Source organism: Calonectris borealis, chromosome 16 (genome assembly GCF_964195595.1).
Source record: "Calonectris borealis chromosome 16, bCalBor7.hap1.2, whole genome shotgun sequence".
Taxonomy (NCBI): Eukaryota; Metazoa; Chordata; class Aves; order Procellariiformes; family Procellariidae; genus Calonectris; species Calonectris borealis.
This window is the reverse complement of record NC_134327.1, coordinates 6,306,702-6,434,958: the sequence shown is the minus strand read 5'-3', so window position 1 is coordinate 6,434,958 and position 128,257 is coordinate 6,306,702. Positions and strand designations below refer to the sequence as shown.

The 128,257-nt window shown below is 36.8% G+C and overlaps 2 protein-coding genes and 1 non-coding gene across 8 annotated transcripts in view; all 3 read left to right on the top strand.

The window, feature by feature from the left end:
- Positions 1-17,175, top strand: part of ERCC4 (ERCC excision repair 4, endonuclease catalytic subunit) — a 26,928-nt gene extending 9,753 nt beyond the window's left edge. Inside the window, exons 9-11 of the mRNA XM_075166042.1 lie at positions 1,769-1,939; positions 2,654-2,766; positions 3,882-17,175. Coding sequence (XP_075022143.1) covers positions 1,769-1,939; positions 2,654-2,766; positions 3,882-4,615 — 1,018 coding nt within the window. The 3' untranslated portion in view covers positions 4,616-17,175. The remainder of the gene's footprint in view (positions 1-1,768; positions 1,940-2,653; positions 2,767-3,881) is intronic.
- Positions 17,176-27,448: 10,273 nt separating this feature from the next.
- On the top strand, positions 27,449-108,548 carry MRTFB (myocardin related transcription factor B). Of its 6 annotated transcripts, XM_075165021.1 has the most exons (18): positions 27,449-27,566; positions 30,882-30,926; positions 31,854-31,954; positions 49,996-50,162; positions 79,898-79,963; positions 82,396-82,451; positions 83,018-83,093; positions 84,198-84,359; positions 84,917-85,101; positions 92,634-92,774; positions 94,269-94,516; positions 96,083-96,236; positions 98,379-99,404; positions 100,812-100,967; positions 103,929-104,087; positions 104,396-104,533; positions 105,979-106,039; positions 108,010-108,548. In XM_075165021.1, exons 4-18 carry the CDS (start codon positions 50,009-50,011, stop codon positions 108,546-108,548), a joined length of 3,321 nt encoding a protein of 1,106 aa, XP_075021122.1. In that variant the 5' UTR covers positions 27,449-27,566; positions 30,882-30,926; positions 31,854-31,954; positions 49,996-50,008. The 6 variants fall into 6 exon arrangements, with proteins under 6 accessions (XP_075021122.1, XP_075021121.1, XP_075021120.1 ...); XM_075165020.1 differs by lacking the exon at positions 31,854-31,954; XM_075165019.1 differs by lacking the exon at positions 31,854-31,954 and having other exon boundaries at positions 49,945-50,162.
- A 10,617-nt stretch (positions 108,549-119,165) lies between these two features.
- TRNAT-CGU (transfer RNA threonine (anticodon CGU)) lies at positions 119,166-119,237 on the top strand. The gene has a single exon. It is a non-coding gene; the product is annotated as a tRNA-Thr (tRNA).
- Positions 119,238-128,257: the final 9,020 nt, after the last annotated feature.

Genomic DNA, 128,257 nt, shown 5'->3' with positions numbered 1-128,257 from the left:
TTAAAAGAAAAAATAAAAGTGCACTTTCAGCAGTCAAGGCAGAACGTGCATCTAGCGATTTTCTTTAGCTACCTTTTAATTCCCGTTTAGCCCTTTTCTTAATTTTAAACAAAAGCATAATGTCTGATTTAACCAAAAGATAATTTTTACTTCCCAGCAGGTAATTTAGTCCCTTAAGAGGAACATACCTGTTTAAAAAAAAAAAAAAATCATTGCATCTTCTACAAGACCCCTGCTTAGATGATCTTAGTGGCAATAGATCCATTTTGAGGTGCTGTAGTCTCATTTTAAACCACCTCTATAGGTATGATTTTTACACAATAAGCTTCATTTTGGATTTAATTAATTTTCACATTTCCTGATGTCTGCTCATGGTGAAGACCAGTAATTCAGAAATTGTAAGAGAAAAACAAGTAAAGGAAAATGCAGTAAAGAAAATGAGAAGTATTTGCAGTTATACTCAGTTCTGGTGTTAGCTGACAGAAAGATTTCCGCATTGTGTGTATATATATATTTGATACACTTGTAAATTGCAAAACATGAATAGATGTTACAGACTAATTAAAAAGATAGAAAACTTAAAATTTAATATACTATGAGGCTTTGCATTATCTTTCATTTATATGGCTGCCTGATATGGCATTTCTTGAATGTATAAACTGTAGTTATACCTGTACCTCTCTGAAAATAACTTACGGCAGTTTCTGAAGTCTTAGAATAAACACACTTTACTTGCTACAGTTGAAACCCAATTTATTGGCATACAAAATTAGTACCTTTTGGATTACAATGCTTTATACTTTAATCACCTCATGAAAATTACTTGCATAAATTTAACAGAGCAGTTGTACTTCTCTAGTCAAAGATTTGTATATATGCACTGTAACTGAAAATGGAAATCCGTTCGGCAGTATTTAGTGTGTCTATACCTGATATCCAGGTAAGGACTCTGTAGTGCAGATATAAATGACAGAACTCACAAAGTATATTGCATGAGGATAATTACGGGATTATTTGTACAATTTTTTTTAATTGCCTAATTGGCATGTGTTGTATCTACCTCCAGCATCACGTTCCCACACTTCACAGCAGGAAAATCAGATGCAGTCATGCAAGTAGGGGTTAGGAGATGCACCGTATGAAAAAAGTAATAGGAATAAAATCCTATCAGTCTGTCAAAATGTACCTCAATTAAAATCTATTGGAAAAAAATGACTGTGCTGAAAAGCCATAGGCAATTAATTCCTTAAGGTATATGTTCCATATAAATCCCTATTTGCGGAATAAAACTAAATTTGTCAGTGTGTTCATCCCTGCGAGATAAATGCCACCTTGTTCTTTGTAGAAGCTGCGATTTCCTTTTACAAATACATTATTTTAAATCTTAGATGGTGTCTTTTCCTAACACAGGATGATTGCAGATTTTTTAGTTTGTTATGTATATTCTACTGGGAAGATTTTAAAAATAGTAAGAAAGTAACTTCTCCATTATACTTGCTTTGTGTCTTTACTGAACGGCTGACTGAAATCTGAATCCAGTCTGGTTGAATCCCAGAATTCCAGTAAGCATATCTGCCACTGGAAAAAGAGGGAACACTGGATATAAGAATTTTTGTTGCTGATTTTGGAATATCTTTACAGAATACGTCTTTACAGAAAAATATAGTGTTTTTTCACTTGCCTTTTTTAAGGCAAATACTAACTTGTCAGGCACATACTGCTACTAATCTTAAATATTGGTTGTGGGTGTTTTTAACCGAATATGAAGTTTTGTGATCTCTTTCTTTTTTTCCCCCGTTCGCTTTCCCGTTCGCTTTCCTGTTTGCTTTCCCCTCCAAACCTACAGGGTTTATTTCCTCATATATGGGGGCTCAACAGAAGAACAACGCTATCTCACAGCTCTGAGAAAAGAGAAGGAGGCCTTCGAAAAACTCATTCGGTAACAAAATTAGTTTACTACTTTCATTATTAATGTTTCATGTGATTCCCTTATATGCTTATATCATTTTAAATGAGTGAAGTTCTTAACTGTGTGAAGGCTTTAAATAAACTTTTAATTCAATTCCTTTTCAGATGTTAAGAGGATTTTCCCACTGAGAATCAACAAGTTGAAACCTTCCTTTTCAAAGCACCTCATATTTTATTTATTAATTTTAGGGTTTTAGTACTAAATTTCAAAGGCTAAATGGCACCACTTGTATTTCTCCCGAATTGTCTATGAATTTCATTTCTGTAAATGTGTTTTTGTCTGCAGGTACCATTTCTTGTAAGTTATTTCTAAGGCTTTTATGACTTAAGTCGTTTTGGGGAACAACACAATTGTTTTCTTAGACTGTGTAAGACAGTATTTTTACTGACAGTGTCTTCTCTCCAGGTTATACTGCTATTACTAGTCATTAGTTCCTTTGTTTCATATGCCCTGAGAAGTTCTAAAAATAAAAAAATCAGATGATAAAAAGTGCTAATTGAAAATAAAAATACAGCACCTAGCCCAACAATCTAGAAAACCTAGTCAATTGCATATCTGATGAGGTTTGCAATTAGTATTACACTATATATAATTTTAATCTGATTGAAGGGTATTAAAGTATTTTGATCTATTTTTTCTCATATAATTGCAGTTTTTGGTGTTTCTTTCTTTGTGGTTCCTTAGAGAGAAGGCCAGCATGGTTATTCCTGAAGAAAGAGAAGGAAGAGATGAAACAAACTTAGACCTAATAAGAGATGCTAAACCTGCCTCTGTTTCTACTGACACACGCAAAGCAGGTGAGCAGTTCCTGAAGTTGGGCTTGCGGCTCTAAACTTTGAAAAAGACCTGTAACTATTGTGTTTAAATCCCGTCCAAAGCGTCTGGGTCATAGACACATTGCACATTGGCTCTGCAGTCCTGATGGTAAAGGATTATCTCCCTTATTCCATCTACCTCTGTCTGTGCAATAACAATGAATTATATTGTTCTTTGAAAAGAAAATATAGATTAATGAAGTATTTTACCATTAAGACAGATACCATTTGGATTGTTTCTGAGCAGCTTGTTGGTTATGAGACTGTCTAGCATTGCTTGTAGTGAGGTGGAGAGAAATTAAAACATCAAAACTGAAGTCTACAGATAGTCAAAGGCAGTGTTGTCCTTGAGCTAGTAAATGTTGGGGACTTCTTTTGATCTTGGCAAAACAGATTGCCTGGGTAAACAACTGCAGATTGTGGGTTTTGTCTACTTTATTTGCAATAAAGCATCTTTTTTCTTTTGTTGTGGTTTGTTCTAACCACATTTTTGTTCCTTTCTTTTGACATGTATATTCCATCTTTACAGCTCTGCCCCCGTTTTTCTTTGCTGTCATTTTTGTAATCCTGCTCTCCTTTACCATACGCTGTCTAATCTTTGCTATTATGTCTTTTGTGGCCTTGATGCTGCAGTCTTTTCATATGTCCTTCTACAAATCTATAAGAGGCTAAAATATAAATCCTACAATAAAAGGCCATATTTCTGTGGGAAACAGATGGAAATAAAAAGGATCATCTTCATTATCTTGTTTTGTGGGCAACTTTTTAAAGATTTTCCTGATGCATTTAAATAATTTTCATCTACAGTTTAATGTATTTCATTGTCACATATACAAAGCTTACAGCAGGTAGCGTGATAGTTCTATTAAACTGCAGAGCATACTCCATAAACTACAGCCTATAACTTGGCAACTGATTTTTGTCTACAACAGTGAAAAATTAAATAAAGTCTGGATTTACTATACTGTTGAATTTGTGAAGATCTGCGAAATGTGAAGTCCATCCATTACAGAAGCATTGGCAGCACAGAGGAAAACTATATAACCAGAGTCAGAGGTCATAAGTATTAGGTTAACTGTATTTATTTTGCTCTTTAGGTGGACAGGAACAGAAGAGTGTTCAGCAAACTGTAATAGTGGATATGCGGGAATTTCGTAGTGAGCTTCCGTCACTGATTCATCGTCGTGGCATTGACATTGAGCCTGTTACTTTGGAAGTTGGAGATTATATTTTAACTCCTGATATCTGTGTAGAGCGGAAAAGTATCAGTGATCTGATTGGTTCCTTAAATAATGGAAGACTGTATACACAATGCATTTCTATGTCCCGTTACTATAAGCGACCAATTCTCCTGATTGAATTTGATCCTAACAAATCTTTCTCCTTGATTCCACGAGGCTCTCTACATCAGGAAATTTCCGGTAATGATGTTACTTCTAAACTAACCCTTCTTACACTCCATTTCCCAAAGTTACGTATCCTGTGGTGTCCCTCTCCCCATGCTACTGCTGAACTGTTTGAAGAGTTAAAACAAAACCATCCCCAACCTGATGCAGAAACAGCAATGGCTGTCACAGCAGATTCTGAAATTCTTCCTGAGTCAGACAAGTATAACCCCGGTCCTCAGGACTTTTTATTAAAAATGCCAGGTATTAATGCAAAAAACTGCCGTGTCTTAATGAACCACGTTAAAAGCATTGCAGAGCTAGTGACTCTGTCAAAGGACGAACTCTCCAAAATTTTGGGTAACACTGCCAATGCCACACAACTCTTTGACTTTGTTCACCTGACTTACGGAGAGGCAATATCTAAAGGAAAAAGCAAAAGATGACTAATGAGATTGTTCAACATAGGGCATAGATAAGCTTTTCTTGCACGGTACTTTGGCAAAGTACCTATGAAACGTGAAATATTGTAATAAATGCCCTCTAAGATAATGAGCTGTTTCTTGCTAATGCTGTTCCATCAGTTTTAACATTTGAGTTAATTATTACTGAAGGCAAGTTTCAAGAAGAATAAAAAATGCTTTTAATAGAGAAATGCAAATGATTTTTATTCTTTATACGGCACTTTAACCAATTCTATATCACTGAATGAACTAAATTAAGTTCTTCACCAAGTCCGTAAGAATTAAGTGCTAAGACTAATTGATAAAGGTGTTTTCTTTTGAAAGTTATGATGTCTTGTTAAAGCTAAAAATGTACTGTGTTTTTTGATTAATATCTGTGACCTGCCACATGATATAGCACTTTGCTTTTGCTGTTTTTATTAACGTCTTACTGTCTGGAAACTGCCAATTTTCCATTGACAGTGATGCAGCTATTTGAAACACATCATGGTCTTTTGTCAGCAGTTCATTTAGAAGAACATACTTGGACTCAACCACAAATTTTAGAACATCATAATAAGCCTTTGTCACAGTAAACTATAATTGTATGGTATGTTCTACATTGTATTTGCTTACTTTACTAGAAGTTATACTTTCTTTTTGACATTCCAAAGTCAGTACAGCTCTATCTTGCTAGATTTTTGCAAAGGGCATTCCTTTGGTCTAGACTGGATAGATTGTGGTGGCACAATACAACTTAATTCTCAGCGTGCCTTACTTGTACTTTTAAGATGCTTTATTTTTTTAATTGGTTTTGATAGCTCTTTCACCTTATTCAGTTGAAAGTGAAAGGTGTACCATTGGGACTATTCTTTTATACCAGAGCACATTTCCTCTCATAAAATGCAATAGTTTTCTAAGTAAGGTTTTCCAAAAGTGTTGACAGTTCTTCCAATATTGTCTTCTGTGTCCTATTGCACTTGGATTTTAATGTCTTAAATAGACCATCTTTCAATGGTCAATAAATTCAGTAAAGCTATTGTCACCTGGAAGATAAAACTTATAGCATTTTCTGTAGCATAAAACTGGGAAAAGTTACTCTTCTTTTGATAGTTTGTGAATGAGTGTATTGTTAAAAACATATATTCTGCACTGAACTTTGATAAGACAACTATGTAACAAACTGCCATTGCAAAAAGGGTTGGTCCTGTGTCATTACATGCTAATGTATTTACATTAGCTGTTTACAAAATCTTTATCTATAATGACTTGCACATATGTATTTATACGATTCTAGTGCTAACAACAGATCAATATAATCTCCATCATTAAAGGGGAAAGTATTGATTTTCTGTATCCAGGTTCAGTAAAAACTGTACTGTGCACTTTCAGGTTTAATGTTTGCTGTGCATTTTAAGTGTGAATTATGAATTTGTTAACTTAAAGTCTAGGACTGAACTGTGACAGACTTCCAAAGTGAACATTTTTCTGCAGATGCAAATTTCAGTATTAAATACAATCCATAATAAGGTTAAAATTCATTAATTACCTTGTGTCTCATTTGGCTGTATTGATATCAGCACATTTTTATTTTTAGTGTGTGGTTTATAATCCAGATCTTAGGGTTTCTATTGCCCTATATTCTAATTTACTTCATTTAATATAGAAGAAGTCTTTCCATGAGACTTTTGCTTATTCAAAGCAATAAGCTCAGAAATGTTCAGGGTTGAGAATGCCTGTAAAATGGTGCTAAGAGAACCAAAAATAAGAGTAAGAACATAACTGTCCTGAATGCATGGCCTGTAAAGCCTGATTCAGAAAAGGGGAGCGGAACAACCTTTGAAAACGTGTATTGTTTGTGCATTTGCATCATTAAGATGTTACATGAACTGTGGTTTTTTTGGTTGGGTTTTTTTTTTTTAGATGTAGTGCATCTCTGTTTTGTCAGTGGTTTTTTTTGCTTACATTTGTATAAGGTGAAAATGAAGGGTATATGAAGAGGTTATAAAGTTGTAGCTTTGTGTTGTACGCTAGATCAGAGTCACATAATGCAATTAAATAATTAATATTTGCTAAATATTTAGAGTAAATTGTCTTTTGTTTATATATGGAATTTTTGTAAGGTTTTTTTTGGCTGGGTTTGTTATTCAATGCAGGATTTGGCTTTTTCTTTAAAATAACCACAAGTAACATTGTTGTATGTTATTATTGCTTATTTGTGATTTCGCATTTTACTGTATTAGGTTAGGTTGCAAGTTAGCATTGTGCCCTTCTGGGGCAGTAGGTACAAATTGTGAACAAAGGTGGAAGAGGGTCTTGTCTCCTGAAATCACTTAACCCTGAAATAACCAAGCCAAAGAGTCTGCCTGTATGCAGACACAACAAAATGTTTGGGTAAATGATGAAAACCCTTAGGATGCATTCCCTGGCCTTATGGTGTTCTTTGTGTATCTTCTTGTCATTGCTTGATGTTTAAAGTTTGTGCTTTTTTATTAAAAAAAAAAAAAAAAAACAACTGCCTTCAGTTTGGGAGTGTTTTACATGCTTTCTCACACCCAAACCAAGACTACATGTTTCAAGGTCACTGAATATGTGAAACCAGTGGGGTTTATAAGCTATTGGGAAGTAAGTCAGCAATTTGCATGTTTCTGCAGTTTGTCCTAGGCTTTGATTGCACAAGGTTTCTACTAGAATAACAATAAAACCAAAATCTCTTAGGAACAGGATAGATATGTTGTAGTTCCTATGTTTAAGTTATCTGGATACCATTCCTGCTCGTGGTGACACTTGCAGTTTCTAGCTACAATTGTGAAGGAGACATTTTGCTTGCCATGTTGTCTGTGGGCAGTTTCCTAACCAAAACAAACTTTACCCTCAGAATTACTTTTTCTGCATGAACATGTATAGTAGGGCTTTTCTAGAACCAGCTGTATTGATCACTTTCAAATTTATGCTTGCAAAACTTAAATGTAAACCAGTTGACCAGAAATCGGCACCGCTTATAAAATATGCTTCTGTAAAAGAACAGTGACTTTTTAAAAAAGTACAAAAGTTTAAATGTGAGGATTTTTGTGATTGTGAGGCTTTCTCATTTGCAGAGTGATAGTACAACCACAAATAACTTAATTTTTTAAAATAAAAACATTTGTTTCTAAAGCTTTCCTTAGTCATCCAGAATTCCAATTCTATGACTGTAGAACAGAATCCAAAAGCAAACATCTGCCAAAAAAACAGTTATTAAATGAATACATTATTTACATGCCAAACATCATAAAGAAATGTAACTGAGGGTCGTTAAAAGAAACTTCTCATGTGTGGGCTTACCAACTGACAATTTTTATTTCAGGCTCCATAAGCTGAGTGCTAGCAGGGTTTACAATCCTTTTATAAGGGCTATATTAGGATAAAGTTCTCCTTACTCAAAGGTAGCCTAAATTAAATTAATTTTCAATTGATCTGTTTTCCACAATATGTGGTTTTAAGAAACGCAAGTAGGGTTGTAAACCAAAAATTTCAGAAACTATTGCTCTAGGATTTTGTAATACTTTGTAGCTTATTTCACGTGTTCACTCTCTCTTGACATAATAGCAATATTTTTGGATATTTGCAGAATCAACTCAAACTAAGCATAAACCCTTTTATGTTTTTCATATGAAGTCCTTAATATCTACTTAACTGTGAGCTACCTTCTTGCATTGAAAATACACTCACTGGCAATATATGCACTAATTTTTCTTAATTTGCAATTGGCATACACTTTTCTCCCAAAGTTTTCCGTTTTTTTCTATAGTTATCCTTTCCAAAACTTCCTCTCTTGAATAATATTCCTAATATCCTGTTCCACAGGATATTCCTAATATCCTGTTCCACTAGCAACCTAGTCAAGAATAAGACATAACTGATACATACATTTGTCAATAATATTTCTTGCTTCCATTTTTTTTATTTCTTTATTTCCAGTTTCAAACCATGAGAAATAATATCCCTCATCTACAAGATGTAAAGAGCAAGAATCTTTCTTGATGTTTATCAGTTTAAAATGACTTAACTGAGCTAACGGCAAGTTTGGTGAGGCTAGGAATGTGTAATTGCTGCGTATAACTTGTAATCTGGAGTTGCTTTTGTCTGTTTATTTTTAAATCAAGATTCAAGTTCTAAAATGTATGAATTTGAAAGGTTGCATGATTCATTTGGTACAGAATGATGGCAAAGACCGTAAGTATTTGGTGATAGAAAGAGTACCTTTAAACCTTCCCAGCCACTAAAAATGGGATCAGACAGAGTCAGAGTGAAATGTGACCCAGAATGTAGTTGAGAGAGAATTCAGAGCTCCTGTCCTCTCTTTGGCTTCAATTGATGAAATACTGACATTTGAAATTGTTCACTTCTTAGCTTAGCTTCTCTTAAGACTCTTTAAGGGAACCAGTAGCATGATGACTGAATAAAACACTTAGCCTTTTTCCCCACTAACTTGATGTAGCTATATATATATATATATATATAAAAAAGGCTCAGAAAAACTTATGCCAAGTAAGACGGAACTAAGAGGCTCCTGTAGAAAACACAATCTTTAGCATTACTATCTTGCCCTGTATTTTATTCTTTAAATCAGCCAGTAGGTTCTGGGAAAAAACAAAAATTTACTCCATTGTAAAAGGCCAGGGAGAGAGAGAATGTACACGACTGACTAAATGTTTTGATAAGGTTGTACAAGGAAATATTTAAATGTTTTAAAACTTCAGTGCCATTTTTTTATTTTGAGTACAAAATGTTAAGAGTTCATCTCCCAGACTTTTCAATAAAAATAGGCTGTGGCCGTTTTTTTACTTGAGTTTTGATCTGTATTTTACAAGCTTCCCCGCAATAAATTAAAAGGAAGAAACATTCTCAGCCACACAGTCTTGAAAACAGGGAAGAAATGTTCAGTAGCTTGGCTAGCCAATACTTAGCTAAGAGATGAATTCTTTAGTCTTACTGAACTTAGTAAGGGTAACCAGGGCTACTACACTGCTATGGTGATTTGTTGTCTAAACAGATGATGTTGCTGCAATATATCAAAATAGGCCTGCACACATACTAATTTTAGTGTGATTTTTTAGAGCATGGCAAAATTATCTTAATCCACAACTGCTATAAAGCAGTCTTCCTAGGAATATTAAATTGGGGTTAAACAGATACTGTTTTCTTAGCTTGCATTTTACCATAGTTCTGTTTATAAGAGCTTCTCTCTGTAAATAAAAACATAGATTTCATTTCTAGGGTCCTCTTGCTCAGCATTACTTCTTTTTTCCTTCAACTTTATCATCTACTATCAAAGAGCAATAGATTGTAGTTATTAAACAACTGACATTGTTTTGAAACTGGAATTATTATGCAGCAACGCAGTCTTGTTCTTGAGCTCCCAGCTTCCTCCTCAACTTTCAGAATGGCACTTAGACCATTCTCATTTTTATTCTTTCTTTTTGTTTACGAAAAGACAGTAGTCAGGTGACAAAAAAAAGTTTTGCAACTGACTTGCCTTTTTTAATGGTTACCTTTCTTACATAAGTTTGTTCAGCACATCGCAATAAATAGTCTTTTTATGGAGACTCAAAGGAAAACCACACATAAGTCTGTCTCTGTTTATGAGACAGTAAGGTTTACTATGAGCTAGGTCCAAAGACGACTAAACACGGTTCAGAAACTATTAAGATAGCAACCACAGCTGGGACTACTGATGAAAGGATTTCATGCAGGGGCCTTATAGGAGGATTTTCAAGAATGCCAGAGGGTAAATTTATAATTTTTGAGGGTAGAATTTTCAAAATCACTACTAAATCTATCACATATGTACTATGAATTTATAAAAATTTTATTTCTAAATCACCATTCCCCTCCGCTCCAGCTTCTCTTTGATAACTATAGTTCAATTGAATTCAAATTCCATCAACCCTAACTCAGAAAGCTCGCAAGTATATGCTGGAGTATTACATAATTGGATTAGCAAGAAGAGAAACAAATGTAGATTCAGTGAAATAGCTCTAGTTTATCACTCTTTAGTGACTATTACCTATTGTCCACTAACATTCAAATTTCAAACACCTACAAAACAATCTCGCAAGTCATTCAAAGCCTAGGAGTTTGCCCAGCGGAATTGTCACATAATGCCTCAACTTGACATTGCTGTATTTCAGCCCCCCTAAAAATAGGCAACATAGTTCTAATTTGAGTTATTTGTGTAGAGTACTCAGTTCCCATTAGTGTACGCAGTGGGACATACATGTTATGATCCGTCTTCTGAACATCCTCTTGGGTGAATGGAATGTCACAGGGCCCCGGGGGCACCAGGAATGTGCAGCTCCAGTGGAGGTCTGTGTGTCTCATACCCACAGCATCATTTAACACTGACTTAAGTGACATCTTACAGTTTGTAACTTTTTTCTCATGATGCTGTGTTCGCATTATTCTCAGATTCTCCATTCAACTTTTATCCTTCTATTTTTCCGCTGGAATTTTCTGATTTCTTTCTTTTTTGCTTCTCTTATCCTAACGATGTCTGTCTGTATTCTTGTCCATTTGTTTGCCTTCAAGAATGCTGCTTAAATATTGCTGCAATTTGTGATGCCTGTTGAGCACAGCTAACACTGAGTGGCAATACTGGCTGCACTGGAGCCTTGTCCAGTACTTAATATCCAGGGACTTATATAAAAAATACATTGTACTTAATTTTCATTTTGGTCTCAGACTTGAAATGCGTCACACTTGGAAAACTGACATGTAGAGAAAACACAGAGCAGCAGATTGGCAGTTCTTGCAACATGTAATTCTCATTTTTGTCTTGGATTTTTTTTTAAACAGATTAAAACCAGGCCAAATATAGATACAATAAAATTATAATCAGTTGATTTTATAAATTATTCCCAGCCCTGAAAAACTTTAAAGCATTTTTTACATGTAACAAAATTCTTGGAATCTTACGCACAGATAGCAGAAGTTGCAAACTTTCTTGTGGCATTTATATCTCATGGCCCTTTTAACACATTGCAGTAATACAATTGGCAAGTTTTCAGAGCCTGCAAAAACTCATATTCCATGCATAATCATTTATATCAGGACTTGGGAGATCTGCAACAGCAAAAATATTAACACCGTGTCTCCCCCTTCCGTCTAAATTTTCTTTAACGAAATCCCCCTATCCAGCTCTTCCCATTGTCAAGATACACTTTGTTCCTGCTTCATTTTAAAATCTGTGAATGTTAAGTGTTGGAAGGAACTATGGTCTTTAAAAATCAACATACATTTGTGTTAAACTATTAGATGATTCTAACTGCTAAACTCTATGTAATCCACTTGTTTCATTTGTTACACATGCATTCTGAAGTGTATCAATCCACTTTTTCTTTAACTTACAGAATGTCATACTATATTTGTAATGCTTGCAGTCTGAAAGCATTATGTTATGACCACTAGTTAGAGATGAGAGCCACTCCTAACACAGAGATGGCCAGTATGTAACTGTTCAGATCATCTTCAGCTATACCACAAGTAGCAAAAATCTAGAGATCCTTCAAGAAAAGAGTCCTAGCCCATACCAAATATGAAAAAATACCTAGAAACTTTTGAGGCACGTCCCATGCAAATCTTAGTGCATGAGGTACTATCTATACAGATAGTCTTTAAGACAGTGAAGATGTCTCAACCAAACCATGAATTGCGGCAATAAATCTGCTGTATTGTAGTTCGTGTAACTATTATAGCAAGTTAGGGTTTTCTTAAATATTAGCCTTATGCTGCACATCACTAGCTGACAGAAGTCATAATCAAGATTTTCTTTTTCAGTTTAATATTTACTTGACAGAATGTTTGAATGATCACATACTAAGTCATCTGATTTTTTTCCACGAAGTGTTATCGATATTAAAATGTAGTGGTTTTTTTTCTTTCTCAGCTCCATCAGCTTCTTAGGGATCCCTGACACATTTCTAGTGGCTTGAATAATACACGCATTATTACCCACATAGAGGAATTTCAGTTGATATCCATTAGGAATTTCTGACTTTCCTTCACTCATTATCAACTTTGCCGATAGCATGTAACATTACACATATGCATTCGCACATGCATATACACACACAGACACAAGAGTATCTATCTGCTGTGTTAGGTAATACGAGCCTGCACATCTTCAGTGTCCATGTCTCTGAAAATGACCCTGAAAAAGTAAGCTAAGCCCATCCCTGTTTCTATATATAAAACTGTTTGTTTAATTGGTGGACTGCACCAAGAATAAATAATGAGGTAATTCTGAAGATCATTCCCAGAACAGTCAGCTAGGGTTGTTTCTGCAAGTCAGAGCTATCTCCTCTCCTTTGTGGTTTTTCTGTTTTTTTCAAATGGTTTCATTGTCTGAAGGTGAACAGCTGTTATCTAAATACAATTTTAGGAACAGTACAATATTTCAAGAATGAAGCATTCTGCACATAAGTAAGGTTTTGGAGTTTTGTTTACTGAATGTAAAAATTGTTAAAAGTTCAAATCCTAAAACTGGGTCAAGGATTCTAACCAGATTGGAGATGAAGTTCCTTCCATGCAAAAAAAAGAAAATAAAAAAAGAAAGAAAAAAAAAGCTTTCAAGTACTCTCAGTCAATTAGGGAGGACTACCACCAGATTTTTTCCAAGGTATTGTATGGATCTTATTTACCTTGAGTAACAACATTTCAAACTAGGAACTTAATTACAAATTTTATCTCAGAAAAAATGATTTTAAAAAGACTTAAACAGGTATAGTAATTCCTTTTTCAACTTTTTTTTAACTCTTTAGCTGTAACAGGTTATAAAGACTTGATAATAATAAAAAAAATACTCTTCTGTTTTTGCTCCTACTGTATTTTGCTTTGTTTCTTCTAATGTATCAGAAGTATACATGGCTCCTCCATGTCTTGGTCTGTGCACTAACAAATAGATGAGGTAAAAAGTAGCATACAAACTTCAGAGTTAATGGGGTAGGTAATGGGGTAGGCTTGCTCACAGGCTTGTTGTTGATTTCTTATATTAATACAATAATTGTCTTTTTTAATGATTATGGACATAAGTGGAACTCATGTAACTTGACCCGTTGTGGTTGAAAGAATACAACCTCTAGCCAAATACCAAACAGACCCTATGAGGAGAGTACTGTGCCTGTTTCATAGATTATAAAATTAAGAACTTAATTCTGTCATGCACTTGCTGATGTAATTATTTTATATCACAAATAGGGAGCCAGAAAAACTAAAGGCAAAGGGATATGCCCAAGCTGACAAAGCAAATCTATGATGAAGTGTGAAATTGAAACTAGCCACTAACTCATAGATCAGTTTATGAAAAGTGTTGTTTCGTATCCCTCCATATGCTTTTTCACTTCTGAGATGCTGTTAGTTATTACCAGTTTAATGTAAAAGTCTTAATTTCAGCCTGAGTGGCATACACTGAAGTTTCTCTTGATTCCTAGAACTGACGCACGGATTCACCCTAAGCCAGTCTCAGGCAGAAATGTTCTGCCACCTCCAGTATAGCTTTGGGTCCCAATATGACACCTAACCTCTGGCAATAGGATCAAGTTTCAAATACTACAGAGAAATTCAGGCTGGCAGGCAGGACCCAGTTCAGACCTAGAAAATCTGGATTTCTAAGCAACTGTGATTAGCTTGACCCTTATTGTTAGGGTTACACTGCTTAAACTGGCAGATTCCAAAATAGGATCAGGGCCAAGTCAGTTATGGTCTGTTTTTACTTATCTAAAAGGCTCATGTGGACTTAATTTGCTATTGTGTGTTAAGAAATAATGAATAAGTAGAAAGGATTGTGAACACATTGGCCTAGAGAGGAAGAGAGAATGCAGCCATAACTTCAATTTTGAAATGTCTTATTTCATCATAAGCTTAACTTTCAAAGCTGACATGGGGATTTTGGTACATAATGCCTCATTTTCAACTAATTGCCTCTTAACTGAACATGCAAACCTTCAATTTGGAAGCTCAAATTAGCAGCTATATGATGGGGTTTTTTTAAATGTGTGTAGATGCCAAGTGGAGGATCTAGGCATCTTATAAGTACTGTGTAAAATAGATTGAAATAGAAATGAGAACTCTCTAATCAACTTTAGCCAAGGAAGAGGGGAAACTGTGGGGAAGAAATGCTTATGCAACCCAGGAAAGAGGAGGAAAGAGGAGAGAGCCTTTTCAGCAGAGGAGATCTGTGTCCTATCCCCTCTTCTTATATTAACACTTTTGCTTTACCTCTTTGCATTTCAGAACATGTAAAAACCTACGCTTACTGCACTAGCTATCTATTACTTAATTATTTAGCAGTTCTTATAATATACTTTTTTAGGAGTCCAAAGTCATTCTTCAAATGCAGGCAAATAATCCATACACCAGATTATTTTATTTTAACTGTAAAAAAAAAAAAAAAAAGGGCAAGAAAATAAATTCAAATGCCAGTAAACAAGATTATTAGCAAATAAAATAAACACTAAATTAGATATCCAATTATTTACATATCAGCAGCTTAGATTCTGGCTCTATTTCATTTTATGAGAGTGCACTATAAGAGAATTAGTATTTCCCAGGCCTTTTTCATTGCTTGTAAAGGTTAAACTTACTCCTGTAACTGTGCTTATTAACATCTGCTCTGCCTTTCAAGCTGTTAACATGGGGAAAGCGCAAAATTGTTGCTAACACTGAAAGATTTACAATAGATACCAAAAATTAATTCATTTATATTAAAATAGCATTCAAATATCGAAATAGTTTCCAAACACAGTATACATAGCTGGGACTTACTGTACCCTTTATATGTAACAAGTAATGTCACTCCGCAATGTACTCATATATCGTACTACTCACTCATCAAGACTATCCTAATTTTTATAATTACAAATCCACCTTAGTTCCCCATTAGTGCTATGCCAAAGAGGTCTAAAATTCTTAATATGGGCCTGCATGACCTCCAAGAGAAGAACATGGGCTTCTTTTCCTCACTGAAACCAATATTTGATCATGAATAGCTCACAGCACTGTACACTACTTGTCCATGTCTCCACACCACATATGGTTCAGAAAGTCCGTAAGGTACAAACTGGTGGAGCCTGGGAATACATCATCTAGTCTGCCCTACGCATCCACTTTTTTGTCCAGTGTCAGAGAAATCGTATCAGCAAGTCAGATCTCTGGCCCTCTGCAGCATGTCTATTCATATGTACATTGATCATAAAGTCATAATCAGCACTTTCATAACTCTCCTTTTCATCCTGAATCTTTTAAAATAGAACCATGTAGCAGATATGTGTACAGACTGCACTTCTTCCTAACTGCGCTTTTTTGTAACTCTGTAAAGCATACAATCACCTGCCTCTGCTACGTGAGATTATTATGCTAGTTGGCAAAAAAAAAAAACTTGAAGACCCCTGTATGCATTGTTTTAAATAATTATGGCATGTAATGTAAAGTACATCTTTCTTACAAATCAGATAGCAGTGCATTATTTCAGAAATTTTATTCATTACTTTTATTAGTGTCTATTTACATATTTGTAAATGCTGTTCTACTTTCTTACAAAAAGGGTTATCCTTTCTGTTTGGATTTGGATTTATATCGATTTATATGCCACTGAGGCATACAATGAGGGAGGTAGTAACTTGTCGGCTTTGAAAACTCAAGTCTTTAAACATGCTTTTATTAAGTAATAAGCATAATCCATATATGACGACAGTCTTTACAAAAAAACTTCTCGTAATCGTCTGTTTTATCCCTAATCAGTATCTTGAATAATTCACCCTGAAGTTTTTTCAACTCTATATGTAGAGAAAACCAGTATCCTTACTGGAAGGTGCCTTGCTTTAGGGCTTAGAAGAAACAAAGAAAAATGTAACTTTTCTAAATAACTCCCACGCTAGTTGTATCAAACCTACATTTTAAAAGTTGAAATTCACCCAGTGAAGAGTACAAATATCCCATCAAAGACTTTTTACCACCTGTCAGGCAAGATTTCATCTGGTGGCGTATACCAGTTAAATATGAATGCAAATCACAGCTTCCTTAACTATTTATGCAAATTATTTTTTCAGTTGGGTATGAGGTGCTTACATTTTAAGCCTACCAAATTGATTAATGACTTGGTCAACGTAAGTCTTGGTTCACATGGAAAGCATCTGCAGATAAATAAATCAAACACTACTTGCCAATTTATAATACTGTATTTATGCTTCCACCCTGTGCATGCTGAATGATGGCAGTGGCAAGCGAATCAAATGGGAACTTTACAGCTTCCCAAATGCCACAATCTGAGAGTATTTCATTAGCAATATTTATAAAATAAAATTTTCAATCTGGGATCTGATTAATTTCCTAAGGGAAAAAAAACTTAGAAACAAAAGCAACTCTGTGCTCTTTGAAAGCATAAAAAAAGACATGTGAAGTCAAGCTGTTGGTAAACTAGGTGTGAGAAGAAGTTGCGGAGGAGGAGTTACAGCAAGGGTTGGTGGTGAATGGTGCTAGTTGAGACAAGTGTGTGCTTAATAAAACAACCATCTACAGAAACTGCATTGTCTGTGGTGTTCTTCCTTCCTTCCTAGGACACCTTTGTGTCCAACTCCGTACAGATCAGTACACATTATGTACAGCAGAGTGGGACAGAGAACTGAAGAAGCCTGAGCTAAAGCTCTGCAGCTGAATCACAGCTGCATCAGCATGAGTATGGGTGATAATAAAACTGGGTTACACGACTAAGCCAGTCACACAGTCCTAATCCCAAGGAACAAGCAGAACAGGGACATGAAAAGGACGGTGCTTAAAAGGTTGAATGAACATGAATAATTAATTTTCAGGGAGTGCAAAATTATGTGATCACCTTCAGATTTTCCCCATCTGTTGCTAAGCAGCATTCTTTAGTCACAAGCTTTGACTTACAAAATGAACAGCAGCCTCCGCACATTTTGCTATTTTTACATTTTAAACTGTTCTTTTGCCAAGCCTTCATTTAACTAAATTTCAAAACGCTCTAGAACAAAATAAGATGAGCACTGAGATATCTGCATCCCTTGGGAAAAGGTCTCAGTTACTACCTGGGACAAGTAGCCCATGGACTCTCCAGTCTCCAATAAGGAATCAGGAGAGCCTCCATCTCCCAAGTACCAAAGTAAACGCTTTTTGCCTCTCAGGCCGGAGCTTTACATGAGAAATTGAACTTGCATCATGGAAAAGGCAAGAGTATCACACATTTGGTTTTGTATATTCATCATCAGTTTCAATCTGCATAAACAAAATCCCAGAATTTTTCCCATGGTGGTGGTGAATTAATTGTATTAATTCTTTCAATCTGTACTAAGGATGTTGTTCCAATGATCAGACACCCATTCGATGCTCTGGGCATTCTGACAAAAATTAAAATTAAATCAACTACCTCTCTGTGTGAGAAATTCTCTCTTTCATTTAATTAGAAGTAAAGGGCTGGCTGCCAATGTTCCAAAACTAATACCAAACATCCCCACTGCAAACACCCCCTCCTCAAATGTTTTGATGCACAACCAGAAATTTCAGAAATCCTCATTCTTGAAGACCAATAGAAGCAATTGACAAAGAGTTCAGGATCTTTCACAAACTGTGGGCTACTAATAACCCATACTTAGCTCCCATGTGTCTGCAATTTAAACACACTACACTGGTAACTCAGTTAAACAAAATGAATCCTTTTAAAGTATGAATTGACCATCAGCTCCATCTTCTTCGATATTCATGAAATGAACAAATTGTAAAGTAGAATAACATTGGCGGCTGTGTGGAGTATGTGGCCTGGAGCAGAAGATGCCCGCCAAGGAGAGAAAAGACACATTCAATAGTTACAGCAGGTCTTTTCCTACATTTCTACGGAAAAGGCAGAAGGATTTTGCAAGGTCTGCTAAACTGGCACCAAGGTGATAAATTACACTCTTTTCTTGCTAGTCCCTCTACCGGAGAGCAGTAAATAAGACCATAGCTACCATCATTAGGGCTTCTTTTTTTTTTTTTCTTTTCCCACTGGGAAAAGACTGACTAGAGATTCTGGAGTCCTCTGCTGAACCACAGAATATATCTTCAGCTCTCTAGAAAAACATTTCCCAAAGGGATATCCTGAAAGCTTCCCAAGTCTCCTTGGCCAACTGTAGCAGCCTTTAGAGTCACACAGCTAACAACTGCTTCTCATACAGCCACTGGCCCAAATCCACACACATTAGTCTACGTCTTTTTTTGTCCTTCCAGATGCCTCGGCACTCACAGAAGCAACAATTCTACCTGCCCCCATCATCTATCTATACCCCCCAAACTTTGAGCAGCTGCATTGTTCTGCCGCTGTTTAGGCCACCACGGTTTTGGCAAGGAGTATTGCCTATTGAAGAAGATTTTTGTTTCACATAAATTAATACAACAGCAAAACAGCTTTAACAACCTGGGTATTTATATTCACCTACTGCCTGGGAATAGCTGTGGACCTACACCTTATATCTACATGAGGGTATGTCCCAACCAAATATTTTGCAGTAGCAAGAGTCTACAGTGCCTTTCTCCCTCTTTTTGGTATACCCAAAGGAAAGAGAAGCAGAGACTGTTTTTTTAATCTTTGTTCACCTCTTTTTTCCCCCACCAGCTGCTGAGTAAAAGAACAGGAAGCAGGCAACAAAACCTGCAGCCTACGGGTAGGTAGACTCCCGTTGCCAACTCAATCTCATCCCTGCAAGCCTCCAGTTTCTGCAAAACTGCAGACTATGGTTGAGACATGAAGGAACAGCAGTCTCTGGCATGCTTCCTGTTGCTTAAAGGAAAGGCAGATGAGGAGAAAAGAGGCATGAGGACGCAACAGAGATGGAATACACACGTGTCCAAAGGTGGGGCTGCATCTACACAAGAGGAAAAACAGGCAGAAAAGTCTAATGCAGGCAAAATGCTGATACAGGGGATACAGGTACCCCATAGGAAGAAATAACCAAAAAAAAGGAAGCTATTAGGAGGATTAGAGGGAAGAAAAGAATGGAAAGATTTGGATAAACTATATATCCAGACTACGTGTACAGCTGGCAGATTGTAACAAACTATTTTTTTTTGAGCCATACTTGAGTCCTGGTCTCTGTTTTTTAGGAGATAACATGTAACATTTATACAGCAAATCAAAAACGCAGTTCAAAAAATATAAGAAATAACTGTGCATGGTAGTATTTCAAACACTACAGATACACCTTCCATTCAGGTACTATAGAAAAAGCTAGCTATAGAAAAAGTTTAGGCAATTTGGTTATAATTGATGACAATGCTTCGCAAACAAAACACTATTATAACAACCTGTGCATTACTATCACTGTTGAAGGCACATCAAGCACAGACCTCACTATTTTTCATAGGTTAAGAAAAGGTTCAGGAACAGTATTCTCGTTGTATTTATTTCTACTCGTAACTTTGAATTCCAGAAGATTATAAATATTTTCAGTTTTTCAGAAACAAAGATATTTAATGAAGTTTCACCTTTAATGTTTGCTGGTTGGTTTGTTTGCTCTTTGATCTGGAGAAAGTAAAAACATAGGTTCTAAGCTTTTAATCTTAGCATCATTAACATTCAACCATCAAACACAAATGAAAAAATAGAATTTAAATGCCATTAATAAATATCTATTTCCTATGACAGACTATTCAAGCTTCAGTGCAAGACCGAATTTACAATTAATATAAATAACTGCTGTTTGTTAGTGCTACAACCTACTGCAGCAACAGCCAATGTTCATGAGTCGTAATTATTTTCTCAGATGTAACCCTAAGTGTAATATTGTTTTCTTTTATGAGAACCCACTGATGAGCTCCAGTGAGCTCCATTCAATAAGGTCAGCATGACTACAGTTGGCAATGGAGACTAAATCTGTTTGCAGGGTCACTGCTTCTGGACATCGAGTTCCCTCTGTATAATCACTGGGCTAAAATCATTGTAAGTTTCTCTAGAGAATACAAAAAAATTATGGCAGAGATAAGGTCAGCCTACTGTTTCTGTAATATGGCTGTTTCAAATTAATAATGGTTTATATACTTATTTAACCTACTAATTTAACCAGTTATCTGGTGGGAGGTTTTTGGGGTTTTTTTTGTTTTGTTCTTAGCTATTACGCTGATAAATGCTGTCTTTTTCAATTTCCTTGTCATACAGAAATAAGAACTGGTACTGTAGTTTACACTAAAAGTCCATCTAGACCAGCATCCTCCCTCTAAGAGTAGCCACAACGGGACATTTCATAGAATCACAGAATGGTTTGGGTTGGAAGGAACCTTAAAGATCATCGAGTTCCTACCCCCCTGCCATGGTCAGGGACACCTTCCACTAGACCAAGTTGCTCAAAGCCCCATCCAACCTGGCCTTGAACACTTCCAGGGATGGGGCATCCACAACTGCTCTGGGCAACCTGTTCCAGTGCCTCACCACCCTCATAGTGAAGAATTTCTTCCTTATATCTAATCTAAATCCACCCTCTTTCAGTTTAATGCCATTACCCCTTGTCCTATCACCACACGCCCTTGTAAAAAGTCCCTCTCCAGCTTTCTTGTAAGCCCTCTTCAGGTGCTGGAAGGCTGCTATAAGGTCCCCCCGAAGCCTTCTCTTCTCCAGGCTGAACCACCCCAACACTCTCAGCCTGTCTTCACAGGAGAGGTGCTCCAGCCCTCTGATCATCTTCGTGGCTCTCCTCTGGACTCGCTCCAACAGGTCTTCTTATATTGGGGGTCCCAGAGCTGAAAGCAGTACTCCAGGTGGGGTCTCACAAGAGCAGAGTAGAGAGGGAGAATCACATAAACATTCCCATCCTTTGTTTCCTATTGAATTTAAGGAGTTGTTCGCCTGTGAGAGAACCACCCCTTTTTAACTATGCTGCCATTTTGTAATAGCCTCTGTAACAGGAGTGTTAATAGCTTATACAAATCCAAATAACACTGCATCAAGTCATTTTATCCACTTCCCCCTCAGTTAGTTGAAATAATTCAAAAAGACCTTTGGAGAAAGCTCTTTGGAGAAAGAAGTCATTTTTACATTGCATAGCATGTTTTGTCAATCTTATTTTGATCTCAGGCCTTTAAGGAATATATTGGAACACAATAATTACTATTTATATGACACCAACAGAAGCCACAGTTCTCATCCTAGTTTCAGAATAGCTTGCTCAATCGTAAGCTAACTGCACTACTATTCTGTAATCCTGCAAGTTACATGGCAAAATTGTGATATTTACTCAACGAATTCTACCAAGAAATGAAATACCCCCATCAAATACGTAGCTGACACTTGGCTTTGGGAGCCAAGGCTAATAATTACGTTTATTTTTCTGCAGGTAGTCCAAATCTTTGAGGATATAACCTGCCTAAAATGATGAAAGAGCACAGATGATAGATATTTGCAAAAGCTAAGATATCCCCTACTTAAGGACCTACTCAGAGAAATAGGGATTTATCTCTTTGGAAAGTGAAAGTAAGCCAACCACATCTGCAATGTTACTAGAAAGTTTCCTCTCTATCTTCCTTTTCCCTCTAGCTTGGACATAATCAAAATTTCCTAACAACAAGCAATTTCTGCAGTCATATCCTGAATCTGAACTTCTCTTGAGCTTCAATGTTAATTGTTCCTTTGTGGACTGTGGATACTCCATAGATACGCTGAAAAACTGGAACTACTTTCTGACAAAAATATCTGGAGCAGTGAACAAGTATTACAAAATGCTTTTCTCAGCATTTGAATTCTAATAATGTGTAATTAAACCTCTTAAAGGTTAATCATTCAATAAACATTCATGTTGAGCAAAAAAACTCATACCCTACATACTAATTGCAACCTGAACAGAAAAAACCCAAAGTGGTCCACTGGTGCTCCTGGGTAAAGGCAGATTTACAGAAATTCTCTGAAATGCTTAATTTTTAATCTCATGTGCAGAAATTGGTTTTATGTATATGAATTTATTATTTTCATTGAAGGTTCAATGAAGGTATATTTCCAATATGTTCTAAAGCAGCATTTAAAAAATTCTTAACAGCTTCAAGACATTCTTATGCCTACAAAAAATAAGAATTCTTATGTTTAATATAATTCATTTACATAGCATTTCTGTTTGTAGAGAGGTGTAACTGCATGATATACTTCATCTGAGTGGGTGCTAATTGTGGTTGGCAAGGTAACCTATGAATAAAAGCTTATCTGTGAAATAGCATAAATTTTAAATTAAGTACTTCAGTTATTTGTGTTAGCAGATACAGGCTTAAGCGCTTTCTTGAGAAGGATCTTACAAATGAACGTCACAATGCCTGAAGATTAGGATAGTGAAAAAACCACTACTTGAAAATGTACACTAACATTTTTTTAAATTCTTCGCTAGAGTTTACACAGAATGTGGTTTTATTGAGTGGTGTATATCAATTTCCTCCCCAGAAAGCTAGTGTGATTTTTGTATATAGTTACCAAATATTTATCAGAAAAAGAAAAATAGACTAGACTACCTGCAGAATACAGGCATTGTAAGACAATCTTTCTATAAACAACAGTAGCAAGTTATTATTGATAATTAGTCAATTGAATGCACTGGTTATTGCATTAACAGCAGTGAAATTCCATGTTCATATGAAGCTATATATACAGGCAGGAGTGACAGCAAGATATTTTTAATATTTCTGGACAACAGTGTCTTCTCTTTATCAACCCATATATGGACTTGTTGGTCTAGAAGACATATAATAAACCCTCTCTCTTCTAATATGCTTGAGAAAAGAACTGATGGAAAGCTTTTGGAAAAAAATTCCAATGATTTTGAGGTGTCATATGTAAGATTTTTACAGATACATCTCAGACAAGTACACTGATAATTTTACTACTACTGCTTGTATTTGATATGACTTTGACGTGTAGAACCACGCAAAACTGTATGGGTGAATTTGCTAATTCTTGTGCTAATTTTAAATGAATTGCAGAATATTTTTATTGTATGTTTTAAATAATGAATTGTCTTTATTAACAAACCTGAACACAGTGTTTTCATCTCTAGAACAATCTTTATATAAAGCCTGTACTCGAACTGAAAAGCATCTGTAGTTTCTGAACAATTTCTAAAAATTTTTTTGCATTGTTTCATTAAATGAACAATCCTTCCCTAAAATATACAGCTTACAACTGCATGATGAAGTACATATTTGTTATAAATCACAACAAATATTTTTATTTGTGCATTAATTTGGATATTAAAATATTGATATTGTGTCATTTGTCTGCTTTTCATGTTCAGCAGTTTATAACAGCGGGATACTACTTTGAAAGCAACAGAGGGAGAGTTAGGTCCATCTTTTCAAACAGCAGCATTACTCTGGCAGTTAAAATCATTGTACCTCTGTTTCTTATGTTTATTTCTATTGTAAGAAAGGGAATATAGAGTTCATTGTTATTCTTGGAGGCAAATGCTGAGTGCTGTAGTTGAACTTTTCTGTAACAAGAAGGAAGTGCTGTATATGTTCATGCCCAAGACAGGAAAGGTGGTGCTCAAAAGACAAGAGCTATTGCATGGAGCTGGACAATTTCCACAGAGTGATTTTATGGGAGAAACTGTTTTCAAGTAGTTATTTGCTGCTTTAAATGCATCTTCCTTTTCCCTGGCAGTATCACTATGGTGTTTTAAAAAGCACAAATACCTTCAAGAAGTGAGTATCAAATGTGTTTAATGTCAACCTTTTAACACACCTTGGCGTCTTATTTTTTTTTTTTCCAGGTTTTTAGTATTCTGTAGTATTCCTTATCATGGAATACTCAAGGTATTCCATAATATGAACCACATCTATACCGTTCTAATCAATTAATTGGCAATGCCTTAATACATGCAGCAATTGAAATAGCTAGAATAATCTAGACTGCATTGTGACATTAAAGAGATTTTACACCTCTTGCACAATGTTCTTGTACATGCTCATTTCCCCATGTTCTGTACACTCTGTAAAGAGGTAATCTGCATTTCTGCAACAATAATGTAGTTTCAATTCTTATATACAAGATAGAAATGTGATTTATATGTTATTGTCACCTGAAATCGTAGCTAATCTTTTTATGTTTCTGTTTTTTAAATCCGTTAGTATGTGTTGACTCACTTAAAGGAAAAAAAAAGGTGAAGAGGCAGACTGAACTTTGTCAACATAATCTCTCTGTAGCAATGGGATGTCTTGTGTTTTCAGGAAAACAGAAAATAAAGAATTATTTGTGAATGGAAACCATTCCAAGAAGATTAATACGGCAAATATTCATGTTATTCAGTGCATTTGAAGAAGAAAAAAAGTCGTAACATAATTTCTTTGGCCTAATTATCTGACATCTCATCTTCAGTACCATTCACACCCAAAATTCTTTGCTGGAATTTACATTATAAATCTGTTTCCCCCCAATTACTTTCAGTTTTGTGTGCACTATTGAATTTGTAGGTGAGGATTTTTTGTTGTTGTTTAATTATTAGTTTTCCTAGAAATCTCTAGACCAACTTTCTACTCCCAAAACATTATAAAATTAGAAGATGTTACAGGAGAGGGCAGCATCAAATATCTAGTAATTCTGAAGGATAATATACATGTTCTAGGCATGGTCATTGGGATGACTTGATGAAGCCTCCTTGATTTGTCCTTAGAGACTATATGTAAAAAATAGAGTTGTAGCTATGTTCAGTTGAATCCCTGGTTTGTGTTAAAACACAAATATTGCTGAATAAGAATCAGTTTGTAAACGTCTTTAATTAATCCCTACAAATTTCTTACTATGTTAAAAGCATTTTTCCATGCAAAAAGACCTTGAACTAAAGGTATTCCAATAGTTGTTTCACTGCACAGTTCTATCAGTCTCACCTACTTCCCTGTTACATACATCTCCGTTACTTTTTCTGCTGTTTTTGTTAACAGCAATAGCTGTTTGGTCTTATGTAATAATTTGTTTTAATTCAGAGTATCATTTCTCTCAGTTTGAGAAGATGATGTTTGGACACAACAGACATCCATTGAATTTGTATGTTTATCATTTCTCTGCCTCAGCTTCGAAAGTTTTAGGACCTTCTCCAAATAATGTAATGGCAAAGCAGGACTAAGATCTTAATCTCTGTGCTATTATACAGCTTTTTTCCATTTTCTTAGAAATCTGAAATTTCAGACATAAATTGGTTTTATTCAATTTCACCTTAATTGTTTTATAATCCTAATTTGATTAATTAAATGCTACACATTAAACTGAGCACTCATTTATAGTTGTTCGTATTGCTGGTTTTAACAGCAGACTCACATCTGAACTATTTTATTTGAAGGGTGACGGGAGTAAATCTGGAACAAGTTACAGGTTTTAATGAGATCTTTACACAGTTCATTGCTAAGTTTCCGGGTTATTGCTGTTTTTAGTTTGTTTCTGAAATTGGATAAAATCTGATTAGCTAACTGTAATCTAGAGGAATGTAAAAGATATGTACCCTGTTTTAAAAAGCAAAACAAATAATAACCGTTCCAACCCATCTAAATAATTTGAACAAGTAATTCTTTAAATGTCAAAGCATTAGTCTACAACCACATCAGAATGTTGTTTAGCATCTTAAAATCATAAGAAATTAAAAATTGACTTTTTTTTTTAATGCATGTATGCGTTCCATTTGCCTGTGGTATCACTTCTGAATAAACGCATTGAAAAACTCTGTGGAGCAGGGAACCATGTTTTGCTTTGTTACCATGTAGCATAAGCACGATGTAACCTAGCAAGCTCCTGGACACTAGCAAATTGCAAATAATAAAAAGCTGTACTAGACTGTTGCACCGAGTGGCAACTCAGTTCTCAATCTGTGAGCTAAAAAAAATACAAAAGAGAAGCAGAGTTGCATAATTATGGGCCTGATGCAGTGTACTTACGGAACAGGACTAGCTCTGTATTAGTAGAAGTCCATTTGTTAGGAAGATATTCACTGCAGTGAGCACGATGTTGCACAATACATGCAACTAATTATTATGTGTGTGCATGCTGATATTCTGCTTGCAGAATAAACACGTTTTTTTTCTATTGCACGTTGTCAAGCATACATCATCAGGTTTCTAAAACTTCTTCTAAGAGATGCTTTTTTTTTCTCCAGATTGGTTTGATGTTTGCTCAAGTTGAGTCACCTCAGACATTTATTGCTAAGCCTGAAGGGAAAACACACGAGTTATGAGTCCCATCTTGTTTATATGTGTTTGCACAGCCGAAGTTTGAAGTCGTACCGTGAGCTTTGCTTCGAATTTCAAATGCTTGCAACTGCAGCACCTGGAGGAAAGCCCTGTGGGAAGCGCCCCGGGACGCGCCGGGGAGCTGTGCTCTACTCACCCCAGCCTCGCCTCAGCGCTGCAGAAATCCCGCCTAGCCCCGGGTCCCTCGGCTGGGCCCTGCCGCCCCCGACCCAAGCCACGGGGCACGGGGCTAGTCTGGCGCGACCCTCCCGCCTCCAGCCGGGTGCGTCCAGAACGAGGAGGTACCTGAGAACGGGCGGCGGTCACAGCCCTCGCGGGGCGCCGCCTCGGCCGAGAGGGACAGAGCGAGGGGGCACCGTGAGGGAGGGGGGCGGTTTACCTCGGGCCCTGGGGGAGGGATCCCCGATAACGTTTTCGGAGCAGGCGCCTGGGGGGCAGCCGGGACAAGCAGCACAGCGAGAGGCCGCGGGCGGGCGGGCAGCCACCCGCCCCCTCAGCTGCCCCGCTGTGAGGGGACGCGGAGGGGCGCAAGTACCCGGATGCAGCCGCCCCGCCCCCTTCCCGCCTCCTCACCCCCCGCCTCCCACACATGTGAGGCGGCCGCAGAGCGCCAGCGCGCGCGGCCTCCCCGCCCCCGCCCGCGGGCCAACCGCCGGGGCGCGCGCCCGAGGGCGGTGTCGGCCGCAGAGCTCGCGAGAGGACATGTCCGCGGCGGCGGCGAGCGAGGGTGAGCGAGCGAGCGGCTGAGTGAGGGAGGGAGTGGGGGGCGGACGGTGCCGCCGCGCGGCCGGGCTCCTCCACGCGGGGTCCGCGGGGGAGCGCGCGTCACGTGACGGGCGGGGCGGCGGCGGCGGCTCGCCCCCGGCGCGCGGCGGGATGGCAGCGGTGCCGCGCCCGCGGGGTCGGGTCGGGCCGGCCGCCGCCGCGGCGGGGACGGAGGGCGGCGAGCGGCAGCCGCCAGCCAGCTGCTGCCATCTGGCCCCTAGGTAGGCTGCTGCGCGGCCCCGCCCGCGGGTGGCCGCCCGCTCGCGCCAGCCAGAGCCATCTTAAGGAGGCTGAGGCGTGCGGGAGTGCGCCTCGCCGCCCTGGCCCGGCGCCAGGAGGGGCGCCCGCCCGCCCTCCGCGCTGGTCGGGCCGGGGGCGGCGGCGGCCTCCCCCTCCCTGCCGGGGGAGGGCAGGATCCCCGCAGGGCTGGCTCCTGGGGACGTCGTCGTCGTGGTGGTGGCGGCGGCGGCGTCCCCCCCCAGCCTGCCGGGCCTCTCTGTGGGGGCTCCCCCGCCCCGCAGGGCCGCGCAGGTGGAGTCAGCCCGGAGCGGGGGTGCTGGTGCCGGCACCTCTCGCATCGCGCTCTGGGATGCGTCTCCCCTGGAGCTCTGCCCAGCTCGACTGCTGCCGTGCTTACGCTGATAGATTTTCCTTGTGTTGCACTGCGGTCACAGATCTTTTTTTTTTTTTTTTTTTAGTAAGGCACACAAACTCCTGGGTGAGGTACGGGGCCTGTGCGTAGAAAGGCATAACTGCAGGGCCTGGCCTTAAAAATACGTATATTGAAACGAAAGCTTTTCCTTGTTCAAAGCAATGAAGTTGAGACCTCTGGCCTTGATCACCTAAATCATGCAACTACAGCGTAGGTTCACTTACGTGTTAAAAGAGCAGCTGCCCTCAGATCAGGGACTGTTGAAGGGTTTGGTTTGTTATTTGTGAAATACATAGACTTTAGATGGCACTTGGTTAATCAGCTTTGTACGTGAGATGACAAGTGTATCTGCAGCAGTTGTATGCACAGATCTGTATCTCAGATGCACATAAATCGGTTAACACTTGTGGGAGTGACACTTCGGAATGGAGGGAGCAAGGTAAAGAGCCTGCCCTGCAGTGCCTTTCCTTTGTGCCAGCAAATACATCTGCCTTTATTCCATTTATATGGCTTTTGTATTGGTTTCTAAATATGCAGTGCAGAAAACTGCTGTTATGCTATCTCAATGCAGTTGAGAGAGATAATACTAAGACTTCATGGCTGCAGCAGGCAATATAGCTGAAATAAAATACTACAGGATTTAAGATAAAGCAAGTAATTTGTTTAATCATTAAGTAAATACCAGAAACCGATCTTTTCATGCATATTTCACAAACAGCACTGTGAAATCTCATAACTTTGCTGTCAGTATGTATAAAAGATTTAGACTAACATCAGTCAGCTTTTAAGAAAAAAAAAACAGCTTACACTGTACTGTGAGTACAGGATGTTCTAAAGTTCGTGTTTATGGGAAGGTGATTACACTTCTTCCTCACACTGTATCTTTCCCTTTATGATGGAAAAATGCCCAGGTTTTGAATTAATTGATATTTTAAAGCTCTCAACAAAGGCACATCTGGCATTTCATAAGATTATTTTCTTAATGTTTGACATTTTATCTAGTTCCTTCCTGAAGTTTTCTTTCCTGTGCAATTAGTTAGGGCAAATTATGATTTTGTGGTATAACTTGCATTTAAAACTTGACAGAGTGCTGTCTGGTAATCACACCAGTTATTAAGAAAATAAAAACATTTGGAAGCTGAAAATCCTTAGTACATTATTGCAAGTGCAGAACAACTTTCACAGTTTAGCTGTATTTGGAGAAATGTAGAAAACTGGACTTAATGATACAGGTGAATTTTTAGGAGCAGTCCTACAGTAACATGAAAATCACCTTGATATTTACCGTTTTTAATTTGTGGGGTTCTATTGAATGAATTATTAAAAAAAAAACACTTTAGAGGTGGAGGTTAATACACAGATATTCAGCCAAATTTAGTGTTTATATGCGTAAAATGTTCAATAAATTGGAGCCCTTGCTTGTTAGCTTAGAAATCAAATTAGATAATTGATGAAATTATGAGTTAATATATTAGATAGGGAATATACTTAATTGGGGCTTTGGTTTTTTGGGGTTTTTTAAACAGCATTTAGATTTCTGATTAAATAATTATTGGAAGGAAGAGGGAATACCTTTTATTGTAGGCCATTTCTTTTTTAGGCCTTTTTGGAGTTTCCATCTTGTAACCTCTCCCTCTTGTGTGTTTTGGTTTTGGTTTAGTTTATTACATGTTTAATTTTTAACCTCTTTCACTGGTATGTGTAGAAACCATAACAGCAGCTTCAGCATGCAAACCTATAAAAGAAGAAAAACCTTATCGGTTAGGATTCATCTCTCAGAACAAAAGCAACATTGTGTGGCTGAGCAATGTATGGGACCTTTTAGGTGATATACCTATGGGTTCAAAGCCCAAACTGGAAAACCTCATTAATGTTGTATGAAATGGCATTTAATAAATGCCAACCTTAAAGATAACTGTGATTTTTTTTAAGTTTTCTAAATTTAGTATGCAGTAGGTTTCCATTGACATAATCATGTGTGTCTGTATATGCATGTATGTACACATATACTCTAAAATACACTAATAAATGAAATGTTGATGACGGAACAAATGTGTTTGAGTTGTTGTCATAGCAAAAAGCCAAAATGTGGTTGTGGACAGTTTCCTTTTTCTTTATAAAGGTTCCTTCCTATTGGAATCTATAGAAAACTAAAATGTATTTCTGTAATTACATGAAGTTATAGTGCATAGATATAATTGGCACTTAAACTTCCAAGCGTGAAGACATACCGGCTCTAAGGAATTATGCAAGCTGGACTTGAAGGAGCTAGGACTGCTCTTGTATATGGTAGCTGAGTTAAAAGGAGTGGGTGATGCACATCTAGCACTATTATTCTTGCCAGAGGTGGCTGGAAAGACTAATAATTAGTGTGTTAGAACTTGAGTAGTAATATGAAAGGTGCTAAAATGAGCTTAGAGCATATTGAAATTAGTTTACTCTAAGGATTTTTAACCTAGTAAGATACTTTAACATCACAAAACTGCAAAAACTGAGAAAAAGCAACTTGTATTCTTAACGTTTTAGTTTCTTAGGTGGAATAGAATATGTAACTTTTAAAATAAAGAAACCTTGTGACATTTTTGTGATTTTTGTTTTTCCTATCTTTACTTTCCAATTGACCAGAAATGTGCTGAAACAGACACTATAGAAGGAGGCTAGAAATACAAGGTAAGTGCTATATCTTAAAACAATTAAAGCTTTCTAAATACAGGGGTTTTTATAAAGCTGCTATTTTTTAGTGAGCAGTGTATCACTTTAAATTGTGCTGGTTTTTTAATCCTGTTAAAATGAAAGGTTTTCCAATAGATATGTTCTCATACAAACAGGAATTTGAGGATATGTAATACCTTTGTTACGTAAGCTAAGGGCAAGTTTTTGTGATGTTTTTGCTTTGCCATTTGATATGAGCGTTTTTTAATCACCTCTTAGAATTTTGACTTAAATATTCTTATGTTGATTAAATAATATTTTCTCTTTTTTAAAGGACTGTCATGCTTGCAAGCCTTCACAGATTATGTTAGACTTTTTCTAAATGTTAATAGTTTTGATATTGGTAGGTAAAACTTTGGCCAATGTAGCATTTTGTTTATTTTTAACAATTATTCTGCAGTGACTCAGGCTAGTACCAGGATAGCGCCAGAGCACTTAACAGCACAGCACTTCCAAAGTACCACCAGACCCAATGTGTTTTTTGATTAAATAAATCCAGTTATAGATGAGGAGAGGAAAATTCTCTCTCGAAGGGAGTAACTAAGAATGTTTAATGGCTGCTGATAGAATTCTATTTCAATAGATACAAGGAAGGTACTCGAGCAGCTTAGTAAAATAAGGAACTTAGGTTATATCGACTAAAACATTGTCAGTTTTGGAACTGTGTGCCTCTGATGTTCAGGTGGTACCGAAATGGTGAAAATCCCGATCCTGCCCTCTCCCTCCCCATCTTTTGTATGGGAAGGAGGGCTTTGTTGGGGGGGTGGGAGGGGTTGTTTTATTTTCAGAATAACTTTGAGACAGAGCATCAAGCTTAAAGCCTCCTTGATAATTTCTGCTGAGGCCCCTCTAAGATGAAACAGAGCATTGGCTCCACCTCTACAGAAAAAGCCAGACACTGCACACAACTTTCATGGCTGAGAACTGCTCCAGAGAATGGAAGAACAGCAAGACGTACAAAATTTTCTGGATATACACAGAAGGTGGTATGTATCTGGAGCATTGATGTATTTTGACAAACCCCAGAACTGTAGTGTTAGGCAAAAAATTAGCAACTGGAAACTCTTAAAGATAGGGGAGCTTCCTTTAACCTGAAGGTAAGGTGTGTTTCAGGGTTGCATTCAGGCTACATGAAGAAGAGCAGGTTTGATTAGACTTGGCAAACCAGTTCACTTCATGTCTGGTTTAGTAAATCTGCAACCTTTGTTTCTTACTGTGAATATGTCTGCTCCTTTTTTAGCAGCATGCCTAAAGAAGAAATCAACAACTGAAATTAAGTCTATTTGCACTTGACAACCACGAATGTTTCGTGTTTGCTTCTTTAAACGAAATTATTCTGTGCTGCATTGAGCATAGTGAACCAGTATTCCTGGCATTGTTTCTTAAGCATTTTTATCACCTGAAGTTCAAGAGCCTAAATTGTATAATATTAACTATGGAATAAAACTTTTTCAAACTTTTCTTCTGTGGTAAAGATTGACAGCTGCTGTAAAACTACTCTTCAGTGGTGTTGAGGCTCAGTTGAAGCCACAGCCACAAAATCTTCCATATCCTGAAACTCCAAAGCAAATGCACATTACAGAATTTATTAAATAGTGTTCAGATTACTGTTATTAAATCCAGATGTTAACATAACAGTTTTGCACTTGTGCAATAAACTGAATCTCTGTGATCGTTGACTCAGTAGAGAGTACTTTAACATTTCATATTTGGGTACTTGGCTAAAGCCATTAATTAAATGTTTGAAAACTGGCTTAAACCTGGGCATAATGCCAAAAGCAACAAAGTGAGAGAGAAGTCATAGTTAAGCTCATTTTTGATCTTCACACCAACTGGTGAAACAAAAATGAACAAAACACTAAAAATAAAGACAAAAAGATAAACCCCCTGCTTTTCTACCCTTCTCAAACTGTGAATTTACGAGATAATTAGCCTGAATTTATGTCCCTGAAAAGGACAGACAGTTGTATTTTTTTGTTTCCACATTTTGTTTCTAATATTAGAAGTCTGCTGGAAGGCTAGGGAACAGTTGCTGAAAACTTGATTAAAAATTCTAGAGACATTAAAATTAATTTGCCAGTCATTCTTTATTATAAATGTAAAAGAGGTAGCTCAAAAATTCAGCAGAGAAACCGTTACAATAGAGTTCAAATTGTTAGTGTATTCCAGTAAAGTCCAGTTAATACCCATAAATGGTTCTTATGTCCATGAAGTGGCAAGTTTCTCAATATTTCCTATACAAAAAAAATCATAAGAGACATAGAATTCCAGCTACTGACATTCTGTCTAATTATATTACTGGCACAATCCTTAATTTTGTTCCCCTTCTCTAAAAATGAAAATGTATTGTTCGATAGGTGATCCAGCAAAGCTTTAAGCATGTGTTTATGAGACTAAATGGTTGCACAAAGTTGAACACATGCTTAAAGCTTTTCTGGATTTAGAACCACATGTTAGTTTAGGAAAGTAATAGTTGTGACTTAACATAAGCAAAGAAATCTGTGTATGAATGTCATTGGGGTGGATGTATTCCTTCTTGCATCACAGTGTTATAGATGCAGCCAATTTTGTGCGTAGGTAATCTCTTTTAGATTGATGGGTATTCAGTGTAAATTGTGAATTATGTTCTTAGTAAGTGTTTATACCTAAATGTCACCTGAGAGAACATGTGATGTCACTGTTCATCTCATTTCTTGTTTTAAAACGCTGCATAAGTTATATGTGTTACCAATATTTTTGTATGTTGTGAATTAGCCATCTTTCTCAGCATGTTTCATTCTTGTATGTAAATAACTTTGGAAGTGTGAAAGCAAAGGAGTGTATTTGTGCTTTTATAATCTTTCTTTGGTGGTAATCAGGCAGACTACAGCCTCGGAATGTGTGTATTTTGAAATGGAGCTTGCTGAATGTGCTAAGATTACTATATTGAAATTAATGGGATCTTTATGTTCGTTATGGTTGGACTGAATTGTACCATTTGTATATTATTTTAGGAGTTTTTGAATGGGCTAATAAACCTCTGTTAACTATTTTGGAGCATTTGTTTTTTCATTATGATATCACGTTACTTGGTAGGTTATTTTTTAGGATTTTCTCATTAAAAAATATCATCTTAAAAATATCTTTCATAGAAAATACAACTCAAGACAGGTAACCAAAAGAAATGCCTTAACATTTTGCTAATGATTTTCAATATATAAGTTGTACTCTTTGTACAGCTGTACTCTATAAACATACTTATTATATTTATAAGGTTTTTGTTAAAGACTTGTAAACTGAATTAGGAAATAATTTTTAAAATCTTTTTGAATCTGCTCTTGACACCATTTACTAGTGATGTGTCAGATTTTCTATTAATTCAAATCAATAATTTTTTGGATGGCAGTATGCTTGTTCACACATTTTCCTCTCATAGTTATACTTGCGCTTGCTTTGCATCCAACAGAAGGAAATCAATTTATGGACACTCCTAGTAAGAAAATTCTGAAAATAGATAAATTGAGACACGCATTGATTTAGTATCACTGTGCAGCAGCATTTTCTATGAAATTGAATGCAAAACTGACAATGAAGCTGTGTGTTTGCATGTCAGTTCTCATTTTTAAGTTTTTCACTATTACAAAGTGGTTTTTTTTTTTAATAAAATTGCAGAATTTAATGCATGTACTCCAGAGGAATAGGTGAACTCATACTGATTAATGTATTTTTGCAAACTCTGAAGTAAGTTTTTTCAGGTAAGAAATCCAAAACGTAAATACAATTTGCAAGTAGTGAAAGTGCTGATAATACTTGCTATCACTGAATACTGAGGAATTGCTCCAAAAGCAAAGTTGATCAGTTAACAGGTCATTTGTTTGGGACTTGCTTCTATTTCTTTAAAAATTTCCAATGTTTCTGTAGTTCGGCTTATATAGTTTAGGTAAATATTGAGAATGATCACAATATCATCACACACTATGTGTGAAGTTACAGGAATGACTGAAAACTTCACCATTTTCTAGTTAGTATATTACACACTAATTTCATTTGGAGTTTCTGTACAGCAGAAGGATTTTAATATCTGATTTATGATGGTTATGGTTATTTACTGTTTCTAGTAAATACTTAATTCAAGAGAAGTTACTACTTTATTATACCGTCTTTATTATTTCTGAATTTGTATGGGTTATTTACAGTAATGCTTCTTTACGTTAATGTCAAATAATACAGCAGCACTCAAATACTTTCACTTGTAAGATGAAGGGTTTACTGAGCAAATGCTATCAGTTTATGCAAAATAAACCTTATGGTTATAGGAATTATAAATCTTCCAATGTGAATCAAGCTTTAAATAATTCACTCTACATCTGTAGGCAGTTTCAACCAACTTTCTTTGCTTCTATGAATAACGCAGTGTAATTGGTGATTTCTTCTGGAATCAGATAGCATGGTGAGGCAAACTGTTCTGGCTGCGGTAGATCCAAGTTGAGTGGTTAATGACTCCCTCCTTCCTCTGCCAGGTGTTCCACCCTTCCTCTGTTCTGCCAGTTTAACCACTTGACTGCTCTTTTACCAGGTCTTGTAAAATATGCCTGATTTTAAAAACTCGTGCAGAGCTGGGAAAAGAGAAAGGTGGAATCTCTGGGAAAGGGTGAAATGCAAACGTTAACAACCTACTTCAGCCCATAGTTCATCTTTCTCTGCCCTGAGAAAGTTCTGAGCAGGAGCAAAGGTGGGCAATAAAGAGACAAACTAGAAACCTGCAATGGAGGATGAATAGAACACTAGAAGGTACTTACATACCATTCTCTTTCCTTTTCTGCAGGCTAAACCAGATTGATAGTTGACTGGAGGCTCTTGAACATAGGCACAGTTCTAAATCTACTGTTTCTCAGATATTTGAGGCAGTAATGGGCCCAGAAGGTAGCCGGGAAGATAGAATTCCATAGCATCTCTTTGATCTGTGGGTTCTTGGCATCTGTAGGTAAGCTTTTGAAAGCCTAAGCCAAGCCTTATGCTGGCTGGCTGAGGAACATGGTCAAGAGAAGAAAAGATATATTAAGGAAGGATGGTATACAGAGCATTTTTGACAGGTAAAGTGGAAGAGATGAAACGTGATTTAGTGATACATGGAGGATAGAATTCAGGAAGAGGAATCGAGAAGGAAAGCAGGTACTGAAATGATCTGGGGAAGAAATGAACTATGATCTGATGCCAGAAAAGAAATAATGAAAATGAGGCAAGAGAAACCTGGGCTATAGTGATTATATCTGACCAGATAATATTTAATTGAATATCTTGTTTTCATCAGATTATCAGTAGTTTTCCAACAGGGGTTCTAATAAAAGTTTGTAGTATTTTTTTTTTGCAAAAATATTTTTAATGCTGTTCAAGAAGTGTATCTTTGAGGAAAGAGTGGCATTGCATAGATTTTTTCAGCCTTTTAAAAATTATTTATTCATGATTTCTTACATATCAGAAGGAATACTAAAGCAAGTATGTTTTCTGTTATGCTGCTGAAGACCAAAAATGTCTAGAATACAAATAAAATTATTATGTAGGAGAGAAATTACGGCTTGAGGTATTTTTAGGCTCATGAGTGTGTAAATTGACTGTTACTCTAGTTTTGATGTGTTCATGAAAATAAATGTCCAGTAAGAGCTTTTTCATTAGCATTATGCAGAAGGATATTGGGAAAATATATTAAAAAATAGTTTAGCCTGTGCTATAAGGAATTTTTTTGGCTTGCCGAAGCTCATGAAGTTTACTCCACATTTGAAGTACATTTTCAGCTGAAGGGAAAGAACTATTCAGCCACATAACTTACTGAAACATGATTAAGATGATACACGTTGTCTTTTGGTGGAGTCTCTCATTCCACCCCTACCAGAGATTTTTGCCTGCTCAGGTTTGTTCTCCTGAACCATTTTGGTTCAGGTTAGCCAAGTTAGCAAAGGTCACTGTTCAAACTCATTAAGCTGATTGAGCGCCTTGATAAGGAGCACCCGTGCCAACAGCTGACCCAGTGTTGTGGACAGGATCATCATAACCAGAAATTGGGTGGTGAAAGTCATCTGAGAGACTCGTAATTTTGTCAGCCATCACAATTGCAAGTGGACTTGGTGGTTCTAACAGAAATGCCCTATATTTAGTCACTATGCCATCGGACCTACTTAGTCATAACTATAGTTTAATTTTTTTAAACGTTTGAAGTAGATACTCTAGTGGTGGCAGGTGTTCTGTGTTGAATTAAGGAATAACCTTTAGCTGTTTAAGCTCTGTAATAATAAGGCAGTGTTGCACAGGAGCTTTCTGTATTAGTATAGGAGACTTCATTAATGGTGTCTCTTCCTTTTTAATTCAGAAGTAGCCTGTTCTTTAAATTGGGGGGGAGGCAGGAGGGGTGTTACAGATAGGGGTTTTTTACACTCATCATATCAGTGTTAAATTGATTCTTTGTGTTGTTACTTTCATTAGAAATTTCTAAATATTATTTTCCTTAAAGATGAAATAATTAGTCTTAACTGAGTGAAGGAAATAATTTTTTGCAGTCAGGCTTCCTCATTTTTAAGTCTACACTTGTGAAATTTATATCTTTGAATATAAGAGGCCTTTTTTCTACATTTATTAACTTTCTGTTGAGTGGTTCTTGAGATTTTAAGTATTTCTGAAGGCCATTATGTATGTGTCTTGATCCGCTTATTCTTGGGTACTGCCATTTCTGCATAAGCAGAGGACTTTTTTCTCTCCTTTATAATTGACGGAGATGAGAATGATGATTTTTTATAAGGGTAAGGTTTAATGGCTTTTTTTTCACTTAAAGTTATAATAAGAGAAAATCCCAAGAAATACAGAATTCAGATGTTAAGTGTAACACAGCTGTTAAGTGTAGCAATTTGTGCAGAAATCTACTGTAAACAATTTTATGGTGTGCAGAAATCTACTGTAAACAATTTTATGGTTACCATCTATCTCTTTTTTATTTCTTTATTTATTTTTAAACAAGCAGCTTTGTAGGGAATGAAATATTGGAACACACAATAGTTTAACAGATAAGACTTCTTTGAAAGTGGCCTTAGGCAACATAAACTCTCCTGACCCAGAGTTTCTGCCTTATTAGTCTTTAGCTAATTTCAGTATGGAAAATGGAATTCAAGTTCATTTTAGCTTTGGAGATCGTGAGAAATTGGTTTTTAAAGCACTGAGGGCATGGACTGTGGATTATAGCATTAAAATGTTTAGAACATTAGAGTTTTCAGGCACCACGCTAATAACATACTTTTTCTGGTTATTTTAGAATATGGGTGTTGATCTGGGGATTAAGCTTAATCACTTATAATCTTGGTTCTGTACTTACAAAGAAACAATAAGTGATATTCCTTCCTGTGGTCTTACCCTGTTCACAGAGAGTATTATTGGCCTTGTTAGAAGAAGTGTTCTTGATTGGAGAAGTAAAAGTTTGGCATTTGTTTAGTAGAGTGTTGTTTTGTCTTTAACAAAATTTATTGATTTTGCTGTTAAAGTCATAATATTATATGTTTATGATATATCTTCATGCTTAATTTCCAATGTTTAGGGACCTGGGGGTTGGGGTGTTGTGGTTTGGGTTTTTTCCTACCTGAAAGTCTGTGCTTGATTGCATGGAATTTAACATTCTTTTAGTACACATCCTTATTGCATCTATAAAAACACCCACTTTACTTCTTGGGAAGATGCTGCAAGGTGTAAATCTATTACAACTGATGTAATTGCATTCACATTCTGACCTTTTGTCACTATTGTATAAAAAATTAGGTCACTTAATACGATGTAGGATATGAGCAGTTGAGCAGTGGTTCACTGTTACCAAATGTAATGTGAGACTTTGTTCTGTTTGCGTCCAGGTAAGGTGTAATAACTTTTCTTTAACCCTGTTATATCGATAGGTGTAACTTGGAGAAAGCGTCAGTTGAAGACTGAGGAGGGAAGAGGTTGTCCTCCTGAAGCCATGAATCTAAATGATAGCTAGTATATAAGTGATGAAACACTTTCATCACTTCCCTTCCCCCATCATGCTCTTTCCCTTTTAAGTGCTTTGTAAAGTTTGTAATAAAAGTAATACGTCAAAGCCAAGCAAATAAACATATTGTCCAGTTTCAGTAGCAGCTTTGGCCATAAGAAATGTGAAGTATATTGACCTCGTTCTGACTCTAGGATAATGACAAATACAATGGAGAACAATTTACCGTATTGAGTGGAAGAGTTGGCAATAGCATGAAGTGGTATTATGGGACTGCCAAAATGTTGTGTCACTGCCTCTGTTTAGTTGAGAAAGATGAGCATTCGTACCCACACAGCACGCATGTGATGAATACATGTATTTAATGTATGTAGCTTACTATGCATTATCTTTGGGAGCACTAGGGGAGCCTTCAAAATCTTAGGGATGTAGCTCACCCAATGATTTTGTCTAAGCAGGACAGCAGCACTATACAAAAATCATCTTAAAACTTCCATCACCACCTTTAATTAGCCCTTAATTGTACTTTTGTTGCTATTCAAAATGTGTCACATCATCCAATGTAAATTTAATTGTTGAAAAGAAGAGATGGTCCCATGAACTTGTAAGTCAGACATGTTAATCATTTGTTACTAGGCCTCTGTTTTTTTTCTAGTTAACAGAAATAGAATAGAGGAGAAAATTAAATACTTCTAATAACTTGCAAAGTAAAACCAGTCATTTGGGACAGTTAAATACATATCATAATGCTCTACCGTGCTTTTTACAGGGAGGTTACGTGATCATAAATAAGAAAAGACTAGAAAAGAGAATATTTCAGATGAACTCTAAGCACTTGGTGTAAATCAAATAAAGAATGCATGGTAAATAGCTGCTGCTTAAGATGTACAGAATGTTGATTTTTATCTTTTTTAATTTAAACATTAATCTGTCACCTTCTAAGTTTTTCTTTTGTCCATTAGCGGGTTAAATTTTACAAGTTTTAGTTTCAGAAGTTAAGAGCAACAGGTTGACTGGTTTCCATGGTAGCTAATTCAAGTTATTGTTTGCATTGTTAATATCTGAAAGTAGCTGTGTTGGTACAAGTCAATATGCAGCAAAAGGTCTGTGAAAGAGAGAGTTTCTAAGTTGTCCTAAGGTTATGAGTAGGGACTACTTAACTGAGTATCGTCTGCATGTGTGCACTGAGTTGCAGTTCAGATATGATCATTCTCATATTTGCAAGATCCCCTAAATTGAAGATGCTAGTAATCCCTAATTATGCGATGTTATTTTGAATTCATGACTAATTAGTATTTAGTTTATTGCTGAATATGAATAATAAGTTAAATTCTGTCCTATAGAAGTTGATGGCGTTTTTTTAAGAGGTCAGATATCAGTCTTTGGTACACCAAATATTATAATAAAATTTTGCTAATCTCTGTAACAGTGTATAGAAATAAAAAGAAGCAAAGTATATCTTTTTCAAGAAATTACATTTTATAGAAATGATTGTGTAATGTTCAGTCATGCTTACGAAGGAAGGTAGAAAGTAGCATGTTCAACGGGAAACAGTCCTGCAGTTCCTTCCTCTTTGACTTGAATCCTAATGCTTTCCTTGCTTTGTTCAATTCAAGGGCTTGGTTTACAGGCACTAAAATAAACAGAATAGCACCTGCAGCTTAGTCATAAATGGGAACATCTTGAAGTAGCTAAGCAAACAAATGAAATCATAGAGTAATTTAACCTTTTCTGAAATGCCTTAGATGTTCTACCAACATTCATTTTTAAAATAGATCAACATTTTGGCTATCAAAAGGCTCTGAACACATAAAGTAATTGTTAACAATTATGATCCAATATATTGATAAAAGTTACTAATTGATTATTTTCTGAACTGTCAGAACACCTCTTGTAAGAAGCTCTGTATATTTTCTCTTCCTTTTTTTTTTTAATAAATGCCCACTTCCAGGACATGACACTAAAATGTTTAGCAGTCATATGATGTGTTCATATAAATATTTGACCCTTACTCCAAACTTGAGCTATCAAGCGCTTTTATAATACCAAAATGAACATTTGTGTTTTGATTTTTTTATATGTTGTCAATTTCAATTACATAAATAGATTCTGCTGGCTACACTGTTTATGTTTGCTGGCCACAGAAAATGATGGAGCACGTTATCTTATTAATTTCTTCCATAAAGTTCTGTCATAGTCCAGGAGAACTGAATGTGGTAAAACTTTTTGGCAGGTAAATCTGAGTTGATCTTGCAATTACTTGAACAGTACTGCTAAGCACTTCATGTTAAAACTGATATTAAGAACTTTTGAATTGTTTTTAATTGGAGTTCAAATAAATTGCTTCTTAAATGATGTGTCACTTATGTTTTATTGGAAAAAATACATTTAATTTAAATGTGTACAGATCCACCAGGATGAGAAACTAGAAGCATCATTTGTTTGCGCACCAATCACACCAATAATGCGTATGGTTTCTTTTTTGTTGTTTTGGGGTTTTTTTCTGTTTCTTTGTCTTGCTATATTTAGGTATTATAAAACTGACCTTGTGTTGTTTTCTAAGCTGAGTCTAAATTTGTTTGGTGCCAATGTTTACACAGTCATTTTAAATTTTAGTAGCGTATTAAAGCAAATGTAAAATACTGACAATCATCATCACAGACTGAAAAATAGGAGTGTCATGTTTAGATTTTTCTGAGCATTTGCAAATGGCTTATTTCCATGCACAGTGTGTGACGTGTGTAACATCTAAACAAGATACTACTTCATGTTTTACCTTTTTAGTTTAAAGTATTTTTATGATTTTAATGGAACTAGTGAGGGTATGTGCTGTAACAGCTTCGTGTTTAATCAAGTTAATGCAGCTGAATGACTTAGCAGTGCCTCAATATGAGCACTGTTGACTAAGAATATCCACAAAAAAGATGAGATGAAACCAAATGATGACTGCTTATAAGGTGATTAAAAGTAAAAAATTGTTGAAGACACTATCTGGATGTCCTTCACTTACAACAAGTCATAGGACAATGTTTATCTATTATACTTTCAAGTGGTGTTGCTGTAATTCTTATTGCTACTGAGTGCTTAGGTAGCAGCTGTTAGGAAGGATGGACTCATTAGTTGTAGATGAAATAACGTATCTTCTTACTGTGGTTCAGTGTTTTCAACATGAATTAAGGCTTTATGAACTTTCTGTGACAAATGGTACTGTAGTATAAGTTAAGCATAATGTGGCTTCTACCTATAAAGCATTGTGTCAGTAGAAGGTATATTAAAAGATGTTCTGGGTTATCCAGATGGATTAATAGATGCTAGCTTCAATGCTTGGTTTCAAATAGCTTGCACAGCTACCTAGGTGACCGAATCTCTCTTTCACATGATAGAATAGCAAAGCAGTTTACACCCTTCTTTAAAGAAGGTTGTTGACTGTGTATTATCTTTAAGAGGCAGCTAATGCTAGACTCCACTTTTTCGTTTGGTCCATCAGACCATTTGTTTATCGATTTTGGTGCATGCTGCAAAGTTATTTGCGTAACTGTTTCTTAAAGGAAGATGGTAGATTTGAAAAGTTTTCTATAATCAGTAAACAATTTGAACATTACTTCCATCTGAAGGGATTGGTTTCGTTTTAGTGACTTGAATATTATGCATATTGAACCTTGGCTTGCTTTACTTAAAATATTTGTAAGAAGTTTAGAATCTTGGATAAATTTTATTATTAATGACCATTTTAAAGCCCATGAAGTGTGAAAACAGAAGATAATTGTAATAATCTACTTAAAACATTTTTATGAGACCTTGAAGTATTTAAACACTAAGCTTCAGAACATTCCTATGAGTTGTATCCTTTCCACTGAAGGGTTATTTGAAGCCCAGAAGATACTTCTGCACACTGTTTTTTAAAGAAATGAATAGTAACAATGAGTTTCTGATAATGCATAATCCAAGGCGATTACTAACTATAGTTAGTCAGCCCTTGATAGTTCTCATCTTTTTTTGCTTTTGTCTAATTACCTTTGTAAAAATAGCTGTATGATTTAAGTCCTTGTTGCTGTGTATTTTACCACAAAATTTATCTTCATTGATTAATATATCAACACTGTATTTTAACTGTAGGGTTGCAATTTCTCTTTCAATATAATAATTTAATGTCAGTTTTAATTGCAAAGTTCATATACTGTCTCCAAAATACTTTTAATGAGAGAGGTTGTGTGAGAAACGAATTGCAGAAGTTGTAAGCAACACTGAGTTGTCGGCAGTGTTGGCGCTGCTTCTCTTTGGGAAAAGGGACAGCATCATACTGTGTGAAGTGGATGAATATTTTCAAGACTTTTTTTCATGAAAATTGTCTTTTGGTCTTTTAATCCACTATGGAATACACGAAATAAGGGGCTTAAATCTCAACAGAACAAGCATTGTTCTTGCAGTAGAGGCAAACTTAATTTGAGACATTTTCTCCAATCAGTGAAATTGTGAATGTCAGAAATGAATTAGATTAACATATTCCGTTAACTTACTGATAATCTGGATGATTATTAATAGCAAGTACTTTCCATGTCTATGTTCATTTTGTACTCAGTCATATGTTCATCTTAAGTGGTTCTAAATGCTATTTCAGTAAGTGGATTTGAAACCTACTGAGAAAATGAAAAAGAAAAAAGAAAAAAAAAACTTTTCTGTAATAGTTTATTGTTAAAATTGCAGTGCTAAATGCAAAAGGTAATTTTTTGCTTTTTACACCTTTACTATTTTAAAAACACCAATATATGAGACTTGGTGTAAAAGACAGGTTAGTTATTTGGAAGAATAGCTTTAAGTGGCTTTTAGATATTTTGTAAGTATTTCCAAAGTGCTTTTAAAATAATATTATTATTATTATTATTATTATTATTATTATTATTATTATTATTATTATTATTATTATTATTAATCTTTCAATTTTGTAATGAAATACAAGTAGTCTTTAGAGTTTAGGGAAAAATTGTGTATGGACATGCAGAAAAAGGTATTCAGAACAATTATAAAGGGAGCCCCGATAGCTTTTCATGTAGGGATTTAATAAGGTCTCAGATGTGTTAATAGGATGTAAGCACAGCTGAAATGAAATTGTGCATATACGATATGTGCTAGTGCTGACTAAATAGAACATGCTGCATTTTAGAGGTCACAGAGAAACCATTATATACTAGACTGAGGAGTATTATTGTCATTGTAGCAGACACCTAGATCTGGTATTGCTCCAGGAACTGACTTGAGATGGATTTCCTGCAGCCAACCCCTACTATTTGTTTCTTAATTTTCTTTTTACCCCTTGCTGATAGGCAGCACTCCAAGAGGAGTCATTCTTTAAAAACATTGCATCTTTTCCTCTCTTTGAAGCGGGCATTTCATCCCCAGTTCTTGTTTCTGGGAAATGTCTCTCTTAGCTTACAGTTACCGTATTGTTCAGTGAGCTGAATGTTCCTGTGTATTTTGAATGTTTATGTCCAAGTCCTACTTGTATTGATCGTGTGGAAAAAAAGGAGGTTCTGAGCATTCCAAGGGTCTGACCAATGGGACTCAGCTAACTTGAAGATTAGAAAGGAAGCTTGTAGGCATATCTCTGCACTTGATAGGGCCAGCTGCATTCTGAAAGCATAGTTCTTCCCCTTCTATGAGATGGAAAGAGGAATTGCTAAGTTAGTCTCATGTTGTGACTTAGCACATTATCTCAAATACAAATCATTAATGCTCACTGTTCAAATCGAGGTAATATTTGAAACCATAACAGTCCCATAAATGCTAATTACCACTCTAGTGTTAGAGATCATTGTCCCCACTGTACAGATTTTCAAGTCTTTCTAGGCATTGACAAGGAGATCTGAGACCTTAATGCAAATGACCTTCATTGGCAACTGTTAAGCTAACCTGCTGGATGCAGTGCTTAAGCTTTTTAGATGTCTTTTTTACTGTTTCCTGACACATTGCAAAAAAAAAAAGAGAAAAACCAAAAAACCCCACAAACATTTTGCAATTCTAGTATTCTTCCCACTAAAGATTCTGGTGTATTACAAACTGCTAGCTGTATCATTTAAAATTTTACTGAGTTTTATAAATGGAGAAACTTAAACCTAGGTGATTTGACTGCTGATGTTCACATCATGATTCTGTAATAAATTCTGTACTGGAGCCTGGTATTGCTAATACCTAATCTAGTGTGACTATTAATAATTTGGTACTGCACTGTGTATAGTGACGTAAGTTCCTTGCAGGTGTAAATGAGTGAAACACTGGCCATTTAACTTGGCCAGAGTTTGAATGCACTGTGATTCTTGAACTGTTTTTTTCCAGCAGATTTCTAAAATAAAAGCTGATTTACTACCAAAGTGTCATCCAGATTTCACAGTTTGTGCCAAATAAAATACCAGTTCTAGTGTTTCAAGTGGCAGGGAAGTATGTATTTTCCCCCTTCTAAGATTTTTCTAAGGAAATATACTTTGTCTTTTGAAGATAAAATGTTTAAAAATAAAAGAAGCATTTGTCTTCAGCAGTTAAGAAAGATAGCAACCACCTACAATCTGTGAGAACACTTACATAAGACTCATACACTGTACAGGAGTTCTCCTTTGCCAGTACTGGAACACTGTTTCTATGTAGTTGTCAGATAAATGTGAACCAATGCCTTGCTTGCAGTGCTGGTGCATGTTCTGTTTTGATAATCTATTCTGAAGGTTAAGTAGGAAAACAATTTTGTTTTAGTTTTCACTTTACTACTCTTAAACATTTTGCTGAATTTGGTGTAAAAAAAAAAACAAAACAGAACAACCAAACAAACCACAAACCCCCCAAAAACCCCAATCCTTTGGGACTATTGGAAGAGTGGAGTAGTTTTGTTTTATTTGCTACAAGTAAGATGGTATTACACTTTCCAACACTTCATAAGTGTTTTTCATACCAAACAGAATGATGGTTCATACAAATTAAAAAATCTTTAGGTGTCTTAGTTTCAACGAAGGGAGAGGAAACCCCTGAAGTGACAACTGATTTCTGTCTGGCAGATTAGCCTTGTATAAAATGGTGCTTTCTTGGATTATGAGAGTACAATATTGAGACTTTAATAGTACAGATTTTTTTTTTAATTGTATTTTTCCTGTACATGGTTTTACTGTTGAGTTTCAGTTACGTTTATTAATACTTTTGTGTATAGGTCTGCTTTAAGTCAGGGGTTACACAGATAATGGTTACCATCTGTAAACACAGATGGCAAACATGAAATAATTCTTCAAGATTGAGGAGGCTTCAAATAAACGAGAAAGGGGAGGCAAATGTGTTATCTTTAATGTAAAATATGATAGTATCATGGTACATTAAATTCTAAATCAGATAAGGTTCTCACTTTTGCACATGATGACTAGACAAAGTATTTATTGTACGGGGTTTGATTTTAATCAAGGTAAACTAATGTTTTCTCCTACTGTTTTTTGTGTTTGAATTGCTGATGTCCCAACAACCAGTTATATTAGAAATGTCAGAATGAAATACGGCTTTTGAAAACTGAAGAAAGATGGGAGATGTTCTGCATATCTTAAGTCTAGTTTCATGTGAAGTAAATGCTGCTGGTTGTAGCATCCAGCTGATGACAAAGCAATTGTATGCATCTTCTCAAGCAGTTAAAATGAGCGTGCTGAAAAATAGCAGTGGTTTATGATCTCATACATACAACAGTGTAAAAAGATGTCTTTTTTCTTCTTGTCTATTTCTTTTTGTTTGTTTGTTTGGAAAGGTATTTATTAAAACGATTTTGGTTTAAATTTCAGAATTATTCTGTCAATCAATAAGGAAAACCTTAGGCCTAAGACAAACTAGTAATTTCATTTTGAAGTTCTTTTTTGGAAAGTCGAACACCTGAATTCTCCTTTAGATTCTAATGGAACAAGAAAGAAGAATCAAATTCATTGTTTATTATTGCAAGTCTTCAATTTGTCATCTTTATAGTATTGTTTAGATGTTCTGTTCATTGATTCAGTAAGGAGCTGTCATTGATCATAGTGGATATGAGCCAGATCTTGATGTAGGTCACAGACTTTTTTCCCCTACAAAAAACTTATAAATGTTGGGTGGTGGTGTGTGTTTTTCTTTTTTCGGGGAAGGTCAAGAGAATCCGTTATTCTAAGCTCAAAAATATTTCTGATGTGGTAGCAATTAATCAGTAAAAATGAAAAGAAATTACAGCAAAATGTAATTTAAGATATGACTAAGGAATTTGAGGAATTTAGACTTTCTGGGAATTCTAGAGTGTCTTTCGTTCAAAGATGATGTAGCAATATAGCAACAGGGTTGTTCTAGTATTAAAGGATCATTTGGGAAAACACCTGGGTTTTTAACAGCCTATAGGTAAAGGGGCTTGCAGCACCCTCGCAGCAAAAAATTGAAAGAGGGCCTTCTGCATGTAACAATGCGTAGTGACCTCATCCTGCTCCGTCAATCAGTACAGATAACTGCTTGAGGAAACAAAAAGGCATCAGCTGTGGTATTTCAATATGCATGCTACAACCTGTTTCGATTTTGCTTCCTAGAGGCTTGTTCCTATGAAATTCTGTAATGGAAAAGGATGGTAAACTAATAAATAGTGGATGTTTAGGCTTGCTGCAAATTTTTTTTGTTATGAACAAGTTCATTTTTAGTGGTTAAAATTGTTTATCCAAAAGATCTAAGACAAGGAATTTGCAATATCTGAGACTTTACTGTGAATTGGAAACTTTCAAATTAGAGTTAGGATTTCGCATTAGAGAACTTTGGTTTTAGAGGTTTCCTAATGATCAAGTTTGTGTACTGTATGAAACCATAGTAAAAACTGGGATGTGAGAGTCACAATCACCAATATCATCTGTGTTAGAGCAAAACAGCAAGAGGCAACAGTGACAGGTTGGAGTAGAAGAAATTCTGTTTGAAGCAGGGGGGGCAAGGCATTCACAATGAGGTTACCCAGAGATAGTGGAATCACCAGCTTTGGAGATTCTCAGAACCTGACAAGACAAATTCCTGAGCAGCTGGTAGCCCTACTCGGGATTGGGGGATGGACTAGATGACCTCCAGAAGGTCCCTTCTAACCTGATTTAGTCAGGTTCAAACCACATTTTGTTTGAGAAGTCAACTTGTTTTGAGTTGCACTGCAATGCTTCAATCAATATCATTTAATATGTTGCATATAATTCTTGCATGCCTTGTTCTTAGTTGAACCTGGACAATAAAACCACATTTATGTACATTCCTGAAACAAAAATTAAGAAATGGACATGTAACTAATTTAGCAGTGTGTTGTAGAGTGGTGAAAGTTAAACTGGTTTAATTTAAAGCAGGATATTTAGTTATCTGTCATGGGGAAGAGAGTTAGTCAAAGCTAACATGCAGCATAATAAACGTTAAACCTTTAGTACAAGAAGGTGTTTCTATTAATTTCATATGGATTTAATGGCATGAATACAGCTAATGTGGTTTAATGTCTTTGAAAAGTGACTCCAAGACATAACTCATAGCTAATAAATTGTGGATAAAATGCCGTGAATATGAGCAGATAAGCAGCTAAATTTTCACTTAAATTCTGCTCTGAAGAGACTTGCTTGGTTAATAATGTACTTAATTTGTATGGGTGAGTGGGAGTTTGAGGAGAGTGTAATGTCAGGAAATCGAATGAGGGCTGGGTAAATTATGCTTCTAAAAGCTAAGAACAAAGAAGAAAATCTTGCATAACAGTAAGTTAATGTGTCTTCATTTAATGTGAGAGCACCAATTGGTAACTATGGAAAATAATGAAAAATATGCACTTAACCGTTGTAATTGTTTTACTGAGGTATATATCAAGCAGCACTTGCTTATATTTCTTATTTTTAAATTGCCACTTTCAGCGACGTGATTCTTTCCCCCTTTTTGTAGTGTAGTCCATTCTTTGGTGGTCATGATCATTTTTTGTCATCTTGATGTTTTTTTAAAATATCAAGTAACACTTGAAAGATTTTGGGTATGGTCATTGAAAGACATGTGGCATTGTAATAACCTTTAAATGCACACCCCAACATGTGCGGTATTTATATTCAGCATACCTGAAGTTTGAAATCTAAGGTTGACTGTGGGCAGCAGTAGTGTTTCTTAAGAAAAATAACTAAAAATAAACAAACAATTTAACAACAAAAAGATTTTTTTTCGCTTTTATGGATCTTCATGAATTGTTAAAATTTCATATTGTTTGAGTTTCCAAGAATCCAGGGATGGACTTAATTGAAGGCCATACTGATTTATTGAAATTTTAATGACTTGATAGAGTTCTGTGACCTATAAAAAGCCTGTACCAGTAATTCATACTTCTGTCTCTCCTCACTGTAGGTGAAGTACCACATTAATGATAGAAAGGAAAGAAATAATAAATTGGAACTTCTCTTCCACTCTGTAGAGTATTTTACAATAAGTAGCTAGTATGCAATAAAATTAGTTTGAAAAAATTCATGGCAAAAAGCATTCCTTGCTGGAGAGATTAAAGATGAACTAGTTCTAATATAGTTCTTTAGTTGTATGAAGTCCTGTATTAATACCAAAGTTGATTTTGGATCCAAAGGAAAGTTGTGCAGTGCTTCAAAATATTAAAAGCCACTTGTATGTTATCATATATTAATTCAGCATTCTCTAATATAAGCTACTGAAAAAAAAGACTGTTTTGCTGATAAACGGGCTGTGTCACTTGCTAGAAGGTAGGGCACACGAGCTTCCAGAGGTCCATACTGAGAGTTAACACTGTAATTTTTCTGTCAAAGTGAGCGGAGAAACTGTCCTGCTTCTCGGAACCAAATGACGGTTAAATTGCTTGTAAAGAACTATATTTTTGCAAACCTGTAATATTTGTGGAAAATTAGTAGATAATGTATATATCATTTTAAAGTTGAATTTTGTGTGCAAAGGAACTCACCAAAACCAAAAACCGAACAAAGACAGTAATGTGTCTAAATGATTTTTTTTTTTCTTTGTTAGTTTTATCAACTATAGTGTGATTAAGAGACTGCTTGCTCTCCCTATCTCCAGACGATTTAACACAATGGATCACTTGGGGACAGCAGATGCTGAGGATGACTCTGGATCACTAACACGGCTTGCTCCTAGTCCTCACAGCGAAGCAGTTGCGCACGAGTTTAAGGAACTCTCATTGCAGCCTAACCAGTACTTACCTCCTCTGAATGAACGGAAGAATGGTGAGTGCAAAAGTGACTGTTCTCCTTTCCTCTACATTGCTTAAATGTTTTCTATGGGAATAATGATGTTTGTTTGCTTTCTTAAAATAACATTAATTGACTCTCTTCACTTGCTCGTCCCAAACTATGTTATGTAGAGTTAAAAGTGTGACAGTGTTTGTTACGAAATCTGTCCTGATCAGCTTCACCTGTCATGGCAGCTTCTAAATCTGACTTCAAAACCCCAACTGGAATACTTTGTTGAGGCATATAGAATGGACTTCTTTATATTTTTAAATAGTTTTAAAACCACAGCTTGTGTATAACAGAAGTATTAATTAAATATTTTTGAGAGTTGAGATAATTTTTTCGCAAAAATAATACAGAATTGAAGTTTCACATTGTATCCCAGAAAGTTTAATTCACCACATAGTTTAAGGTTGAACAACGAAAGAAAAATAAGATTTACATTTTGGGAATCTTTCCAGTATCTTTCCTTGTAGTTGATGTTGGCATGGCAACTTAAGAAAAAAGTGTTTCCACTGTTACAGTAAGCATCAGGAAGAATTAGGTCTGAATCCAAATGTAGGCTCATTTTTATTGGGGAAAAGGCAGGAACCTTTTTTTTCTTTTGTGGTGTGTGTTTGTTTTCTCACACTAATATCTTCTAATAATGAAGGTTTGTTTTCTGGTATTTGTAGTAAATAGTGGGAACGTTGAAAGTAAATGAAATATTTGGGTTTTGAAGCATTGTTTTAAATCAGTTTAGCTATTAATTCAGTTGTAATAGTATAAGCCATATTAAATAAGAAGAAAATGATCTGAATATCCCAGCTTTAAAACAGAAAAAATGGGGATATATATTACTAGACTGTATGTGTATCAAATACCCGGGGACAGGTCCAAGTCATGGTATTCTCTGTTTCAGAAAGACGTGGAATGTTGTCTATAACCAAGATGCTCCTGTTTACACAATGAGGGACTAAGTCTATGGTGCTTTGTATACAAACCCTCAGTATCATATAGCACTCCAAGAAAGAAAAATGTAATAAAGGGAAAATATGGTAGGGAAGAGACTTAGGCTTAGCTTATATAAATGTGGAATGACAACCTCTTTGAATATTTGAGCTTGTCTTTTACCATTGCTTCCTTATTTTTTTCCACGTATGAAGATCCAGAAATACAGAATACTATGTTAACTGATGTAATGTATTCAAAGTATTTTAAACTAAGGGGCCTGTAGCTAATTTGTTAATATTTTAGCTCTGCCTGCTTTTTGTAAGGCAGAAAAAAAATTGTAACTTGGGAGACATCATTTTTTCTGGCTACTATTTGATGTTAAATTGATAATAGGTATGTCTATACCAGAAGCTTATTTTAAGATAGCTTAAAACATTTTACCTTTTTATCAAGGAAGCAACAGAAATATGTATTTAAAGAAAGCTATTTCATAATGAGGCTAAAAATGCCAACATTTAACTCATAAACCTCATTAAAAAGAGAATGTAGTGGGGTTTTTTGCATCCTGTGTGTAATTATACCTCTGCAAAATTTGTTTGTTTGTTTTTTTAATTGCCTGTAAAACCAAAATGGATGACACGGGTATCTATGTTGAGTCTAAATAAGTCAAACTTTTCATTTCTAAAGGCTACTACCACAAGAATGTGCTAAACTAAACAGGAAAAATCCCTTGTAAGATGGCAAGCGTGTAAATTTCTCTTTTGACAAACCTTGCTCTGACTGTGTTAAGTACATATTTATCCCCTTCATTTAATTTCATTGTTTTGTTATCTTCCTGCTTTTACTAATAAAGATAAACTTTCAAAACAAGCAGTAAAATGAGGTATGCAGCTTCAGGTGCTAAACTTACTCAGATTTGCTCTTTAATCTTTCATTTTTAGTTCTTCTGTATTGGACAGTTGGTTCTTTTTTTAGGCATTCTTCCCATAACTTGAAAGTATTTTTGTGCTTTCATGAATTAGTGAAATAATTTATAGGTAGGTTTTGTATTGTCTTCATATATAATCTGCTGCTTGTTTATTTTCCAAAGAAAAGGCAGCGACAAGAGATTTTAATGCTTAAGGCTCTGGCTTTTGAAGTAACAGAGGAGATTTTCATAAACAAAGTGGTGATGGGGGAAATGAATAATTTGAGAAGCTGCCTCTCACTCCTCTGTGCCAGTTGACTTAAGAGCCATTGCCCTGCTACTCTTCTCTTCATTATTTATCATAATTCCTCTTATGACTTGGGATACTTTTGAGCATTTGTCCGTAGTAAGTATCAGGCCTCCCACAAAGATTTTAATGTCTTCTTTGAAGAAGAGATTGTATGAAGTTCACATAATGGTCCGTGGCCTCACTTCATCTGTGTCTTTTGTGACAAGACTAAGTCATCTGGCTGGGCTTGGCCAAAAGATTAGGCATTGTTTTCAAGGCCATTATTAGCACAACCCTATGCTTTTGAAAAGGAAAAGGCTCAACAATCTGCAAGGCAGATTGAGAAATCATACACTTGGAGGAATTTTTGGAGGAATACAGTCTGGTAGACATGATAAAGAAGTGTTTGGTGGACACTGGTGCAATTTCCTATCCTTTTCAGTTTTATAGATCTTTCCAATGTTGTTTAAGCATCCTACCACTGAGAGAATGCTGCTTTAGTAGTATTTAAATAATTCCTAAATTAACTTAAGAGGAGCCTCCTAGTTCTCTTCCTGTCCTCATGAGAAAGATCTGACAATATCTGACTTTATACTGGCTGGCTGCTTTTGTTCCTGAAAGAAATGGATGTTTGTGTTCAGATTGCTTTCTTAAAACAACAAAAAGAGATTTGGGCACTGTCATCCTCCAGAGCACCCAAACTATTGTTCACCCATAATTTCAGATTTAGTAATTTTAGATAAATTGGTTAAAAATAAATTTTTTGTAGAAATTATGAAAGTCAGAAGAAAATTTGTAAAAGTAAAATTTGAACTTGATGGATTCATATTAAAGTAGCCTTTGTTTTTACTTTTTACCAGAACTGGATTGCTTCAGGAATATTTTAATATGTCACTATTTTATAAAGTCTATAAGCATAAGAGATTTTAGTACACAGAAATACAATGGCACTTAATACAAAAAAATCTGAAATGTTTAAGGTTTTTTTGTTGAATATTTTTATGCAGGAAGCATTATGCTTACTCTGAGCTTTGGTAGTGATCCTTTAAACCTTTTGTTTACTTGAATGAGTCTTTTGGCAGTAGTCCAGTAGAAGGCTGAATTATTCCAGCACTGTTCTGCATAGTGTTATTAAGCTGGCTTGCACAAGTTAGTACAGAAACTGCGTTTCAAGCTTTTCCAATGACACCAGAAGTGTGGGAGGCTTATGCTTTGCTTTGGTTTTGTTTTACATGGAGGTAATCACAGCAGGGTAACAGAAACGTACAATGAAATTGCACGCACGTGCCTGGTGAGCCAACAGTTATTTGAGATGTGACGACTTCATCCTTTTTCTACATTTGACTGCTCTACCCCAGAGCTCAGAGGCATGCAGCAAAGCTAGCGTAAGAGTTCAGGTGAGCATAGCTCAGTACTTTTTGGTGCAAAATCTCATGGTTTAGATTAAGCTCTACTGGAACTGTTGTCCCTTGAGTTGACAAAGGAACACTTATATGCTCTGCCAACTCTGTTGAAGAGGTTGCAACTTACAGTAGAGGATAAATAACAAACAGTTGGAGGGCAATAGCATCTTAAGCTTCTCCAGCCATTTACTACATGCAGGTGTTTACTCCCTGATTAAAAACAAATGGATAATTTCTTTGAGGAGTGAGAGAGAGAGAGAAAGAGAGAGAGAAGGGCAGCAACATATTCTTGTCCTCTCAAATGTTGTTTTTCAGACAGCTGTCTTCCATCATAAAAAGTCTGTGAAAAACAAATATTAACCAATTAGTGTTTCGTATTTTAATAGCAGGGCAAGTCATGGGAGTCTGCAAGCTGATTTGCTAGAGAAAGGTTCTATTGCAGGGCTGAAATACTTCAACTGAACCATCTCTAAAGCAAACACTTCAATTACTTGGGGTTAGAACAACAAACTGTTTATAGAAGGTAACCTTTTGTATGTATTTGGGTGTAATAACAAAGAATCCTCTTTCCAGGATGTTGTATGTTGGTCTTCTGGACTGTCACAATTTTAAGATTTCCCTTTTTCTTTTGAGCTGTTTTCAAGTTAACGGCTGTGGGCAATACTGGCTTACTAATGAAATTAACTTCAGTTTCTCATTAGTCTGCATCTTTCTGGATAATTAAGTAATACATACAATGCATTGATCATGTAAACTTGCGCACTGTTTATTGCAGCGTATTATCGTGCCTGTTCTCTGGAGGCCAACTCTTGTTCCACTTGCCAAAAAGCAGCAAAAAGTTACCTTTTCATTGGTTCTGCTTTTCGTACTTGTCACCCACTGAGTGGACACTGAAGACATGCCTGTGATTCTGGTAGTCTAATGGCAACCACTGGTGTATAGTCCATGTCTGTCATGTGAGCAGTTGGGCTCCTCACATAAATGGAGATTGGGAAACAGAATGCCATGGCCTTCAGAAGCTCTTGGTTTGCATCCCTGCCTGAAGGATGCTAGGTTGTGTACACTGTATTTGCTTTCTTAGTCAAGCTGCTGTGTTCTTAGGAAGGACAGTGGTTGGAGGAGGAGAAAAGTGACACATATGAGGCTCTTCTTTAGGAGCAGGAGGGAGAAAATTGATGACTAGGTGTTGTTTAGCTGGACTGCAGTGGAGGAAGAATGACAGAGTAGCAGACAGCATGGCACAGCTGAAGTACTAGTCAGAACAATATGCTACCCACACACTGTACCACAGTTTCACAAGCTTCTGTCTGAGAGCCAGGAGGTGGCAAGGGAGGGAAGGATAGGCTGTCTGCTGCTGACAGCAGGAGGGTGGATGGGAATGATGCTGCTTGCAGCCTTCCAACCTGCTGTTTCAGAGCCAAAGGGTGGGAAGGGATTGCACATGCAGATACCATCAAAAAAAGGAAGCACTGCATGAGCAAAGCTTTTGCACACGGAATTAGTACTTTCCCAGAATTGGTGAGCATGCCACTTTGGCTAGTAAAGGTAGGTGTGAAGGTCTGGGTGTTGGGAGCCATGCAATCATAGTTCAAGGTACCTGTAAAATGAAAGGGTCCTAGCTTCTGTGTTTTACAGCAGTCTCTCTTGGCTTTGCAGTGGCTTCCTTGACTATCCCACTGTGCCAGAATCTGCTTGTGACAGTGGCTACTAGTTTCTGAAAAAGAGAGACATGTAAGTTACTTTGTGCAGTCATCACCCACAGATGAGAGCCTGGTTAAGTTCTTGTAAAATGGGTAGAGAATTGGTTGGCTCTTATACAGGCCATTGACTGTCCTTCAGCACTCTGTAGGCCTGCTTCAGCTCTTTGTCTTGGCTATACATCATTGCAGATTATGAGTGTGCCCTCTGCATTGTGTGGAGGAACAGTTTTGTTCCAACTAATGGAAGCTGATGGATGTCTGCTTCTCTAGTCTCAGAACCAGAGTAGATACAGGATTGCATTCTGGTTCTGTTTGGGGTTGTATGTCTTGTACCGGAGGAGGGTAGGAAAGGTGATGTGCCTACCATGGCTATCTGCTAGGTCTCGCTCTTTGATGGCTAGCAGCTAATATTCTACAGCAGAATTGAGCTAATTGAGAAAAGAGCTAAGAGTCTTGGATGTTTTTTCAGGAAAAAAGCCTGAACATCTGACAGTGAACATCTTAAAGTAAAAGCAAGACTGGTAAAATCTCTATTAGAAGAAGTCAGCCCAAAGAAATGTGTGCCTCTGGCTGCATAAGAACAACGACATTCAGGAGCAAAGACCTTGAGGCACTGAAGGTCAGATGAGAATGACAGCTTCCTATGGGGCGACTAGAGCTTGTGCGGAACTGCAGTGAATTAAGGTGAAGATGCAACACACACACCCCCCAAAAATACAAAACAAACCAAAACAAAAAACCACAAACCCAAAAAACCAAACCAAAATGAAAACAAATACTGCAAATGGTGTATATTGAGTCCTCGTAAGGGACCAGCCCAGCCAGCTGGGAGACAGTTAGTTCTCAAAATAACTGAATGAAATCTACATCACACTTAACCTAATGATATTACTTAAATTTGATGAACCAAGGGAATTTTTCTGGCATCTAAAAGCGTCGTGGGTATATTAGTTTGCCTGTTATCTCTTATCTTCCACTCCTTCATTATGTAGCACTGGCAACATGCATTCTTGGCATAGCTTTATGGCTTCTGAACAAATTCTTAATCCTCTGTGCAGTTAATAGATTTGAAGCTGCAAATTTGATATTAGGGAATCAGGTGAAGTTTGGGATATTCTCCTTGTATCTGTATATGACAGGTTTTTTTCAACTCTTTTGAGATCTGCGATTAGGCATATTTTTTCCTCTCCTAATGGTACACAGGTAGGTTACTGGCTTAGAAGTTATTTTCTTGAGAGAGTTGGGAAAGATAAAGTGGAGAAAAGATGGCTAGTGGGAAGACTAGAGAACAACAAATGGAAAACTTAGTTCTGATTAAAGTAATAGATTGGCACAGAAAATAATTGGAAATGTCAACCTACATTCAGCAGTTTCATAGTCACTAAGCTGAAAGCAATGAGATCTGGAAAACAGCATACAGATACTCTGATTAACAACAACACCCCTACAACAAAAATGAAACCAAAAAACTCCCCCAAAACCCCAAAGTAAGTATATTCTAAAAGACCTATCTAGATATAGAAGTAGTATACAATTTATATAAGTTTACAATAGAAGTGTGTGTGTGTACATATATATATAGTATAGTGTACATACAGTGTGTGTGTAGAGGAATGGTTGCCCAGAGAGGTTGTGGAATCTCCATCCATGCAGACATTAAAAATCTGACTGGACACAGTCCTGGGCAGCCTGTTCCAGCTGACCCTGCTTGAGCAGGGCATTGGGCTAGGTGATCTCAAGAGGTTACTTCCAACCTTGGCGATTCTGTGATTTGCCTTTCCTTTAAGGTGTTAATAGTCCATGGAACATCCAGTGCAAATATTCTACTAAATAATCCTTTATAAGAATACACAGCATATTGTAGTTTATATATATTTGTCTCTGTGTTTTGGGGGTTTTTTGGGGTGCTGTGTTTTTTGGGGGAGTTTGTTTTTGGGTTTTTGTTGCTTTTTTTTAACAAACAGTGTCAGTAGAAGAAACAAATGTATTTTAATGTGTGGATTCTTTTGGTCTCCCTGTAAATATCTGAACGTTGTCTTATCTGTTATGAGGTGAGAGAGCAAACTGAGTAGGTACTGATTTCCCAGTAAGTCTGTCTTTGTCATTGGTACTGCCAGTTCCCACAATCCTAGCATTCCCAGGGCATCAGTCAGTGTCTACAAGGAACAATTTTCAAATATTAAAGCATGTGAAAAGACATACAGGCCAAAACTCAGAGCTCTCTAGGGACTGTGACCTCTTAAATGGAATATATTCTGACATTTTCACAGGCTACATGAAAGAATTCCAGCAGGGTCATTCCATTTGGTAAACTTCTAAACAAACATTCCATCATTTTAGTTTGATTTATAGATTTTTTTTTTTTTTTTTTTTTTTTTTTAATTATCTGCTTATTGTGAAGAGATTAGCATGGGAGACATGACCTGTGACTGACTCAATTTAAGGCATCTGGTATATATGAAAAGATCCTGTTAGAGGGCTTGGCATTTGAGTGATTACAGGAGATAGGGAAAGTATGTTTTCCTTTAAAGAGATCTCTTGATCAAACTGTCTTATTCTGACTTGTTTTGCCTGAAATTCCTTGTGGGTAACTAAATGCATAGCTAGAAAAGAATGTTGAGTTAATTTTAAATTCCACTGTATAATTGTTTTAAATTGTTAGAACTAAATCCTAGCTGCATATGTTATCATTGAAATGTTAGCTTGTGATACAGCCACTACAAGAAGGTAACGTAGTACAGACAGAACTGGTAATTGATGTGCAGTTCTTATTATATGAGCCTTTTGCAAATCATAGGTAGCATGGTGGATGACCTAATACTGTCCTTTAAAAAATTATACTTTTATATTTTTTTTTTCATATGCAGTTGAACATATATATATGGAGTTAAACATATATAAAAATACATTTTTATGTCTATTATCTATACACTTTTAAAATATTTATTTATTTATTTATTTAGATGTCTATATGGGCAAGTCTGAATGGTAGGGAATTTTCATTTAAACAGTGAACACTGCCAACATATGTCCTCCCATAAAAGGAAGTTATGCAGGTTTTAGTGGGAGAAGAGAAGTAGAACATGCAGGCTTATAAATTTGATATCACTGTAAGTTTTGGGGATTTTTCTGGGAAGAGTAACTGTAACTGAGGTAGATGGTGACCATAATTTGGATTGTTTGGTTATTTGCTACAAGAACAGTGGAGAGTATAGGCAGAAGTCTCCAGTCCTTCTGAGGTAATTCCTTAGTCAGAGCGTAGTACACGATCCTATTTCAAAAATTACTCAAATTTTTAATTTGACTTTTTGAAAAAACAAATAGATATACTTGATGTTTTACTAGGAAGAGAATATGAAGATGAGAGACTTGAATATTTGGGGGTTTGTATATTTATCTTAAATACAAGCATAAGACTGTATGAGATTTACTGCTGAGTTGTTTGACAAATGTCTTAAGTGTTCAAAGCAAAGAACTTATGTACTGGTATAGAAAAAAACAAGAAGGCAGAATAGAAATCTATTGTAAGCAGCAATTGTGGGGGGAAGGGGGAACAAACAAAAAACCCCAAAGCAAAAACCCTTAAATTAACAGTTTGAGGTAACATTCTTACTCTTTAAAGAAGTAATAGAATAAATTATAACAGGGATTATTTAAATGAATGTTTTAGTTTGTGTAGTCAGAGCACTATTTTCCTATGTGAGGAAATCATTACACAGTGATAAACAACTAGATTATCCTAACACAACAATAAAGGACCAAGAAATTCATCAAGGTGTGCGTAAAGCCAAGCTGAAATAAATGTTTGAGTAATTAAGCTTTTTTTTTTTTTTTTACAACGTTCAAAATCTTGTGGTAGTGAAATAGATTAAATACCTAAGGCTGTTGTGTGGTGTGTGGTTTTTTTTTTTTTGTCTAGAGTTTAAATTCATCTGCAGGGTTTTTTTTTTATGGGATTGCAAAGGAATGAGCTCCATATGATGTGAAGAGTTGGAATGTATGTTAAAGCAATTGTTGCTTAGTTACTTCATGTTTAATGAGGTTGTAAAGTTGCTCACAGTTAGTGATCTCACTCACCAGATCACTGATACTTAAAAAGATAATGGGTCTATTCTGAGTGGCAGACAAGCAGGCACTGTGGAGGGTACAATGTTGCTGCATTGTTTCCTCCTGCACATTGTGATTTTGGTGAATATCTATTAGGCACTTCCTCTTTTTAAATAATGCTTTTTCTGTAGGCTGGAGGTTGGCAGAACACTTGAAAGTCTGTGTTGCAGGAGGATGGAAAGAAAAAACATTGACTGCCTTAAATTAAAAGCAAACGAATGTTTATGAAAAACTTGTGCAATACATTGCTATTAAATGAGATGTTACTGGATTTTGGTTTATGGAACTGACGTATGTTCCATTCTGAAGCCTTTTTTCTTCATTTCACCCACTTCTATACAATATATACAACTTAAATAAATTGAAATTAAAATGAGAGGTACTTCTACTCTCTGAAGATGATGCAAATTCCAACAGATTTAATTTTTATTGAAAGAAAAAGCTTGTTGTGTATCTTTTACCTCAACTTCTGGTTTTGATACACTGATGCTGTTTGTAATTGGGTTTAAACCTGTAATTGATATATACAACGTGCACCACTTAAGATTTTCTTTTAGCTGAAAGAGAGACTTATGTTTTGTTGTTTCATAGAAACTAGTGTTTCAGCCATAGTTTTGTTTCTAGCTCATTACAGGTTTCTGTATGATCCTCAGTGTCATTTAGCTATTTGTACTGTTAAAAATAGCTCTTTGGAAACAGGTACATGTTCAAATCAGAGAGGTTATACATCCAATATATACTTTTGAAATCAGTAGTTCTCCTTCCTTTATTACGAAACCTTCTCTATTTAAGTACACAGTCAGCAGCAGAAAAACAAGATGAAAATTTAGCAATTTGAAAAAGTTTTTTGGCCTGTTTTTTAATAATGCCATCAATTTCAAATGACAATCCAAATTCCAGCTGCCTTCTAGAAACTGAACACAAAAGCATTGCCAACTGAGTGGAGTTGAAAGACCCCAAGCTTTTTTTGTATTATTTTATATTTCATGGGTTGTCTTCTATTTATTGTATAACTGCTAAAATAAAGAAAAGGCTTTAAAGAGCAGTCGAACAAACAAGTTGCTATTGGTTTACTAATACTTATTCTAAAGGATTTTTTGTTATAGGACAAAATGGGTAATTTGAATGGGAAAGTACCCACCGTTGAAGTCTTTCACCAGTTCTTTTAAGATAAATGTGGAATTAGCATCCTTTAAAACCAACAATGAAAGTAACCGCTGTAAAAAGCAGTTTTCATATGTCAAAACAATAACCTTCAAGACAGATGCTATCCAAACATAGGAAGTATGTTTAAAGTATCAACATGGTTTTGGTGGCTGATGGCAAGGCTTCTGCTATTTTGCAAGAGCTTAAAAAATTACTATCAGATTTGAAAGTGAGTAAGTAAATCTGAGAAGTAGGTATGGTGCTTTAGCAGTCAAAGATAAGAACACATGTGAACCATTCTAGGAGAGTTACAAATTTATTTTATTTAGCAGGGAAAAGGGAGCTTTTAAATGGCAGGTGGATTGGCTCTCTGGGGATCATGAGGAGGCACTTTGCCTTGATTCACATGGGACCTGCTTGTGACTGGAAGACACCTTTGAACAACTGAGTATTGTTAGTTAGCAGATGAATTTAGTACTTGAATGTGCTAACCAGCTAACAGTGTTTTGTTCCTTCTAGTACAGTTCTTAGGAATGTGAGAAAGTCACTCATAAAAACATGCACTTTCCCATGTTACAGTGCAGCAACTACAGCTACTGAGCCGGCAGTTGTGAGATGCCCCCAGGTGCCTGTGAAACTGTCTCAGAATTTTAGACTTTTCTAACAGACATGTTGAGACATGGTGATTATTTCTTCTTTGAAGCCTTATCACTAAAAATAGTAGAACTATATTGTTGATCACTCAAGTTGAGCTTGGATTAATATATATTCAAGGCTGCTGGGAAAACAAGATGTTATTGGAATATGAGTCTTTTTTTATGACGTGGCAGACAAGTATCATTCTTCGTGCAGGGATTTAAGAGAAACTGTTCCCTGGGCAGAATGGCCAGGCATTCTCAATATTCACAGTATAACTGAATCTGAACAAAAACTATTTTCTTCTTCCAAGGTATCTTTTCTTCCTCTTCAGCTGATATATGTGCCCCCACCCCAACTATTCAAATTGTATAGCATTTATTGGCAACTACAATATTTGGTTACATGGAAAATACGCAGCATCATTTTGACCATTCATGTTTCGTAGTCTGCACAAGAATTTAATCATTCTTATTTTCCATAAATTCTGCGATTCCTGCTTTTCTTCATAAAGTTATTCGCAAATTACTGTTGAGATTTTGATCAGGCTTCTTAGAGGTGTTTTAAAATATCAATCTGTATGTTAGCTTGTATTGAACTGGGAGGTGAATTTGAAACAAAATATAGGCTTAACTCCAAGTGGCTGAAGCATAAGCATATTCGTTTCTGTGAATTCTGCTGTGGAGTGGGTACTCTTGAAAAAGGGGAGGAGTGGATAGCAGGAACTCCATGGTGCTAAAGCTCATCTTTCTGAACAGGTGAGAAACATTCAGGAAGGCTTGAACTGCTGTTGCCCAACTGCTATTACTGTGATCTGGCATTCACTTGAGCACTGGACACTCTTAATTTATATCAAGCACTACAAACAGATAGGAATGGATATAACTACCTTCAGTTAAATGAAGTTAAATGACATTTAAATGACAGTTAAATGACATTCAGTTAAATGACTTTTAAGGAAAATGTATTACTTCTTGGGTTCTTTAATTACAGACTTCTTTATTAGTATGTTGATTTTTTTTTAATTTCAAAATACTCTGTTCTCTGAGTCATTTTGAAATTACTTCAGACCAAAGTACTGATTTTTCAGAAAATGTGTGAAGTACACTGTACCCTTCCCTTAAAACAATTTCTGCTGTTACGTATTTTTATACTGTTAGAATATAATTAATCCATCCAAACTGTTAACTTCTCTGTTGGCACAAGAAAAATGTGGAGTTATAATCTGGTATATCCATAACTGTGTAAGATCCTATTGACTGTGTCAGATTTTCATATAGGTTTCTTAAGCAGTATGTGTTTGTATTCTGTTTGTCTGGATTTTTTTTTTTTTTTCTGAATGGATGGAGTTTCTCAACAGTAATTTTGTTTCTTATGCATAGTAAGTGTTCCGCTGCAGGCAGTGAGGAAGTTCACTCGATTTATGAAGGAGTCCTGCCATAGTGGTTTGTTTTTTGTTTTTTTCTTTCTCTTGTGTTCACTAAAAATCACTGCAAAAGCAGATGTATTGGAATAGTCTATAATTTGTATTTAAGCAAAATTTAATTTAAGCTGATAATTTTTATACAAATGATGTGCAGGCAACAAATCTTTAGGCTGGGAGAGCTGCCTCAAATCATTTATGCTGCAAGAGTTTTTCTTCTGCCTGTGCTTTCAGCTCCTTAGATGTCAAGAAGTTGATACGGCCTTTCGTCTCCTTTGACTCTGCAGTTCTGAGTAGATCTAGGTCTCCCTTCTCCCAGCAGCAGGAAGGTAGGGAGACGCTTTCAAGTCCTGCTGGCTGTCACACAGCCCCATACCCCATGGTATCAATTGCTTGCCCCAGCAGTGCACTGTTAAGGTGAAGAGTCGGTGTTGAATGATTGTCTTGTAGAAAGATCCAAAGAGGCAAGATGACTTTTTTCCTAATTCCACTTTTAAAATTCTGCATCTGGTGTCTGTTACTGTATATAGATCTTTTCATATCTGATGCCATACAAGCAGAACAGTTTTTCTGAGTGGATATGTCCTTTATAATTTCAGACTGAAGGATTTAAAATATAAAGTAGGGATGTGGAAAATACATACAATGATAGCATTTTTAGGCCAAAGGGAAGGGAAAATGCACCTGGTAGAGTTACTTGTTGACATGTAGTGACTACTTAAAATTATGTATAGTTTATTTTCTCTAAGTCCATGAAATGCAAATTAGTCTGCTGTTCCCTTATGGCCAATGCCAGATAATTAGAGGGGATCCACTTCCCCAAAACCTTCCAGGTTGACACTGAAGTGATGACTCATATAAGATAAATGGGATATGCTGGAGAGAATGGCAGATCAGAAGCTGTGGGAGGAAATACTCCTAAACTGCTGGGAATAATGAGATGTGTAACTGTAATGCAAAAAGGAAAATAATAAAATACTTGGGTTTTTAGATATTTACAACAAGGAACAGAATCTGTCTTACACTGCAAGGAAAGACATGGAAATAATCAATGGTTTTCCCACTTACCTCTGCTAGATAAATGTCCCTGAAACAAGACCTGGGGCTGGGGCGGGTGGGAAGGCTCCTCAACATAACTTTTTCAAATGCCAATGTGCAGCTTTGTTTACTGGTGGAACTTACTGAGTAATGAATGTGCCAGTCAGGCAAAGATAAAGTATTTCTGCTGCCTGCAGCAGTGTTCAGAGTAGTGGGGGAAGGGAGAAGGAAGGGGAAAAAGGGAGAGAGTCCTCAGCAGTAGTTTGTCTTAGGTATCAGCGAATGCTGCTCCTTCAGCAACTGCTGGATTTATTTTTAACTGCTTGACTCATTCTTTGTCAGATGATTGACCATCAAGCTGCATATTGAAACACGAATGTGCAGAGGAACAAGCGTAACTAAAGGAAAAGGGGGAGTGGTTGTCTGGGAAAAGAGGTGGGATTTGGGAGTTCTGCTTCACATGCTCTGTGCTTGCTGTCTGAGTGAGTTACAGCCTCCAAAGCAGACTGAGCGTACTGCAGGTCATCCTAGAAAGTGAAGGGTGATGGCTGCTTTCGGCTGCACAAAGGCGCAACTGCTCATTTATTAGGAGAAAGGACCTGGAAGCAGTGTTCGGGAAGCAGTGTACTGCTGGGTGACAAATTAATATTTTTTTTTTCCTATGCTGGATGTTGCCATTCTAAAGGATTTTCATCATGATCGATAGCTCCAAGAAGCAGCAACAGGGCTTTTCCGAGATTTTACCTGCAGGAGATGTTAAGCCACTGAAGGAGAAGGAATGCCTTGAGGTGAACAGCCAGAAAAGTCTCAAGGAAGGTCAGTCACTTGCTGGTTGGGGGACAGAAAATGCAGAGGTACTGGGCAGATTCAGTTCACCAGCATTTGGTGTAATTCTGTATTTCAGGAAGAATTTTTGTATATTAAATTAGGTATTATTTTCCCTCTTAAAAAAATTTCTAAAAGCTAAGTTTAGAATTTACCGAGACTATTAAAATAACGATGATTAATAGCTTGATGGAAATGTAGTATGAAGAAAAATGAGTGATTAAGTACCCTTTTCAGAGTAGCATTTAGTGCTGAATTCATTAAATACTCCAAAATTGTCCTGTAAATATTGCACACAATGCTTCAAAATGTCACTATTGAAATAAACATGAAATATATGTCATTAAAAATGACACTATTAAAAATATAACGCCACATACCTTTAGTTTTAGACATGTATTACTACCTCATTTTCAACAGTGCTTTTCTCAGCTGTCTTTCTCTAGAATTCCCTTCTCCCCTCATACTTCAGATTAGATTTGACTCCGCTTTCCAGATGTATGCTTTTGAAATTACATTATGTCTCCTTAAATGATTGATTTTTGTGCATTAAATTGATATAATGCATAAGCATTAGTTTGTAAAATAGCAATAGTCTGAGGATATTTGGAGCATTATTTAAAGCTGACAAATGGTACTATACCAGATTAATCTAAAATAGTCTTTGTTAGGCTGTGGCAATAATACTGCTGAGACATGGAAGTTGTCTTACTCCTTCTAGCTGGAGGTATTCTTCTAGCTGGCCTGTGTTAAGGAGGAGAAGGAAGAGACCTCTTGAGGTCAGCTGCCCTGCACAGAACAGTTTGTTAACTGGTGTATGTTAACATACCAGGCACTTTGCAGTTCAAGACTCAGACTCCAACTTCTAAATCAGTCAGAAACAAACTGTATTTGTAGTAGACAACGTTCCTTCTTTCCTTTTACAGCACTCTGCCTTGGCTTTTATGCCAGATTATCTCTGGATTGTCTGGTGATTCAGAGATTTCTTCCTGGGTGTTGTGGCAAGACTGCTGGTTTTTTCCCTTCTACGTGAGATCATGCCTTTCTCAGAATTTAAGTGCTGGGTTTGTTTTGGGGTTTTGTTTGTTTGTTTTTAAAATTGAATCTTAATAATGTTTAAAATAGCAAAAAGATAGCCCATATTCATTATTGAATTCAGTAACTGATAGTTTATTTTAAAAAACCCTTTACTGAGCTCTAAGTTAGGGCTAGAGAAAACACTGATTTTTATATAAGGTACTGATATCAAAGGTTTCTTATTGATTGGAAAGATGGATAATAGTAAGTTGACTGTTGATGCATGTGCCTGTGGCTGAGAGCATTACAGTTCTGCTTCTTTTACAGCAGGAAAGTACTGATTGAAAGACAATGATTGAAGAGGAAGGGCCAACAGTGGCTCTTCTTTATGGTGTTTGCCTTGCACCTCCAAACAGGCCCAGTTAAAACTGCTGCTGCTACCTCTGAAGCTCTGTGGGGCAACAGGAACAAAGAAAGAAGGCAAGGAAGTTGAGAGGGACAGAGGAGTAAGCATACTGTTGCGGGAAATACTGTAGGGGAAAAAACCTAACTAAGCTACCGAGAAATAAAGGGGAGAAAAACGTGAAAAAACGAGCACGCTGGATACTGTAGGTGGGCTAATAAGTAACCACAGTAATCATTATCTTCAGTCTTCTTTGAATACGTCAGTTATATAGAAAGTGGATGAAAGAATGTCCATTACAATAATGATGGTCTGTCAGAGTAGCAAAAAACCTGCAATTATGGGACACTCTTCCAGTCTAAATTCATGAATAATTTAGAGTCTAAATTATTCAGTGCATAAAGGAAGATATAATTGTTTTCCACAATCACTATCTTTGCTTCCTTTTCTCGGTTTTAGTACCTCTTCTCCATTTTCACTTCTCCCCAGTGAATATTGCTTATCCTTTTATCTCTCCTAAGTTTGGCAGCCTAATAATTAAAATAATGAACCTCTTTCTGAGAGTATGAATTACTACAGGATCTCCTCTTCCAGCCTTTCTTCTTTCTAAAGCTTAGAAAAAAGCATTTTCTTTCTTGTAGTATATAGAATGAATTATTGAAAACATTGTAAATCTGCTTGATTTGCATCTAGAGAGACTAAAACAGAGCTTCACCTTTTCAGTTTATAATGTTACAAAATGTGTAGTTCAGGTATTTTATAGATTTTTTTAAAATTTAATTGCAGTTGTTAATTTCATCCTATTTAAATAACACTATAAATAATGTTAAAACACTTCTTATTTTATAGAACAGTATATTCTAAATTAGCTTGTGACATTCTGTCTTTTTTTTTTCTTTCTTTTTCCTTTAATTCAAAGGATGATATGACTGGTTCTGCCACCTGAATCATCAACTGTTTTTTGTTAGGACATAAAAATACTTATGAATACTGTCTGTGAATGGTTAAAACTGCAAAAATTAAAACTGTAGTTCTGTTGGCAAACCCAGATGAAGTACAGAGGTCAAGTAATTCAGAAGGTGCTACAGCCTTTGCTTCATAATCTATTTTGCACAGTTTGATAAATCTAAAAATCTAGAGATAGTACAGTGTGCTTATTTCAGCAATGAGTACCTTATGAGAATTGTTAGGTGCAGTTCTTTTTTTACTTAGTATTTCTTCATAAGGAAAGAGACTTCTGATGGAAACACAAATCCCAACACTTTCTTCAGCAAATTGATTTTAAGAGCATTGGAAGGTTAGATTACAAGGCTGAATTTTTTTCTTTGCTTAGGTTCTTAGAAGGTACACATTACACCATCCTTGAGCACAGGAGGAAATCTTCTTAATTACCTTACTTTCTTGTAAACAACTCATATGTTATTGTTACATATCGTCTGTTCTGTGAAAACAGTTCTTAATTGTATCTGTTTATCAAAATTACCTTTTGTATGAGCAAGGAACAAAAATACTTTTTGGCTCTGAGGCTAATACAGTGCTAACTAAATAGCTTTTTCAGAAATTGCTGTAACATTGACTTCTAATGTCAAGTAAGTGGCCAAAACATTTAGAAAATTCAAATGAAAAGTCTTGAATGAAATCAGGACATCACTGTGCATACAGTTAGTAAGAAAGAGTTAGTATCATCAACGATGCATGAATTAGGAATATATTTAGGTTGCAAATTAGAAGGTTTCTAACTGAGGAGTGAAGTGAATTTAGGAGATTTTGCCTTGTAGCCTAAATTGTTGTAATAAAAAGATTGATGAGCTCCTGCAAGAGTATATGACTATGCAGAACCCTTGAAGACACCGTATTAAATTGGTGAAACAAATCAGTATGGTGCTATCTCAGATGGGATTTAAAAGGAGATTGGATCCCAGTTTGTTTGCATCATATTTTTCATATATTAATCTGAGCTTCAAAGTTACCAGTTGCCTGCAGGTTACTGTAAGCAAAAAAAACTAATCAGGAAGGAAATTGTCTTTCCACCTTTAAACATAATTTCTTTCCTGGATTTGTACTGCTTTTTAATTTTACTGTTCTGTGAGGAACTGGAGACTGGCAAGTGCTAGAAACAGGATACAGGGTGGAATGAGTGAAGTACAGGGATTTCTCAGGTGCTTGCTGGAAATGTCTTCATTCTGTCTGGTTAATAGATTACCAGATTTAGTCAGGAAGGATTTCTTCCCTTCCTCCCCTGCAATCAAATCAATATTGCATGAGAATTGTTTATTTAACAGATTTCCTGCTATTGCTGGCATGTTGAGTATTGGTGATACTCTTGACCTCTACTGCTCTCCTGCGGTGGCATGTTAGACTTAAAGATTCTACTGTTGGTTTTGCTGGTTTTGTTGTTTCGGTTTTGTTTTTTTGGGGTTTTTTTAAAGCTTTAAGTTTTGTTATATGGTGTTTAGAGGTGTTTTTATGACCCCTTATCAGTGGCAGTCTATCAGGTATGTTTCTTAAGACACAGATAATGAGAAAAATACTGGAAAAAAAAGTATTATTCCTGTCTTAGTTAATAAAGGAAGCACTATGACTTCAGTGTACTGATCGTGTGAGGCTGTGTTAAATTCTTAACTTTATGTATACTTTATGTATCTACCATAAACTCTTTAATGACAGTGGGATAATTGTATGTCTTACAAGTAAATTAGCATTTATTCTGCAAAATTTTCTTCTTCAGTGTAGCACTTAAATGAATAATAAATATATGGTAATGCCATTATAATAAACACATTCTTAAATACTTCGATAAACTAAGGCCACAATGTATTAATTTGATTTTGTATGTAATCTGTATAGAATTAGAGGATACGGTGGCTAACCAAGAGTTCTAAGGAAACTTGCTATGGCAAATACAAGGTTCCTTAAAGGTTTTATAAAGGGTTAGGATTAAGACTGCTGCTGCCAAATGTAGGTGTAGTCTCATCCAGCCCTACCCTGCTTATTGCCAGCCTCTTTCTTGTGTTGGCATTAATAATTATGCAACCCTGAAGCGAGTAGGATCAGTGAACAAGTATTACTGAAAACTATTTATTTTAATAGCGTTAGTTTTCAGCCAGATCAGAGCACTGACCCGACAGGCTGCATCTTTGCCAGTGTTGATGAAACAGAAGCAGCTGGGGTTGGAGGGAGGAAGAGACCATTGTCTTTTCATCAGTAATCCTGTTTTAGATCATATTAAGTTAATGAAACCACTGTCTGTTTTGTTGCTATGCTGGAGGTTTTTTCTTTCCTTTCAAAACGCATCCAACAAAACATGTATGTACCTCAGCCTTTGTAATGCAAAGTCCTTTTTAATGCAGCAACTTCGCTGTCACTGTAAGCAATCTGACTCATCCATGAGCAAGCATCTGCAGAAACCTGATGTTGTTGTCTACATAGCAGAGTTGACACAATGCCATTGCTTACATCCCAGTTTGCAATCAGGCATCTTAGTGTAAATCCACCTTCCTCAGTGTTTTGCATTAATTTTGTGTAATCTCGTGAGTTGGGAGGATCTGCTTGCGTATGCATTTTGTTTGCTGGCTCTACTGTGGCTAGGAAAAGCTTGGAAAATGGAGGTGGTATCTTCTCAAGAGGGCTTGGCTGGAAATCATCTGTCATCATTCAATGTAATATGCTCCAAATTATCACAAAGCAAGTCTGTAGTAGATGTAGAATTTGAACACAAGTTCCATGAGTCCCTTGACAGAACACTTCTTGGCTGATGATAGTATTTGAGGAAATGCAAATTATTAAAAAAAAAAAAAAACAAAACAAAAAAAAAAACACCAGAAGACTGTACTAAGCAAAGGAATACTTGCAGGTTTAGAAAATGTAATTACTGTTAATATACTTAAGGTATGCAATTTTACAGAATACTTGAAATGTAAGCTTTAGTTTATTCAAACTTTCCACCCAACACAGTAGTGTTTTTTCTCATTTTAAAGATGTAAACAGAATTGTGAGAAGTATAGATTTTGGTTTTTACATATACATGCGTATGTATATACTCATCCCAGCAGACATTCCGGTAATTTCTTTGGAGCCTCGTGTATGTTCTGGCTTGTTTCTAAGCAACATGTTCCATAGCAATAGGATACAATACAGATTGTCCTATATCCTAGTCATTTAAGCCTCTCAACTGATGATGTTGTTACGCTTTATATTTTTGTTTTAAATGTTAAGTTTACATTTAGGTATCTTTCCCATCTAGCTTTTCATTTTGTACTTTCAGTATGATGATGTTACTTCTGGAAACAGTTATGTGTACATTATTACTGGCTTACAGAAAAAAGCTTTAAATCACAGTGGTATAATTTAAAAGATTTGGAGGTCCTACAGGGTTTCCCTCCAGAATTCTGAAGAGATTATCTGAAATGGCTCTCAGTAGTCTCCACTCACATGCTTTGCATTTATCCAGAACATTTCTAAGCTGAAATGAAAGTATGACTGAATAATTGCTTAAAATGAGTATGCATCAGAGGCTGCTTCACTTTTCTTAATTATTTTGGATATAGTCTTAGCAGAAAAATCACATATACAATGATGGAAAAAAGAACATTAAAAGTATATAAAAATAAGTAAGGGATTTTTTATAAAAACAAGTAAAAATAAATAAAATATTTTCTTTTTTTAAATGATACCCTGGCATATGTGAAAGTTTTGAAGACTGAACCCAATATAACATATACACTCATGTTTAGATGATGTCTGATTTCTTTAATGATGATTTTTTTTTATTTTAAAATTGAGAGTATTTAACCTATTGTATCACCATCTTCAGGCTGATGGGAGGTAAGTACCACAATTTAAAATGCATTTAATCTTTAAAATACTGTACAACTTAGAATCACTTCCAACAAACTACAGGTAGCTAAACATTTTCATGGCTTTTCCCTCTCCTTTCTTCCTTCTTTGACATGCCATATAAATGAATTATTACAAATTTCCTACATTACCAAATTTCTGAGTTTGGACACATGTGGAATGAGTAATGTCAGGTAGCAAACTAGCTACCACATTCCATAACCTTCCTGAAATGTGTACCTTGCATATCACCTGCTCTTTCTTTTACTTATTATACAAAACATTCAGTTTATGAAATTTTTAGCTTTATTCACAGAACAAGTATTAGTTGAAAAGATTAACTGTTTTTATCTCATTAAAGCATTTAATGAATTATGAATAGAGTACAACACCCCATATAAAGTTGAGGGAGAAACAATCACAACTCAGGAGAAAGCAAAACATCTATGTCTGGAAAACTAACTTAGTGTAAATTATGCTTTTTAGAAAATGCCATATAAACTTTTAAATCCAAGCAGATGGTGTTCAGGGATGCAAGGGTAACAACTGAAAGAGGCACAGAGTTAAGTACTTGGTACTCGATTTCTGCAATTCTGTAACCGTCATCCTGTGCTGTGAGGTTGGTCTAGAATTCTAATACAAAGCTGATGCTTAGATAACTTGTGTAGTCCACCTACCATTAGATAAAATACTCTCCTCTTTACTGCCACCCTGCTGCTCATATACTTGTATTAATGTTACAGTCCTGATGCCAAATAACTAGTTATAAATTACTTCAGATCGAGGATACAATAGAACAGTTCATCTCCTGCAGCAGTGCTTCACTGAAACTAGAACGTCTGTTGTTAACATCTATCGCTCTGTGTTTCAACCTCAACATGTTAGAGACCTTGGCTGCATAAAAGCTGTTTTAAGCTGGCAGAAAGAAATGGAGGCTTTCTGCGTAACAGCTTTTAATTTAAAGGAAACGGCCCTGTTTCCAGCACTGTCTGTTTCCATGGCAGCCAGCCTAGCAGCCTGCCCTGGAGTTTCTACCGCTCTTGGAAATTTCCAAGGGAGTATGCAGGAATGTAGGACATTACATTTTCCCATTTTTACTTGCAGTTTTAAGGGCTTAAATAGCTAATATCCACTGGATTTTTTAACTTTGGAAGAAATAATGAGATGGTTACATACAGAAAATAAAAAAATCTTGATGCATTATTTTTCTCCTTGCTGTCATTTGAAAGAACTGTATGCTGCCTAATGAACCCCTTCTCGATGGCTTAGTGTCTGTTTCATCTGTGTAATTGTTAAATGTCAACAACTATTTGCTGTTTCATAGTACCTTCTATAAAAAGATAAATTTGATTTTAAATTAACAGGCTGTGTAATTAACTCTGTTAGATGTAGAATTATTAGTGCTTCAACTGTGGACAGTATGAGTTCTGTTTTTTTTCAAGACAAGAAGCAGTGGTGAAAGCTTGTCAATCAGTGTAGATAGCATTGTTCCTGCAGGACAACTATCAATTTATTTTTGGCCTCTTTACATTCCAGTGCTTGTGTAGTGCACTAGCAAAGTGCTAGTACTACTTTGAGACATCTTTTCCACAGGATACAAATTACAGATTTGTAACCGAAATCACTCACTCAACTTTGATAATAGCTGTTTGTTCTAAGTTATAATACACTTTATTTTCACTTATTCTACCATTCACGCTGAGTAAGACCTGACTGGACTGTTCTACATTTCTTACCTTTCAAAGGGTCTTATACAGAATGTGATGTGTACTTGCTTAAGTGCCTATTTGTGCCAGCTTTCTTGCATTCAAACCAGCATAGCGCTTCAGCAACTTACCAAGGATCGGCTTGTTTTAATTATTCTTAATCTTTATGCCCCTTTAGGGCATAGTGTATGTGAACCTGAACAGTACTCACTGTTTGAAAACAGAGGCCATTAACTTTGTAAAACTTACTGCTATACAGAAATAAGTTTCAAAATAATAAAGTGCGTTGGTTAACAGATAACCTCTCCTTTGTGGTACCATCATCTCCATTCCCTTGCATATAGAAGCAAGGGTATGCTGGCATGTATACACTAGAAAAAACTGTAAGAATGGGAGCACCAGCCTCTGGCACTCCATTTTTCAGGTGGTGAAAAATCTATACGTCCAGTGAAGTCAGTAGACTTCTGCTGACTTTATGAGAATCAGATAACCAGATGTTCTTATTGCGAGGGGGAATCATGCCTTTTGGTTTTGTCAGTAAGTATTAAATAAGCTATCTAAGATTTAATGATCATTTTATTGACTGAAGAAAACACACAGAAGTTTTGGAATCTCTTCACTTGGTGTTAAAAGTGTTAATCTTAAAATCATACACTGACTTGAAAATAAAAAAGAATACCCTCCCTTCCCCCTCAGTCAAAACAGGAGTTTGACTGACCTCATGGCTTTTATTCAGAAGCAGTTCAAAGACAATTTATTAGAGTTGCAGTGTTGTGAAGGGGGATTCCTGCCAGATAATGTGAAGTGCAAAATATTTGTGCCGTCTTTTAGCAACTAGATTTGCTCAGTGGTGTTAACATACCCCTTCTTTTGCACGTACACTTTAAATATGAGGAACAGTATTACTGACCTTAATAGTGTATTAACATATCTAAATCTTTGTCAATTCTGGGCCTTTATTTTGGAGATCATCTTCTGTGATTTTAGATGTTATGCAGGCCTGATTTTAAAAGTGTAAAAGTGAGAGGTAAACTATTGGGCAACAAGCTGAATGGATTTACCCGATAAGAACAATCTGTTAAACACAGTGTTTGAGTAAGTACCACCCAACGGGGAACTTTGTTTTCTAGTACCTCATGTCTTTTGAATTCTCCCTTCCCCAGATTCCACACTGGTTTGTCTGTAAAGAATTTGTAATAAAGAAAAAAAAACAAAAACAAAACGAAAAACCAAACACCACCCCCACCCCCCAAAACACCAGAACAAATAGTACAGTATAATAATTTTGGCTAATGCCTCCATGGTTTTTAGATTCTTTTGGAAGCTGTGTCCGCCTATCTCATCCATCCTTATTAGATTTACCTCTTTGTGTGTTACTGACTGTTACAGAAATCTCTTGCTGTATGGATTTCTATATGTATGATAAGCAAAGTCTGTATTAGATTTAATTCCATTAGATTTAAACCAACCTGCATTCTATTCTATAGAGAGTTTCTCACTAAAATAAATCAGCAATTCTTTGCCAAAAGTACAAAGCTGTGCTCCATTTTCACATCATTCATTCTTGTCTTTGAAGATAATTTCATCACATTTTCCTTATTGAAAACTTGTGATTTAGTTTCCATGACTCCCATCTTCCATATCTTTCTGGCTGTTCTTTGAGCTGCTTTTTGTAGGTCCCCATTTCCTTTTGAGCTTTTCACTAACCTCATTCCTATTCCCTTCCTTATACCCATTTCAGGTTCATCTCCAGTATAAAGTTACAAGTCTGTCTGTAACTTGTTTCTGCTCAGTTGTAGGGCTCAGTCCATCTAACTACAATGACAATATAAAGGTCACTACTGACTGTAGTCTGACCATCTGCTCTGACACACAGACCTGTAAGCCAAATACCCTCTTTGACTAGATGTAGCTATGCAACTCACGTACAGGTGTTACCATTTCTTTCTTAGAAACATCTTTGCTTTTTAATTTTTGTCGCTGTGGGGGTTAAAAGTATTTTAGGTCCTTATGTCTTGTGTTGAGATTTAAATATTAGCTTTTTCCCCAATCTGTTTACTTTGGAAAAGCAAAAGGTTTTTTTTCAGCTTTTCAACTTCTTAAAATAATATATTGAGATTTTTTATTCACAGTTACTTTCTATTTAGAAACTTTCTTTTCTTTAATCATGTGTTTAACTGCTCAATATTTATTTAAACAAAAAAAAATCAGACACCAAACTTTTTTTTAATCTTAATTTAGGAGTTGTTTGCAAAAGCAAACATCTGGTTTTCATCCAACTTTGTTTCTGTTTAACCTCCTTGCTCTGGTCAAGTCAGAATCTTCAATGATTATCTTCTTATGCCATCTTTCTAACTATGAGTCATTTCTTCTTTAGTATTCCCGCTGCAGTGCTTCCCTGTTAGTCATGCTACAGGCTTTGCTTTCTTTACTATGTAATATATATAAGTTCCTGATACTTATTTAATAATTGAGTAACTGCATGTTCTATATCTTCTATAGCTCTTGTTTTTTCAGTCCTCCCACAGTTTTTCTGACTGTCCAGATGCACATGGGACAACTTCAAAATCATCCCTTATTTGCTTTGTGGTGCCCAGTGTAGGTTAACAGATGATGGGTAGGCAAGTAGTGTTATGAGAGACTATAACTACTTGTTTTATATATATATTTGCTAAAAAATGCTAAAGCTTCACACCTGAGCGCATATGGTTTACATGCAGGTACATTCTTACTGCTCTTCTCATCCTTCTGCTATAGTCCACTGTGTATTTTCTTGTAAGACTATACATTGTTTACAATATGGGTCAGTTTTTACTCTTTCTGCAAAGCTTAAGCCAAACATCTGATCATAATTGAAGCCACAAATCATAGATAGAATACATTCATAAATTATGTAGCAGGGCTTCCCATCATCTACATTTGGAATTAATGTTCATTAAAGAATTAGTTGAAACCAGCTGGAAAATAAGAGATAAGATACCTACGTTCTTGGCACTATTTTTTGCTGAATAGATTTATTTTAGTCTCCCTCACCCTTTTCCTGGGTGAATACCACCTATCATGGCCATGCCCAAGCAGCATTAATTTTCAGGAACTGACAGAAATCGCATCAGCCACAACCGTAAGTAACACATCCACTGGGGTATGTTTTTACAGCGTTGATGCCTCCATGGTGTTGGGCTGTGTGCAAGTGTGATGTCAGAGGGAGGCACAGCCTTTCCCCCTTTCTGATGCACGTCACACCAGATAGCACAAACAGGGAGCTGCAGGAACTGTGTCGCACTCAAGGAGTCCGTACCAGCGCGCTCAGTGTTTGAAATGTCTTCTTCTTTGGACACACACACGGTGTGTTCCTGACACTGCCACGTTACTAGTGCTGTTGAAGGACAGTTCAAAACAGGACCTTGACAGAGAAGCTTTGATACATTGTTTTTTGAGGTTTTTTTGTTTGTGGGGTGGTTGGTTGGTTTGTTTGTTTTTTTTCCCAAGAGAAATTTCAGCAGCTGAATGTACCTCAGGCAGACTCTTTTTAAAGTATACTTTAGGGGAATACGTATTAGAAGTGTTGAAGTAGTTATTTAGCTTGCTTGTGTTGGCAGAGTGCTTTTCTGATTTTTCCTCCCACAAACTTGCCAACGAAAAATTAAAATGCAATAATTACCAAATGCTGAACTGGTGGGGTGTGTTTAGACTGTCCAATCCAACCATATGACCTATCGGTGAATATTGTCTGTCTTGATATAGTGGAATGCCAAATAGAAGTCTGATCCTTTTCATGTGAAAGGTGAAAAGCCTTGGTCTGAGAGTCATGTCGATATCTGGATCTGGGAAAGCCAGATCTCTAATTAATAAATAATAAATTTCTGATAAAACTCTGAGCCTTTATATATAATTTTAAGAATTAAACTAATTTCTTAAAAAAACACTTGTCAAGCTATTTTTTCCTGCACAAAGACTTTGCACATCACATTTGAGATTGCAGTGATACTGCTTTAGAATTCTAAATAAGTAAAGTCTGATAAGATGAAGAATAAGTATCAGTAGGTTTCATAGAGTAGACGGTATATGCACTTCCTACAAAATAATTTTGCAATTTAGCCAGCTGTCCAGATTGGTGAATTAGTGAGGGCTTTCAAATTGTTATCAACTCTGCAAAACAGTGTGATCATTCTATAGTGTGAAGGTCAATTTGAAAGTTGTTTAACTTTCCCACTTCTGTTTACTAATATCTGAAAGTACCATATTAGCAATGCTTAGGTAGCCATAGCTGAACCAGCTACATCTAGAAAATGGGTTTTATGATAAAGCTCAGTGAAAAACAAAGTCTGAGTAAAAAGCATATTAGAAATCAGAAATATCACATACCACAAATGCATTTTTTTCTTAATAGATGACTTGCCGATTGTATGTTGGTAGATGACTCATATCAGTGATAACATTCCTGTACCTGTTGTAATACTATCAGCATTCACTTGTTGACCCACTGCATTCCAGGCGATGGAATTTTAAAAAATACTAATTCTGATTTACTTACTGTGTCTGATGACGTATATCAGCTCTACCCTGGACATAACTGATGTTGGAGCAGGTAATTTTTCTTGACGACCTTGAGCCTGAAATAGAGAGGCATACGTTTAAAACTGACTTGTAACTAGGTAAAAGATTTGGTAGACACATTTGTAGTGTGTTTAGTGTTCCAAGAAAGCCAAATTTAAGTATGGTGTGAATTTGGACCAAATACAGCTGTGTAGCATGGATGAGATTCCTGCCCAGAGCAGGACATGCTTTTCAGCCCTTTGCACAGCTTCCTCGTTGTGTAAAAGGAAGCATAGTTTGAGCGAAGAACAGAAGAAAGTCAGGTTTTAATCTACTCAAGACCAAAAATACTGGGTCTGAAATACTGTAGTCTTGCCATGCTGTTTATAAATTGTCTCTCACATAATTTGGATGGGTAAAACTTACTTAAGATTTTTAAAGGGATTGCCCGTTTAGTTTTAAGACTAACTGCAAGCTTTCTTTTACAGTTGCAAGCAAGAGAATCCAAAACAAGAATATACCAGAGTTTTTTGCTTTCCTGTAAACACCACACCAGTTAGTGAATTCATCAGTGCTTTCTGCTAGTGCAGTAGGAAATTCTTAGAAGTAGCCCCAGGGATAGAAGCTTAACATCATAACATTGTATCATATGCTTAAAATGCATTTCCATTGAAATGTGCATTTCTTGAAGTTTTTTGTAGGAATGGGCTAAGCCCTGACCCAATACATTATTTTTCTTAATTCACACTTACTTGTATACAGCTTGTGGATTTTTAAAGTTGGATGTACAGTTGCGTAAACGTGTGTTTGTACACACTTATCTGCCTTTTCTTGGGCAAATTAGACCAACTGGACTTAGAAACCCACGTGGTTTTCTGCAGACGGATTTGAACTTTCTCTACCCATGCTCTGAATTTACTGGGAGTATGTAGCTATCTATACTACTCTACAAAACCCAGGCTAGGAAGTGCTGCTGAAAGGGGTGTGTAACAGCACCATTTGAGTTGGTTCAAGACTTCAGGCAGCACATGTTTGCATCTACTAGTAAGAGATATCGTAAGAAGAGGTTACAGCTTACCTGGAGCCACATGAAATTACGGAAGACCAAAAATAAATCATTCAAACTATTATAAAATAATTCTTCAGTTAACAAAGTTTCCAGAGGAACTCAATACATTTTGAATGACTTTCCATCAATTTACATTTTACTGTTGTTACTTTTGCATTCTCCCATCTCTGTCCTTTGTAATTCTTGTGTAACAATATTGTAAACTCTTAACAGAACTGCTGTGCCACAGCCCTGAAATGTTTGTATTTAAATTCTCAATGTTTGTGTGACACTAGAAAATAATGTCCTTGTTTTTAGGACTTGCTATTCCTGGTCTTAATGCTTTAGCCAGAGGAGTATCCTTCCTGTACTGTAGAACAGGAAATAAGCTGGTTCCTTTTAAATTCTGAAAACAATGAACTTTGTCCTTAGCCTAATTTTTTAGAAATTACATTCATTTTGATGTTTTGGACAATGCATTAGTTTGTTTTGCTTCCTTGTGAAATACAATGGGAACAGCATGTCATAACCATACATCCATAATAAACTATCAAGGCAGAATTTAAGAATGTAAATATTACATCTTTAATCTATTTTTTTTTCTGGATCAAGCATCTTGACCATCTCTTGTTCAAAAGATGAAGTTTCACATTAGGGTAATGGCAATATGTGTCTAAGAAATAATGAAGCACTATGATAAATTGATACAGAAACAAGGGGAAGGGAACAATAGAAGAAACAAACAACTTTTTTCTTCTTTTTTTCTTCTTTTTTTTTTTTTCCCCTGGGAACATTTACAAAAAAGCCCTTCAACAGTACGAGGCCTTTATGTCTATTCCTCCCTCAGGTTTTGTGCAGTTCCTGGTGTAGTATTTAATGTGTGTCACATTGGTTATTCTTACAGTAACAATAAGATAAGAACTTTTGCACATTTTATTAAATGTAGTGAAACATAAGAAGTTACCTTTGAAACTGTAAACAGTTTTTCCAAATTTGACAGTATTGGATTTATTTGGTCCTTGAAATAATTACGATAACACATATCTTCATCAGAAAAACAGCATTTTCTGATGTTCAGAGAGAGGATAAGGTCTGTTCCTGATGGTATCGCTTTTTTGGTGTTTTTAAATAAGCCAGGTAAAATCTGGCTTCTCTTCAGTTTCTTGTGTTTCAGCAAGATTTATTTAAATGTACAATAAGCCTTTATATTTAAAAAAAAAAAATCTTTAAGGAAAAACGATCAACCAAACACATACAGCTTTTCTTTTAAAATGCTCTGCAAACATAATTTCTGTTTCAGCATAGTGCAGTCATGTAAGATTGGTTAAGACATGTAAGAAGGCTATATAATCATTACGTGTTGCAGTTTATGGTATAAACTCTTTATACCTCACTATGTTTTCTTGAATTTACTATCTAAGAGTAGTGTTACAAGGGGAAAAAAAAAAATCTTAGATTTAGCTGTGTACTTAATACCTCTTATGATGCCTAGCTGATAGGAAAAGTGGATGTACATATGAAATACAGTCCCTTTATCAGATGTGACCAAAAAGCAGCAAACTCCAATATAAATAGGGATTAGAAGCAATCGCTCCAAACCATGTTAATAGGAGCTGATCCTTAACGATAGGTGTTTTAGAGGTTACTGTCAGGTCTGAATACATACAGAAAAAATACTTCTAAAGTTGAAATACTTGGTATCTTTTGAATGGTTTTTTGTACCTTCAGGGGGATAGTATGCTTACATATGAGTGAATGATTGTTTTCTTTTGTCAGTACTTCAGCTGAGGCTACAACAAAGACGGACACGAGAACAGCTGGTGGACCAGGGCATCATGCCACGTAAGACTTACGTTATTTCTAGGAATTTGTATTACTACATTGTATTAATTATGAACTGAATATATAAAATAATGAAGATAAGCATTTCTGTGACAATCATTAAAAATAACTTTATCATTTGAAAAGACTTGTGGGATCCTTTTTGTAATCTAAATCAGCATGAAGTAAATCCATCATGCTTACCTAATGTTTCAGTTAAAATAGTCATTGTGATGAAAACGCAAAGATTTGCAGACATAGTCTGATTCTCCTTTTATTTTCTCTCTTTAGATTATGACTAATCTTACTGAAATAAATTGAATTATATAAATGAGTGGACATCAATAACAAAGCCAGCAGTCTTTAAAGAGCAGGATGGCAAGGGTTGCCAAACAAAAACAAAGGACACATAGAAGTTGCGACTTATGCGCCAACAGACGTGTCTTCTTTGTCAAATCTTGCACGATGGTAGCTGTGATGTTACAGGACATGAGGCAGTGGACTAGGCTGGGTATCATACACAGGATCGTATGACCTAATGCAGAAGCTTACGCCTGTCTGAGTATGAATATGTTTCCAAGAATATGGGAAGTGGCCTTGTGGTTTTTTTAGAAAATTGTTTTGGTTTTAGAACTTTTTTTTTCCCAGTTGCCAGAAGTTCCTGATCAACTTGCCACATCTGGCAAACTGTCCAAATTGGCGTAAGAGTTTTGTATTCTCTTCCAAAACAAAGATTATATAGTGGTAAAAATTCAATGAATGCCTTTAGATGCTATCTTTGTAAGAGTTAGGATGCTGCTGACCACCTTAGTGTGAAGTGTCTCACTAAGGCAGCAATGTTACCAAGTTCATAAATACATTTGGAGATGTATTTATGATTTCAGGATTCTGTAATGCTGAGCTTCTGACTCTTTGGCCTGGCTGCCTGCCATCCTTGGCAGTTATGCAAGAAGTTATCAGTTCTTCAGTAAACCATTTTTATCTCTAACTCTGTTCTACCACTGGAATTTAATTGCAGATCATAGCGCTTTGACAAGCAAATAATGTTTGTAAATTTGGATATTTGTTACATTTGTATGTCTGAACTCACAGCACTTGTATTTTGAAAGTAAGTAATTGGCATGCTTTATGCAATTGCACTTTATTGCCAGAGTCCATTTTCTCCTTTATTGATTTCAATCTGTTAGAGATGATGGTTGTTTCAGCAGCACTTATGATACCTAAAATCGATTTAGGAATCACAAGAGGGTCCTCCTGAATACAGATGTTTAGTGGCCTAGAATTCAACTGCAGTTAACTCTTTCCTTAAAGATGTTTTGGTGTTCCTCCGCTTGGGATCCCAGTGATTATGCTAATTGTTTAGTATAACGTCTTCTGACTTGTTTTGGAGATCAGCCTGGCCTCAGAATGAAGGGTGCACAGAAAAACATTGAGAATCCCAAAGTGGACAGGTGGGATGAGACTGGGCTGAAGATAATAGGTCCAATTTGTCAAAAGATTCAGCTGTGAAAAGTGATTTTTCTTAAACAAACAAAAACCCCAGCCATTGAAAACATGTCAAAATTATGTCAAGTTACTATCAATAGCCCAGTGTGCACTAGTGAATTCTAGCTTGAAAGCACAGTATCTTAAAGCTAATCTATTCTTGAAGGTTTCCGAGTATGCAGCAGACTTCAGATTGCTTTGCTAAAGCATCTTCACCTTCCCAGGTCTGTGGTGTTGATTACCTTCAGGAACGGAATGATCTGTTTCTTTTTGAGTGAAACCTGGGAAGAAAACTTCTGAACTGTCAAAAAGTGTTAAAGATTTTGTTTTGCAGTATCTTATCTCTGCCAAAAGTGTGGTAAATAAGGTGGATCATGCCTGCTGCCATTTCACTTCCTTTCAACAATCCAATTAAGATGAAGCCCTCTACAATTCATATTCTTTCTAGCTGAATAGTGTTTTTTACTCTTTTTGGCTATTTAGCAGCTAACCATCATTCTGTTTTCTAATTTGAACATTTGGGGCTTCTACAATTTTTTTTTTTTTTAAATTAGCACCAATATTTCTTAAGGGATGGTCCAGTTCTCTCTAGTAACAGCAAGTATGAGGTATAGACAGATAGTAAATACAGTGGAATAAATGAAACAGTGTTTTGGCATTCTGAACCTTACCTCATAAAATTTCTACTGTGGAACAGTTCTGGTAAATAGACCCCTGTGTACATAGTGAAAAAATTAACTGTTACATGGTAACATCTGTTGAAATTAAATATTCCAAGGATTCCATATAGGAGTGTTGCTCATCTCTGTTAAATATAAGTGAATATAACTAGCATGAGTCAAATGTGAGCCTGGTCAGATGCAAACACAACTCTGAGATGGTGTTAAACACCCATACACACATACTGATTAGAATATTTCTTTTGGAAATCACTTCCTGTCAATTTAACTCTTATTCTCCCTTCACAGCTTTGAAAAGTCCAGCTGCATTCCATGAGCAGATAAAGAGCCTGGAGCGAGCCAGGGTAAACCACTTTGTGTAAACTTGTTATTAACATCTGAAAACGGATACTCAGTTGTATGTGATACTAAATTCTCTGAGTTCAAGAAAAAATGATTACCATTACAGTAATAACATATGCTTTTATCTTGGAAGAATCCATTAAAATAAAATATTGGTGTCAAATCTGAGAGGAACTTTCTTAATCCTTCACAGATCAAAGTGGGGGCATAAACGTACGGTCATAATGTAATACATAGCTACCTCCAGTTAAGGATAAGATCCGTGGGTAAATTATGCTTGTGCAGTATTTTTGTAGAGAATCTATACTATCGTGATTTTGTGTGGTGGTACGGAATCAAATCCAGAAACATTCCCAAATTGTTTGGGGAAGATAGAAATTCATTAGCACTGCTTAACTCTGATAGAAAAACAGAACAGAACAAAACCCTCTACTGCCCATGTTCTAACAGCGAAGTCCACCTATCTGAATGCAACTGCAAATATTCATTGATTGGACATCAGGGATTTATCAAACTACTTTGACTTCTAGTAAATGGTAGTTAATGCTATTTCCTCATTTCTTTAAAGACTGAAAATTTTTTGAAGCACAAGATTCGCAGCAGGCCGGACCGGTCTGAGCTGGTCAGAATGCATATCCTCGAAGGTATGTATCCAGCGTATGTAGCTTTTGAGCTGCTATTAGAAGGAACTTCTGTTACACGCTCAGTTTTCTAACTGAATTAGGCTTGGATATGAATTATTTCTAAAGGTTTATATGCTCTACTTCTCTACTTTTAGTGTCTGTTGTAATCTGTATTCTAAATCTGAATAATAACAGCTACATCTATGGCAGTGAAAGTATTCTCAACTGTGTATTTGTTTGCAATTACAAACATTGCTTTTATTCTATAATGGCAATTATACTATGGTGTATATACATGTAGTGTATATATTGCTTCAGCTTCTACTCATACCCTAAAACAACCTGACAGCCTTGTACTTACACACCGCACACACACACCACACGCCCCCCCGACAATCTTTAATAAACTTGACTTTTACCCTGCCTTGTTATTTTCGTTGTTGCTCAGGTCATTTGAAACAATAGTCTTTTTATGAATGGGGCTGTATTACTGTGTTTCACCATAATCTTACCAAATACAGAAATTGCCAAATAACCATAATCCAAGTCAGTTTAATAGCCATTAGTTTTCAAAACATGCATTTGGATACTAAACCCAGACAGGCGTCTCCATGTTGATAGATCACATACATATTGACAGACTATCTCCGTATTTTCATTGAAATACGATTTTGAAGACTCAAATTTGTGCTAGAAGCTATTTTTAAAGGTAAATTTTTTAACCAGGACAGATGTTTGTCAAGAGAGAATCCAAAAATCAATGGATTAATTCAACCTTTACCATAGCTCACACTGGTAAACCATCAGAGCAGCAAATGCTGTCTTCAGATTATAATTAGCGTTTGTTATTTTATATTCCCTGCTTTATTACTGGATGTTATATAAATGTTTACCAAAAGCATTACTGCTGTTAAAAAAGAGGTTATATTTATAGGAAAACATGATCATAGGGATGAACAACATCTACTCATATAATCTTATTTTTGCTTATTAATTTGAGAATTTTCAGAATAATACTTGCCTGCTTTTGAGAAAGTGGAATGGTTATTGCAAAGACAAGACAATGTTTGTCTTGAAATTGGAGAAAAGATGGAACAGAATGTTTAAATCAATGTATGTTTTTAGAGACCTTTGCAGAGCCTTCACTACAAGCCACTCAGATGAAACTGAAGAGAGCTCGGTTGGCAGATGACCTGAATGAGAAGATTGCTCAGAGGCCTGGCCCTATGGAACTGGTAGAAAAAAATATTCTTCCTGTAGACTCCAGCGTTAAAGAAGCTATTATAGGCAAGTAGAAGTCCCGCAGCTTCTGTTATCTATATGGCATTGTGGAAAATAGTAATTAAATTCTTGGGGGTAAAGTTCACTAGAAGAAAACATACTCAAAGTTTATTGCTACTTCAGCTTCTAACTCCTAAACTCTGTCATCACTTAATTAAAGTTATCCTATTTTTATTTGAAACTAAGTTAGAATTATATAGTTGGAGTATAATACTGTCTTTGAAAAGACTTGTTTCGTAACAAAAATTATTACAAAATAATCAAACATATGTGGCCATTACTCAATCTGTCATAGGTGTGTGTGCACTCCATATATGTTGAACATACCTTTTAATCTCTTACAAAAACAACTTCTGCTATGCACTTAGTTCTGATTCCTTGAATATGATTCAGTATGGCTGTCATTATATTAAAAACACAATAAATACTTATGTACCATATGTTTAGACTGTGCTGAAAACTGATCATTTTCTAGCAATTAGCTAAGTCTGCCACCAATGTCTAAATTTAATTTGTGTAACTAAAAAAAAATTGTTTTACTTGTTTCTTTGTAAACATTCTAGCAGTTGGACAAGAGAATTATCCTCAAGCTTTGGATGATTATTCATTTGATGAAGACAGCAGTGATGCTTTATCACCAGATCAGCCAGCCAGCCAAGAATCCCAGGGTTCAGCAGCTTCCCCTGGTGAGCCAAAACCAAGTGATTCACCATCACCAATAACACCAAATGCTACTACATCAACACAGGTACAGTTTTTAAATATTGAAACAAAATCTTAATAGTATGGTTTTTGGTCTGGCACTATAGAAATGGGGCATAGTTTCACATGGAATTAATACATTTGCTGTTGCAAAGGAGTGTCTGGGACTCAGTTTTCTGTTTGGGAGTGTATAGACTAGAACCCTGGCTTAGCTGTTGGCAATGATGAAATTCCCATAGACTGTAGTAAAGCCATAAATTCACTGAAATTCATTATGGCCCGCAGAAGATCTACAGCTTTCCCAGAAGTTGTTTAAAAGGTCATATCCATGGTTTACTCCAGCTGTTATTGATTACTTAATGTCTGTCTTCATTCTGGGCAAGGTCTTGAACTCGTTTAGAATTGAACTTAGCTGAAACAACAACAGTTGACGTCAGTTTCATTATCTCCAGAAAAGTCCATAAAAAATAAAGTTTCCCACATAATTTAAGTGTTCTCTCCTATAGTTTTAAAATACTGCCTAAAGAATCTACTATTTAAGAAAAGAAAATAACCTTTATGTTGATTTTTCTATGAGGTTTTTAGTATTTTCTCGAGTTACTTACAAAGAAAGGAAAGTAAGGAAGTCTGCCATGGCAGATAAAATGTTGTCTTTAGACTAGAGCATTTAAATGCGTGAGGATTTAAAGAACAGTGGATTTGAATGAAAGCACTTGACTGTTTTCACAAGAGTTGCAAAAATGAGTTTTGAAAGAGATCTCTTCTTACAACAATTTAATTTTGTGATTTGAAATAGACAGTAACATTGCCTACTCTTATCTTTAAACACATTATAAAAGTGCTGATGTAAAATAATTTGCCAAAACAGTAATGACAGTATGAAACAAACATCATGTGCTACAAATGAATTTCTTTTATCTTCTATTAGCTACTGAGAACACGGGGTTACATGCATAGTCATACAGTTATCGGATGCTTTCTAGAATATCTTGTACAGCGCTTGCTTCACAGGTCTTTATCTTCACCTTTGAGTTAATCAGTAAGTTTATTCATTAATCAGATATATGTATTTATTTAAAGGTTACTATGTTTAGCTTAAATAGATTGTTTATGATGTTTTCTGTCATACCTCAGCTAGTAATTTTAAACTCACTAACTTAAGCCCAGTTAAGAGGAGAAGGCTTTGCTTTTAACTAGATTTCTGCAGCTTTCATGGAACTTCATCTCTGGCTAGAGAAAGAGACCCAAATTAAGGCTCCAGTGGAAGGAAAGGCAAGCGGCAACTAGCTTGAATGGTCAGCAAACTCCAAACTAGCCAGATTTAACAGTACTCATCTCCACTCATTCACAGCTTGTTCATTTGAGACTGACAGAGCTAAGTAAATGACAAATCGTGCTTATACTTGCCTAGAGGAACCATTAGTTTGTGTTCATGTGTTGAAATGAAGAGTAACAAAAATTTTGCCTTGTATCAATGCTGAATGAGTTGCTGAATCAAATTTACGCATGTCTGCTGAGCAATCGTGTATGCTAGAAAAAAGTCCTTGATCCTGAACTAGTTTCTCCCAAAAAGCCCATTTTCCTGTTGTACATAAATGAAAGCAGCTATATTATCACAGAAAAATAATTTGTTTCAGATTGATGCATTTTACCATACTATCCATATTTACACTTCAATAGATTATTTAGTGGAAAGACTTGGGTTTTCATCACAGTATTATATATATGAAGTGACTTACAAATGATACCAGTTTAATAATATTGCACTCAGCTTTGTATACTTGGTATCAATATACCACCCATGTATAAGCAAACCCAGAAATTTCGGTAATGTTGTCATCTTTGTTTAATTAGCTGAAATGTTTTGTATTAATTTGAACAGTATTCCATAAGCAGAAAGTGTGAATTTGATGGAAATTGAAAAGCTTTAGGACTTTAACTTGTTTGATTTCATGCAAGTCTGTACCTGGTAAAAACAAGTTGTTTTAGCCTGTATAACACAAACATTAAAATACTTTATTTTGAAAGAATTTAAGAAATAATCAAAATTTGACCAATATGTGAATGGTACTACTATAAATGTTTAATATTCTTCAGGTTAATGTTGATCAACTGTAATCTATAATGGATTTTTTTCAGGAGGACTTCCTACGAATGTTCCTTCATCACTTTCTCCACTACACAAAGGAGAAAAAGATGCATAACTTTGCAGTTCAAATTATTTTCATGCTTGTCTTTTTATTAAGCATTCTGTTGGAAAATGCATTTATTTATATATTTAAACTCTCAGAGGATTTGTAGCAAAGCCAGGGCTCTCCATAGGGAATTGTGCTGCAATTTATAAATTAAGACATGAAAAAAAGATAAGACAGGACTGAGTATTGAGTTCTTACTGTATAAAGTAATGTAAAATTAAACAGTTAAATGTGAGATAAGTATTTTTTGTGCTCCAAAGATGTTATCGTCTTAATGACCATGGATACTTGACAACTGAGTAGTTCAGGATTTGGAATTACTCTCCTTGGTTTTCTTATTACTATAATAGATAGAAAAAGTATTGCAAAGTTCAAATTCAAAAACAATGCTGGACACGAAGTACAGCACATCCATTTTATTTCATTGTTCCCTAACATGTGAATTGGGTTTCATGTCAAGAGAATGTAATTTGTGTTGAATAAATTGAAAATAAACCACATGAAATTAGATTCCTAAGTAAAGACTTAGGTTTCTAATGGAGAGTTAAATAAAAATACTCAAAGCCATACATGCCGAAAGCTTTTCAAGTAGGAAGCATAAGATAGATAGATATGTGATTGCAGCAACAAAATAACAGAGCACTTGAACTTGATTGAAAAAGCATTTCACATAGAACTTCAATCCTTTGCTTATGGATTTCATAACATATTAGAGCCGCTTTTGTGCACAGATCTAAAACCCGAAGCTGCTCTTCTGCAGAATAAAACAGATGCTTACCTTGTTGTTCCTTCTGAAATAAAGAATAACAACACAGCGTGTCTCTACAGGAGATGTCTGGGAAATTGCTCCTTCATTCTTTTAATTTCCTCTGACAACTTTTACATTTTATTACAACATAAAATACAAAGAATGTTTTGAAAACAGTGGAGTGCAGCCACAGTTCTTTTCAAGGCTTCCTCCTCCACACATTTCCAGGCCTCAGAGAATGTAACATAACTTTGAGAACCTTCAGCTCTCGTTGAGTGATGACCTAAAACTTGCTTTAACCTGATGTATTTGCATCTGGTAAGGATTAGGCATTTTAACCACACCACTCTAAACAGATCAAATTGTGTTGTTCACATTTTTGAAGACATTAAATAGTTATCTTCAAAACAGCTGAAGTATTTTGCTTGATGAGACAGAATATAATGACTGTTTTCTTAATATATTCATTGTAGCTTGTTGACCTGCTGGATGCTTGTTTGCAGTTAGAAGAAAAGGTCCAGAAATCATATTATCTGTAACTGGAAATAGAAGATCTGTTCAAAGGAAATAATCTTTACATTACTTTACAAAGTAATCAAGTTAAGAAGTTGAGACCTGTTAATTTAGTTTTTTGAGATATGCATGGTTCATTGCCTCATCTGACACTTGTAGGTAAAATTGGGAAGTCTGTAAAAAGGTTTGTATTTCATGTAGCCATTAATCCTTTGTAGCTGAGGATAACAACTAATGTAAGGAAAAAGTTGTTTACTCTATGGCAAGAGGAAAATGTTTAACTCCATAAGGTTCAAGCAATATGAATTAAGGGGGGGGGGTGTTTTGTTTTGGGTTTGTTTGCTGTTTTTTTTTTTTTGAAAGTTACTAGATTTTCCATTTCAGAGAGTTTTGTTGTGCTGTCATTATGGAGTTGTTTTCATAGCCTATAAAGGGTTGCTAAATAGTGTGATTGAAGCCAAGTTATTTGTTTGGGTTCAAGAAGGATCAGAATGATGAATGGTAAAGGATTATGTAATAAACAAGCTGAAGTATCAAACATTTAAAATGCTTTTTAGAAGGGACTTCAGGAAAAGAAAATTTAAGAACCAGTGAAAATCATTAGCATTCTCCTGCACTTTATAGTAACATTGTACATGACGCTTTGATTCAAAGACAAGCTAAGTGCTTTTTTAAATGTTACTGCTACAATGAGAATAAACCTTTTAAACTTGATAGCAACAGGAGTGCAATACGTTGGAATACAGCATCCAGAACCCTTTTTTAAAGGGTAAGTCCCTCTAAAGACCCCTGCCAATTCTTATGCAAGTCCAGCAAATAGCAGATACTGTGTAGATACCAGATGCTTTCCAGAGAAAACACTTTGAAAGTTGGATATAAAAATAGAGGCATTTATATCTTTAGCCTGCCACCATAAACTGACACAACCCCAAGACAGGCATGTATGCAATGTTTCAGTGACTAGGCATGGCATACTAAATCTCGCAATTTAGTAAAGCAGTATCAGGAGCTTTTCCTCTGGATGGCTGCACTATGGAAGGATCAAAACCACTATGCAGTTTAGATAGGTTACGGCAAGCTAGGTATAGCTGCCTGTTGGCAGCTGACAGTTGGAAATGCAGCAAAATGTATAAAAGAAACACAGAGCTAGAAGGGAAAACTATTATAATTTAATTGTAAGGAAAGTCAGAGAGCTTCGTGCATGCAGACTTGGCAGCTTGGTAATTGCCATCCAGAAATACAAAAGAACCAGGACATAAAATTGCAAAATGTTTACCAAGTAATTTTAGCAAACTGATTTAAGTCCTTTGTGGTACAATCTCATGGAAGAATAGTAGAGCACAGGAAGAAATGAATTAGGGAGAAATACCCGTTCTATTCTTAATTAGAATGCAAGGTTTTAGAATGTATTCTGAAGAAAAAGGATATTTACTGGTAGGAATATAAGGGAAATGGATGGGCTTTTATAAAAGGAATATAGTACTAGGTGATCTAATCGCTTTCTTAAACAGTGGAAATACAACTGATCTCATCTGTCTAGATTTAATACTGCATGGTATTAAACACTAGCAAAACTGGAGAAGGAGATTAGCATGGATGAGACAGAAAGAGGGAAGTATTGGGTTGAAAGGAAGTTGGTAATAATGCTCTGCAGGAGTTGATTTGGGGACATTCTGGTTTCATGTTATCATTAAAAACCTTGACATAAGAATGGGTCACAGACAACACCAAGTTGGGCGGGAGTGTTGATCTGCTGGAGGGTAGGAAGGCTCTGCAGAGGGACCTGGACAGGCTGGATCGATGGGCCGAGGCCAACTGTACGAGGTTTAACAAGGCCAAGTGCCGGGTCCTGCACTTCGGCTACAACAACCCCAGGCAACGCTACAGGCTTGGGGAAGAGTGGCTGGAAAGCTGCCCAGAGGAAAAGGACCTGGGGATGCTGGTTGACAGCCGGCTGAACATGAGCCAGCAGTGAGCCCAGGTGGCCAAGAAGGCCAATGGCATCCTGGCCTGTATCAGAAATAGTGTGGCCAGCAGGAGTAGGGAGGTGATCGTGCCCCTGTACTCGGCACTGGTGAGGCCGCACCTCGAATACTGTGTTCAGTTTTGGGCCCCTCGCTACAAGAAGGACATGGAGGTGCTGGAGCGTGTCCAGAGAAGGGCAACGAAGCTGGTGAAGGGCCTGGAGCACAAGTCTGATGAGGAGTGGCTGAGAAGAGGAGGCTGAGGGGAGACCCCATCGCGCTCTACAACTACCTGAAGGGAGGTTGTAGCGAGTTGGGTGTTGGTCTCTTCTGCCAAGTAACTGGCGATAGGATGAGAGGAAATGGCCTCAAGTTGCGCCAAGGGAGGTTTAGATTGGACATTAGGAGAAATTTCTTTACTGAAAGAGTGGTCAGGCCTTGGAACAGGCTGCCCAGGGAAGTGGTGGAGTCACCATCCCTGGAGGTATTTAAAAGACGTGTAGATGAGGCGCTTAGGGACATGGTGTAGTGGGCATGGTGGTGTTGGGTTGACGGTTGGACTCGACTGTCTTAGAGGTCTTTTCCAACCTTAATGATTCTATGATTCTACATAACGAAAGCTGGAAGGCATAGTCAGCACAGAGTTGGATTGTTGTTATGCAGAAGGAAATGGTTGATTTGGCTTTTAGGAGAGAAATGGAATTCCAATAGAATGGAATAGTTCTTAAAAAGAAAAATACACAACATCTCTCCTTCCCATGAAAAAGAAATGTGGAAACCTGGGGACTCTGACTCAAGAGAATACTGAGGAGGAAGACGGTTGGGGTACAGTGGTCAGCAGTGAAGTGACTGTGAGCTACTGTGTACTTCCTCTGTAAAACTGCAAGTACGTCAGAAGAGATTATTCCAGTAGAAGTGTTAATGCCACTGTAAGGATCCAGTGAGACCCCCCATGGAATATCCTATACATTTCCAGTTACTTATATCCAAAACTGTAACACAAACAGGAAAGGATGATCAGAGAATGAAAAATTTCTTTTATGAGAAAAGAATAAAAATTCATTTGTGTGGCTAGAAAAACAAGGGCTGAGATCTGTTTATGTACAGAGCCTATATCTCATCAGAGGGGTATTCACTACAGAAGGAAATGGGTTTTAAATCAGAAAACAATTTCAGCACAGGAAAAAATTGATATGACAAAGTTAAGCTCAGTGAAGTTTGGTTATTATATAGGAAAACTTTTGGGAATTTTCTGGTGGGCGTAGTGGTGCCAGGAAACGAATAATAATAAAAAAGTCCTCAGCCTACATAGAATTTCTTAAGTTTATAGAAGAAATTACACACAGGATGTTTGTAACAGCAAGGGAACAAACTCAGTAAAATTCAGGCTACTGGATTATACCTACACAGTAATATAATTGTGCTGGCAGTCAAATACAGAAGAAACGCACCTCCTGGCACAGTCAGAGGTGTGGTTGCCATGAAAATACAATAGAAAGCTGTCTTCAAAATACATCTGCTCTGCTGCTGCATGATCATTCTGAAACAAGAAGTTCGTTTTTCTATGTCGATGTTTGACCTTCATGAGAGGTTTTTCTGATAGTTTAGTTTGGGTGGTAAGATTCTCCTTGTGTACACAAGACTCTGACTTCACAGACAAAAGAGGGAAGGCCTCAATTCTATAGTAATAAAGCAGTGTTTTCTGTAACTTCAGTAGGCTGCTTCAGTATACGTGTAGTGTGTCTAGGGTTAAATTTTAATGTTGCTTCAAGCAGAGTAACAACAAATGGTGGTCTCTCTGCTAACAATTGCTAACAATGATATACTACAAAAATTGATATTAAAATCAATTACTGTTTTGCTTTGGTGAAACTAAAAGTAAATCCTGTATTAGTAAAAACAGATTTTGGATACATTTACATGCAGTAGTTAAAATGCAAACTAAGAAGTCAAGGTAAGAAACCAGTTTATCTTATTTGCTATATTTGCAGCGTGCCAAAATGTACACGAAAGAGTCCTGGTTTTGCCATTCCTCTTAAAAATATTTTGTGAATTTGACAGGATAGTAAATTGTCTTAACCTTTTCATATTTTTTCAATTATTCAGATGGTGGATGTTTTTAATGTTTCTCTTTCTCCTTATATTTTTTTAATACTAGTATCCACCTTTAACCTCTCCAGTTCCTGAATTTCTCAAAACTCCCTCTACAATCGAACAGCACATTACACGTTCTACTGCTACAACCACCCTGACCACAAATACTGTATCTGCAGCAAAGCCTGGGCCAACGTTGGTAAAGGTAGGTATCTGTAATAATGGCATCTGAGGACTATGTTCTTAATCTGTGTCCTTTTCCAATGCTATATTTAATGAAAAAATACACGAGTAATGTTATAGTGCCTATAACTAACAACAACTTTTATTAGTGTTCAGGAGAACATACTGGGTTGTTGACTGAAAGTTTTTGTATGCCAAGATCAGCCATTAACACTTGTAGGGGCTGGCTCATTATTTCAAGAGGTCCAGCAGAATTATGCATTACATTGCTATAGAAGTTTTTAAGAAATAAGGACAATAGGTTTTTGCAATATTGAGTTTCTACTTTCTATTGGTGGAATTAATTTTTTCTTATCTAGTTTTGTACGGAGAATAATTTAATAGGAACAGAGGCAACCGCATTCATAGTCTACCTATAATCAAACTGGTGAACATCATTGCTCCTTTTCTGCAACTATTTTCTTAGTTCATTTATTGTATAAGCAGAACGCACTGTGTGAGAGAAGTTACTGTATCCTTGTATTTGAGTATCAGAAAAACGTACTCAGTTCTCTTGTCTGCACTGACCTAGCCAGCAGCATGGAAAACTTTTTCAAATACAATTAGAGAGGGGGTTGTGTTAGAAGATGTCTATAATATTTCATTTCAGGAACTTTGCCAAAGGTCTTCAGCTGTGTAATGATTGTATGTAATGATTGTATGTGTATGTAGACTTCCATGTAACTACATGAAATTAATTCTCGATTAAATTTGCAAGGATGACCTCTAGTAATCAATTTCTAGTATAAATTTGGCTATATCCAGTGAAATCACTGGACTTGTACCAGCTTACTTAATGCAGGACCTTAATGACAAATTCAGATATCCCCCAAAACAGGCTATCTGTGTAATAAATGTGCATGGATCAACACAGGATTTCTGCTTTGATACCTTCTGTATGACTACGTAACTGCCTTCAACTTTTCACTCAAAATAATTTCAAAGAGCTTGTAAAGGAAGAGGGGTTTACCACATGTGCAGGTATTGCTAATAAGGATACTGCTGAAAGTTTCGTAAGAGTAATCCTATAATTTATAGGACTGTCTTGTCCATGCTTTTAATCTAGACCTGTAAGTACTTCCGACCTGCAAGTGTTTACAGACAGGCTTTAGGATCCTAGGTTTTACTTGTACAAAGTGCTAAGTGGCTTTGAAGTTACCTGTTTAAGAAGAATGCCTCTTTGCAATGACAGGTCATGACTAGCAAAATCCCTAGCTTCCTTTGTGCCATCTATTAAAAAAACATTCACGAACTGCGATTTGATGACCCCTTCTTGTGCACAGTATAAGCCAGCTGGAGTATGTTAACTTTTCAAGGATGGTAAGCGATCCTTTTGGGCAGGTTTGCCCGGATAATTGTATTCAGCAACTCTTTTGCAGTAAATGTGCTCCTGTACACTTTATCTTTGTACCTTGCATAATTGCTTGTAAATGAGATGTCTGTTATAGTTGTTTCCATCTTTACCATCCATAAACAGCAAAGCCACCCAAAGAACCCAAATGATAAGCATCGGAGCAAGAAGTGTAAAGAACCTAAGCCAAGGGTGAAAAAATTGAAGTATCATCAATATATTCCACCTGATCAGAAAGGTGAGAAAAATGAACCACAGATGGACTCCAACTATGCTCGTCTGCTACAACAGCAGCAACTGTTTTTGCAGCTGCAGATCCTAAGCCAACAGCAACAACACTACAACTACCAGACAATTCTACCTGCACCGCTGAAGTATGTGAAGCATTATTTGTGTCCTTTAAATATACATCAGTTATAGACTTCGTGCTTTAGAAGTAAATGTGTTTTGCAAATGTTAAGAGGCAGTTGGAACCCAAGGAAACTTAAATGGCAATGTGCATCACTGTGGGTATTACTTGCCTCATCTAACAAGGTGATGAGGTGGTTCTCTTGTTAAAATACTCCTGAAGTCTGATAAGCCTTTAAGTGGTCCTGGTTATTTTTGTATGACATGGAAACAGAACCTCCTACCAGTCAGATGCATTTTTTCCAACCAGATGCATATTTGAAACTCAAAAGCATTTACTCAAAAGCAGGAAAGTTTTGACACCATTTTCACTCAAATATGACATAGGTAGGCAGAGAAGAAGAGAAGCTTACAGACGATGGCTTTTACAAAGACATGTACTATTGTTGTGTTTTTGTCTTTTTACATCACACAGACCACATTTTTGCAGTTTACAAATAAGAAGAAACAGTCACTTTGAAGTAGGTAAAATTTGTATATTGTTCATAGCCTCATCTCTAATGCTTATATGAGTTCCTCATCAGAGTTGATCTTTAGCACTTCTAACAGTGAGAAGTATACTTTATGATTTATAGGTAGAAACAGTCAGAAAAATAAATCTTCAAATTGCCAGCACCATATAGCAGAATAAGAAGCTGACTATCTGCAGAGTTTCATTCTCACCATCTAAGACCAATCTTTTCCTAAAAGTGCTTACAGTGTAACATGCCACAGTCACACAACCCTAAAGTCAAATGACTTTCACGGTTTTTTTTTAAATGAGTTTTCACTGAGTTATTTTTCCTCAGCAAGTGAGACTGGAAAAGTTAAAGATACCATCTGTGGTTATATTTATAATTACCATGTATCCTAACATTTGGACTAGAAATGTTTCTGCCTGCTTACCCACGCTTCTTATGTTCCATTTACTGACATTTCAGAAATGTTTCTTCATAAATCAATTGAACGAAATGAAAGAGCTGACTTATGGTACCTGGTGTAAATGATGGCATTTTTAATTTTTTTTTACAATTACTTTGAGATCCTTGTATGAGATTCTTCATATGAGTACAGCTGATAAAAATGCATCATCTTCAGAGTAAACTGCCTTCACATCAGTCCTGATTATATATGAACATTGTACGTGTGTGTAGGGTTAATACATGAGAGTTCAATATTGTGGGGTTTTTTAATTTATGTTAAACAAAAAGGTAACTAGTTGCCCTACCTGATGATTAATTTGTATAAACTGATTCCGCAGTCCATAGTATCCTTCAGGGATGCCACGACAATAATAAAAACTGAAGCATAAATTAGTACGCTTAACTGAAGAGAAAATAAAATATCAACATACTACTCTTGTTATGTTTTCTTCTCTGTGCTGTTCTGTTAAAAATATTTAATGGTAATGTTTTATGTTAAATATGTTTGTAAAAAAAATTAATTTATTCATTAACTTGATAGACACTAGATTCAGAATCACAGCTTCTTGATGGAAAACATAATATATTTAGCATTGACCTTATTGTCCCCCTTTTTCTTATCGCTTGAAGGCCACTGAATGACAAACAGAGTAACAACGGGAATACGCCACTGAATACTTTGAACAACAGTACACCAACATCAGCTGCCAGCTCACCAAGACAGAATAGTAGTATTCCTAGCCGGAAACCAGGACCTCTACCTTCAAGCTTGGATGACTTGAAGGTAAAAAATAAGAGAGATTTTTCCATTCCTGTGCATCACTATAGGTCATAACTTGCAAACTGTTACTGTCAAGAATAAGCCCAGATATTATTTACCGATGAAAACTGTACTTTTCTCTTAACTGTTTAGAATAAGGTTGTAAACTTTTCATACACAACTCTTCTGGACTTAAATATTTGTTTTGATTTAGCCTCCTCACATGCATATGTTCTAGAAACATTTCTTTCCCAAATAATTAGAAGAGGAAGAAGAATTTCAGCCAGGTTGTATAGGTACATAATTTGATACCTTGGGTAAACTGTAAGGTGCACTTCATGAACAGTAACTTCCTCATGACAATTTTAGTGTATCAATGAAGAGGTTTATTTAAGCAGTATAAATTAAAAGATGCCCTAGTAATAACATATTTAGAGAGGTCACTGCTATAAAACCGACACAGAAATAACACTCTTACCAGAGTTCAACACATTATCTGAAAATGAACACTAAATTTCATAAAAGCTTCTTGAAGTTATACTGTGTAAACTCTGTTTAAACTGTGATATGAAGGCATTGGATAGGATTTTCTTCCTTCAGAAATACATTAACAGGAATTAATACTGTGAGGGACCTAATGAAAATGAATCTGAAGAAGCTTGAGGGGGTTTGCATTCTGATCCTTTCAATAGCAACTACACGAATGTGCCAAACCCAAGCGGAGGAGTAGGGACATCTATTGAGTAGTTCGTTCTTTTCTCCCTTCCTTTACCAAGGTATTGGGTTTCTGAGGGATGGGAGTGAGTATTTTTTTGGACTTGAAGGGATAAAAAAGAGGTTTTGGAAGATCAGATTCTCAAGACAGTAATGTATTGTTGTCAGTTAAAGCCAAATCTTTTAATATGAAACAAGTCTATAAAATGCAATTCAAACAACAGTGTTTGAAATAAGCTTTTCAAACTTTAAGTTATTAACTATTAACTTTTTAAGATATTTAAGTTAGTATCTGAATTTGTGCTTTGCAGTGATTATAACTGTTCACTTACCCATTTCTGCATAATTTATTGGTGTTCCTGCTAATGTGGTAATAGTAACATAAGCCATACTTGCAGACCTGCTAGTGGTGGTTTTAACACTCAATCATCTAAATCAGTTCTGATTAAGAATTCAGAAATGCATTGTTGAAAAACAGAAAAATTGGAAAGCACTCTCAAGCAAGCGTAGAGGATACCAGACTGGGGGAAACAGCTGATAATCACTGTTAGGTAGACAGTTATTTAACATAAAATTGCTGTGGTTCTTAGAGATGTTATGCAAATGGATTGCTGTGACTCTTCATCATTTCCAAATCCTGAAGACCTATAATTTAAAATTCTAGACTGGCAACGTACTGAAATATTACTGAGGTCACTACCTTTTATTCTTTTAGAGTTGATTCTAGCATACATATAGCCCAAACATTCTACAGTTAGATGCGGTGTATGTATATCATAAACAGAAGCCATTCATTGTGACTGTTCTTTTTTAATTGATATTTTGAAGCACAGAATTCATTTACACTCAACACATTTGTACTTCACTTACTGGAAAATTGAGAACATTTTTATATCAGAAATTAGATTAATTTTGACTGCCTATATTTTTTATGTTTGTAGAAGAAACCCAGATGGCACATAGCTGTAACTATTCAGTTGCTAATTACAGAGAGAGCCTTTTGTGTTTGATGGGTCTATTGAATCATCCAACTAACCTGATAAAATTTCTCTATCTGTCTTGATAGTGTAGCAAAGGGCTTCAGTGTGCTAGCGTTCAGTGCTTTTATTTGCACTGCTGCCATCATCTATAGGTTTGCTTCAGAAGTTTTTAGCCCAGAATTGGGGCTGTATGTTCATTTTCCCATTTTGAATATTTATGAAAAATCAGCATAACTTTGCTACTATTCATTGTACAACTGAACACTACTAAGGTTTTGGCTACTTAAACAGTGAAAGTAAGTAGCAGGTCATGGAAATGTGCTCATGGATCATGCACGCTGTCAGAACCCAGAAATGTAATAACTAGAGAATATGTTGAAAAATAATTTTTCTTACTAAGGTGTAACAAGGTAGAATGTGTGTAAGTAATTTTTTAATTTTTTTTTTATTATCATGTTTTATTTTATTTCAGGTAGCGGAGCTTAAAATGGAGTTGAAATTGAGGGGATTACCAGTGTCTGGAACCAAAACAGATCTTATTGAGCGTCTGAAACCCTATCAAGATCTTAATAACAATGGGGTTGCTATTAGTAGCTCTGTTACAGTAACCACTTCTACTGGGGCCACAGGTAGCACTGGGGAAGTAACTGTGGCATTTCCTGTTGCAACACTAAATAAACCAGTGGCTAATACGATATCCAGCTTTCCTCCAGAAAAAACATCTACTGGACCTGGCTGCAAAGTAGTAAATACTGAAAACGTTAGCTCTCCTTTGCCTATATCTCCCTCTCCTTCAGAACAATCTAGTCTAAGCACAGATGATACTAGTATGGCAGATACTTTCACAGAAATGATGACCATGATGTCACCATCCCAGTTCTTAAGTACTTCACCACTAAGAGCAAATATGAGTGACGATAATCAGAATCGCAGTAGTGGAAGCATCTCAACCATGGAGTTTGATGTAGCAGAAAAGGACCGCAAGCTTCAAGAAAAAGAAAAGCAGATTGAAGAGCTCAAAAGGAAACTGGAACAAGAGCAAAAACTTGTGGAAGTACTGAAAATGCAACTTGAGGTTGAAAAACGGGGACAACAGCAACAGTCTCAGGCTTCTGGTAACTCAGCTGCTTTGGAACAGAAACAGTTCAGTGCTGCTGTCAAAGATGAAAATGCTCTTACTGACTGCTCTAGTACAAGTCAATCTGTACCTGTAGCTAGTCATTCTTTAGGACAATCAGTGTATACTAGTGGCCAGAATCCAGTTGCCAAAAAGGCGGTTGTTATCAAGCAGGAGATACCTGTGGCCAAAGCTGAACCTCAGAATGCCATTTCTCAATTTTATGTTAATCCTCAGAGGCAGCCACAAACTGCAGTTGTTGCCCAGCCTCAAGCTTTATTAACTACCCAAGGAACTGCACAGCTGCTCCTTCCACTATCTATCCAGGGACCGAATTCTACCACTGCAGTGCAGCTACCAGTTGGAAACATAAAGTTGCAGGTAAGGGTGTTTTTATTTTTCATCATGTAAACTGCATGGCACTATTTGCATAATTTATTAATAGGTAAATGTGCTCCTTGCAAGATTAACTTAAAAATCAGGCTTAGCCTGTTTCTGCTTTAGGGAAAAGAGTAGAAAAACTTAAGAGCCAATCTCTTTATAACTTCTTCTAGTACTTGCTTTCTTTGTGACTTTTGTTACCAGATACTCCTTCCTGAAAATTGTCTTACCATGTACTGCCTCTGTGCACAGTTGGTTTTGACTTATATCAGCGTATACCACCATTTTGTTAACTCCAAATTGTAATAGAGAGCTACAAACCCAGTACTTTATTTTGAGGAATACCCGTTTGCAAAATGTGTGTTTGAACTTTCTTGTGTGGTGATGGCTCATTATATTTAAAAATGTGAATGCTAGGTTGTAGAACTCTAGTGGAGCTATAAAAAGAAACCATGGTTACACAAGTATTATTTCTACGCTGATTATAGGTAGTAAAACAGTGAATAAATACAGCATAAACCAAGATAGGTTATAAATGAAGAGGTATAAGAGTAATCTGACAAAGCTGAAACAGTTTAACCTGTTGATCTAAGGTAGAATTAAGCACATACTTCCCAGTGGCATTATTGGGACATAGCTAGATGAAATCCCCTGCCACCCACATGGTTATTGTGCCAGTGAAGTATTCTTTCAGCTCCAGCGTGTACGTGGCTGTTGTGGCATGTTGTGGGCCTAGGCTTTGGTGCTAGCATGTGCACCATCATATTTAGCAATACCTGTGAGGGCTGTAAAATTCTGATGGGGATGGGCCCCACAGTCCGCAGTGCAAGAGCTATTCCTAGTAGCTACGCACCCAGACAGATCTTTGTCTGAATTGTTCTAAAATCCTGCTACAATTCTGTAACAACCTTAAGCAGCTTGTTCTGGTATTTCACTTCACTGATATTGCAGAAAGTTTTCCTGACTACCAGCTAAAATTGTCTTTCCTGAGGTTAGACACGCTTCTTGCCTTTCAGTGGCCATTGAAAACTACTATGATCTTCTGAAAAACAACCTTTTTCTTGCATCATCAGTTTTGTCTTTCTGGTTACTCAAACTCAGTTCTTACAGTCCTTTCTTACTGGTTATGCTCTCTCTATCTCTTACTATTTTCATTGCTCTCCACTGGACCCTCTCCAGTTTGTCTTTATCTTTTTTAAACTCTGCTGGCAAAATAACCACCACCTTTTAGCTGGGAACTCACCAGTACCAAACAGACTAAAAATTTTGTCTGCTATACATAGTTCACACTCATCCTTCCCAGAATACATGCTATTGTTATTCTGCATGATCTATGCAATAGATTTTTACATAATGTAATTTACTGTGAGATACGAATAATGCAAATATTTTATCTTCATCCTTTAGGCTCAATCACAAGCTGGAATACAGACCCCATCACAAATACCTGCTCCTATTTCTTCCTCTGGCCTGGTCCAGACAGCACCTCAGATGCATACTCCACAATCAAAACAAAATACCATCACGCAGCATGCACTTGGTCAGACCCAACAAATCAGAAAGGTTTGTGGATAGCAATAAGCATTACGATAAACAGTTGTGTAATCTAATTCTAGGCAGTACTTTTAGAATCTTTTATGTGTCATCTGCATCATATATAAACAATCAAGTCGCCTAACATCTCTACCATTATTTTCTGTGTGATAGGGCTTGTAATTCCTTCTTTTTACAAAATTTTAGTCCATGCAGGACTTTATTTTTCAGTTGCAAATAAATACATAAGGCTAAAGACTTTTTACCTTAATGGTACTCTTATGGCACCACTCTTACTACGTTCTTCCTCATGCTTGGCACAAGTGGTATACCAGGTATTCCAATGAGTTTCTTTTATTTGCCACTGGCTCAAAATGGAAGATTCTTGTAGGCAGTTCTTAAGAGAAAGCTTTTACCTATGGTTTCAGAGATTTATTCTTTTATAGGAGGTCCTTACAGTTTTCCTACTTTCCTTATTGATTTCATCCTTACTTAGGAAGAAAGCTATGGACTCAGATACTGAGGATAGCAATTCCAGTGAGTCAAAATCCCACCACACCTATGGTACATCTCTTCCTGAGGAATGCAGGGAATGATTCAGAGAGAGATCCTTCTTTTCCTCTCTACCCAAAACAATCAGCTCTGAAATTTCCCATTCCAAAACCTATGTTCATCAGTACTGGATGCACAGCTGTGAGCACCGATCCAGTTGTGTTCATATGGTAACTGATATCAACCCATCAGCACCAGTCATCACAAGAGAAAAGGCTTTCTCCTCCTTTGAGCCTCTTCCAGGCTGACCTCTATTACTAGGAGCTTGGAAATTGGTCTTTGACCTTTATTGCTTCCTTATCAGTGCCATTGACTCTAAGGCTCCTATCACTTAGCAGAACAACATTTTTCAGCCTGCCCTAACGAAAGGATAATTCAGGAACAACTGAAATTTCAAGATGAAGATGGTAATTTTTACAGTATGTTATGTAACTGTTACAAAGTATCTCAGCCTTCAGAATTTATATTTCAGTTTACAAAACTGCATCATAAAACCCACGTTCTGATGTGATTTCAGGCTTCTACCTGTACAGTGTCCTCTAATCTGCTTCTGCTAAAGCTCTTGTTCCAGATAAGAATTTATCTTAGAAGATGTATGATTATGCCCTGCCATTCTCTAGACAGCTGGCTAATAAAGGGGAACACAACTAAATGAGCATCATCACTCTTCAGACTGCTTGTTCAATCTGTTTAATTTCATGGACATTGAGGTTATCCTACAGAAGTCAAAACTGACATATATCCAAAAACTGAGATTTCATCTAGGTTCTCTGGGATTTGGTGAGGGACTAATCTTACCTTGTTAATTTGACAGCTCCCATATAGAAATTCTCAGGTCATCCTGAGGCATGTACTTTTGCCAGAGACTGGCAGTTTGCTTCCTTTGCTGTCTAGAAGTTCCTTGAAATGATTGCAGGGGATAACCAAGAATTGCACCCTCTGGTACCCTATTCAGATCAGTTGTCATGGAGACCACATAGTTCCCAGCAGGCTTTAGTCTGCATCTGGCTATCCTGGAGCTCAACAGCCAGCCTATCTTAGCTTTTTTTCTCACAATCTACTGCCATCTTTTACACAGGAAACGAGACAGTGTAATGGCACTGTTTTTTTACATCAGAATGTAAAATACTGATGTGATACAATAGATCAGGAGAGTCTTCATGCATTCAGCATTAGATCTACCTGTCTGCTGTTTACATTTCATGAGGCTTGGATATTTCAGCAGGCAGACTGAGCTAATGAACGGTGAGTGAGTAATGCTACTTATTAATTTAACACTTTTTAGTGAAGTTGGTCTTCCTAATAGCGATCACCTCCATAAACAGTTGTTTTCCAGAACCGGTTTCCCTTGAATCATCTAGACTTTCTCAGGTAGCTCTGATTTTTATGTCAACCAGCTGATTATTCCATTATTTTCTCCTACACACTTGAGGTGTCTCTTCACATTCTAGCTACCACATGGCCCTTGTTCTTCAATTCATTCAGTAATAAGGAACCATCTCCATAGCCGTTCACCTCAGTGGTACACAGCTGGAAAGTACAACAGTTTTCACACAGATGATCCAGGTGGCTAACAAAAACTGTATTAAGTCCTCTCACAGCAGACTTCATTTGGTATTCAGACTGTACTCCACAAATCTTGTCCTAGCTTTATCTCCATCCCTGATCTAAGATTTGTCACACCTTTGTCATAAAGGTATCTGGGAGTGATACTGAATTTAAAAGAACAGTCTTATGCATTCATACATACATAGCTTCTCTTCCTCTCCCTTTAACTTAAAAATATGAGAAGTAGGATACTGCTTGGAATCATCTGCAATGAGCGTATGGACTATCAGTTGAAGAAATAAAAAGTTTATATACCAGTAACCAAATATACAGTTGATACCCAAGTTCATCAGTTATATCTTTTGCCTCTCCCTCACTACTCATAGATATCTGTAGTTAAAATAAATTAGAATTATATAGCACAAGCCAAACCATTCTGTCTTAAAACAGGCAACATAGGACAAGTGTGGATACATATACTAGTTTGTATCAGGCCAGAAATAAGTTAATTTTATTAACTGTCCACTAGGTGGGGAAATCATGCATACTGTATTAAACTGTTCCATACTCTTCTGAATATATTTCGGAAAAATTGTATTACACTTTCTCCTGCTTCCTGGAAAATTGCAGGAAAATATTTTTAGTTATCAGTGATGAATGAAAACATGTCACAGCAGAAAGTTTCTTTCAAAGAGTAATTGTTCTAGATTAACAAATTATTCCACTGGAGGGAGAAATCAGTACAAATAACATTCCCTTAATAGGGAATTTAAGCAAACAAGTATTTAAAAAAAAAAAAGTCTTAAACTTTATTAATGTCATTTACCCAATGAATTTAATTTTAAAAAAACCCAACACAAAACCTAAGACTGATATATTAATCCTTTACAGGTTTTTCCACCTACCACATCAAATACAGTATTTTCCTATCAGACTGCACCAGTTACAACACCTTCACAATCTTTTATTAATAAAACATCAAACTCTAACATTCACACTGGTGGTAATCAGGTTCCCTCTGTGCAGAATGGACCTGCTACTTCTAATAAGGTAAGATCAGCCCAACAATGTTCCATAAAATTCAGTTTTATATTATTATTCTTAAATAACACATGACTATGTACATACTGTAGTTCACTCAAGGAGGAAGAATGTTTTGTAGATTTTAATAATGCATATATGTATGTATGTGTGAGAAAGAGAGAAAGAAACTATTACTTTATCCCTCTGATTACCTATGCTATTGTTATTTGTAAATACGTAGATTGGTACGACAAAATAGTATCATCTGTAGAACTTGATACATCTTGAATTCACTAGAACGTATTGTTTAGTAATTATTTTGTTATTTCACACAGCCTGGCTCTCCATCTCAAGCCCAGCCTTATATTGTTCAACAATCCCTCTTCAACAACACAGTATCCAAGACAAAAGATCCTCCTCGTTATGAAGAGGCCATAAAACAGACCCGCAACATTCAGACATCGCACCGTGAGGTAGTTAGTTTCTCCTGTTTAGTCTATTAAAAGCATTCTTTTTTTTCTTTAGAATTATCAAAGCCGTTGCTTATTTTAGTTTTTTTTTGGTGTCAAGATTTTCTAACATACCCTGTTAATATTTTCATAACTGTGTTTAACTACAGGACTCCTGTTTCACGATTCTTTTTATTAAAGCAACAGACATGTAAATAAGTCTTACAGTATCCAGTTAGTGATGTATATAATTGGGATAATGCTACTATTGCTACTTAACAATAACTAGCCTTCAACTGACTTGTTTCAAGGATGTATGATACCCAAACTTCAGACTTAAAAGAGAGAAAATACATTCATATTTTCCAAAGTGAGTAAACTTGAGAAGAATGTGTGTGAGTGTGTTTATACACACTTAGACAAACATATATATACATGAGCCCAGGTGCTTGCTTCAAAAGACACTATATTTAGCGAGCTTGATGAATAATCCTATGTAGTGCTTTGTCAGTTTACCATGATACCCTTCATGTTGGAGGAAAGTTGCAAACAAAACTAACCTCATGTGTTTCAGAACTATCCCAAAAGGTAAAACCTTGTAGTGACTTGGTATTGGTTGCTGGTTTTGTGGTGGCAGACACTTAGGCAGAATATGGGTATCTAATGCCATTTCATACGTTCTTGGCATGTGTGAGACATCCTCACAGCGAAGGCATGCAGGTGGTCTTAGGCAACTCTATCACTACCAGTTAGAAAAGTGCCTCCCCACTGGCCTCTTTTCAGGAGCTCGATCTCCTGATAACAAATTACTTCCCATCTCCTGAGTATAACCCATGTTTTAAAACACTGTTTTATTTTTGAGACCATCATAAAAGTCTCCACTTTTCCTGTTTTTGAAAGAATGGGTTTGTGAGGGTTTTGTTACCTGTTGCTTAAGGTTCAGGTATTCAGGAGATGGCTGTTTAAAACAGATAAACAGTTGATGAAAGCTTCCCGGCCTTTAAAAAAAGAACAGAACATGAATCTACAAATTGGAAAAAAAAAAAACACCATACGTAACAAAATGCATCTTACGTGATGGCTATTTCCAGGATATCTCTGAGAGAAAGCAGTTCAGGGTGCACCCCCAAAGTCCTGCAGTTATTCCAGATACTTACCTGCTACAAAACAGCGTTAGTAATTCTCCTCCTTATCCCTAGTTTTCTGCACCTCTCTTCTAGGTTGCCTTCATGAAATCTTTGTCTTGCTTTTCAGATTTTTTTCCCTATTCCTTTGTACTGAAACCGACCGTGGGGATTAAAAGTGTCTTTACAAACTATTCCTCTGTTTTCTAGATTGACAGTTTCATATGAAGAATTTTAATCTTGATCATAGGTTAGTACTTACGTACTATTGAGAGAAGCTAGGATCAATCAGCTTAGGAAAAAATACTACATGAGAAACAATAACCTTTTTCTCATGCACTACAGATTTCCAGCGCGCACAGTCAGCAGATGGATGATCTTTTTGATATTCTCATCAAGAGCGGAGGTAAGCTAATTGACATGTGTGATGTAGTGATTTAAAACCTGATAATAAAAACTCAGTGCTATAATCAAAGGAAAGAATTCTTCCAGGGAAAGGAGCAGAAGCTATCCAGCCTGGATGAAACTAGTATTTCCGGAAGTTTGCAATAATTACCTACTGAAGAAAACATTGACCAAAACACATACAGTCAACCTGCTGTGGAACTTCTCTGCTTATAAATAAGCCCGGGCAGACCTTTGCAATAATCCACATAGCATTCAAACGATTAAAATAACACCTTAAGTTAGCACAAACATATTTTATCAGAATTGGAAAAGTTGAGCTAGTCCATATAATGTATATTGAAATTACACAAAAAATAGAATGAGGTAAGAGTTCAAGCATGTTGATACTAAAATTTCATTAAATATAACCATGTATTATCAACTCTAAACATCAAAGATACATTACTGGAAAAAGTATGTATGAACTACATAGAGACGTTAATGAATAACAACTTTCTATATCAGTTAAAATAAGGGAGCTATCAGAAAGGAACTGAAATAACTAAAGTAATATACAAAGTAGCTTTGCAGTAAAAGAAGGCGGCTTTCAGGCATAAGTAGGCTTTGTAGACTAAGAAGCCATTACAATACTGGGAAATGTTCTGGTGCCAAGCAATTCAATTAACTTAATGTTTTGTACTACTGTCGTATAAGGATCTTGACAGCAGTGAATGCCAGGACATAAGTGACTGATTGTAGGCTATTAGAAGATTTTAGCCATATTCTAAACATTAAAGTATTTTCTCTTTTTCAAAGTAAATTGCAAAGTCAGCTGAAGAAAATGGGAATAGATAGACTTAAGTGACCTGTGCAATCAACAACTCAAGCTAAATTCAAAAATGCTTTCAGAGCTTTTGTTAAAATACTGCATGCGTAGTTCGAAGAAGTTCTACCTCTGGAACAAAGGATGTAGGAAACATTGATGTGCTTACTTAAATATTTGCTTTGAGTGTTAATTACTAAACCTACTTGATCTTAAAGGTAACAACTGCTCCATATTTGTGAAGTTGCCATAAAAAAACAAACGTTTCCTGATCATCTTTATGAAAAACATAGTAAAGCATTCAAGGCTCTTGCACTTACGTAAGCAAGTTCTACACTGAAAAATGTTTAGTTTATTAATGTACATCAAGAGAGTGAGAGGGTCCGTTTAGTAATGCTTTGCTTTTACTAAGCAATCATTTCAATAGATGCTCTTACAGGTTTTAAGAATGTGGGCTTTTGCTTGGAAAACTGGTGCAAAATATATTGTCAGGTGTATTTTTTCTGGCAGAAACATCATCTGTTCTAGAGGATTTATTTGCATATTCTGGTCTGTCTACTCTTATTTTTGGACTCCATTTGCATATAAGAATTAATTGGAACTTACTTTGCCTTATTTCCTTTTATTGTTACTGCCACTGTCTTACATGGAACTTCTTGACAGAAGAGTAGGTTTAGATTCTAGAATCAGGAATAAATGCATCTTAATCACATCAATTGATCTCTTGGACTCTAATTCATCAAGGTGGACACAGTACTAAACGGGGATGGAACTGAAAATTTGTTCAGGTACTCTTCTCTAAATGAGGAAATGTGTTGGTTCGATAGTTATTCTAATTAGTCAGAAGAACTATAAACATGAAGGAGGTAAAGCTAACATCTAGAAAATTGTTCTTTATTTCATCGATATAAATATTCTAATGTGGCTGAAGTATTACTGAAAGCAGAACTCTGGAACTTGTTTTAAAATACTTTGTTGTTCGTAGAGTACCTGACATAGTCTGATGTATGTAGTGTTTGTATTATCAGAACAGCAAATGACTCTTACTCCATTGAGTTCACTGTGGATGCATCTCAAAGTGGATAAAAAAGGGGTGGAAGTTGTAAGCCTGAGGATATATGTCATTATCTTTTCTGAATTCAATAGCAGGGGTTTTTTTATTACAGAGATTTCCCTTCCAATAAAGGAGGAACCATCTCCCATTTCTAAAATGAGACCAGTAACAGCCAACATCACTACAATGCCAGTGAATACAGTGATATCCCGCCCACCACCACAAATCCAAATGGCCCCTCCTCCTGTGTCCTTAGAACCAACAACCAGCTTGTCTATAAGTTTGGAAAACCAACTTGAAGCCCTTTTGGATGGAACTTTACCGTCAGGTAATGAAATTTCTCAATTGACAAGCAGTAATGAGGACAGAGAGTCATTTTCTTTAATTGAAGACCTCCAGAATGATCTGCTTAATCACTCCAGCATTTTAGATCACTCTCATTCACCCATGGAAACATCTGACCCACAGTTTAGCACTAATAATTCTTGTCTGTCTCTTGACCTTCCCGATACAAATTTGGACAATATGGAATGGCTAGACATTACAATGCCCAGCTCCTCATCTGGACTCACTCCTCTCAGTTCTACTGCCCCCAGCGTGTTTTCCACTGACTTTCTAGATCCACAAGATCTACAGTTGCACTGGGATTAAGCTGTAGCCAACGAGAACACGACCTGCAAGTCTCTTTACAGCAGAGGTCCATTATTATACCATTCTGATTGCAGTTAAGATAAATTAAGACAGTAATGTTTGGAAGAACAAATGCTTGAAGCTAATTCCTTATTGATTTTCAAGTTTACAACAGTGAATTACTTTATGCTCCTATCAGTAATGCAGATCAGGGCCCTCTGAAAGCTGTTATTTCACAAGTCAAGAAAGGATGATTGTACTTACTGATTAGAAGTATCCCAAGGTAAATGCATCACAAATAGTTAAGAAAGAAGTTATGTCTCTGACTTTGTAATGCTTAAATGAGCAACACAACATGGCTAAACTTAGAGAAGAAAAAGTGAGATTTCAACTGTCCGTATTGACACAGTGAGCAAATGTTTGGGGGAGGGTGAGGCATCACTGCACTTCATTGTTCCTGTGGATAGCCTGAGCCAGGTTCAAAATTAATTGTGAGGGCAAAGGCAAGTAGAACACTGGCTGGTTCAGTGAAATTTCATATATCTAGTCTCTTAATTTGTTCAAGTTGTTTTTATATTTTGGTTTTGTGGGTTTTAAAACTCTTCCCCCATTCTTTAATCATGAGGGAAGAATTTAACTGCATCCAAAGGGACATTAAGTGTAACTGCAAGAAATCCACTGTAGCTATGCCAGGTAATATTGAGAACACTGAATTTTGTATAGCGATGCTCTGGATTTAATAGCTAGGTTTTAATGTGTATATCAGACAGTTATTTGTATACTCTTTTAACTTTGTATAGCTTATTTTTGTGAACAGAGGGGAACAGTGGTTTTCAAACGAGATTACTATAATGGAAATAATAAATATCCTAATTTACTTTGTGTTTGAGGATATTTGTTAGATCATTGAATCCAGTATCTCAGCATATTAGAACAGTTTGGAGAAGTAGAAAAGTTTAATTAATGCTGTTGTGCACTATGATCCTGCAAGCATCTATGCAAGAATAGTCCCAATGCCCTCAATAAAAGATGTTTGTAGGATCAGACCGAGTTGCAGGGGACAGTACTGACAGGAGAACCATAATTTCTTAATGAATACTTTATCTATTGAACAGCTTTGTCTACCACTACATAACATCAGGGAAGCTAAACACAGAAGCTGCTCAGTGAGAATTCTAAATAGCACACACTTACGGAAAATTTTAAAAGGCTAATAAGCAGTATCAGGATGTACTGTTTTGTGATAAGAAGGCATATTTCATACCTGAAACAGATAATAGCAAAAATTAAGCTCTTACCTCACAGCACAGCACATGAAAACATTATTTTTTTAAAGCCTTTAGTTGTTTTTTTTCAGAGTCTATTATGAAAGCAGTTGGAAAAACAAAAAAAAATGCAAATAGAAGTAAAATACTTTGTAATTTTATGGTTGTCTCTCAGGTAATAGCTGTCAAAAGTTGCCATAGATGACATAGGCTGATAATCAAACATAAAATTGGAATTATTTCCTATTAGGGAATTCTTAAATTCTTCAATAAAAGGAAAGAGTCCCCTATTTCCTGAACAATGGAAACGTGCTATGTTTTCTAGTCTGAAAACTGATCTCATGGTAGAATTCCTTCCTCGCCACCAACCTTCAAAAATAAAGTTTTGTAGGAACTAATGAAAAAATGCCCTGAAGCTTTTGCTTACTTCTTGGAGTAATGATATGTATCAAAGAGTATCAAAGAAATAATGAAAACAGAAAGTAGCTGTTAACTGTTTAGCAACCTGTATCACATTTAAAAAAAAAAGAAAAAAAAACCCCACAACACAATCATGTTAACATCAAACAAAATACTTTTGTCAGAAAATGTGGAATTAACTGCAAATTTATGTCTCCAGAGATACAATGCAGTCTGGTTTACTAATATTACAGAATTCCATTGGCTTCAGATAAAATAGTGCATTATATCATTGATTCAGGGTTTAAACTGGCAGCATATGTTTGCATCATATCAGTTATCAGCACTTTAAATCATTATACATCTTCAGTAGTTTTACAGACCAGGATTTACTTTAATCTGAAACTAAGTACAGAAAAAACAATCTATGGAGATTCTCACAACAAAAGATGAAGTTGAAAGACGTATTTCCTTATTCCTTCTTGCTGTGCCTACAGTACTTGAGTACAATATTACACATGGACTGTCTGCCTTAAATTTTGATGGTACAGGACTCTTCAATAACATTGAACAAATACATTCAACTTTTTGCATTCCTTTTCATCATATTATCTTGGGAGCTAATACTCTGAGATACTAAGTGCCCTCAGCTCTTACAAGAATAAGAATTAAGGACTCTTGGTCTGATAGGAACAACTTTGAATGAAATTTAGTGTTCTGCAGTACTGTCAATTTATTACGTGTGATACACCAGACATCATACCACATATGTGTGGTTAGAGTTATCCCTTTTTGACCGTGCCTTCTGATTAAATAAGAGGCAAGCAAATTAATTTTTAGAGGACAAATTAACCTAGAGCAACTGTACTGTCATTTTTGATGTGCATGTAAATAGAGCTTAAAACTGGCAAAGTCATCTTGCTACAAAACTATCCTTATTGGCAGTGTAGAATGTTAACTAATCCATAGGAATCTATGTGCAGAAATAAACCCAAACAGCTGAGATGTGTTGTTACCAGTACAGTATAGCTTTCTACTCTAAAAGTCTATTTGCAAAAAAAAAAAAAAAAAATTTTATTAAAAAAATTAAGGGATCATTTTAGTTTTTAAAGTAAAAATATTCTAGTGTAGGGAATGTGTGATTACTTTTTTGTACATTTCAGAATTATGTGTATTAAACCTTATATATAATGGTTTGCTTTAGACTTTGTTCTGAAATGTGATATATTTGCCATAGTTATATATGCCTGTTATGACAGAAATAGGTTTTGCTTAGACTTTTGTGTGTGCATGTTTTACATGACAGTTTTTGTAACAGAAATATAATACATCTTAGAAATTTAATCATGGCTGTGCAGTTTAACTGTACAGAACTGAATATATTTCTCATTAAGAGAACAGTTGCAAAGGAAAGCGCTGGCACTAAATTTGCCATTTAATGGCTGCAATATACTAACAGAACACGTCCTATCAAATGTGTCATTAGTAAATCCTTCAAAGTAATTAAGAATACCATTTTATCAGTGTGAAAATCAGAAGTTGGTGTTTACACTGAAAGAGCTCAGACATATGTTTTACAAGGCTAATGTTAATCAAGAGGAGTCACATCCTGTGTTTAATACAGAAATAAGTAGTATCTGTTATGCACTTTTAGTGCCATTCAGCATCAGTTAAGGCAAGTAAGTTTACAGGCAAAATTTTGTTTAACATTATAAATAGTTAAGAAATCATGTAATCTCAAACATTCAGATGCCTGAAACCAAGCACAAGCTGCTGAACTCTCTCAAGGCAGAGAAAATGCAATCACAGAATACATTTAACTGGAAGGGCATTATGTAATCAAAACACAGTAAAGCTCACCGATGTAAACAATTATTATTTGGATGGCATCTTTAGTGTATTATAAACTTAAAGCAAATTCTATTAAAACTGGAAAAAAAATTTCTTCCACTTATCTCTAGTAAATGTTCTGTTAAAACTCTTTATATTATGGTCTGGTAAATTGCTTTTTGATGACTTCTAGACCATACTACAGATGGTTTTTTATGTGAGATACGTGGAACGGAGTTGCATATAGTATATACATGGCCAATAAAGAGCATCCATTAAAACCTGAAGTAATCTCAAATATTCCTTTTATACCAGTTTTCTAGGAATAAATATAAAGTGCAAAAAAGAGACACCTACATCATTCTGTAGTGTCCAATACTGAATATAAAGACTTTTAAAGTTGAAAATGCATAAATGTATTTGTAGAAATCTAGCCAAAAAAGCCATTCTAGCTATGAGAGCAAATTCTCAATAAAAAGCAGGGAATGGTTAATAACTATGTAACCACACTATTTTTATAAAAAATACAGCTCAGATATTCAAAAGACAGCCTAAAATAAATTATAATAATACAAAAATTTAAATAGGAACCAAAGCATTGCCATTTATATTGCCAAAGGAGGCACTTTGTATTTTGAAGCATAGGAAAATAAATCCCCAAAAGTATTATCCATACTTTTTTTAAATTAAGGATGTAGATATTTTCAAAGCTGTTTTTGACGTTTAACAGTACAGATTTGTTTTTGTTGTTTGAAAAATTTGTATTAAGTAATAGCACAGGCTTTTTTCCAGGTAGGATTTTTCTTCACAGTACTGCTTGCAGTAGAAATAACGCTAACCCTAGTAGGTGTTTCTCTTCTTATTTTCATAGTCATAATTATGTCTTAGCATCTCATTTTGTGAAAAAAAGAAGATAGACACCTGTCTCTAGGGCCCTCTTCATTTAAGCACTACTTTACTAAATGCAAATTATGGCAATCAGGGCGTCAGTTTATGTATTGCCTTTCTATAAGAAACCATGATGCCTTTGTATTTGCTGTTTGCACCCCTAAAATCAATTCCATATGTTTGAATGCCATATGTTTTGCACATTGTACTGTATATATGTAATGCATACTGTATTTTTATATGTGTACTACATTTATCAAATATTTTGTACATAGTGGCAATATTGTAGCTACTGAGGAAATGTTTGATATTTCAGCATTTTTGCCAAGTGTCTCAAATAAAAAAGGAAAACTGTGTTCATTTGTCCATGCTTACTACTTAAAAGTGAAAAATCTGTAAGAATAGAGATTTCCTGAACTCTCAAATTTAGGTTTGGAAAAAAAAAAGCAATACTATTATATTAATTCCTTTCCTGTTTTTTATTCTTTTCTCAAGAAAAGATAGGGTAAGAACCCAGACTTTTCAGTACTTGTCATTTAAAAAAAAAAAAAATCCTAATGTATGCACAAGTATAACTATCTTATATAACACACAGGTAAAATATATGTGTGATACTCTTCAATATATTTTAAATGAAGTGGCTTCATAAAAATTAAACCAATTGTAATCAATGACCTTTTTATATAGCTCATAAGCCATATAGTCCTTATTTTGTAATTTGTCACCATATTTTCATGATGCGCAGCTGCTGGGGTTCACCCACACACACACCAATGAACACTAGTTCATTGAAAAATCACTCTTTCTTTGGCTCAGCCCAATCTTAAAAACCTAAGCTTCCAAGAATCCAAGAATACCTATCCTGCCATAGTACTTTTTAGAAGGTATGAACAGTTTGGAAGGGAGTGCTTTTCCTAGGCTACCCAGAGAGTAACCATGTGTTGACTGCACAAACCTAAGAAGCTCTGACAGTGTGCTAACAACTGCAGAGACATACTAAGTAATTTTGGACATTCCCTGTTTTTTTTCAGAAGAGCAAAACACCTTATTTAAAACATCTTCTAAAGTCTAGCACAGAAGAGGACTTTACAGTTACGTAATGCACGCATGTATGACTGCGCAGGGGTACTAAAGAGATCACTGAACAAGCACTAGTTTAAACTCATCCCCATCAAAAAGAAACTGATCAAAACTTGAGATGCTGTGGTAAGACTTGGGAAAATACAGCACGATTCTAATACGTATTTTTGTCAACCACAGAGAGCCAAGTCTCTAGCAAAATTCTCTAAGGATAATCTCTTGGATTAGTCCACATCTTTTGCTGGTGGAGAGAGGAACAAGCTGCAACACTGAAATCATGTATAAAAGCAACACCAAGGGAGACAGGGGGCTCTAATACTGTTCTGACTCACAATGCCAGCGTGAAAAAGGAAGAAGGAAAAACGTAGAGTTTCTTCCTCCCTCCAAGTGAGATTTTTTTTTCAGGGAGGGGAAAAAAGGGCAACTCAACACAGCAAATAAGGCATTCCAGAGAGGCGCATGTTCCTATTGTGAACCTCTCATGTCACTGCCCTGGAGCAGACTGGTGGAATGGTTCCACTGAGCTGCTCGGATCAGGCCATACAGATACATCTCTTAGAAAGCTGTGCCTGTGCGATCAGGCAAGCTTCTGAATACTCCCCAGATAGTATAACCTCGTTTGCGAGTTAAATGCAACATTTTGTTCACTTATGCAAATGAACCTTTAAGGGCTCTCAGAGTGAAGTCAAAAACTATTAAAATATCATTCCTGATTATTGGATGTATTTCACCTTGCAATACAGACTTCTGCTCCTAATTGAGTTACATTGTCACAGATACAGAAATAATCCCCAAGTAAGTTTATAGGGGCATTCATACCAGCTACAAAATACTGCGATTCTTTTTTACACTTCACAGTACTCGTCTCGAATTTAACAAGAAAGTAAATAATGTTTGTATCACATTTTTCTCAATAGAGGCTACCTGTAATTCTCTAATAATAAAAAAGAATTTGTTAAAAAATCAAGTAAGTACAAAGAATAAGGCTGTTCTGTGAGAAATTAAGAGATCTTTTAGAACTATAATAAGGCAAAGAAAGAATTAGAAAATTATTTCTGATGTAGACGAGATTACAGCCACTTTCATTCATGACTTTCGTGAATTATTCCAAGGTTTTCAAGATGTGCTGGATTGTAGGATTTCATATTTGCATTTTGTATTCTGCTCAGCTTGTGTTCTAGAACACCTCTATGTATTTCTTCAGAAGAATGAGTTATGAGCTGTTCAATATGCACAAAGCTTCATGATGATGTTGCTTCATTTAAATATTTACTATTATACTTCCTCTTGTGGAGGCAGTTCCCATACTGGATCACCCACCCTTGCCTTACTAAAGTCTGTTCTATGCTGATGACATCAGAACTCGGCCAAGTACTACAAAACCCATAAAGTCGTAAGTAGTACTCATAAAACTGAACAAATTAAAACTTACTAATATGCCCTGTAAATTTCATAAAATACCTTTTCTTTATGAACTTTAACCATTCTAGAAGTTTGTAGGCTATATATGCCACAAACTTACCTTCAGATACCACACACCAAACACAAACACTACAAAACAAGCGCAGCACTTTTTGATGATGTATTTGTGCATTACAGAATTTATAGTTCAAATATATCAGAGATATAGCACTTGTTTTGGTGCCAACTGGCAATTTGGGGTTTTAATTGTTTTACAAAGACCAAGAAATATAAACATATAACTGTCCCTCCCAAACTATGTTCTTATTAGTATTATGATGTAAACACCAAGACAAAAAGGACTGATAAAGCTTGAGATTATGCTGAATGAACTTTTTCCACAAGCTAAACCCTGGTTTTCAATAAAACCTGAATATATTAAACCATCTTCTACAAATGGCCATCATCACATTTGTCTTTACTCTCTACAATATTAAGTGCTATATATTCCTACCTATTAGCTTGTTGTATATTATACAAATGTTGCTAAAGAGTGACATATTTCTTAGAATATTTGTACTGCCTCAAGTCAGAGATGTTTCCTTGATAGCAAAGAACTCACACACATTTCCCCATACCCTTTTCTATAATCTGCAACCCCACCGAGACCTTCCTAAAAGAGAATCAAAGTAACAGAGGAACATCCGAGATGCAACAGCTAGAGGGTTTTTTTTCCTTTAAGTGTTTATCCATAAATTTAGAGTAACTCTAAGAAATATTTCCCTTCACATAAAAAATTACCTGAAGATGAGTCTCCAGTCTTCTCTGCAGAACAAGGACCGCAGGGCCACTCTACCATAACACTGCATCATTCTTGAATCCCTCCAAGACAACTGCTGTTGATTAAAAGTTAAAATAGTGAACAGAAACATTCTTTCATAAAGCTAGGACGAAGTCTAAGCTTAAGTAATTGAGAAGTGAGGAGCATTGCAGCCACCCCCTAGCAAGTCTTTATAAACTCACTTACACACTTGCACAAATTCTCCCTAAATAGACTGTTACCCTGTAACTCCTCGAGAGAGTCGGGGAGATTTGTAGAAAGGCCTAGTTTTGTACATTACATTACAACAGACATCAAAGCCCTCTCCTAAAGCAATACATTCCTCCTCATAAGAGTGAGGCTCAGGGAAGGAAGAAAAAAGCCTGGTGATTATCTTCTTCCAACAAAATCTCTGACATTATCTTTTCAGCATCGGAGTCTCCTAAAGACTTGACTTTAGGAAATTCATGTTCTGTTTTAAAAAAGAGTTTGCCAGAAGAGAACACTGCATAAGGAGGATTCAGCATAAAGAATAAGGGCTTTCACAGAGAGCTCGAACAAGGGTAATGGCCAACATAAAAGACACTTTCAAACAAAAGTATCCAGATGTCAAAAGAAACCACAGGAAGTACATGTTTTAAAATCAAATTTACATTTTTAGTTATAAAAACTACTGTTTTGATAAATCAGCTCAGCCTTAAACAGCACTTTATTTAGATAGATAGTAACATTTTTTCCAGATGCATTGAGGAAATTAGGCTCAGAGAGTAGGCAACTTTTTTTAAACCCAATCAAGTATTTCCTCTTAACCTACCCAGATGATCTTTATGATTTCAAATCAAACTTTCAATCTCCCCATACAGTTAAGGAAGAACTTTAGCATTAGAAGCTGCTTTACCATGAAGTACTATTTCTGATGCCAACCGAATACATCTAATAAAAATGTACTGTATTTGAAGAGATACAACTCATTAAACCCACATATAATTCAAATATTCCCCTCTGCTTCCTCCCATCACAAAATTACTTCCCAGCTCACAAAGATACTAAAACAGGAATAAAACAAACACAGACGCGAGCTGCAAAGGCCCTGTGATGACAAGTTACAACTGGCAAGTATGGCACATAAAAGAGCGTATTTTGTAATAAGCTAGTAGGCCAGAAATGGAAGGACATCAGTCAAACATGACTTACTAAAATCTAACTCCTTCCTACTGCCAGCTTGGTAATACTAGGAGTAACTCTTCTTCAGTCAGCTAAGATAACTGGCCCTCTGAGGTCACTCCTTATCATAAAAGTTACAGGTGTGAGGGTTGAGTGCAGCAGTTTCCACTCCTACACATCATCACACTTTTGAAGTGCTGCAGTGATCACAATGATCAAGACAAAAGCAGAGTAGAACAGTACTATTCTGGCTTCCCCACTTTCCATGGTCCAGATGAGGGTATGTCCTTTGACACAAGCCATGAACAAGACTAGCAGATAAAGTCCAGCAAGTGTTTGGGTTGGCCAGGCCATCAGTTATGCCCATAAGGGCTGGAAAAACAGAATGAATCACCTTCGGGACAACTATCCCAGGGTGGAAGCAAACACACTTAATATGGGCTGACTATCCAGTAAGCTAATTTAAATTATACACCTTTCACTGCAGGTGAAGCTAATTCAAATTGCTCTGTTTACTGAAACAGAGGCACGTATAGAGTTATCACAGAGAAGCTGACAAATGGCAACTTTTAAAGAACTGAAATTTGTTTACACAGTCAAGCCATGAGGCATGAGTTTCCCTGATGACAGTTCAAAGAACATCCCAGAAGGATACAGATAGATTAATCTTTTAACACACCTGTGCTACAGCATCAGCAAATTAGTAAATCTGATCTCAACCTTTGCAAAGGTACCTCTGTTAACATGTTTACATGCTTCTTCCACCAAAAAAAAAAAAAAAAAAAGACTGATTACAGCTGGGATCAGTACACCCCACAGGTCAATAAACAAAATTCCTTTCATCCAGGAAGATGGAATATAACTTGCTCTCCAGCAAAAGTTTCATAGGGAATTTAAAGGGATCTCCCTAGAACAGTAAATGAAAACTAAAAGCTTCGTTTTCAGGTCACACTTGTAAATATCCAGGAGCCCAAATACAGAAAAATATGTATTTTAGTATCTTTTCTGCATTTCACAACACTAAGTTTTTACAGGGAACAAGTACCAGGACTTAGTGAGTTTAATTTCACATTTACCATTTAATTATCCCAGCGTTTTGCGTTTCTGCTTCTTTTCTCGGAGGAGGAAAGTTTCACTCCCGTTTTTTTCCCCCCTCGCCAAGCTGTTCTCTCTGGTCTGAAGAAGACTACGTTGCTTCCAATACATTTACTAATCTACATGCTAGAGTGCCATCTTTTGGTAAAGAAAACGGCGGCCGCAGCACAGCTGCATGCCCCAGTCAGCGCCGGCACCACAAAACCACACCCTCCCCGCAGAACACCTCTCTGTCGCCGCAGCCCGCGCCCCGCCCGGCCCGGCCGCCCTGAGGCGGGAGCGCCGCGGGGCCCCGTCCCTGGCTGGCGCCGATGCGGGAAGAGGCCGCTGCCCATACGGACGCCTCCACCGACGGACAGGGCAGCTCCTCGCCGCTCCCACGGAGAGAGGGACTTTCCTCAGCCCCCTCCCACCAATGCCGCCTCCTGAGCAGACACCTACCGCGGGGGAACCTACTGCCGCTCCCTCCGCGCCTGAGGGAGACGCGGCCGCGCGCACCGCGCCCGCCCGGACCGCGCCCGCCACGGTGCCCAACGGCCGCCAGGTGCTGGCGCAGGCGCACGCGGCGGGGGGCGGGGGCGTGGCGGAGGCGGCCGCCCGCTGCTGGCGCGCGGTTGGCGCGGGCGGCCGGCAGCGCCGCCGCCGCGCGGGAGTGGCGCCAGCGATAGAAGGGCGTCGGGAGGGCCCTTTAACGCAGGCGCGGTGGCCAAGTGGTAAGGCGTCGGTCTCGTAAACCGAAGATCACGGGTTCGAACCCCGTCCGTGCCTTGGCGGGCTCGCGCCGGCGGGAGCTTTCCTGATCCTTTTTAGGGGAAGGCGGCGCGGCAGCTGCGGCGGGAGCCCCGCGCCTCGGCCTGGCGGGAGCCTCGGCCCTGCCCGGCCGCAGCCAGGACGAACGGACAATCCGAGCGGCCGCCCGCAGCGGGGGTGGCAGTGCTCCCCGAGGCGCGAAGCGGCACGGGAGAGAGCATCCCGCAACGGCCGCTGCCCCTCCGCGGTCGGACGGGCACGCCAGGGATGCCGGCGGCGGCGCTGGACTGCAGCGTATCGAGCACAAGTACCGCAAGCTCGGGGTGCCGCACCTGCCGCAGCCGCTCCACCCCGCCGGCCGCGCTGCGTCCTCTGGCCCGAAAAAAGCGAGCTGGGGGATGCCCCGCTCCGCTCCGTCTGCATCTCACGTCAGGCAAACCTGCGCTCCTCCACCTCACTGCACCGGCTGCCAAAACTCCTCTCTTCACATTTGCAAACAGAAACGTTTTTCTTCAGACCACCTTCCTTGGGGCCTAATCCTGTACTCAAGAGACCCTCGAGCTCAACCTGAAGAAGCAAAAGTAGAAGATGATCGTTTCAAATGTGCAAGGAAAAGATGTCTACCGAAGCCAAGGGGAAGCCATGTCACGCGCGTTTCCTACACAGCGGCCTCGAAGCACGTGCTGGCACCCACCACGACATGGATTCGTTCCCGTGAGGAACAAGTGGAGCCTCTGCAAACTCTTGTTTGAGATGTTCCTCACAGGCTGCAGCTACCAACATCATCTTGCAATTCCCCGTTCTTTTCATTGTTTTTTTCCCCCTCAGTAATTCATTTAATTATGTATTAATTTAGTTCTGTCTTCTGGTTAGTAAAACATAAGGTTTCTTCATCTGTATCACTAACCACTTAGAAGGATTATTTGCAATCTGGTTAGTGTTCACTTCACATTTTCTATTTTTTTTTAAATAGAAAAACTCCCTGTCACATTCAAAATGGGTAAGGAAAGGTCAGGCTGGTTACATTAAGAGGAGATATGCAATGCTCACCCGCCTCCAAGCACAAGCAAACAGCCGGTACTTCAGGCACAGCTGGTCCAGCAGGATCATGAGCAACTGGGAAGTCCAACTTGAGGACACTGATGGGACCAGCCACCAAACCGGCACACACAGTTAAGGGCTGACAGCCATCCTAACGATGTAAATAAAAACAGGACTACAAATTGAAGGAAATCTTTATTGATTCGTGTTTGGTATTTGCTTACCATTTGAAGTATCACTGACCTTTGATTAGTCCAGTCAGTTTTGTCTTCTTCCTGACAAGTCTTCCTCTCATATTCTCCACCACAGTTGTCTAGAATCAAAATTGTATAATTGTTGTATGATCAAAAATAACTGTCATTAACTATTTACACTAGATTTTGTAAAATCTTTTAAAATAAAATAAGTAAATTCTGTTGGTAGGTCAAAATCATCACTCAAGTTGTATTTTGATTTAAAGAAGGGCTGTAACCATTTATTCTATATAAGGCTTTTTTTTTTTTTTTGCACAGATTTAGTGTTATGAAGATTATATTTTTTGCACTTAGTTTACTGTCAATATTCACAAGTCTCCAGAACTGCTCTTCAGCAAATTTGGCATAACTTTGATGAAACATCAGCAGAGAGGAAATCATAGTGCATACCTTCCAGCTCCCTTTTTAACTTGAAATTTCCAGTACAAAATCCATGACAACACTGCCCAATCTCCCTAAAGAGAAGAAAAATGTAAATTATTGATTTTGAGTAGTGACAGTTTCAGCACAGAGCACATGCAAAACTACAACCCGAAATTGTTCTAAATTGGTTTTTGTTTTCTTAGATATTTTTACTCACGGATACGAAGTACAGTGAGGAACAGCTGTGTCCCTGAACCTGCTTTCATAAGAGGGTTTTCAAAACTAAACATAAAAATCAAACTCAAGGACAAAACTTGTATCTGATAAATACTGCTTTCTGTTACTACAACCTCAGGGGTAAACCTGGAGAGAAGCCACCCTGCCTGTGATGATGCTTTCATAAATTCTTGCTTGTTTTTTAGAAATACATTTATAGGACTAAGCCAGGTATGCATGAGAGCTACGGCCGCATCTCACCCACGTAACAATGGTTTGAGGCCTGTGAGTCTGTGTTACATGACACACACAGAAATTAGATAATACAGAGCCTGTTTTTCCGTAGTTTGCAGACAGAACTTACATTTTGCTAAATAACATTGCTAAATTATTAGCATGATAATTTTTCTAAGTAACATTTTAAGACGTCTTATGGTCATTTACTTGAAATTAATTCTGTAATTAGAAAACTATCTGTGAAATCAGAGCATCAGAGAAGCTAACCAGAAATTGATAACTCCAGTAGCAGTTAAGATGTAGAAATAATTAACATACCACACAGGTTTACTGCCATGACATAGATTAATCTACATGACGTCAAACCTTTTTGAAAGTGTCACTATATTTGCCTTCAACTTTCTCCTTTCTAGACAACACAATCCCCAAATTTTAAAATCTCTCCTTTTAGGTCAGGTTTTCTACACCTCTAACCACACCTCTAATCATCCTTGCTACAATCCCCCAGATCCTCTCCAGTTGCTACATACTCTTCTTAAAATGAGGACCCAAAGTGGACACACTACTGCTGCTTACCAACGCTGAGCAGAGCATAGCATTTCTGCGCATCATGACTCACAGAAGGACACCATCATGACTCACCCGGTGTCACCCAGCGTGCCGGGCACAGCAGGGCAGGTGAGCCACAGCAAGTGGTTAAAACCGCAGCCGGAGTCCGCTGGGGCTGAATCCCAGGGCAGAATCTGTAGTATGGAGCCATGTGAAATGAGTCCTCTTTAATTCAGCTTTAATCCATCATTGCATCATTTTTTAGAAATGATTTAGAAATCCCTCACACTGTGCAGTCTTATTGGTGAAAGCCGAAGGTGAAGTAAATTTAATTTAGTTTCATCATTTTTGTCATTTTAGCAGAGCCTCTTGCTGCCTTTTTGAGTTAATTGAATTTTACATGTGACAACCAGTATGACCAACAGAGGACAGCACATCCATTTCTTTTAATGATCAAAAGATCCTGAACTTGAAGCTGCCATTCACTTTTTCACTCAGGAAATGAGAGTGACAGGCAGAGTAGAGCCGTGTGCCATAAATAAGCCAGCCAGCTTAAAAAGGCCTTTTTGCAATTAACTAAAGCTGTTTTGAATTCCAAGAGATTACTTAAAATAAATCTACCTCTAACCAGGCATTATTGCCAGCAAAACACTGTGGGTGCACCTCTCTGAAAGCTGGGTTTGTATTTTGAAGCAATTGTTTATTGAGCACCGCGATAACAGTTAAAACATACTTAGGAGTCAAAGCACACTTAGGATTGTCAGGTGAACTCTGCTACTTCCCCTTCAAAACTGCAAACAGACAAGGTGTCTATAACTAAGTTTTGATTAAATGTGAGTGTTTATAAAACACTGAAGTAAAGCCAGACTCCAGTGTTTTTATTGCATTTGATTTGAGGGTAGAGAAGACTCTGCAAGTCATAATGAAATTCAAAGAACAAACCCAAGGATTTCATGTGGCTGAGGGGAATTTCATTACGGAAATTCAATTAACCTGCAAGAGTTGCACACATTGAAATCTATTATCTTTCCCCAAAAGCTGGCTATTGCGTTTTTTATAGCAATCTTTGCTATTTCTGGATAAATAATGCTTTATTACAAATGCATTGACTTCTTTATATAATTTTTATATATATATAGTGTATATATATATAGTAGCATCTTCATCCGTTACTGCTTTGCAAACATTCATTTTTGCTTCCTATGAAATGCATCAAGTAGTGTTTTTTAAAAGATATGACTAAAGAAGGATTGGGTGTTAGACACAAGCACAAAGCAAATACACAGAATTAGCGGACACGTGAGGAATAATAGTGGCTCATGACAGTGTGCGGGTCTGCTGCAAGTCCAGATTTACATTTGTCGGTCAGGGCCTGATCCTGTGAATTGCTGAGCAGAATTAATTGACAGCCTAAGATACCATTAAGTCAAATGGGGACTGACAGTGCTCAGCAGTTCTCAGTACTGGGGCCCTTAAATAAAACCCAGCCTACAAATTCCCATTCATGCGAGTGACGATACTGCACACATATACCGTAATAACATGAATTATTCACATCAGTGTAGTGTGAAAGATGCAACCCGCAAAGCCTGTTTAAAATAACACACGAACATTAATTAGCGTTCCTGTGATACATGGAAGAGTTATCATTTGGCCCATTTTTCACTCATATGCATATTCCTTTTATTTGCTGTGTGCATAGGTCTGATAGGAGGACACGGGGGGAAAGTAAATACAGGAGAGAGACATCTATAAACATTAGTAGAAAATGAGGAAAGGGGGTTACTGATTAGCTTTCTTCCCATATGAAACTCCTAGATCGTATCGGAGAAATGCGAGTTAAGTGTTTTACCATTCTTCTTTTTTTAACCATTATCTGATCAGAGAAGCATGAAAAGCACTTTATTGCTCACTTGATTTTTTTTTTTCCTGTGCTAGGAGCCCTCTGCAGGAAGTGAAGCTGAATTTCACAAATCTTCCCTTTCTGACGTCTCCCGAATTTCTAGGAATGCCCCTTCCCTGTTACTATATTTGGAGGTAGTTTCTAGGAAAAAAAAATAATTTTCGGATGGTCTTGGACTCACCACACCTACTCTCGGCGGACTCTGAGCCCCGGGTCTCCTGGCAGGGCCCCCGCGGAGTTGAGGAGCTCACGGCTCGGGCTCAGCAACTCCCGGCGCAGACTGCACGTCTTTGTAGCACTGTTGGAGGAATGAGCATGGAGAGGGAGTGGGAAGGGGAGAGGTGTCTTTGTGGCAACAATGAGTGAATCTTCTCTAGTTATTTCCTGGTGGCTGCTCTTTTTCCACCCCCTGCACTTTTTTTTTTTTTTTTCCCTTTTTTAAAGGAAGAGGCTCTTAAGAAAAAAAAACCTTCTGGATTTTTTTTTCCCTCCGCTTCCCCCTCTCCCCCTCCCCTTGATGTGGCCTCTTGTTTAGCTTGTGGCGTGACCGTGATGAAGAAATGTTTCTGGGCGCCTGGCAGGGTGATCTTTTTATGTAATGAGTCAGGATTTTGCCAACGGAAGGAGCCGGCTCGGAGCGAGGACCGAAGGGCTGTCTCCTTTCACGAACGGGAACCTGCCAGGCGAGCGGCTGCCTCTCCTCGGGATCCCCGCTCGCTTCGGGCGGTTATTTGTTCACGGCTTGCGGGGGCACCGCCGGGGGGACTGACAAGTGGTAAGTTGCGCTCTCCCTCCGCGCCCCCCGCCATCGCGCTGCCTGCCCGCCCGCGGGGAGAAGCGCGGCCCCGCGCACGTCCCCGCTGCCTCCCTGCCTCCGAGGCCCGCAGGTGGGGCCGCCGCCCCGCGCCCCGCTCCACCGCCGCGGGCAGCCGGGGCCGCGCCCTGCCGCGGAGATGGGGCGGCTCCGCGCGGCTCCGCGCCCGGCGGGCACCTGGGCGGGCGGGCGCCGGCCGAGCCCGCGCGGCCGCGGAAGGGCGCCCCGCGCCGCCTGGGGGGCGGGGGCGGCCGCGGCGCGGGGCCGCGCATCCCCGGCCGCCTCCCGGCGCGGCGCGGCGGCACGTGCCGGCGGCCCCGCGCCCACCTGCCGCAGGCCGCGGAGGGGGCGCCTGCGGGCGGGGAGGCCGGGGCGCGCCTGGCTCCGCCGCCGTGCGCGGAAGGGGGCTGGTCTGCCGCCGTGCCGGGCACCCTCGGGAGCCACAGGTGCTCGCTCCGCCGGGGTGTCCGGCCACCAGTCCCGTCCCGCTGCCTAAAGGTGGCTTCTGGGGTCGGCTTCCGCCGAACACTAGCGACTGCAAGTAAGCGTGCAGATAGGTGTCGATACGTACCGTTCCATAAGCGCCTGTGAAATAATAATAAGAAAAATCTTCTAAATCATCACAGCCATCAATAAGTCAGTTAATTCCTCTTTCTACAGGCCGTATATTTTATTTTAACATTTCTACTTGGCCAGAATTTCCATCAACTTCTCTGCATTTTCCTTTCAAGATGTATTTGCTGATTATACAGCAGTTCAGCTAGGACAGCATTCTTTGGCTCCGTATTTTGATTATCAAAAGCAGAATAAATGTAATAATGGCTTTTCAAGCACAGTAATTTGTTTCTTTTAGAGTAACTGGCAGCATTTACCTACTTCAGTCATCTGAGTGTAAACTATAATGCTTTTAAACTTGGATTTTATTTAGAAGTTCTGTTGGAATTATAAACTGAGGATTTAGAAAATACGTTCCTTTGTCTACAGATCTCTACTTTTCCTCTTATCTTTGAAATAAGTTTTTAAGAAACATAATGCTAAGGGTAGTAAGATTCAGACACACAGCTGAATACTTGAAACTACCGCTATTAGTGGGAAAAGACCTAACTGTTTCAAGTAAAGTGAAAACATTTTCTCGTTTATTCTACAAATAAGAGATTTAGAATAATGACAGACATCTCTCTATAATATGTCAACTTTAGTTTGAAATATAGTGGAACAGATAAACAAAGTTGTTACTCACTTTGAGAAGAAATCTTAATAGATATTTTGAGTGCTGGGTCTAATAAGTAACTGTTATTCTGAGGGAGTTCCGTGTCATTTTATAGATACTTACAGAACGTGCTGCTTACCTACTTAATAAATAAATCATAAAATGTGAATAAAACCAAATAGTATCTGTTAGCAATTCCTGCTCTCCAGAAAGTGAAGGAGTGTGTATTGTGACTTGGCTACAATACTCTCTTTTATTAGTCTGAAAATTACCCACTTTATAAGCAATGATTCTCTCAGTTGATTGGGCATATCTTACAAAGATACTTTACTCACAAATTGAATCTCAGAAGGTTGTGGTTCCAGAGTCGGGGTTTTGGGGGCGAGATGAGCTTATGTTTTATCCAACTGGCCCACAAAGTCCCGCTTTTGGTGGTCACTTTGTTCTGCAAAAGAAACCAGTACATTATGGCTCTTACAGTGGACATTAAAGTTAGCAGTAAACTACTGTTGCATTTAGCAAAAGGCTACTATACATTTTAAATAAATAATAATATTCTAACTTTAATATTGTCTTCAGCAAGAAAATACTATCATTCTGAAAGTTAAACATTAAAAGAAAGTTTTCTAACTGTTGGTGGCATTTTTCTCTTAAAAAGCCAGCGAAAGCTGAAGAAGAAGTGATGTTTCAAAGAGTGGTCACCCGATATAGGTGAATTGGGAGAAAAGGAAGTCAGTCCCTAGAAAAGAGAGGCAGCTTAAACTTTGAAAAGATATAAACACCAGTAACATTTGTATTGTCAATCCCCTCCCTCAGTTTTTTTTCTCACGAAGTGTTCAGTTTTAATGTATCTCTTCAACTAGCTGGTTTTTTATGTGTGTGTTTGTGTGTCTACATGTGTACAGTCTGTATCTACGAATCAATTTGAAGATTACTAATTTTTGTGCTGGTAAAAGTTGTAGAATACATTTTTATGAGTAAGGCACTGTAAACCTGAGCTTGGTAAAGCTGTTTAAGTTCATGTTACTATTTACATTTTGGTACCAATATCCTAAAGAATCTAAGCATAATTTTTATTTAAAAATTATGTAGTTGTACTTTCCTCATGGGATTCTAGTAAGTGTTGAAAATTTGTTAGTAGATAAGCTGAACTTTCTAGGGGTTCTGAATATACGGTATATTTAAGACTGAATGAAACACATTACACTCACACAATATAATTTATACAATGGCTCATGTATACAGCATACACACTCAAAATACATACAGGAACATCCTCTCGGGTAAATGCGTCTGTCATAGTTTTGATATTTGATGCTAGCTAATCACCTGCTTAAGTTACACATAAACATCTAGACATTCACATTGTGGACACATTATCATTGCAGTCAGATTAATTTTAAGTGCTGACCTACTCAGACTGAATCCATTTGAATATTTCAAAAAGGCCTGGAAATTCAGCTGAAGTTACACAGCTGATACACTGTTACACAAAGATACACTGTTAAAGTGAAGCTGTTGGTATGTGATATATCACATGACTATATGCAAGATCTGTATATTCATGCAAATGGATATCAGGCTGAATTATCAAGATTTTTCTATGGAATTCTGGTATTTTACATTTTATAGCAATATAATTGCTACACATGTGAAATAGGACATATCCAAACCTCAGTGCAACAAATTCCTCACTTGTTTAAGACTGAAATCTGATGTGGAAGAGCTTAGGTCAAAATTGTGCTGCTAATATGCCTTTTAGCTACTATTTTGCATGAAATAATGCTGTTCAAAAGCAGCATTTATGAGAAGGTTAAATTTTCATGACCCAATTAAGCTACAAATTTAACTGTAGAAATTTTTTATTTTTTAATTATAGTACTTAGTTTGTGAATACATTCTAGACCTGTCCAATATTACAGGTTGTCAAATTTGGATTGATTTAACTTCTATGGTCTCTTCACTAGCATTCTGAGAACAGAAGAGCAGAGAATCAGAGATTAGAAAGTGGATCAATGTGAGGATCTTGCTTTAAGGGAAAAGAGAAACAAACCTACATACCCAAACAGCAGCAAAGATCGCCCTGCTGAAATACAGCAGTTGCTTCTCACCAACTATTACTTTAAAGCTCTTAAATTTAAACATGTAATTTTGTATAGCTACTTTCAGTAAGATGTGCTTTATGTAGTGCACTTTGTTAACTAGCTATTTTTAGATTTTTTTTTCAAATAGATTCTATTTGATTCTCTATTGAAGATATATAAAATTCACATGCATTCCTTCTAGCGCCAATAACCTAGCTACAGAATTAATAAACTATTTAAGCGATTAATGAGCAGTGTTAAAAAACACAGTTACACTTCTGTAGGCCTTCCTCATACAAAACATTTATTCACATTTTTTCCCATTGGTAAGCATACAGAAAGAGCTTCTGTTTGTCTTTAGTGTGGA

Excerpts from the sequence above, each read along its gene's own strand:
- MRTFB (XM_075165020.1), top strand. The coding sequence starts at position 50,009 with ATGGATCACTTGGGGACAGCAGATGCTGAGGATGACTCTGGATCACTA. Across the intron at positions 100,968-103,928 it reads AGACCCAACAAATCAGAAAG|GTTTTTCCACCTACCACATC; the intron begins GTTTGTGGATAG and ends AATCCTTTACAG. Across the intron at positions 106,040-108,009 it reads TATTCTCATCAAGAGCGGAG|AGATTTCCCTTCCAATAAAG; the intron begins GTAAGCTAATTG and ends TTTTTATTACAG.